At 42.6% G+C, this 105,375-nt stretch overlaps 5 protein-coding genes across 5 annotated transcripts; 3 read left to right on the top strand and 2 right to left on the bottom strand.

The window, feature by feature from the left end:
- Positions 1–16,032: 16,032 nt before the first annotated feature.
- Positions 16,033–27,061, top strand: pgap3 (post-GPI attachment to proteins phospholipase 3). The gene is made up of 8 exons (XM_076298499.1): positions 16,033–16,493; positions 17,565–17,662; positions 18,057–18,209; positions 18,639–18,701; positions 20,244–20,305; positions 20,687–20,823; positions 23,113–23,317; positions 23,777–27,061. Exons 1-8 carry the CDS (start codon positions 16,292–16,294, stop codon positions 23,838–23,840), a joined length of 984 nt encoding a protein of 327 aa, XP_076154614.1. The 5' UTR covers positions 16,033–16,291; the 3' UTR covers positions 23,841–27,061.
- A 2,321-nt stretch (positions 27,062–29,382) lies between these two features.
- Positions 29,383–67,057, top strand: erbb2 (erb-b2 receptor tyrosine kinase 2). The gene is made up of 27 exons (XM_076298498.1): positions 29,383–29,712; positions 39,584–39,735; positions 40,445–40,613; positions 40,731–40,874; positions 41,064–41,132; positions 42,853–42,965; positions 43,161–43,302; positions 44,228–44,353; positions 44,529–44,655; positions 45,541–45,614; positions 45,807–45,897; positions 47,478–47,686; positions 48,096–48,228; positions 48,561–48,651; positions 50,932–51,086; positions 51,421–51,465; positions 51,765–51,903; positions 54,620–54,742; positions 55,278–55,376; positions 56,345–56,530; positions 58,114–58,269; positions 58,715–58,790; positions 59,680–59,826; positions 60,074–60,171; positions 60,315–60,503; positions 60,611–60,965; positions 62,411–67,057. Exons 1-27 carry the CDS (start codon positions 29,643–29,645, stop codon positions 62,752–62,754), a joined length of 3,822 nt encoding a protein of 1,273 aa, XP_076154613.1. The 5' UTR covers positions 29,383–29,642; the 3' UTR covers positions 62,755–67,057.
- Positions 67,058–70,610: 3,553 nt separating this feature from the next.
- On the top strand, positions 70,611–77,073 carry LOC143138074 (DDB1- and CUL4-associated factor 7-like). The gene is made up of 7 exons (XM_076298497.1): positions 70,611–71,328; positions 71,658–71,816; positions 72,303–72,414; positions 72,855–72,973; positions 73,243–73,452; positions 74,444–74,561; positions 74,899–77,073. Exons 1-7 carry the CDS (start codon positions 71,194–71,196, stop codon positions 75,069–75,071), a joined length of 1,026 nt encoding a protein of 341 aa, XP_076154612.1. The 5' UTR covers positions 70,611–71,193; the 3' UTR covers positions 75,072–77,073.
- A 579-nt stretch (positions 77,074–77,652) lies between these two features.
- kcnh6b (potassium voltage-gated channel, subfamily H (eag-related), member 6b) lies at positions 77,653–90,440 on the bottom strand (the record flags this gene model as incomplete). The annotated part of the gene is made up of 11 exons (XM_076298812.1): positions 77,653–77,946; positions 78,605–78,812; positions 78,925–79,096; positions 79,419–79,739; positions 80,046–80,151; positions 80,354–80,547; positions 82,273–82,525; positions 83,015–83,214; positions 83,719–84,115; positions 85,502–85,936; positions 90,162–90,440. Coding segments are annotated over 11 exons (2,859 nt in total), but the record flags the coding sequence as incomplete, so codon positions are not given.
- A 4,084-nt stretch (positions 90,441–94,524) lies between these two features.
- Positions 94,525–98,509, bottom strand: taco1 (translational activator of mitochondrially encoded cytochrome c oxidase I). The gene is made up of 6 exons (XM_076298496.1): positions 98,468–98,509; positions 97,853–98,148; positions 97,274–97,380; positions 96,094–96,227; positions 95,598–95,760; positions 94,525–95,239 (listed from the first exon to the last, which is right to left on the bottom strand). The coding sequence occupies exons 2-6, from the start codon at positions 98,142–98,144 to the stop codon at positions 95,030–95,032; spliced, it is 906 nt and encodes a 301-aa protein (XP_076154611.1). The 5' UTR covers positions 98,145–98,148; positions 98,468–98,509; the 3' UTR covers positions 94,525–95,029.
- Between the last annotated feature and the right edge of the window lie 6,866 nt (positions 98,510–105,375).

Raw genomic sequence — 105,375 nt, 5'->3', positions numbered from 1 at the left:
GGAGCTCTGCAACCTGGGTTCCGGTTGCCGATCTGGACGAGGCAGTGGAGTTGGTATATCCAGAGGGGGCATGCTGAGGAGTGCATCCATTGCTACAGACGATGGGCGGGCGCTGGCATGCTGCAGCCCGATGAATGGCAGGCTCGTCGGCTGTGTCGCTGCCGGGTCGGCTCTCACCAGACTCTGTAACTGCTGGAACTGATGCTCCATGGCTTTCCACCTCTGGTCCTGACGACGCGATTCAGCCTCCAGCTGGTCATGCTGACGGCGCTGAGACTCAACCACTGACTTCACGATCCGCTCCAAGCGATCTGTCCAGTCCTCGACAACGGGAGTGGGAGGCTTGGACAATGCTGTGGATCTGGGCCTGGTCCCTGTTGCTGAACCATCTCTAGAGGGTGCCGTACCTCCACCAAGGACATCCATCTTGTCTCACTGAGTGTTGCTCAGACACTGGTTACCCGGAAAACCACTGCCACCAAATGTTGAAGGGTAAAGTGAGGAAGTGCAGTCTTGAGCAAGTTGTCACACTCAGGAGGACGCAGAGGAGTACGTTTGAGGATGGGAATTTTTATTGATTGCCAAATAAGGCCAATATTCAAACTGATTCATTTAAATATACAGGCGTGGCACGACTGGCTGGGGCACCTGCACCGTACGCCGGTGACCCGGGTTCGATTCCCGCCCCGTGGTCCTTTCCGGATCCCACCCTGACTCTCTCTACCACTCGCTTCCTGTCACTCTCAACTGTCCTGTCTCATTAAAAGGCATAAAAAAGCCCCCTTGTACCTTTCAAAACTGTACAAAACAAGTTTGTGTGAATGCAGATCAACATTTTGTTTATCTGAGAACCAATATTATCCCAGAACTACAAGAGTTTGCGTCCAAAGCAAAAATGCTTTTTGTTTGTTATGTTTGATTTGCATGACTGCGTAATCCACACATCAGCAGACACATTTGTCATGGTTAGGCAAAACAGTTTTTTTGACAAACATCAATCACAATAACCTGACAGCTCATGTTCTTGTTTGTCTTAGGGCAGTAGCTTCTGGAACAAAACAACATCTTTGCAAATTGATTTGTCTATGCGATGATTGTTGCACAAGGCACAGATGAAGCTATATACAATATACTTACATACACATTTTCTAAATCAGTATTTTTTTATTATAATTGTGCATATTGTAATATACAGTGGGCTACTTACTAATATAAAATACAAATAAGTTAATTCTCTATTAACAGTGTGCAAATGAATAATAAATAAATAATTCTTATCTGGATGTTGGTACATTAAACTCTTACAGTAAATCATTTCCGAAGTACCGTACAACAAACCCATCTCTATTGTAAATGTTTTTAGAAGCAGTTATTTACTCTATTTCAAAGAAAATACATGTATGTGTTGTTTAAAACTGACAACATCAGCACAGCCAGTGGAAATGTCAACCATCCTCCTCGGTCATTATAGAAAGCCTGACCCATTCCGGACTCATAGAGCACCTTCCCATGCATAAGGAACTACAGGCTCAATCCCTGCCCTATCACTGCAAGCGCCTCATGCTTGATCATCCTTAAGCACACTGGATATTTGATTTAGTTTTTTTAGTATATTTAGTATAGTTTTTTATAGAGTTTTTTTTTATATTTATATACTTATATTACTTTTTCTGCTGTAAGTGCATGTTGTGTGTGATGTCTGTATGCTACTGAGACCTTGAATTTCCCCTTGGGGATCAATAAAGTATCTATCTATCTATCTATCTATCTAAGTTGTTGTGATTGGTTCCTGGATTTTTGATGATTCGGATTTTGGCTCAAATGGGTACATAGTTATTGGGATTATTGAGCAAAAGATTAAAAAAAAACAGTTGATGCAGATATCGCAAATATGACTAAATCTAACCCTGACTGAAGCACACATCTTGCACACATTGTGAACACACAGAATTTGCTGCTGTGGTTCTTCTCATAACTACAGTGAACTGAGTTCCTTTATACAATTAAAAGTTGTGTGGTGTGGAGCATTAAACTTTTTATTAAGGATGCTGGGCTGGCTGACTTAAAGGCTCAGAGGTGCATCGACATCCATGCAGACCGCTCAGGCTTCCCAGATTGTCCAGGTTCAGAAAGGGCATGATGGTGGAACCGATCATAGGTGCGATCAAAATAGGTATACTGATGTTACATATCTTTTCCTGGGTGCTCATGGGAAGGAGATTTTGGAATCCATACACAACCATTGTAGGGAGATAGGACACTATGGCCATGACCAGGCTGTTGGATATAGTCTGCAGTGCTCTCTGCTTCTGTGGATGGACTTCGCTCCTTCTGGAGGGATCTGGCTTTTTCAGAGCATGGAGGATGGTAAGATCACAGACAGTGATGGTTGGAAGAGAAAGGAGATATGGAATCACTGTGAAGGGTGTGATGAGTAGCTCCTCATTAAAGCATAACATCATCCCAAAGAATAAAGTAAATCCCCACACCATTGCACAGGCTGCCAGACGATAACTTGAATGCTTCAACTTCATATATGTAATGGGGTAAACCACAGCCATGTAGCAGTCCACACAGATACAGGTCATAAGGAGAGGCCTTCCAGACATGTTTAAACAATACAGAATATCAGCAATTGCTGAATAGAAGTCATCTCTCCATACAAAGTAATTGATCATTCCTGGTATTGAAAAGAGGTTGAAGATGAGGTCCATGATGGTGAGGTTGAGCATGTAGACGTCGTTGGACAAGCTGCTGCGCTGCCTCTGAATGAGTACCCACAGAAGCCACATGCTGGCAGGCACACCCACACATGCACAAGGGATACTGAAGCCACCCCAAATCCAAGGACCCACAGGCATCTCAGTGCAGTAATAGTCAAACGCCACAGTGCTGTTGATGGTGGTGTTTGAATACACAGACCCATTGGTCATCATAAAACCTGAAAATATATGAATGTAGATACATGTAGATACATGTTCAGATGGGAATATATCTGTCAGCCAAGCTTCTGTGTTGTTGACATAGAATGTAAAAAATATTGTTGATTATGCTAGAGAGAAACTATTTATCTGTAATCAGTGCAAGATATATTAATGAATATGTTGCCAATGCCAGCTGGCACTCAATAAAGAAACATGTTGTTCATTCAACCAAAAATAAACATTTGGTATTTCTGCAGCAGAGAAGTAAAATAAAAAGTGATTGCTGTGTACAGAGTCCAGTAATAGGACCCACAGGCTTTCAGTGCAGTAGAAGTCAAACACCCCAGTGCTGTTGCCAAGGCCGCTGGGGTGGTGCTTATATCGTACAGTATGTTTGAAAATCAGAAGTACAGTATCTGTTGTGATGAAGCTCCTTTTACTTATCCAATTTCTCAGACTGACACTTGACCATATAAATCTCAAAAAACAATATCTAGTTCATGCGACCAAAAATAAACATTTGCTTATATTATTTGAAAAAGAGGCTCAGCTGTGATTGCCCCTTTTAATTTACCCATTTTCTCAGAATGATCCCTCCTTGATGTCTGCAGTGCTTCCTTTCAGGCTGACAGTTTGTGTCAGGAGCGAAAGGTGTTGAGTGCGCCTGTTTTATCAGAGCACAATTCAATTTGAATATTCAGGTGTAACCAGAAACAAACACAAATCAATTATTTCCAAATGGCTGAAGCAGGATTCTCTTTCCATCCTACAGTGAAAGGGGCAAAATGTATTACTTTCATGTGTGTCTTTACAGACTATAAAGCTCAATGAAGCTAGTTAATGTTTGTAAATTAAAAAATGTAAATAGTAGGGCTAGTGAAAAGTGGAAAATGTTGACCTCATGCGGGCACAATTTTGATTTGAATAACCTTGAGTGTTATGTCTCTACAAACAATGGCTCACTTATTATAGTGGATGGAATCCACTATCTTGAAATCTTCTTATTATAACTTTTTCTTTTTACCTTTTCAAAAATGAATGCGGCTCTAACCGCTTAACGTACAGACATGTTGAAACAATCGTTGTGTAGGTCTGGAATTGGACAAGAGAGTTATCATTTCAGATTTTTTGAAAAGGTCATACTTTTTGAGAAATAGAGGATTAAAAATGTTAAAAAAAAACATATTTTTCTCTCTATGACATCACAAAGGGGGCTCATTTAGAAGGGTCGTAAATTAATCAGGTGCGGGTCCACCTGCATACAATCTGGCACTCCTCTAATTAATCGCTTTACACTGATTTCACACTGCTCAATTCTCTTCAAGAAAGTTTACGTTCTTGGTGTCTGCTTCGTCCAACAAACTATGACGAAAAGGACGTTTTCCTATCACACTCAATGTAAGTTACAATTAATTTGTGTTTTTTATTCGAATGGAGTATGTGAAGTCTGTTTTTAACGACTTGGTTAGACCTGTAAGCAAGCAAGCTGGCGTTGTCATTGATTAGCAACAAACTTGTAGCTGCTACGTCTACAGAGGACGTTAAGTTTAACTCAAGCTAGTTTTTTTTCTGAACTACATTTTCCAAAGGCCAGTTTTCGTGCTTGTGTCACAACTTCAGAACAGCTTGACATACAGTATGCTTCAAATTTGGTGTGAACATTTGTATGGACTCAATGATGAAGTCAAATGTCAAGGTCAAACCCACCTTGAGTGTGATATGTCAAGAACGCCTGACACACAAGGTTTTTTGGTACGAGGGGGTTTGTATGAAGTCAAAGATTAAGTGATTCAATGTTTTCTTTGAAAAAAAGGCTATTTGCTAGCCTAGAAATCTAGACGCACTCTAGCGGCAGCAAATGTAATTTGCAGCCAGGGTAGTCTAGCAACTCTACATTGGCTTGAGAGCTGGAAAAATGAAACTTCTATCAGGCCAATCACATCGTGTGTAGAGTCGGCGACGGTTCCGTGTGAATTTCCTGCTACTTGAAAACAAAGAAGATGGATGCTGCTGCTGGCGAACAGCTGTCTTTGAATCACGACTCGAGTTAAGCTTTTTTTAAATTGGCAAAAGTTTGATCAACTAGCCAACTAGCTCCGCTGGTGGGAAAATTCATGGGACACATGAGTTGTAGCGCTATCCTATTGCGTGCAGAGGAAATTTTAAAGACAAACGTTTATCCCGCCCATCGGATTGCGCACTGCCAATGGTAAGTTCCCAGACCCTACATCTTGATGTGGGTCTGGCTCGTCAGGCTAACTATTTGCACCCCTGTGTAGCAGTGTATGCTATTCGTACCCTGGTACAATTAGAAATTAATTCTATTCGTACCCCGGTGCACACAGCAATGTCTTCTATTAATACCCCGTCTGGTACAAATATCAGTGTATGCTATTTGCACCCCTGTGCATTTATTCTGGCATATTGATCACACAGCTGTGTAATCGACACTCGTAATAAGGTATGCTGTTTGCATTAATGTATAGTTAGAAGTGGATGCTATTCGTACCCTGGTGCATATAGTAATGTATGCTATTTACACCCTGGTGCGTGAACTAGCTAATTGTTGCAATCAAAACTTCCGTTTGAGAACCAATTTCTTGTTCAAATTGCGCGCCTTCTCTCCAGAGACGTTGGTACACATGCACACTCACTCTGCCAAAATGCATCATGCAGGAATCAAACCCCAGTCTCCCACATGCTAAACCATGTCTGTGACCACTGCACTATCTACATCCACAACTAGAGGGTGTTTGCAGGTAAACTTATAGTTATAGGCCTTAGCGTCATATTCACGAAATTTCTGTTAACTAACAAACTGAAGGTTGTATGTGTTCACTGAAAGATTATGAAAATAAAACACAACTTTTCAATCTAAAACTTAATCTGAACAGATATTAGTGCCGAAACCTTTCAGAATTCTTCACTTTCTGCTGACGAAAAAACAAATGTCCGCCATGTTTTTTGTGCACGTGAGCAACGTCTTTTTGTTGTTATGTCACAGGGTGTGAATAGCTCAGCTGTGTGGCCAAGGCTATTCGTACCAGGGGTGTAAATAGACACTCCGTTTATTTTTTCAGGAATCTCCCCACCAACATTAAGCCAGCAGCTTTCCATCCACTATTGTAATTCTTCTGGCATTGCATTTCTAGTTTTCTACTGTTACTGTCTTAAGCTGCATGGGACAGGCCAGTCACCCAGAACTTCCTTGTCCTTAGTTGCCATCTCTGCACTCATATGATATCCAAGAAGGAAAGTGACCACATATGCTGTATCATGGTGCATATTTCTGGGTGCAACTTGACTATATACATATCCAATTTGACTAATTCTCATGTTGACCAAGTTAAGGTTTATAGGTGTAGACTCAAAAGTTTTTACCATAACATATCATCCACACCAAGCATGCTTTTTGGGGATGCTTTGCAACATCCACTCCAATAGTCACGCAGACATTGCAGAAGCATTGCACAACCAACCAAGAGGGGTATCTGCCAAGCTCTGTAGGTCTAAGTAGCAATTACACTGAGACTGTGGAACATCTATCCACAGAAGCAGTTATGAGTCTTTCAGTGTCACATTCAATTGCTGCACCAGGGACCTACATGACACCATGGGGTGTCAGAGGGCATTAGGACACACCACAGTATACGCTTCTCTGGCTCATCACCGAGCTCACTGTTTGCATCCTTGTGGAGGAATCTGGGAGGGAGAAGCCTCAAGCAAACCCGCCAGTAATTTTAAAACCTCATTAGGATATTAGGTGTAGCGACCCTTGGTCAGACAAGAAACAGACATCAGTCTATTAAATTGATGCCTGCCATACAGATCTCTGTTTTGCCTAACTGACGGAGATGTGTGATTTGTGTTTATAGTCGCCTCACTTACACATCTTCACATTCAAATCAGAGTAAAATACATGGACAGCCCACATTTTGCTTTTGACAAGAACACTTGCATACTTACATTAGGCATCAAAGGCATCATTTCCTGTCTTCATCAGACATCATGGATTATGTAAGTTAAATATGAAAGACATTTTTCATAATATTTGCTTCATGCATAATGCTTACATAACTGTTATTTAATTCCCAAATTTTCTACAGGTCATGGACAGAGATGCCCTCTCCTATAATGTTACCAGTATCATGAACAAAACTTACGTTGACCCCTTTTGTGTCCAACTGTTAGTGGGTCCTTTGGTTTGGGGCATTTTTAGTGTGCCTTCTATATGTGTGGGTGTTCCTGCCAGTGTGTGGCTTCTATGGGTGCTCATTCAGAGGCAGCGCAGCAGTTTGACCAACGACATCTACATGCTCAACCTCACAATCATGGACCTGATCTACAACATTTTCAAACTTCCAGGCATGATTAATTTCTTTGTCTGGCAAGATCCCATCTTTTTTAACATAACCCGTTTCCTCGAAGGTTTCAGTTTAACTGGACGTCCTCTCTTAATGGCTTGTATCTGTGTGGACTGCTACATAGCTGTGTTTTTCCCCATTCCATACATGAAAATGAAGCATTCCAGATACAGAATAGTTGTATGTGTAATCATCTGGGTTTTCACATTGGTTTTCAGCCTGTATTTTGTATTTGGTGAAAATGTGCAATACTTAATCGGTGGGATCCCACGTATTTTTCCAATCACCACCATTGCCTTCTGTGATATCTCCATCTTCCACGCTCTGAGAAAGCCAGATCCTTCTGGAAGGAGTGACATCCACCCACAAAAACAGAGAGTTCTGCAGACCATCACCAACAGCTTCATCATGACCATGGTGTCCTACCTCCCTCTACTGGCTATACAAATGTTCTCAGATGCGATTCCTTTAAGTCAGCAAGAAAAGTTATGTTATGTTATGCAGCCTGCTTTAATCTCTTCCATGCTGGGGAGCACCATCTTGCCTCTTCTCTACCTGGAGAATTTGGGGTGCTTAAAGGACCTGAGGTGTGTTTGTGTCAGAAATGTGTAAAGATTTGTTATCTATAGACAACTGCTAACCGATAACTGAAAAGCACAGAAATGACACATAATATCTCCGCAAATTATATTTTATGAATAACCACCTTTGCAGGAGAAAATATTTCTTGCCGTATAACAACATTAGCCTAGTTTATGGTTGGTTGTGCATAGCATGTGAGTGCTTCTCTCAAAGGAAGTACAACTTTTTGGACTTTACATTTCCCATGCTTAGGGAGCATAATAATACTCTGTTCCACAAAATCTGAGGAGCTTTATTTTTATGGGGCTTATATTTTAATTGTTTTTGTAGCTAATCAAATATTTCCTTTATGTAAGCTTATATTAGCATATAGGCGTCTTTAAGGGGATCTTTTGTTTGAAGTTATAAACAAACCTTTGTTTGCATTGACTTGTTAGGTGTAGATGTTGTGTTACATTTAGATTAAAATCTATTCCCTGTGCTGTTGCCACTACTCTCACTAATTATGTGGTTGTGGAAATGAGAGCCACCCACCAGGTGATTTGGTGTTTCTGTGTCTTTCCTGCCATGGAACTTGGCCTTGAGGTGAGATGAAGTACTCTTTCATAATGCCCCTTGGGTCCACTTTGTGTGCCCTGCAGATTGACACATTTTGATCTCATGGTTTATACAGTACTTTATACTGTATTCTTCCAGTATCAGTCCTTGTGGTGTGTGGCTCTGATCTCAAAAGAACACTGTATTAAGTATCTTGTGCCACGGTTGACTGCACAGTTGTGGCCATGGTCATGGGACCACTTGTGGTGTCTACTATAGGAAACCTCTATTAAAAATTATCAAGGAAAACATAGCTGCACTGGGGAAAGTTTTTGCAAGATGCAGATGTATAAAATGAATACCAACTTTATACAAACATTAAAGTTGTTTATTAATATATCACATATAATATAAGGACACATAAGAGTTTGGCTCCAAAACACTATATCTTCCCTTTTAATTTTTTAATTTTTTTATTATTATTTTGTTTTCGGAACTGTAATTGGGTAATTGTTATTTACTCAATCAAAACAAAACAACAGCACTTTTATTGATATTACCTGAAAAACACAATTAAATAACACAACTTGTTCCATAAAAATGGATTTATAGCATTTTGGAAAAGAGCTCTTCATATGCTATATCATTTTCAAGACAGTCTAGCCTGTCAGCCTTTATATTAGGTAAAAATACTCTGTGCTGCATCCATGCCACCTGAAGCATGCTAGTAGAAATATCTATTCAAAAGCAAATTGCTGCACTGTTGATCTGTGCATTCCATGACCAAATTTTTATTCTTTGATTTGGAAAGCAAGTTCATTATTTTGGGCTGCTATTACAATATATTAGAATTTCAGCCCAAAGTTGGATAACATGTAGAATTTGCTGCAATTTCAAAACCGGATTACTCGGGAGCCGCTTACAGAGGAATGCTTTATATTCTTGTGTTCGGTAAGGTCTTCTAGCTCCTCAATCATATACCATGAGTTATGTTATTCACCCCTGATATCTGAATGGGGCCCCTCAGTCAAATAACACAGGTCATGCTGTGTGTGATAATAATGCTTTGTAATTGGCATAATTCTTCATCCCATGTCATGGAGTAGGTGCCCTTTTTGCTTTCTGGCCTCTGCGAAAGGGGAGGGACAAATCTCTGATTCTGGTTTACCTTTGAACTAAGCATTTGGTAAATATCTAGTTCATACAAATCAATTCCTTAACAAACTCAAATCTCCTTTAGTTTTAACTACCGTCTCTGATAAAACCAAAGGCCAATGTGCAGACGTGCAGTTTCATCTCACACCAGGCAAAGACAATATCAGGATCACTACATTTGAAAGACTCAAGTGAGAGTTTTAAAGATTTTTTTTCATAACAATGTGAGAAGGAATTCTAGTTGAAACACATTTAAACCAACACTTATTCTGTAGGTGGACTATTTTTGTCCACCACCTATTTCTGTCAATTTGCCTAAGAAAATAACTAGCCGTGTCCATGGTAGTTTTGACAGCACTCCTGGTTATTCAAATGAAAACTGCCTTGCTGCACCTTGGCTGCCCTCTTGACTGCAAATGGACTCATTGTTCTAAACGTGTTGTATGCAAATTACTCGACAGCATCAATATATCACACCCTCCCATGTAATTTACTTATTTTTAGGGCGTTACCTGATATTCATTTATTATCACCTGGATATTAAAACCTCATTGTGGTCTCAAAAACAAACAAAAAACAAAATGCAACATTAATGCATACTCTTCTCAAAAATATACATTACAGACTTTTAAGGCACAAGATACAATATCAATACACCGACACAATCATTTTTTACAAACTAAGACTTTACAATATTTCCCAAACCATTCTGCTTTTCCAAAGCATCATGCATCCACATGCCCAGGTTTCTCTACAGAATGAAAGTGGTAATGAAATGCAATAACTGGAAGTAGACTTCACTTACTGATATTGACACTGATGCTAGAGGCTTTATTAACACAGAGACACAGCACTTCCAGCATACTCCATAGAAATGTATAGGGACAGTTTGTAATACCAAGATGGTAAGTGTTCTCAGGTCATTGTCCTCCATTTATCACCAACCACTCTGTAGCAAAAGTATTCTTTGGTGTGTGTATGCACATTTACTGTACCTGTGTGTACATATGCATCTGTATGTAAGTGTGTGTGTGTGTGTATGTGTGTTTGTGTGTGTGTCAGTACAGACTTGCATTCAGTGCTTCACTAAAACAGGTCTGCAACAACAGAACAAGGTGATATTGTAGAACAATATTTGTTTGTATCCACATTCCTCAAGTACTCTTATGCCATTGTATGGCTGTCACTATCAAATAGCATACACTATCAGATATCATATTTCAACCAATAGGCTTCTAGAACAGTTTGACTCAAAGAGTGAGGGTATTATGACCGCTGCTAGCAGTCATAGGGATTGATCAAATGTTTTTATTTATTTATTGAATTATTTTCGTCATCAACTTCCTGAATTTTTGGTCAACGATTCCCGGGCGGGACACATGAAACTTGGTAGGCATGTAGCCCCACTAGACTTTTACGGTAAAATTTTGTTTGGACACTGGGGGACTAAAGAGTAGGGGATGGAGTAGGAGATGGAGACAAATTGACAAGTGTGATTTATTTTCATGGAGAGGATGTACAGGACTGAATGGCGGTCTTATTTTGTACCGCTATGCGGTACATCTAGTTGGAAGTCTATCTGACCAAGATTGTTCAACTGGCTGTTTGTTGTGTGGATGTAATAATAATTCAATTTGTGGGAAATTACTTTTTATGTTGCAGTAGGCAACAGTTATTACGTTTGTGGGGAATTATTATGTGATTATTACATTTAAAAAGTACATATATTTTATTATTTTTGTGATTCATTCACATTTGTGGGAAGCTATTAAGTCTGTGGGTGTTACACACTCTATGTAAAGCTAAATAGATTTGAAGGGAAATGTGCTGCCCGAAACTGGTATGGGATATTCAAATCGAATCCTTGTATACCTGTATTCTATAGGCTATAGGCCTCATTAGCTTCTCAAGGGTCCAGAGCCATAGAACTCTTCCAACTTATGAGCAAACAGGTATTTCTAATGCATGATTACAATGACACTTATGTAGATCCGTCATCTTCACATGTATGCTTTGCATGCTCTCTCTCTCATTATATAATCTTAAGTACCTAAGAAATTTAGATTGTATTGATAATCTGTTATTGGTCATGTTAAATGCTGGAAACAAGAACAGAATGTTTCTGCAGCGGTTCCAACCTGGGTATTAATTAATCTGACTGCAAAACTGGTCAGCAGAAGGTCATATAAATATTCAGGTGGAGATGTCTTACTCCCCAAAAATAATGTTCAGATTTGAAAATTTGAGCTGTTTTATGCTTTAATAGTTAGTTTATAAAATCATCAAGTTCATTTTGATTATATAGCTGAAGGAGTAGATACTGATGTACATGAGTAATTCTAATGTTTATATGTTTGTTTTGTTTGTTTCTATGTGTCCAGGTTTCACTATGCAGTCCTTGTCCTCAAGTTTCACTGCAAACGAGACAGATGTGCTAGACTTCTTCTGCACTGGATTGTCTGTGGGCCCTTTAGTTTGGGGCATCATCAGTGTTCCCTGCATGTGTGGGGGTGCCGGCCAGTGTGTGGCTTTTGTGGCTGCTCTTTCAGAGGCAACGAAGAGGCTTTTCCAATGATGTCTACATTCTCAACCTCACCACCATGGACATGTACTTTACTATCTTTATGATTCCAGATGTACTTAATTACTTGATCTTCCACAATAGAGTGGTTTTAAAGATAAGTGATACTATCTATGGTTTTGGCTTGGTCGGACGGCCTCTGCTTATGTCTTGTATCTGTGTAGACTGCTACATGGCTGTGGTTCACCCCATTAAGTACATGGCACTGAAGCACTCCAGATACCGAATTGTATCCTCTGCGCTGGTGTGGGTCTTTACGTTGCTATGGGATAGTCTGTGCCCTAAAAAGGCACATTTTCGCCACATCTTTCATAGCAATCCCTTATGTCTTTACTATTCTAACCATCGTCTACTGTGATGTTTCCATCCTCTGTGCCCTAAGAAAACCAGATCCCTCTGGAAGGAGTGACGTCCACCCGCAAAAACAAAGAGCCATGCAAACCATCATCAATAGCCTTGTGATGACCATAGAGCCCTACCTCCCACCACTGATTGTTTACGGTCTCCTGAGCCCAATAGCCCTGAGCGTAGAGGAAAAGATTTGTAGCATTGCTTCGCCTCTTTTGATTGCACCGATGCTAGGCAGCACCATCATGCCTCTCTTGTCTCTGAAAAATCTAGGAAGACTGTGGAATGGGAGGAACAAGTGCATGAACAGAGGTGGACGTCCCGATTTCAGTAAGTAAAAGTCCAGCCATGCATTCCTTCTGCCTGTGCACTTAACACAGGTGATAACACACAGTAGCCGAGATACTTAGGCTGAGGAGTCGTGTTTGTTAAGATCACTTGCTTTAATGAATGGTTGGGACAAATAAATGGTCGAATGTTTACTTTAATTAAGTTGGAATGTCCATCTCTGTGCATGAAGCCTTTGACAAAAAAAAGGTTGTTTTATATTCATAATTTGATATTATTTGACTGTTTGCCCATTATAAAAATATGTAAACATTTAGAGCAATCTTTTGTGCTTGACAATCATGTACCTGTGTGAAGTGTGTTTAAAAAGCTTACCATGATAGGGGCTTATAGCACTGAGAGGTAACACCAAGTTTTTAGAAAGCTGTGTATTTGTGTTGTTATCCATGCCATGTTTAATTGGTCATTGCAAAATGTTTACTCAGGAACCACATCAGTGGTTAAGGGCAAACACAAGTTTTTGACAATTTCCTGATACATCACCTTTAGTTGTCTATGTATATGAAAAAGACATTAAAATTGGATTTGACTTTGCCATGCCCGCATCTCATTATGACCGCCGCGCAGCGAAGCGGCGGTCATATAGGTTTAGTCAGATTTTTTTTTTTTTTTTGTTTTTTTTTTCTTTTTCGCATGTCCAAATTTCTGTCAATGATTCCCGGGACACTGAAAGACCGGGGTAGACGAAACTTGGTGGGCATGTAACCCCATATGGATAGCATGGAACCATCGTTTTTCGTTTTGATCTGTAGCCCCCCCGCTGGACTGCACCCCCGAAAGGAGGGTAGGGCAGACACAGTTTTCTGTGAATATCTCGAGAACCGTAAGGTTTAGGAGGACCATTTTTTTTTTGTATGTTGATCTCAAGGGGCCATGTCAACCCATTCCATAACCACTCATTTCATGTATAGCGCCACCTAGTTAAACACAAAAAAGTAAAAATGAGGTGTTGTAATCGCAGGTATCTGTGACCTAACATAGTCAAAACTGCACGAAATTGGAAGTGTAGGATCATTATGACACCCTCTGAATGCACGCCAAGTTTCGTGGAATTCCGTTCATGGGGGGCCACACAATAAATTAATTTATGTTACTATACACCAACTGGCCTGTAGGTGGCCGGAGACAGTTTTCTGTGAATATCTCGAGAACCGTAGGGCCTAGGAGGTCCACCTTTTTTTTGTATGTTGATCTCAAGGGGCCATGTCAACCCATCCCATTACCACTTATTTCATGTATAGCGCCACCTAGTTAAAAATTAAAAAGCAAAAAATTAGGTGTTTTCATCACAATATCTCTGGCTGACATGGTCAAAACTGCACGAAATTGAAAGTGTAGGATCATTATGACACCCTCCGAATGCATGCCAAGTTTTGTGTACTTTCGTTCATGGGGGGCCTTACAATAAAACAATTTATGTGTACATTTAGTGACGTACACCAACAAGGATTCCCGGGACACTGAAAGACCGGGGTACACAAAACTTGGTGGGCATGTACCCCCACATGGATAGCATGGAACTGTCATTTTTTGTTTTGATCTGTAGCCCCCCCGCTGGACTGGACCCCCCGAAAGGAGGGTAGGCCAGACACAGTTCTCTGTGAATATCTTGAGAACTGTAGGGCCTAGGATGACCATTTTTTCCGTATATTTGCCTCCAGGGGTCATGTTAACCCAGTTCATGTGCACACATGTGCACAAACAGATACACACACACACACACATTCACAGTAATCATGACACATACTCACACAGTAGACATATGTACGCTTCCATGCACAGGCACATACGCAGGCACGCACACACACACACACACACACACACACACACACACACACACACTCACACACACACACACACCCACACACATAACATAAACATAACACAAACAATCAAGAATTTCTCATAATTATGAACAGGCAAGATGGAGGTGGGGTTGTATAAAATGAATTTTACATGTGAAATCTATGAACTAATCATGTTTTGGTACTTGTTGTCTAGCAGATACCAGTGAGAATTGAGTGTGGATAATGCAATTTAGTGAGACAGTTAGAATCATATAGGCCTTTCAGCGTGATTTCTTTTTGTGGAAAAAATGTGCTGGACTGGGCGGCGGTCATATTTTGTACCGCTCTGCGGTACATCTAGTTCTTAAAACTCCAGCAACTGGTCTACTCAGTTCCCGAATGTTCAGAGATGGAGAAGAAAAAGAAAAGAAGAAGATGAGGTAATGCAAAACAGCCTAAACGATGAGAAAATATTTTTCAAAAAACCAATTTGTCAGTTTCAACATTTTAGATGTTATTTTTGGAACAAAATATTGTTTTTAGGTGATTTGCAGCTTATTACATTCTGTTTTTCTTAACATTTCATCCCAACTTTTTTGGAAATTGTGTTGTAGCCTACATTTCCAATCCTGGTTTAAAGTATAAGTTTCCTACTTCTATCTCATGTCTACAAAACACTTTGAATTAAAGACTTATTATACGGCTACTTGCCAAAACGAAACAAATAAACCCCACGATATGTCTCTACATTTATTTGCTACCGTTTTGTTGTGCACAGATTTGTTGGTAGAACTCGTCTCCATGACATTGGTTACAGGCAGTTCTTAATTGGACAGACAAGAGGTCTGATGAGTCCTATGAAAATAAATCAAAATAGGTCAACACACTTTTCTATTATAGGCTACACTATTGCAGAATAGTTTAAAATGTTGTATTATGACACACTGCCGAGTGAATTATGTTCTTTACAGATGGATATAGCTTAATTTTAAAGATTGACTACAGAAAACATTTCAGTTTCTGTCTGGGTGCCTCCCCTAGTGGACAACCTCTTGAACGACACTTCTCTATGTAACCGCACCAAAGAGTAGGCCCTATAGAAGTTACTTCTATACTCTTTGACCGCACTGTGGCATTATCTTCGGTAGATAAACTGGATACTTTCTGAACTAGGCATGTGTTTGCTGGCTACCGACCTACAATAGGCCAACTTGCTAGATTGAAAGGAGAGACCCTACAGCTCTTATTACCGCATAGATAGGCCTATATATGCTGTCAGTAGGCTATATATCTATGTTATTAGGCTACCGCAGCAACCCCAGCGCTCTTTCCAGATGTCGGCCTACCTTCCATGTTGAGGCATGCGCAGTAGCCAACATTGATACTTCCTGGTTTTAAAATTACAGGCGGAGTGGGTTGGCTTTTCAAGTCAACGACGCGACTGAAACCTATTAAAGGTGCGAGTGAGGTTAATGCACAAATCATTCAAGGCAACGCATACTTAGCTAGTAGGAATATCGTAGTTTAGTTGACATTATGGCGCGCATTTGTTGATTGTTGTTGTCGGGGACATGCTCGCCTGACATGCCGCTACTGCGTCCTCGCTGTGCCTGATCGACTGACCTGGTCGTTGTACCTGATCGACTTGGTCGACCGACCGCCACCATGGGTCAGTCCTTTGGTCCTGTTACCAGCTTCATCGTGCTGGTAAGCGCCGTCCTTCTGCTGTCGGCTTCCGTTCATAGCTCCCAGGGCGACAAGGAGCCAGTATACCGGGATTGCGTGAATCAGTGTGTCCGGACCAACTGCACTGGGGCCCGGCTACGTGGTTTCCAGTCCACCCAGCCTCCTTACATGGCGTTGACAGGTGAGAGTCGGTGTTTACATTGATGATGTTGTATATGCGCTCACTGCGGAACCCACAACGAGCTGGGAATACAGTGATTCAGCCTGAGAGATGTCATTTAAACTTCCAGCATCTTTGTTGTTTCGTTCATTTTAAACACTAGCGTGGTAGAAGCGGAACAAAATGAGTTAGGTGACTCGAAGTAGAGATGACATCAATCTGCGAAGATCACATGATAATGCAAGCGTTGATGAAAATAGGCCTTTGTAGACTAAAACACGTGTCATTGTTGTGTTTTGTTCTCTGTTCCCGTTATGTTCTGGCAAGTTAGCCATGCCGTTTACACGTCGTTTGCGAATAGTTTAGCTCACAGGAAATACTAGTTTTAGACTAACTCCATTTTTGATTTCGAGGTTAGCTTTTGTTACAATGAAACAGCTGACAAAGAAACGAATGGACAATTGTCAAGTTTATATCTCTTTCGGTGTTGGGCCCAGTCGTGCATCTTTCCTGATTTTCAGGTTTCTGGCCTGGGGTCGGGTTTCTTGGGTCGTCTCGCTATTCTGCTTGAAGAAAACGGCTTTTCATAAACCATGGTCAGGGCTACTGTTATCAGGGATGTGTGGATTGAGAAAAGAGTCAGTGTGTATACACTTGAGAGTCACTGGAACTTGAGGCTGTTTTTTGTTGTTTTAAATGTCAAATTGTTCCACAGTGAATGCCTAAGACATCTGATTTAGTGAAGTATAGCCTATCATGATCCTAGATGTAAGCTACAGTCAGAATGCCATAAATGACAGTGTATGCAAAATATCTAGAGAATCTAAACACACTGAAGGTGTAAGACATGAGACAAAAATAACTTGGTTGAAACAAACCTAGAGGACAATATTACTATTTATACAACAGGGTCTCAAAAATATATTAGCCCTTCTTTAGAGATTACAATTTTGACTCAGGACAAGTAAGGAGCATGATATACAAGCCAAGAGATCATGACAATCTTACGTTAATGTTTTAATTTAATTTTGTCTGGGGAAAGACAGGATTGAGAAAGAGAGATTGAATGAATTTCCCTCTCTTTTCCCCCAGGTTGGACATGTCGTGATGACTGTAAGTACCAGTGCATGTGGACTACTGTGGGACTGTATCAGGCAGAGGGGTACAGAGTGCCACAATTCCATGGAAAAGTCAGTGTTTTTTTTGTTGTTTTTTTTTCAAAAACAATTTTTCTAATCACCACTAGAAGTACTGTGCATGATGACATTTACACATATTCACAGAACTATCAGACCAGTGCATTTGTTAAGACATATGCTATACTTACTGTACTATTATATTATTACTACTTACTGTACTATTATATTATTATTATTATTATATTTCACACATTTACACAGGTCCATTTTCAATTAGTTTCCCCAGCATACCAAAACAGCCAGTCCCAGCTGCTTATTCTAGAACCGATCTGGTCTTTATCTGGACCCAATATAGTGCCCAATGTCTGGTCCATTGTCAGTTGATGTGTGTGTATACAGTCTGTTATTTTTAATATGTGTGTCTAACCCCTCTCCCTGTGTGCAGTGGCCCTTTGCTCGTTTCCTCTGTTTCGAGGAGCCGGCATCAGCGCTGGCATCTCTGCTGAATGGCCTGGCCTGCCTGTTGATGCTGCTGCGCTACCGAAGCGCTGTGCCACGCCAGAGCCCCATGTACCACACCATCAATGCCTTCTCTCTGGTAAGTTCCTGTGTGTGTGTGTGTGTTTGTTTGTTTGTAAAACCAAAAAGAACATATAAAAACACAAAAGAGATTAAAATACAAATAAAACAAAGTGAGGTTCATTCAGTTACATAAAATATAACAGAAAACAGAAAGAAGCCAGCGAATGTGTATTTCTCCCTTTATCATTCTCCTCTTAAATATATTTCTGCGTGTACTACACAAGTCAAAATTTTTAGTATTGGAGGTACATAGCCCCGACTATGCTTCTCTTCCAGGCTGCCAAATTAGAGAGCCATAGAGCAAAGCAATGTCCCTAAATAGTTTTAAAGAAAGAGACTTGTTATCTACTAATGGACAAAAAATAGAGCTTCAATGAAGCCCACTTAATAGAACTAGAAATAGAATAAAAGGATTTTTTTATTTTATTTCTCTCTTTCCCTCTAGGTCTCTCTCAACGCTTGGTTCTGGTCTACAGTGTTCCACACCAGAGACACGTACCTAACTGAGGTAAGTTTTGAGTCTGGGTTCCTCTTCCTCAGACACCAGAGAGGTATACACTACGAAGTGTGCCATTGGGATTGAGTCTAAAGCCTCAGGTGCATTCAAATTTGGCAAGTGTAGATAAATGTTTGTGGCAAACATGTTATCTTTAAACTTTTTAATTTGTAATGTTTTTGTGTAAAAATATCAAATAGTTTGTATTACACTGTTAACGTTAATTTTGTGTTTTAACAAGGCAACTCTTGTTTTAGGTTTAACATGCCACAAATCAGACTTCATAGTGTATTCTTCCCCGGTCCTATTCTTCCCCGGTCCTATATGTGTTCCACATAGTGCATTTCTGCCTTACGTGATAGTGTTGTCACAATTCAAAATGATGACTTTGATACAATACCTTGCCTAAGTATCTTGATACCAGTGCTGAAAAGATACCATGACAAAAACTTTAATCGGTAAAAGGGCAGGCCAAGACAACAGAAAGTTTATTAACTGATTACAGATTTATTTAAAACCTGAATGGCAATCTTAAACTATTGGTACCAATGAAAGGGGGTATCAAAATATTTATATTTACAGTGCATGAAAATGCACGGTTCTGTTAGCCAACTCTCCCTGTGCCTCTCCATTCTACAAGGATATAAGGCACATTCCATCCAACTTTCTATCCATCCATCTTCTTCAAACCATTCACTCATCTACCCATTCAACTATCTATCAACATCCATTAAACAATCTGCCTATCAACATCCATTAAACTTTCTGTCTATCAATATCCATTACACTATCTACATTCAACTTTTAAACTATCTACTCTGTCTCAGGCTTTAAGCATACAATCTGGCTCTCTTAAAGGTGCTCTAAGCGATGCTGAGTAACGTCACCTCTGTTGACTTTTAAACAAAACAGAGAGCTAGCTTGCACGCAGCACCTGAAAATAGTCCCGGTAGGCTATAACTTCCAGCAACAAAGTTGAGCTGCAGCAGATTATTACGCTGGAACGAGAGTATAGTTCCATGTCAAATCAACCTAGAAAATCACCACATTTCCTTTTCTGTTAGTCTTATTACACTTTCTAACTTGAGAAGAGACAAGTTTTAAATAGGAAAATTACTGGAAATCTTAGTCACTTTTAAGTGTGATGTTAGCGGGTAAGATGCTAATGGTCTAATCCGATTCAATGATCTATGCTATGATCAATGACAATGATCGCCAGACTCAGAGAATGGCTGGATGAACTGGAGAAATCAATTGTTTAACTCAAGGGGAGGTTGAGAATGAGTGTAATTCCCCAAATGGTGGAATATCCCTTTAATACATTATATGGAAGAAGAACATTAATGTTAATACTCACGGTGCTCATGTGTGTATGTTCACACTAAAGGTGTGGACTCATAATACCCTAAAATTGTTACATAAATAGCTCATGCTTGTCCCTTGAGCAGCAGTCTTTGATTGGAAGAAATGACTTACTTTACAGTCATCCATGTCTTGTCATATGGTATGATCAGTTCATTCATGAAGTAATTTCCTGTCTTTGTTTTTCTTCAGAAAATGGACTACTTCTGTGCATCCGCAGTCATCCTCTACTCCATCTACATGTGCTGTGTGAGGTAGGCCTGAGCCACCCCACCTTAAGGTGTTGATACATGGGCCAACTTTATTAGCATAATAAAGTTGCTGGGCAGTCATGTGACTGTTTCCTAGTGTTCTGATTGGACACCTGTGAAGTTACCCACTTTTGATAAAAGGCCTCCAGGTGAAAAATTGTTGCCCAATAGCCTGAACGGATTGCAATAGCTGAACGTTTACACAAAACACACACACACACACACACACACACACACACACACACACACACACAACACACACACACACACACACACACACACACACACACACACACACACACGCAGGCATGGAATTTCTGCATTATTTGCAATTGCCAAAAAAGTCAAAAAAGTCTACTGTGTGCTGTGTGTGTGTTCCTGTAGGACGCTGGGGCTGCGTCGGCCAGGTGTGTCCAGTATGGTGGGAGCGCTGCTCATCCTGGCCTTCACCTCCCACGTCTCCTATCTCACGTTCATCAGCTTTGACTATGGATACAACATGGCTGCCAACGCCACCATCGGTGAGAGGACACACAGGAAAATATACAACGGCATCCAACGCGATTCAACCAATCATAATCAAGAACCGGAACTATCCGTTTTATAAATCTATTTATACCAAGGTCTAGGTTGAAAAGGGTGTTGTTTAAAAAGTGATATACTACACCTATGAAATAGATCTGGTAAAAACGACGGCTGAGCCTGGAGGCAGGCTTTGCAACAATGGAATCAACTGTAAACAGCTGAAAAAACTAACGATTTTAGCTCTAAAACTCATTTAGTATTAACCCTTAGAACCCGATTGACGCAAAGTGCGTCAAAAAACACACCCTTTCTCCTCTGTTACATTGCTCCGCGACTGTTCATTGCAGCAAGATGAAACCTTTTGTACGTGAGAGCAGAAGTGGGGCTTTCCAATGAGACCACGCACTTGTCTGTACGTTAAAGTATGAAAATTTAAAAAAATAATGAAATTAAATCAAATTGCATCATATTTACAGTCTATACTTCTCTGCGTTCACCTGCACACCCATTACTCTCGTTTGAATTACTTGCGAACCCGTGATCGCATAGATATTGCAAGCATATCAGATGAAAGGGGAGACTCAGGGCTATCCATTGGTACCATGTACATATCGATCCTTCTGGCTTATGAAAACAGACGAAGTGACTGCAAAATAATAACGTCATGTACACAAAGCAACGCTGCACACCCATTACTCTCGTTTGAATTACTCGCGGACCCGTGATCGGATAGATATGCCATGCATGTCAGATGAATACAATGATGAATGATTCAGAGCTATCATTTGATACCAAGTACATCCTTCTGGGTTATAAAACAGACGAAGTAACAGCAAAATAATAACTTTATATAGCTGGACTTACCCCACGTTCTTGTCTGTTTTTGTGGCAAAGCATGTTTATAATCCAACGCTATCGTGTGTTTCTCTATGGCAAAGCATGTTCATAATCCAGTTTTGAGATCCTAGCAAATTCCTGCATGGCATCCAATTCAAGGCTCACATTGCATCCCAATTTGTTCAACAAAGAAACACCTTTTTGCCTTTACTTTGTTCATGGCAATGCAGTAAAAAGTTGAGAATCATTATGAGTGCATACACCATAGGCGCACACAGGCTAACATGTAAACTCGGGTTAAGTCAGGTCAGATCAGTTCGTGTCACAGATATGGAGCGCAGAAAGGTCATTTTTCATCACTAAATAAAAAATGGCATTTATTTCCGTAAATCACACACCACATATTTCTGTAAATTGCTCAGTCCCAGAGTATCCCTCCAACATGGCAATTATATTGCCCGATTCAGGATAGTCTGCTCTACACACACATGAAATGCATGTAGAGCTACCTGTATGAGCTTGCTGTGGTGAAATACATGTCAAAATATAAGATTTTTTATAATACGCTTTTTATATTTTAATTCTATTAAAATCTAAATAAAATCAATGCTAGTGCTAATACATGGAATTAGTCAGTTCTGGATAGCCTAGACTCTGCTGAAAAAAACAATATATAATATGTGTGTGTGGCACTTACAATGACCAGAATAAATCCTTATGAATAAAGGTAGTGAAAATGCCCTAAAAACAGCTTAGGGTTCTAAGGGTTAATAATTGATTTCATATTTATTTATTTCGTAAGTGACCATGGTATAAACGGGATAATGCCCTTCGATGCATCCATTATCAGAAATAAATGGACTTCGCAGAAGCTCCGCTTCGCGTCGGACGGTTCACGCCTCCGCGTCGTCCATTTATTTCTGATAATGGACACCTCGTCGGGCATTATCCCTTACATACATGCTGTGCAAAAAACATTCTATTGTGTTCACTCTGTAGGAAATCATAGATGAGCCAAACAGATGAGCAGGTGTTGTGGTGTTCTACTCTAGGTTACTGTGATTGTTGTCATGGTAATTCATTTGTTGTATCTCTTACCCCTTTCTATCTCTCCTGTCCCCCATACTCTCCCTCTCTCTTTTGCTGTCCCTGTCTCTTTTCCACCCTCTGTTTCTTTCACACCCTTTCCCTCTTCCATCTCTCCCTGAATCCCCCCTGTCGCCCCCTGCCCTCTCTCTCCCTCTCATTCCCTCATTCCCTTTCTTTCTCTCTCTCTCCCCCTCCTATTCTCTCTCTCTCTCTTTCTCTCTCTCTCCCCCCTCCTACCCTCTCTCTCTCTCTCTCTCCCTCCTACCCTCTCTCCCCCTCCCACCCTCTCTCTATCTCTCTCTCTCTCCCTCCTCCCCTCCCCCATCTGCCCTCCACTTCTCTTCCTCCGTGTGCTGTAGGCATGGTGAACCTGCTGTGGTGGCTGTGCTGGTGCTGGCAGAACCGGCGCACGCTGCCCTACTGGTGGAAGTGCAGCCTGGTGGTGGTGCTGCTGCACGGCCTGGCCCTGCTGGAGCTGCTCGACTTCCCCCCACTCTTCTGGGTGCTGGACGCGCACGCCGTCTGGCACCTCAGCACCGTGCCCGTCCACTTCCTCTTCTACAGGTCAGTGTGTGTGTGTGTGTGTGTGTGTGTGTGTGTGTGTGTCCGTGTGCGTGTGCGTGTGCGTGTGCGTGTGCGCGTGCGTGTGTGTGTGTGTGTCTTCTGTGTGTGTGTGTGTCTTCTGTGTGTGTGTGTGTGAGAGAGAGAGAGAGAATTCTCTCCACTCGTCTAGGAGCTGGATGTGCACACGCCTTCTCTACAGGTGGTGGTATGTGTGTGTCTATGTGTTTGTATGTGTGCAGTATGTGTGTGTGCAACAGAAGTTCACGTTTCTAAGGGTTTATGTGCCATCAAAATGATTTCCCAAATGTTATTTTAAGGTAAAAAAAACTGATGAATTAGTTGTTTGGTTGATTGATTGATTGATTGATTGATTGATTGATTGGTTGATTGGTTTGTTGACATTGTCCCTCCTTTTCTCTTTCCATCCCGGCTCTAATCTCTTCTTCCTTGTTCCCATAGTTTCCTGATCGATGACAGTCTGCACCTCCTCAACACAGAGAAGACAGGTGTCAAACTCGAGTAGGGGGAGTCTCCACCTGCACCCTGTCCCCTCCTCACACACACCCAATCAGGCAAGCGGATGCCGGGATGGGAGGGCCCTCAGTCTCCATGGCGACCTGCATGACACTCCTCTCAGCCAAAATCCTGAGAAATGTTTCTCTCTCAACTCATGCCATTCTGCCCAGGAAGATAAAGAAAAACAAACTTTTTTTTTCAGGTTAGGTTTGTTTTTTTTCTTGATTGGTGTTTGCATTCACTGAACTTTGCCTTGAAATAGGATAAATAGGTTTGAGGCTTTTGTTTGTACTTGTTTTCACATATTTTAACTTTGTCACAGACCTCACTCATGTTAAGCACGACTTCAGACTGGTGTAGGCTTATATGACCACACAACTCCCTCCCTCAGTCTTTGTTATGGCCAGATCTTTCTGTCAGGGAAGGAGGCCATTTTAACTGTGTGAATTCCTGCTGTAAGACCTTGAAGTTTTTGGGTGCGCTTTGAGGTTTTCAATAGCCCTGACACAATTAGTAGCAGTACCTGAATCAGACAGTAGAGGGCAGCAGAGCATACCCACAAGGCGAGGAGGCCTGGGTGTAACTAGATTGATCATCTCTTGTTATACTTAGCACTTAGCTGCCTGTAGCAAGGACATGCTAATATGCTAACAGTTAGCATCTATCTCTCCAGGCTCATGCAGTGTTAATGGGGCCAAACAACTATTGCAGGAAACAGGTTGGAGAATTAGTGGGGTGTACCTGTGTAAGCAGTATTCGGGTCAGAAAGTGGTTTTCAGTATATACAGGCTTCACCACTTCCTTATGTTTTCTATTTGACATGATTGAATAGTTCTCTTTTTTTTTATTTCTGATGGCGGCATGCTATAATCATGATTATCACTCAGTTGTGTTGAGTTCCATATTTTTGCTCTTGTGATTGTTTTTCTTTTACTGTTTTATGACTTACTACCATAATGTGCTTTGTCTTTCATACTCTGAATTGAGTTTCAGCTTTTCAGCTTTTTGTTGTACTTCTTTTCTGTTCGTTTCTTCTCTGTTCTCTTTTCTATTTTTTGGGAATGTTTTGTTTGTGACAGTCTTATTTCTTTTTTCTCATGTGTACCAGGTTTGCCTTTTCGAGCAACGGGGTGGAAGCAAGGAGACCCAGTATTCACTGACTCTAGCTGAGCTCTTGATCTTATGTGGGTCACCTTGCACCAATGTTAGACAGTATTTGGGGTGAGAGAGTGAGCATGTTAGAGATGAATCAGTGTGAAATGGAGGGAGGAAGGGAGGGTAAAAATAAAAAGGAAACAGGTTCCTCTTAAAGCCTTGGTGTGTGTGAGTGTGAGTGTGAGTGTGAGTGTGAGTGTGAGTGTGAGTGTGAGTGTGAGTGTGAGTGTGAGTGTGTGTGTGTGTGTGTGTGTGTGTGTGTGTGTGTGTGTGTGTACACGTGCGTGCTCACAAAGTTCTGCATGTATCTGTGATTGGCTCTTTTTTTGTACACAGGCATTTGTGCACTAACTGCCTGCTTTCTTAGCTATAATGCTGACATCTCTGGTGGTTTACTGAACAGAATGTCCACACTAACAATCAGTGTCTGCCTTACTTCCTCTGTCCTGCTTTGTCAAAAGCTTTATGTCCTCATCAGGTGTGTGTTTGTGTGTGCTCACAAAATTTCCCACCAAGTCTAACTAACTTATGAGCATAACCCCCCCCCCACACACACACACACACACTAAATGCTAACTGCCATCACACAATGCTGTGTTCTGTTGTCTGCCTTTGTTTATCTGTTTGTCTGCCTTGTCCAGTTTTGAAAGTCTCACACCAAGCCTTGCACAAATAAGAATAGTTTCTCCTCGAGAAGGATGTGTAACGGGAATGTGATGCTATTCGAAAATGTGATGCTATTGTTAAGTGCATGTGAGCGGTTTATTAACGATGCAGTACTGCACTCAAATTTGTAAGTGATTGAAGTAGCCTGTTCAGCTTGACAATCTTTCAACATTTGGCTTTTGTGAATCATTCAATTCTCTTTTGTTATCAGAACATGCACCGTGGTCACAAGCTAAGTCTCGTACCACAATAGTGCCATAACTGTGTTTGCTTGAAGTGTGTGTGTGTGTGTGTGTTTGAGAGAGAGAGAGAGAGGATGCACAGAAGTGAGCCAGCTTAGTTTGCGTGAGGTCGGCTGACCCGGGAGTGCTTGCTATCCCGTGAATTCCTGAATGCAGTGCGTCAGACCTGTGTGTGTGTGTGTATGTGTGTGTGAGAGAGAGAGAGAGAGAGACAGAGTGTATGAGTGTGTGTAAATATAGCTTGTTTGAGAGGCTTAGAGTGGGAGAGTCGGAGCAAAAGTTAGGGCGAGGAAATTGGGTGGCGGGAGTGGGGAGCAGCAACACTATCAGAACTGCCATTTGACTGAAACTCATCACACTTACACACACACACACACACACACGCGTGACTCATTTGTCTCGCCGCATGCCTGGAGTGGGTGGCAGTCCATCTCAAAGGGACTAATCATTCCGCAGGGTTGCCCATGTACATGGTGATGCCTTTCTCGTAATCGTGTATGGGAAGGCCAGCGGAGCTCAGATCACAAGCATGGCGTTGACTGTAGTTGTGATGGTGTGAGTTTAGTAGAGATTGCAGTTTGCAGTGAAGAGCCTGACTCTTGGTTGGTTGGTTAGGAAAATTGGCTAATCTTTTTGTCCATATCCTCTGTGTCCTTGCGGCATTTATCAAAAGCAAGATTTTAGCATTTGTGGTGATGGTAATGGTGATGGTCCACTTGTAAACTTGTATAACATCCACTGAATATCACAACTACAACTACACCAACGCCATGCTTGCGATACAAATGCACTTGCCTCTTTGTGACTTGTGATTTTCTGGTATGTATTAATTTCATTGCCTTTCCATGTTAACGTGTCAAAGCCTCCTGTCAGCTAAAGTTGTATGGAAGTGACTTATGGGAGCTGTGGTCTTAAAAGTTATTTTGGATTTTCACAACCTCCCCCTTCCCCCAAAGCCAATGTGACTGTGGACTCCCAGTAGCTCCACACTGCCCCCTGCTGACGCACCTACACCTCCAATCACTGAACCCTCTATGCCCTTCTGATGCACCTTTCACTCTCTTTCTCTGTCTTTCTGAATGCACCTCCCCTTTCTCCTCTACCACACCAAGTTGTGTTTAAAGAAAGCTTTAAGTGATGAACTAATTAAAAAATGTTATCTATAGCATGTGTCTGGTTTATTTATAATTCAGCTGTTTTGTGTCTACATATAAATACAGAGATGATTTCAGGGAATTCCCCATGGCAAAATATCAGTCTAGCCTCCACAAATCAGCTCTTATCAGTGGTGGTAGGCCTATTTGTTTTAAACTGAACTTCAACAATGCTTATTAGTAGTACTTTTCAGACATACATATGATACATGAATGTGTGTGAAAAAACAGTTAGTCAACATAAGTCTGTGAAACAGATTGGGCAACTCTTTTGGCCAAAGTTTTAGGTTTCCGTAAAAGAAGAGGTGTCTAGGTAACATTCAGAAAGGGAAATTATCTTGTCTTTGTTTCAGAAAAACAGCTCTTATTCAGAGATAGACAGGGAAAACAATATTGTACGGTCTTACAATCAACTTACCTTGGACTTGGGATGAGTTTGGATGTCTAGAGAATTAGCCCAGACAAAGGGGATATCTTATTTAGGATGTTCTTTCCTTTTGGGTTGTGTTGACTCGGCAGCCTCTCCCATCTGTTCCATCTGACTGCTTTTATCACGCTCCTCTGATCTTGCATAAAACTATATTCATGGTAGGTTTCCTCAATGAACTAGACCTATAGTCCCAGTGAACTTTACCTCAATGATGTATAAATACCAGCCTAGTCTATGTTAGATTTGTTAGTTCAGTGATGTGAATACCAGCCTTAGTCTACTTTTATTACCTCAGGTTTGTAAGGTTACAGTTGTTACATCAGTGGAATATGTAGGCTACAGTACCTGTAGTCTAATTTAGACCTGTGACATCGGTGGCATTTGTACATTATTGATACTTGATATGATCTATGATCTTGATGCATATATGATCTATATGCAATGGTAATTCTTAGCATGCAGTGGTATTTCCTAGTCTCCTCTGCACTGTACCTTAAATGTTATTATACTACTGTAGCTGCTGTAGCTCTGTAGCTTAAATATTAAAATGCTTAAATGTTAGCTTACGTGTTATTCTAATGCTGCAACTATAGCTCTGTAACTTAAATATTAAAATGCTTAAATGTTATTCTATTGCTGTATGTCCCTAAGGATAAACGCATCTGCCAAATTAATAAATGAAAATGTATATGGGCCTCTGGCCCATACAACCTCACAGCTCTCCCCATTCACTGTTGGGCTGATTGGTTTAACTTTAAGAGGTGTTTAACTCTGTGTTTCAGTCAGCAGGTAGTCAGGGTGGGGTAGCTGTGGTGGAGGACTCTGTGTGACTGGGGCATGGGCCCATCCTGTCTGACTTTAGGCTTTGTTCTCTGGTGTAGGAACAACCCTGTGACCTTGTGAGGCTAATCACTGATTGATGATCAGAGCTGAAGCTGTGAGAACTGAAGCATTGGAGTCAATGGAGGGTATAGACATGTCACTTGTTTCCCATCCACTCACTTTACCCTTTCTCTCTTTCTCATACACACGCACACGCACACACACACACACACACACACATACACACACATGAGTGGGCTAGGTCTCTTTTGCCTTCAGTGTCTTATTTCCCTTCTTACTATTGAACCAATATCTTATTTCATTAGTTTGTAGGCCTACACAAACTCAAATAGAATGAAGGAAAGGAAAAGGAGAAAGAAAGTTGCTGTCCATATTATGGATTGGAGGAGGAGTGTGTGTATGTGTGTGTGTCTGTGTGTGTGTGTCTGTTGGGGGGTCGGATGGTTTCGGATGAATAGGCTTTATTCTTCTTCCTTCGCTTCCCCCTCCGCCGGCGCTGAAGGGGGGAAAGTGCCCTGTGAACTATGTCAGAAATGCACCGATGATATCTCCGTATTCCAAGCGCTTGAAAAACGCATGCGGAAAGTGCAACAATCAAAAACCTATGTTAATGAAGTAACTAATTAGTTGCTGTAGCCCACATCATGGTCGAGCATGAGGAAATAACGAGGATGGGGGTAATTCGTCTATTGATGACACTGTTATAACGTGTGCTTAATGGCAAGTGATTCAATCACCAACTGCAATGACTGCATTTGACAGGTGACATGTCATTGCTTGGGGCGCCAATACTCCTGGGTTTCATCGAGTTTTATTGAGTCCCCCTTATGTACGTTAGTGTAACGCAGTTTTACCAGTTAAGTAGAAACCATACATCCAGTATGACGCGTATTTTAAAAAGGGCGCTCAAATCTGCACACTCGCCTTGAGCAAGACAAGGCAGTAACGTCACTGGGTAAGTTGAGTGAGTAGTCCCCGTCCTGTTCGCCTAGTGACTTCTGACTGTAGGAGGGCAGTCATCGAAGTCTGCCGTCCGCAACTGCAAGTCCCCACCCCTGCTCTCGACGGGAACGCGCCTCCTATGACACACTCTACTACGAACGCAGTCAACACGCACGGACGGACTGACCCAGCTTTGCCAGGCGCACACAGTCGAAATTCCAGGCAGGAAGTTGTGTTCTGGGACTTGGCGGAGAAAACAACCACTTGATCTTACATGCGGGGAGGATTTACAAGAAGAAACGTGTTGAAGAGCGGCACTTGAGTGGAATACGTTATACGTTACTGGAGGGAATATGGACTAATGTTGGTTGCGCTCGATGGAGGCGGCGAGAACTTTAGTGCTTCTCTGGGTTCTGATTTTTGGAGTTCCGCGAACGGCTGCCAAAGGTGGGTAACACTGATATGGGTCTCTGTCTTTAACGGAATTAATACGTAGTGATCTCAACAGTCACCCCAGTGCTTCACATATTTCTTAGCAAGTATCTTTTTGAATGTGGAACGGCAAATTAAGTTGGATCTGAGCACTGTATGTCGCTTGGAACGACAATAGAGCACATTCCTGCAGCTGAAACGAGCCACCCCCTCGCCAGACTCGAGTTGTGAGTGAAAATTCATTAACCGACAGTCTCCAACGGACGAAATGCGTAATTGTAATAGGCCTACGTGTAACAATTTGTCGATTTCTTACATTTGACTCGCACAATATGAGAACAGAAGAAATGGAGGGTGATTGTTAACCACCACGCATGGAGTGTAAAACAGTCACTTCCAAGTAGCCTAAGCTTTGGAACCTGCTTTGCAACTTGGTTTTACAATAGTACTTAAAACAACTTCCTCATTGTATCTGTTGTAGTGGTTGCTTAACATGGTAAACAAACACCTGTTCAGCACCTCAGTCTAAAGAAAATTCTTACAGCTGTCATCTGTGTATGTTGTCCACACACGAGCTAGACTGACCAACATCTACAGGGCCAGCAACCGAGACCCCTTGAAGGAAATGTAAAATCAATTCTTCTTGGGGACTTCAATTAACTATTAATAGACGATTAATTGATCAGTTGTTTGAACGATAAAACAGTAAAGAAAATCAATGTTTCCCAGAGCCCAAGATCACATCTTCAAATACCTTGTTTTGTCCAAACATCAAAAATATTTAGTTTACTGTAACAGAGGAGTAAGTAGGCCTAAAGATTTAAAGATTGACTGTAAGAAGCTGTAATCAGAGAACTTTGAGGCATTGTCCTTTAAATGTTACAAATTGATGAATTGGTTATCAAAATAGTTGGCCGTTAATTTAGTCGTAGTTGACAACTAATCGAGTTATTGAGTAATTGTTGCAACCCTACTTTTTATAAGTTAAACGAAAATACTCTTTGGACTTTGCAATGAGAGAGAAATGCAAAAATGCCATAAAATCTACGTAAATATATGAAAATAGGGTCTAGATCCAAAAGCACTATCCTTAAAAGAGACTTGTCTCAGAACATTAGGCCAACACAATGGGTCAAACAACTGGTCTAGATACAGTTTCTTCAGCAGCAAACACTGTGGAGTTTCTTCATTGTGTGTCTTACATCAGAGCTTGCCGGTGCACCTGTTCCAGGTGTTATCGATACCACTTTTGTGTTACAGGTTACCTAAAATCACATAAATCAGATCTTATGTATGTTTATTGATAACTGCTCGTTGGCATTGAAGTTGTTCTGAGAGGCAGACTTAATGTCTATGTGAGGAGTGCTGCATGGTCAACCACCTGATTCTCATAAAGACAAGGAAAATAAAATAAGTTAAATCTAATACCCCTCACACACACACACACACACACACACACACACACACACACACACGCACACACACACACACAGTCACACACATACAAACACACCCTGTTCAGTTCAACAGAAGATATTCCAAAGGTCGATGGCTGAAGTTTTATGCATAACTGACATGGTTTCTTAATTGACAGGGGGGAACACAGTTCCTTGTGTGTGTGTGTGTGTGTGTGTGTGTATCCACGAGATATTTAATTTGTCCTGACGTAAAAAATCATTCCCTCTTCAGCAGATCTTGTAACTCATTAGGCTGGTGGCAAAACATTGATGAAGTCAAGTGTTGATTCTGGTGTGTCAGGCTTCAGCTTTGCTTGGTTTCATTAGAAGTTCAGTTAGCCAAATGTATTCCTACGTGACCCAGGGCAGGTCTCCTCCAGACAGGAGTACTGAAAGATTTCAGAAATCATTCAGGAAGATGAACATACCATGGTGTATTGTACATGATACTGTATGTATGTTGAACAGTACGCATGCATACACACACATGCATGCACGCAGACTGGGCACACGCACACACACACACACATACACACACACACACACACACACACATTCATATGAGAACAAATATTTGCCATATTACTGTGATAAACAGTGGATTACATGTTTTGCATGTGGAATGACTCCATGGTTCAGTATGCTTAAAATTGAAATTGTGGCCCAATTACTGTTGTTGTTGTTGACATGCTCTTGCAGAACAAAAACAGCCTCTGCAACAGCAAACTGTTGTGTGTGCTGCTGGTCTGACATGACTCTGCCTCTCCAGGCACCAAAACAAGAAGTCTCACTGGAATTTCAAGTGTGCTGCTGGCTCTGATAAAAGATGGCAAAGATCGCAGATACAGAGGTGTAGGCAGAGACACAGTGAAACTTCACTCCTGCTGTGTGAGAAATGAAGTTTAGATGGAGGAGATAAGAGCTTCTCCAGCTTGCACCCACCTCAGAAATAAACACCATGTGCTGCAGTTGATTTGGTTACAGTAATATGATTGAAGTTGAGGATTAAATTGTATAGGTAGCACACATTTACAAAAAGTGACTTATATGAGACTTATTTGAGACCAGTATGAGAGTAATACATCATTGGATCCAAAGGAAAAATATATATTGTAAATATTTGTTGTTATAGTAATTACTGTTATAATGGCAATGTAATAATTATATAGAGGTAATAATACTTATGTTGTTGGTTTTCTGATGGGAGGGAGGCTATTCAGTAATAAAACAAGTGTTGAGTTGCAAAAATAATAATACATTTTGTTAGAGCACTTTTATAGATACGCCAAGTCACTTTACATGCAAGTTAAAACAGGTTAACACAACCATACAGAAAAACAATAAGTACATGAAATGCAATGCAACATCATATTATGGATGTAGTAGCATTAGTGACTTGCAGTGTGTGAAGTTGTGAACAGTGTTGTGTTTTTGTGCTAAGATGCATGTAGGGAACCACTAATGTGACAACCACAAAGCCAGAGATAGACCTGCATGCTGTCAGCTTATAAGTATGTCTGTGTGAGACAGTGAACATGTGTGTGTGTGTGTGTGTGTGTGTGTGTGTGTGTGTGTTTGTGTGCAGTATGTGAAATTCACCATGTAGAAACCAATCTGCGGGTTTGGTGAATGTATATTTGGTGACCATGGTACCAGCTGTGACATCAATAGATTGGGACCTTTAGTGTTACTGTTGTACCTTGTAAATACCATTGACAGTAAAAGAAATGGACAGAGGCATTCCGAAGGAATTGAGTAGAGACAAGTGAAGCCAATTTGAACCAGTTTTCTGTTGGTCTACGAAATGCCGTGCATCCTCAGTATCAGTCGAGTGTCAAACACTTGACGTTGAGCAATGGACTGAAACACAGTAAGTTGTCTGGTAGCTGCGCTAAGAAAATTGATAGTACGCAGAGTGTTCCGAGTTTAAGTGCAGCCTATGGTAGGTGATTTGTTCCCACATAGTGCCAACCCAACAAAAGATCACTTCATTTTTCCTCGATGCTTTCCGAAATGTCTTACCCATGGTCTTTCCCTCAGACTGTCTTCGAGAATACGGTTACTTCTCTCCTGTGCGACAAAAAGTCGCATGCTCATGACATCATTTTTAGCATTGGTTTAGAAAAAAAGTTTACCAAGTGAGCCTCAGAGCCTCCCATAGGGGGTGCGCTTTCCGAACGTTCGCCTACCCCCTTGGTAAATACCAACTGATTTTATCAACTAGTGAGATCCAACTGCTGTAAAATTTTACCTGATTTTGTCATTTTCACCTGTGTGTTGTGTTCTTCGTTGTCATTTGATAGTGAGCAGTAAGAGTCTGCGCTTTTTTTTTTTTGGACAGTTTGATGTCTGTACTGAGCATCACCTCCGCAATGTGGGTTAAATCAAGTGTGTAGATTTGTAGTCCAGAGAGGTATACTATGAAGTAAGGTTACTGGCTCACCCAGGTAACTTAAATCTGTAAAAGAACACTGCACATTAGAGATCAGTGGTTACTCCTGAATTCACTGATCTCCAATCAACACGTTACTTTAGAAACTAGCTGCTCAGTGCCGTGTTCTTTTACAGACGGTTACTCAGGTTAGCCAGTTGCCTCACTCTGTAGTAAGGCCCTCTGAGAAACAGGAACTATGATGGTAGGTGTATCGGTATGTATGTATCCATTAGCGTGTCGCTGATACCACTGATTCTATCTGACCTGTCAGTGTTTTGGTATGTACCGTACCGTATATTAGGTCATGGTGTCTTGTGTGTGTGTGTGTGTGTGTGTGCGTGTGTGCATGGATGTGCCTACAGCTTGCCTTGCTGCTACCTATCAGTGTATTGTTGTGTTTTTTGGTAGAATTAAATCCTCTTCACACTCCTGATGCACTCGACTGGTATATATCCGGTTCTTCCTGTCGGTTGAGCAATACTCGTTTGTTCCCTGAGTGTGTGTGTTAGAGAGAGAGAGAGAGAGAGAGACAGAAAGAGGGACAGAGAGTGTGAGAGAGAGAGGAATGTACAGAGGTCTTTTAGTCTGGAGCACAGAGTTCTCTACTAGGGGGCAAAGTGCCTGTGGTGGTGTAAGTTAATGTGAGAGGAATCCTGCAACAATAAGAACACCCTGGAGCTACTGCAGAGTAATGTCAAATCTTGAGTTTCGCATTTTCCATTGTGTGCAGTGAAGTATAAAGGAGATTTAGAGACGTCATTAAGCATTTAGGTTTAATTCCAGTCTCGTGGATTTGTAGGTGCATTTAGGTTTAATTCCAGTCTTGTGGATTTTGAGGTGGAATTTTCACCGATAAATGAATCAGTACATGTGTTCTGCACAAAACAAATACAATAACAAAACAAATAGGGGTGAAATGTATAGTGCAAGCTATAAGATACTGTAAAGATGTATAAATTAGATGTGTGTGGCTCTGGCTGTGTCTTTGGTGCCACAGAGAACTGTGGCTTGATATGTTCCTGAGATTGAATCATTTGGTTAGCCAAGCAAAGCTATCAGATTGGGATGGGTCAGTCTGGATGGGTCCATGGATCAAATGGCCTGCAGAGGCATGGGTAAACACAATCTGCCCAAGTGACTTAGTAAACAACAGACACACAAACACACACACACACACACACACACACACACACACACACACACACACAGAGTGCCCCATTTCCTGCCTGGCTATCTGCCATGCACAGGTGTGGCCAGGTTTGCTTGCACAGCCACTTGCAGGGCAGGTTTAGGTCATCAGTTCGTACGTGGGTGGTTGACGTTTTAGGCCGAAAAAAAAAATTTGAAAAAAAATTCAGATATTAGGCTTGGAAATCACTTAGTCCTGTTGTACTGACCCTTCCATTCCCAAAAATATGTTTGGTCTTTTAGATTTTGTGTTGAAATTCATATTTATTCACTAATTAGTTGTGGTAGTGACTAAAATTGTCATATGGTGTGACATGAAAGTTATTGTGTGTAAAATTATAATGGGGTATTTTGTTTTTAATGTGAGCAATGTATTATAATCTTCTATCATTACTTCATCAAGATCTAGCATTTCCTTGTACACACTTATTACATTGTACAGTATATTTCTTCATCAATACACAGAGTAAGGCATATGTCCTCAATCTTTCAATAAACGTCATATTCATTTTGACATACCTTGATATAAAAGAAAGAAAATGCTTGTGACTTTTGCTGACCCTAATTTATATCTGTTCCATTGAGATTTGTATGATTTAGACCCCAAAAGCCTTTTTATTTTCAGAATTTCTACCACATAACAATCTGTTAATACAAAAATGTGTATTAAATGTATTTCACTAGCAACAAAAGACAGTTTAAGACAGGTATATCATGTAAAGGTTCACTTTCAGAAACTACAACTATGTAAAACAGAATGCCACCAAATATTGTATAGCTCTTGGGTTCCCTGAGTTTTTCTCTTCTCAATGGTGGGCTTCAATCTGAATGTTTGTAGTTCCCCTTTGAGTTTATTCTCTTTATATCTGTTAAAAGACAAATTCAACAATTTATTCAGATAATTTAAAAACTTTTCCTGCATTATAGTCAGATTAAATTGTTGCAATTACTTATAGTGCTAAAGACAACATAAATATTACTGTTTACACCAGAATTTATTTTCTCAGGCTACTATTGATATTTAGAATGTCAAATATGTATCTTTTGTATCCAAGGCTGTAGAGTGAGTGAGTGAGTGTGTGTGAGGGTGATTTATGTGTGTGTGATTTGCAATACATACAATAGTTGCACATCTTAAATAATAAATGGTAAATCATGTTAAATATGTCAAAATATATATTACACTTAATTATGAGTTAAACATATGTATGAAAAAACATTATTTATGTAGGAAAATGCAGTTTCTATCATACAGTGTGACAAATAAACCATATGGTGTGACGAGAAAACCCGGTCACACTATATGATATGGGGTCACACCCAGTGGCGGTTCTAGGATTTTTCTGAGACAGGGGCCACAAAGGGGCCACATCATACACTGAGGGGCCAAGAACCGGTCAACATCCATACACAGAAAATCCCTTGTTCAGTAAGGCAGAGGCACGTAGTCTACGTGATATGCAGGACTATACGCAGTATACCCAAAGTCCTTTTAGGCAAGTCCCTCCACTCAACGGCCATATTGCAACGCTTTTTGGGCACTCATCGGACATCCTATTCGGCAGAAATGTGCGTGCGCAAGGCTTCACGACACCAATCTTGCTCCAGCGGCAACTTCACAACACATGATTGGCACGATGTCTTCACATCACACCACATGATTGGCTCAATGTATTCACATGTCGAAGTTTTGCCGAGGAAGGGGTGGGATATGTGTAGACAACGGCCATATTGGCGTTACAAACTAGCCCCATGCATTTCTATGGAGGATTTTTTGAGTGATGTGTCTCCTCATTAGAAAGTCTCTGGTATACCCACTTAAAAAGCATCACCATCTCAGTATACCCACTTAAAACAGACAAGGATAGGTATTAATATTTGGGGTTGATCACAGTATACCCACTACAGCTAACTAGACTACATCACAGCAGTAAGGTGCATACATTTCACCAGTCTTACCTTGTTCAAATACTTGAATGCTATTTACTTACAAGACGATTTATACAGACAGTATCTTCACAAAGTTTAGCGTTTGCAGCCATCTTGAATTTAGTCACGATAAGTCGAGCGACGAGTAAGAATGAACAGGTATGATAAGGGATCAGATTCCAAAAATAATTCTGTGGAAATGCATGGATTACAGTTTCTTCCAGTAGCAGCAACTGGAATCCATGCATTTCCACGGAATTATTTTAGTAGGCATCTGGGTTATCAATATATGATTGAATAAACAGAAAATGAATTTATTTTTCTTGTTTTTATTCAAAATCAAAATTTGTGAAATGTGCCTGGGACAGTCACGCCATATGAGCTTTTTCTGGTTTGGCTGAAAATTGTGAAAAAATGGAAGATTAATCCCATGAATGCTCTGTATGTTCATATAAAACAGCATTTTCTGAACAATATCACCATAGTTTTTGACATATTTTTCTATAATTTACCTATCTTTGACACATTGGACCAAAAAAAGGCCATGTCATGTCAACCACACACACACACACACACAAGGAACTCGCTTTCCTCCATCAATCACATCCTGCGAACTACCAAGGCAGGTTTCTGAGAAACATGGAAACTAGCCTACAATGAAATACCTTCCCAAAAGGCACATATACACAGTATAAATAATCCATAAAATGAAAACCAAATTCATTTTGTTTTGTTAATAAAAAGCCTTCTTTCAATTATGCGGTAGCCATTGACAGTCATGGCCTGGCCAACTTTTGTGTCGGTTTTTTTGTGTTGTCGCTTGGAGTGATTTTCAAACGGAGGTGGTTTAACTCTAGCAAGATAAGCACTTTCTCCATGGTAGACTTGGAATTTGTGTGTGTGTGTGTGTGTACTTTTTACTATACCCCCAATAACTCCACAATGTTACCACAGAAACCATTTGGCATGTGGCTAGCTTTCCAAGCCAGGTTGCCAGGACACCAAGCAATTGAGTGGTGTCTAGCGAGCATTAGCGGGAATTAGCGTCTGCGCTAGCAGCCACCGGGGCCTCCATGAGTCTTCTGTGTTGTTTGGGTGTCAGCAACACTGCTTTGTGGAGCTCTGACACATACATAACACATAACACTTGTTCCTGTCTGGGGGAAAGATACAGACACACTCACACACAGTGTGTGTATGTGTGTGTGTGAGAGAAAGAGAGTGTGAGTGAGAGAGACAGAGAGAAAGAGAGGGATACAGACACACACTCACACACAGTGCGAGAGAGGGAGGAATGGGGGTGGGTAGGAAAGAGTTTCTATTCAAGGCCACCAGCCGGCCTATCCACACACACACACACACACACATACACACACACACACACACACACACACACACACAGATTCCCCATGGAAGTGAGATTTGCAGGGGCAGGCCTATATAAAGAGTGAGGGGCAGAGGACTGCAGCAGGAGAGGCTTTTAAGTGGGGGAACACAGGCACGGCTGTTCTGGCATTCAGTAAAGACACACACACACACATACAGAAATAGACAGGCAAATATACAAAATACATACACTCAGACATATAAACAGACACACAGATGGAAAACAGACAAATATGAAGACAAACACATAGATAAACAGACAAACACATTGACGGATAAATGACACACACACACAGACAAACCCAACACACTACACTGACACACACACAGTCCTACTCTCAAAGCTTGTATTCAGTCATTCTTGCTGACATCTTAGGTAAGAGCACCTTTGGAACATTATGAAGTAAGAACTTAAGGTTGCCTTCACACTTGGTCCGTTTAACTGGACTGAATGCGATTAGTCCCCCCTTAGCCCTGACCCAGCTGGTCCAAGGCCCTCTGTAGAGTATCGGTAAATATAGGTCAGGATGTCACACAGACTTACACACACAGACACACACACACACACACTAGGGGTGTAACGGTACGCAAAAATCATAGTTCGGTGTGTACCTCGGTTTTGAAGTCAGGTTCGATAAATTTTTGGTACAGTGTGCCTGTAGGTACTGCTAACTTAATTCACTGACAATATTTTTGATGAGTAATGGGAATAGTATTTGGTGTCAAATGTACTTTGATGTTAACTGACAAAACTGACATTGTTAGTTAATTAAAGTGTTTGTGTGGGAACTCGAATTTGAAACATGGTCCGCAAGCAAAAGAGCCTACTGATTACTGCTAAAGACTACATTTGGTACATTCAGTATGCATCTGTATTGAACCTAACGTCCTGTACCTGTAAATGGTTCGGTACGAATAACGTGCACCTTTACATACACCGCTAATACACACACACACACAAACACACTCAAAGAGAGAGAGAAAGACAAACTCATATACATGTGTGTGGTGACACACACACACACACACACACACACACACATTTAAGTCAGAGTTATAAATGCTCTTGAGTGAACTGCAGAGATACCTTTCACATTAGACACACACACACACACACACACTCATAAATGATAAGAACTCTATCTCCTGTTTCCGTCCATCTGGCTGATGGGACACAGAGGCATTTCCTGTGTGCAGCTCTGCTTGGGAAAAAATGGGGAAGGTGATACAGGCCTGGGGGGAGGTGTGTGTGTGTGTGTGTGTGTGAGAGAGAGAGTGTGTGTGTGAGAGAGGGGGGGGGAGAGAGAGATCAAAACATTTATACTCCATGGAGGGTTTCTGTATGTGTGTTTTTGTGTGTGAGAGAAAGAGAAAGAAAAAGAGAGGCAGTGAGAAGGGTTGTGTATAACTGTATAACTGATCCCTGATCTTTGTGTGTGTGTGTCTGTGTGTGTGTGTGTGTGTGTGTGTGTGTGTGTGTGTGTGTGTGCAGTATGTCTGGGCACAGATATGAAGACGTCTCTGCTGTCCAGTCAGGAGAATCACTATGAGATACTCAGGCAGCTCTACACCAACTGCCGCATCGTCCACGGCAACCTGGAGATCACACATCTGCGTGGCAACCCAGACCTCTCCTTCCTCCAGGTCAGATAAGAACTAACTGGGATTTGAAGTGTTGCCCATACCCAAGTCACTAACCTAAATGTGTGCCATAACGTGTTCGTATGTATGAAGCAAAGTGGATACAAGGGAACACCAGAGGTGCGTTCAAATTCCTTGAACAGAGGCGAAGATGTTTGTATGAACAGATACATTTGAACGATTTTGTGTAGCACTACGCACTAAGATCTTTGATGGTAACTCTCCGTCCCACTCCCAACATGTTAGGGGAGAACTACCTCCTCAAACTCTTTGCAAACGTTCGCCTATGTTTTTGCGAATTTAAACGCACCTCACGTTACCTCCCAGGGCTGGACCAGCCCACGCAATGTCTCCTTGGATGAGAAGCCCTGTGTGTGGAGCTCCTTAGAGTTCACGGATACAGGAAAAAAGAAAAATGGGCCCAAAAAAAAATACGTCCAAATCGTGAGAAGGGAAAAAATCCCTCCGGAGTGTCCAGGCTGTGAACACAGATAGTGTTGGGCTCTCCGGATGTGCACACTGAATCATCCACCATTAAGTTACTTCATGGCTGCATGTAGCTAGCCAGTAGCCACCAGGTCAAAGAAGCCAGCGACTGTCCCGTTGTGTGTGAGGTGTGTTTGTGAAAGTGCACAGTCCTACAGTGCAAGTCACAGGGAATACACCCTAACTGTGTATTTGTGTGTTTATGTGTGTATGTGTGTGTGTGTAGAATATCGTGGAAGTGCAGGGCTATGTGCTGGTGTATAATGTGTCAGTGGGTGTGATTCCTCTGGAGAATCTACGCATCATCCGAGGCAGTCAGCTCTTCAACACCAGCTACTCACTGGCCGTCCTGGAGAACACCCTACTCAGCCAACTGAATCTGCGCAGCCTCACAGGTGTGTGTATATGTGTGTGTGTGTGTGTGTGTGTGTGTGTGTGTGTGTGTGTGTGTAATAGCCCTGTATAGAGCCATGCTGATTCCCTCTGTGCTTCTCTCCCCGATCGCCCCTCAGAGATCCTGTTGGGTGGCGTTGACATCCAGAGGAATCCGAACCTCTGCTACCCCGACCCCGGCCTCATAGATTGGGACGACACCCTGGACACGAAGAACAAGTACAGAACATTGCGCCACCTGCAGCCAGTGCCAGCAGCCAGCTGTGAGTGTGTGTGTGTGTGTGTGTGTGTGTGTGCGTATGAGTTTCTCTCTAGGTGTTTAGTTATATGCATGTACACCTTTTTACAAAATATATTATTGTGTGTGTGTGTGTGTGTGTGTGTGTGTGTGTGTGTGTGTGTGTGTGTGTGTAAACTGTCTGTAAGACTATATTATTTATCTTGACTACCAGGTCCAGGCTGTGCCTCCAGTTGTGGACCAAAAGGATGCTGGGGAAGCGCGGAAGATGACTGCCAAATATGTAAGCCCTGTGTGTGTGTGTGTGTGTGTATGTGTGTGTGTGTGTGTGTGTGCGTGCGTGCGTGCATGCGTGTGTGCCAAGAATGTGTGAGTTTGTCTGCCAATCTGTTTGTCTACATTTTTTTTTTGTGTGTGCCAATTGTTCCTAATTTCTTGTCCTTATATTTTCCATGTTAGACATTTTGTCTGCCTGATGTCTTTGCTTGTTTTGTGTCAGTTCGTCTCCATGTGTACCCATCTTAATGTCTAAGCGCTTGCTTGTCTGTCTTTCTTGTCTCATATGCATTTTTGGGGGTTTCAAGATACAGTGTTTAACTACCTTAAGCGTATGTTTGATGCATTAGGCCTACCTCTTACAAATAGACAACTAGTTCAGTGCCTGTTCAGACATGCTATTCGTGTAAAAAAAAACTTAGCCCAATTACATGCCCGCAGGTAGGCCAGCTTTAAAAATAGGATAGGAAAAAAAAATGCATCAGAAATTTGCAATTATATGACTCAAAAACAATCTCTGGTAGCCTATAAGTGACTGACCAACTTGGCACTGCACTTACTCTTGCCCGTAGCAAGACACCTGCCAAGTTTGCAATCAATCAGACAAACGGCTCGAGAGATATGCGAATGACAGACAGACAGGCAGACGTTCCTGTAATTTATAGATAGATAGATAGATAGATAGATAGATAGATAGATAGATAGATAGATAGATAGATGTGTTACTTAAAGGTGCAGTCAGCGACCAGCATGCGTAGGAAGTCACTTTTGTTTGTGTTTATGTTTATATTTAAATTTATTAGCAGACGCTTTTGTCCAAAACAATGTACAGTATATTTTAGCCAAAGACCAAATGAAACATGCCAGAGAGGTAGTCACACCTACCTTCAGTATTTCCATTAAAACTCTACGCAGGGTTCCATTTTTGTTTGTGCCCCCACTTTGTTTGTTTGTAGTTTTCGGAGCCTGGGCTGCCTACAGAGACCGGGTTTTTTATTACAGTGTAGCCTACTCACCGAATGGGCAGCTAGTGGTCGTAAGGAGATGATTTCTGAATGTGACAAAAAAATTGATGGGCTTGAAATCTCGTATAATTGCTGATTTGACCTTTAACTTATGTAAACCTTGTAAAGACACAGTGCATTGAGTACTTCGAGACAATGGAAGTATTGTAAAGTCCTTAAGTTTAGCCCAGACAAAATACAGCAAAGCATATGCTTCAAGGAGAATCCCGGCAATTTTTCACATAGATCTCTGTTTCTCGAGGTTACCGAGTACGAAAAATAAAAAAATAATAATTGGTTCTACCTATCTTGAGTTGCTGCAGCCATCAGCTAGAGCTGACAGGCAGCTACAGAGACATTGAAGCTTGTAAGTTGTAATACTTAGCCCTGCAAGTCACACAACATTTTCCCTCCCTTCCCTGCCCTTTCTCCTTTCTCTCTCTCTCCCTCTAGCTCTCCTTCCCCCCCTCTCTCACTCTCTCTCTCTCTCCCTCTAGCTCTCTCTCTCCCCCTAGCTATGCTCCTTGGTCAACAATTATTTTTCTACTAATTAGGCTAATTGTTTACATGGGTAATGAAATTGTTGTTGTTTTGTAGTGTCAACAAAGTGATGTAAATATACTGGATTGAACTTATATATATATATATATATATATATAACGTATGTGAATGATGTAAAGGATCTCTCTCCCTCTCTCCCTCCCTCTCCCTCTCCCTCTGTAGTAACTCATGTGCATTGTCAGGGTTGTCCGCGTTGTAAAGGTGACAGGTCTAGTGACTGTTGCCACATACAGTGTGCTGCTGGCTGTACTGGACCCAGAGACACAGACTGCTTTGTGAGTAGACACACATGCATACACACACACACACACACACACACACACACACACACACACACACACACACACACGTAAATGCACACACACATGCATATGCACACATGAACACTCACAAACACACCACAAAAGTCCCCTTTTTGACTGTTTTTTAGCAAGATTAGAACAACCCACTGTTTCTGTCCCTCCCTGAAGGTGTGTCGTCACTTTAACAACAATGGCACCTGTAGGGAGAGCTGCCCCCCTCCCACCATCTATGACCCCAATACCTACCAGTCCAAGCCCAACCCAAACAAGAGGCTCAACTTCGGTGCCACCTGCGTCAAGACCTGCCCGTGTAAGCACCACTGCATATATCTATCTATGTATCTATGTATGTATCTATCTATCTATCTATCTATCTATCCATCTATCTATCTATCTATCTATCTATCCATCTATCAATCTATCTGTCTATCAAGAGGCTCAGCTTTAGGGTCGCCTGCATAAAGACAAGACATGCATGTTACATCTTCACACCTCTTTTATTTTCTCATTGACTGACTGTCTATTTTCTGTGTACACGTACACAGCTCATTCTATGTATTTCTTTCTTTCTTCCTTCCTTTCTTTCTTTCTTTCTTTCTTTCTTTCTTTCTTTCTTTCTTTCTTTCTTTCCTATTCTCCCCTCATATTGTAAGTCCCATCTGAATTTGCCTCTTGAATCTAATGTCTTTCTTAAGACAATCTCAGCGTTGCTGATATCATTTTGCATATATACACTGTATTCTATATGGGTGTTTGTTCATTCTTAAGGGACTTATTTTACAGTTTTAGTCTTAGTCTTACAGTCTTACTCGCTTTAGTGCATTTCTCAGATCAGAATTGAAATTCTCAAAACTGCCTGTTCAGAGTAAACTGTTACTGAATTTTGATTATCTTGTTCATAGCAGTGGCACAGGAATAAATCTGATGGTACTGACATGTTGATTGGCATAAATATTTGCTTTTGAGACATAAACTAAGCATTTTGAAAAGTGTTTTTGCAGGTAATCCACTGTGTGGTGCAGTGAATTTGATTTGAGAAATGCACAAAAGTGACAGAATATTTTTTTGTGGTTAAACTTAAACATGTTTTATCTATTATCTGTCCTAACTTCACCCCACCCCATCTCCCTCTCTCTCTCTCTCTCTCTCTCTCTCTCTCTCTCTCTCACTCACCCGCTCACTCACTCACTCACACACACACACACACACACACACACACACACACACACACACAGATAACTATCTAGCCATGGATGTGGCCTGCACACTCTATTGCCCCCAGGACAACCAGGAAGTCATCATTCCACAGCCTGGTGGTCCAGAGATACAAAAATGTGAAAAATGTGAAAACTGCCACAAAGGTGAGTAGGAAAATCACCAAAAAATCCACAAAGAAGAAACCTGTGCATTATTCTGTTTGTTTGTTTGTGTATGTGTGTGTATGTATGTATGTGTGTGTGTGTGTGTGTGTGCTTGTGTATGTGTGTGTGTGTGTGTGTTTGTGCACATTAACCAAGTTCTCTTCTACTCCTTCAGTGTGCCAGGGGCTGGGTATGGGCTCTCTTCAGGGGGTGTCTGCTGTGAACTCCTCCAACATCGACCTCTTCCTTAACTGCAAGAAAATCTACGGCAGCCTGGCCTTCCTCAGCCAGTCTTTCCAGGGGTGAGTAGATCTGCTAAACAACCAGAACAGCTTAAAGGGGTGGTTCAGGATTTTGGACATAGGACCTCATTTCCAAGTTAGCAAGTGTGATATTTACCGTGGAGGCCGTTTTCAATACGTTTCATCCAGTCCTTCTAGTTGCAGAGTTTACAGGTGCTAGGCTAATGCAAGTCATCGGTATGTGTTAGCCTGCCACTAAAAAGTCTTACCCACTCTACAGTACACCCGAGGCAACCATAACGGCAGACTATGGATGTAAAAGTCTTTGTTTTCTTTATAACAATAAAAACTTTGAAACATATCCACTCTCTTGCAATCAACCCCCTCCACACACAATATTGTGTAACTTTGTAGTTTTGAAATAGCTGTCCCACATAGAAAATAGTGATGCCTTCCACATTGTTCATTAGAAATACCTACAGAGTAAATTGTCATAACAAGACAAAACAGTTTGACTGTCTTGACATAAACAATGTCCGAAGAACTTGTCATTTTGACTGCACTGACAGTTTCATTGGTAGAAATACTTGCTTTTGAGACACAGACAAAGCATTTTGAGCAAGAAACCCGATTTTGCAGGTAATCCACTATATGGTGCTGTTTCTTGAATTTCTCCTAGGGATCAATAAAGTATCTATCTATCTATCGATCTATCTTTGCATTAATTGTTTTTAAAAATGCACTGATGAACTGTGAACTGTTGTGCAAATGTTAATGATGATTCGAGAAATGCACCAAATCGATTAACCCGCATTCCAAGACATTCACAGACAGATATTGCTATGAGAGAAATATCTTACATTTTAGCATTATTCTCTTATGTCAACATGACTGCGAAGGTGGTGATGTATCTTATCTTGTACAAATGTTTTCTTCCTGATCCAGAGACCCAGGGTCCAATCTGTCAGGCCTTCTCCCAGCCCAGCTGGAGGTGTTCAGGAATCTAGAGGAGATCACAGGTGTTGTACATTGATAACACCTATGTTTCACATACATACATACATACATACATACATACATACACTATACACATATGCACATACATGCATGCATGTGTGTATCTGTTTATATTTACATTTTTGTATTACAGTGTGACAAACTGTGCAGTGTTACATAGTGTGTGCTCACATGTGTGTCTGTGTGTGTTTCAGGATATTTGTACATCGAGGACTGGCCAGCAAATATGAAAAATCTGAGTGTGTTTGAGAACCTGAAATTGATCCGAGGAAGGATGCTTTACAAGTAAGAACACTTCTCCGTGTCCTGGCTCTCTGTCTTTCTGTTTGTCTGCCTGCTTGGATTTTCGTTAGCACACCTCTTATCTCAGCAGAATGCCAAAATGCCAGTGCACACACATTGAAAGCTGAATAAGTTATGATGACTATGCATGTACTGTGAGTATATAAAGAAATGTCCCAGTTCCCTCCCTACACACAGCAGTGCATGCATTTAGGACCACATCACATCGCAGGTTCTGACAGCTTCCCCAGGCTGTCCTAGTGCTGGTGTCTGCATCCTTCTCAACGCTCCGTTTCCACATTCCCACGCTGACCTGTGCACAAGGCGGTCTGCTTATCACTTTATCTGCCTCATAATTGCTTGTCACGTCTTGTTCTCTATCTCTATCTCTCTCTCTCTCTCTCTCTCTCTCTCTCTGTTTCTCTCTGTGTTTTCCGGCGTGTGTTATTGTTTATCTGTGAGTCTCTTCCAATGGTGGTAAAAGTTAATGATTGTTCTTTGTACTGGATGGACTCTTCCACAGAGGCGTGGCTTTTACTGGGAAGTATTGGTGTGTTGTATGTGTGAGGTGTGTGTGTGTGTGTGTGTGTGTGTGTGTGTGTGTGTATGTGTGTTTGTGTGTGTGTGTGTGGGGGGGGGGGGGGTGTGGCTAGGTGGTAAGAAATAGAAAGAGAGAGTGTGTGTGTATGCCTGTATGTGCATTTATTAGTAAGAGTGTTTGTGTCTGTGTGTGCTCAACACGTGTAAGTGTGTGTGTGCGTGTATGTGTACTCGGCATGTGTGTGGGTGTGTGTACTCTGCTTGTGTATGTGTGTGTTTGTGTTTGTGTGTGTTGATGCGTCAAGAGTGAATCCAGCAGGTGCCACAGTGACACGCGCCTCACTTATGCTGCTAATCCTGAGGACTGTTTTCGCTTTGAGCATTTCTCTTCCTCGATCGCTCCTGTCACATTCTGCTGCTGCACCCCCACACACACAGCAAACCCCCAGCAGACATTCCTCATACTCACACACATGCATATACAACATAACACAAAATATAACACACACACACACACACACACACACACACACACACACACACACACACACACACACACACACACACACACACACACACGCATACATAGCATGCACACATTGTATTACACACACATACTATGCATATGTTACAGACATGCACCGTGCCATGCTGTATATGTTCTAAGATAGGTGGCATTGTACACGCCTGCACATGGTTCAACCTCTTGCTGTTTCTGTGTCCAGCAATCCCATCATTTCCCTCACGGGATCAAAAGAGAATATATGCTTATATCTCACCTTTGTTTTGGCTTTATGCTTCATGCTCTCTGACACCATCTTCTCCCTTGAATCAACTAATGTCCTCTCTGCATTCAATATAGGGTCCAATGAAGTGTTTAACCCACATGGTTCCTCTCCTCTGTACATATAGGGGCCTTATTTGTCCTTCCAGAATGCAAATAGGTGTCCCATCCTTCCTCTCAAGTGTAGGAACCCAGGATTGTCCTCTTCCATCACTGAAGTGCTTAACCCTGTGGCTTCCTCTCTGGTCTCTGCCTGCAGGAGTGTGCTATCTCTGGGGGTCCAGTCGCTGCACATTGAGTCTCTGGGTTTGCGTTCGCTCGAGCGCATCAACGGCGGCTTGGTCCTGATCTCCGATAACCCCCAGCTGTGCTACACGCGCTCTGTGCCCTGGAACGCCATCCTCACGCCCGGGCAGGGCAGCATCGCCAGCATCATCAGCAACGGCAATAGAGATCTGCAGGCCTGTGGTAGGGAGGCTCTGTCTCTGACACGCGTTCACACACACACACACACACACACACACACACACACACACACACACACACACATACACACACACACATACACACACACACACAGAGACCCACACACACATCTGCAGTATGAGCTGCATACTGTCACAGTTTTGTCACACACAAATGCAGACACACACACACACACACACACACACACACACACACACACACATACACCCACACCCACATCTGCAGTATGAGATACTGTCACACACAAATGCAGACACACACACACACACACACACACACACACTCATACACTCATAGACATCACTCTCAGTATTGTAAAGCATTGTAGTGCAGTGCTATATTAATACTCTGTTGTCCGGTTTCTCTTCCTGTCCCACTTGGCCATCCTCAGAGGCGGAGGGTCACGTCTGCCATCCCCTGTGTGGCACAGGAGGGTGCTGGGGCTCAGGCCCGGACCAGTGTGTGGAGTGTGTGTCGTTTCAGCGCGGGACGGAGTGTGTCGAGGAGTGTAACATTCTGGAGGGGTGAGAACAAACAAGAGTCACAGACATTATACACACTCACTGACATATTGTAACGTCCTGCAAGAGGAACGAGGAAGAGAGTCACATGCACACAAACATTGTTGTGCTTGTTGAATATCAAGCAGACATCATATTACACTCACAGAAACACACAGACACACACACACACACACACACACACACACACACACACAGACACACACACACACACACACACACACACACACACACATGTACAAACAGTCCCATAAGTGTCTGAGTCAGTGTGCACAAGACGGAGAGGCAATAAATAGAGGGATTGCCACAGTAACCGTTGTGTTGTCTGTTTCCAGGTCTGTGCGAGAGTTTACTGACGGCAGTCGCTGTGTTCCCTGTCACTCAGAATGTCAACCAATCAACGGCTCAGCTTCCTGTGATGGACCGGTATGCATGAATAAATTGATTGCCAAATACATTCTCTGAATCAATCAATCAATCAATCACAATCAATCATCCATTCATTTATCCTTCTATCAATCCATCCTTCCTTCCATCAATCTATCTATCCATTAATCACAGCTGCGTACGAAAACCATTTCATTTCACAATTTACCCACAGAATGGACAGCTGGCAGATTGTGAGGAGAAATAGCTTAGAGTCGCTTACAGTACCTTTACAGTTTTTCTCAGTCGCTTTGGTGCTTTTCTCAGATCAGAATGAAAATTCTCATCTCAACTATTCAACCTCCACAACATTTAGTCATTTGTGCACATCATAGTAGCAATTTCTCCTCTAATTTCCTCTAAACAAATTGCAAATGATTTTGAACATGTATCAGTTGCTTTGTCATGTCAGTCAAAATGAACTATACTTATGGATGCTGAATAGTCGTTTCCAATAAAACTAATAGTCTTCATTTCATTGCTTGAGTCATTACATACAAAATTGTAGTTATCAAATTCTGTCACAATGCTGTAGAATTGCAAAGAGCATATACAGTAAAACTGTGAAACATACATATTTAGTGTCTTGTACTCACTTACTCCCCTAACTACAGCAATTTGTAACTTTACTGTAGTTTTTAAATGGCTGTAGCCTACAAGTACTGTATAGTGCTTTCTTGAGCATTTTCAGGCAGTGTCACCATAACCATTGACATAAATACTTGCTTTTGAGGAATGGACTATCTATTTTGAGCAAGTGACGTGCCTTTGCAGGTTATCCACTAGGTTTTGCAGATTGCACTAATTGTTTTGAGAAATGCACTAACTGCTGTGCAAATGTTAATAGTGATGTGAGAAAAGCACCAAAGTGACTGAGAAAAACTGTAACACTGAATTACAACATTATCATCTCACATGTTTCTGTAACCACCATACAGTGCATTACACCACTGGTACATTCGATGCCATGTTAAGGTCCAGAGTAAAAGCAGACCTGCCAGCCTCCACCATTACTGACGCCCTGGGACATCTATGTGTCTTACAGTTTTTCTCAGTCGCTTTGGTGCTTTTTTCAGATCAGAATGAAAATTCTCATAACTATTAGTTCAACCTCCACAACATTTAGTCATTTGTGCACATCATAGTAGCAATTTCTCCTTCCTCTGAACAAATTGCAAATGCTTTTGGACATGTATCAGTTGCTTTCATACAATTCTCTGCTGTTTTTTAACATTATCATTTGCTCATGTCATGTCAGTCAAAATTAACTATACTTATGGATGCTGAATAGTCGTTCCCAATAAAACTAATAGTCTTCATTTCATTGCTTGAGTCATTACATACAAAATTGTTGAACTAGTTATCAAATTCTGTCACAATGCTGTGGAATTGCAAAGAGCATACAGTAAAAATGCACTACAGTTTTTCTCAGTCGCTTTGGTGCTTTTTTCAGATCAGAATGAAAATTCTCATAACTATTAGTTCAACCTCCACAACATTTAGTCATTTGTGCACATCATAGTAGCAATTTCTCCTTCCTCTGAACAAATTGCAAATACTTTTGGGCATATATCAGTTGCTTTCATACAATTCTCTGCTGTTTTATAACATTATCATTTGCTTATGTCATGTCAGTCAAAATGAACTATACTTATGGATGCTGAATAGTCGTTCCCAATAAAACTAATAGTCTTCATTTCATTGCTTGAGTCATTTCATACAAAATTGGTGAACTAGTTATCAAATTCTATCACAATGCTGTAGAATTGCAAAGAGCATATACAGTAAAAATGTGAAACGTACGTATTCAGTGTCTTGTACTCACTCCCCTAACTACAGCAATGTGTAACTTTACTGTAGTTTTCAAATGGCTGTACAAGTACTGTATAGTGCTGTCTTGAGCATGTTCAAGTAGTGTCACAGAGTTCTGCCCTTTTTTTGCATTGGAAAACACTGAGAGAACTGTCATAATGAAAACATGACAAAGCCATTTGACTATCTTGTTCATAAACGATGTTGTCGAGACTTCTCATTTTGATGACACTGACAGTTTCATTGACATGAATACGTGCTTTTGAGGAATGGACTATCCATTTTGAGCAAGTGACATGCTTTTGAAGGTCATCCACTAGGTTTTGCAGTTTGCACTAATTGTTTTGAGAAATGCACTAACTGCTGTGCAAATATTAATAGTGATGTGAGAATAGCACCAAAGCGACTGAGAAAAACTGTAAAGCAGCTGTTTGTGACTGAGCCTGCTTTTCCCTGTGTGATCCCTAGGGGGCGCAACAGTGCAGGGAGTGCCTGACCGTGCAGGACGGCGCCATGTGTGTGAGCAAGTGCCCCAGTGGCACAAAGGAGGAGCAGCACACCGTGTGGAAGTTCCCCAACGCCACGGGCCACTGCCAGTCCTGCAACACCAACTGCACCCTGTCGTAAGTGACTCCTCCCCACACCTTAGAGCTCATCAGCCAATCAAATGACACCTCATCTTGCCATGCTCCTGATTTCTAGTTGTGTATAGTTCAGTCTTTATGTAAAAACACTGTTTTTTGAGGGCACACACAGAATAAACAGCTAAGGGACAGTGAGGAGCGATTCATTTCATTTATGTGTGTTCGATTAGAATTGTAGACCGTACCTTTACATTTATTGTATGCCTACTTCAGAACGGTATGAGTGTAATAAACATGGAATCTTCTGTCTGTCGCCCAAATGGCTTCGGTTTTGCGTTACCCGACACGTCTGAGTACGATTGTTTGATTCCAGGTGTCCACTGGATGAACGTGGCTGTCCCATCGCAGTCAAATCAGGGTAAAAATCTCCACACTTACACATTTCAGCTGATCACACTCATTGACATCCACTATTTCAATAACTTACCTGAAAGAACACTGCAGCAACCATTAGCAACTTAGGAACATGACATTTTACTTCCTCCACATGTAGTTATAGAACATAAGAACATGCCTCCATCTATCTATCTATCCATCTATGAAACTTGAAGTCGTATATATGGCTCATGGTAGTGTGTATCAGATTGTCACTGGACAAAAAGATGAAGATGTTGCTGAGAGAACGGTCTAAGGGTTATCTCCATTGTAACTCTGCAGGTCCGGCACGTCTATCGCGGCGGCAGTGGGTGGTGTACTGCTCTTTATTATCCTCCTGGGGCTGCTGGTGTTCTACATGCGCCGCCAGAGGCACCTGAAGAGGAAGGAGAACAGGAGGAGGATCATGCAGGAGCACGAGGTGAGGCTCACCCAAGCATCATGGGAAATGTAGTTTAAGTTTGTACTACCTTTCTACCAGCGTGTAACCTTATTTCCAGAGATGAGGGGGGAGTGTAGATGATGCTTTTGTTCTTGTGCACTGAACATCCTAGGCTTATATATATATATATACACTATATATAGTATATAGGCCAAGTTTGGGACTCACTAGGAAGATGAGATTTCCTGGAAAAATACATACTCATGTGTTTAGTGTCGTGAATATTCCCTATAATACAATAGTTAGGTCCGGCCAAACTATTTATTAATTTCTGATTGGACAAGACACGAGAGGCATTCTATGAGTGATCATGAGTGGTGATACCCCACTCCGGCATTTTGCAGCTAGTGATCTACGTGTTATATTGAATTATCTAACGCAAACATTCTAATCATTCAAATCGAGAGAGCAGCGATTTCATAACATCACATTTGAGTGAGAAAATGTAGTAAATAAAGAGTAGGCCTAGGTGAATGTTCAATTTAATATGAGGCATATAGACAAGTAAGTAGGCTATATAAGTTAGGCTACTAACATATGCACAAGCACATAGCCTTTCACTGAACTTGACTCTCGAGTGTGTTACGTTGCTTGGCAGTGAGAGAACTAGAGGATAAATGAACAAAAATCTAACAATAGGCTTGAAAAAGTCAGATGGCTGCAGATGGATTACTGCACTGCTATCTAGTGGTTGGGGATTTAAACATGAAATGAACTACCGTAGTGTCCATACAGTATCACAAAAACAATTATATTGTGATACTCAAGTGTATCTATCCTATTATTTACACCCCATCTGAAGGAGTAAGAGGTCCTGTTATAGGTTGTGTTTGTATACTGTCTATGTACTTAAGTAGTACTAGCAACGGTACTTTCACAAATTTAAAAGGGTGAAGACGACAAGAAATACGACTAGGCAGTGGATCTGTGAAAGGTGTTTAATAAAAACAGCAGACATGGAAAGAAATGTGATGATATTGGTGTTGTTTGACGTCCCTGTCGATCCATCACAAGTCGGTCTCCTGTATTGTGCTGTTTCTGTCCACCCTTCGAAACCTCCTCCTGGGGATGGACCAGTAAGGGTTCTTCTTGTCCTCTCTGGCAATCCAGAAGCGGACCTCCTCTCCTGTCTTCTCCTCCCTCTGGTCTCCACTGCAAGGACTCGACACTTTCTCCTTTTCCTCTTCTCTGTTCAAACCTGAAGCAAAATATATGGGGAATGTTTAATTGAAAACCCAATGCTGAGCAGCTTAGATGTTTAAATGTGAGCTCCATCAGTGCTGGCTGGGATTAAGTGAGATTTCACTAAGTCAACTTTTCATATTCACTGTGAGCTGATTTCTTCTACTCACCCAGTGTTGAATCCACTTCACCCAGAAGACTGTCAAGTATAGCTTTCACGTCATGTTCCCTCTGCCGTTCCTCGGTCTCAAGCTCTTTTCCGTCTTTGCCATTTCTCTTCTCAACTGCATCTAAAAGACTGTTCATCGTGAATTTCACATCAATTTCCCTCTTTTCATTGGTTTCCATTTCTTCCATCTCTTTGTTAAGAAAAGCATCCAGATCATGTATGACTCTCACGACATCCTCAGGAATATCGACATTCAGAGTGAAGCCCTCCTTGCTATCCTCAGCTGTCTTGATGGTCTTGCCATGGATGTCCTGTCTAGCGCTATCCAAGTCCACTTGTTGTAGTTTCCTGACGAGGAGTTTGCGGAGTTCCCTTTTAGTCTTCCTTTTGTTTTTGTGACTGTCTTCATCAACAATAACACCCAAAGTTTCAAGTTCGCTCCTCAATTCCTCCAGTTTGTATTTCTTAACTTTCTTCTTAATTGTTTTTTTTGTATCTCCATTGCCCTGCTGCTGTCCTGCCAGGCAGCAGGTCAAAAAACAAGTAAACCACATCAAATCACGAGTAAATCAGAAATCAGCCAATCTCTTAACCAACTTGTGAACAAGTGAACAACTGTACACTTGGTTATGTTCTATGGCATCATGTTGCCTAGATGTCTTTGTGACCTAGGCGGAATGTTGTGATGTATGATTGTACCCTTTTAACCACATCATTCAATGGAATGTTGACAGATTCTATGTCAAAAGCTTTGTCTTTTTTGACTGTCTTGGTAATTCCCTTTGTCGATACACTATATTTACTAGCAAAAGCAAAGCAAAGCAGATTTATTTATATTTATTATTTAATATTATATTTAATTATAGCACCTTTTGTACACTCAAAGTGCATTACATATGAAAAAACAAAAGGATAGTAGAAGAAGACAATAGAAAATGAAAACATGACAATTGGGTTTTAGGAGTATATAAGTGAAATGAAATGAAAATGAGCAGAGGTGGGTGGGGCCAGGCCACACAGTTCTATCCCTCAATGAAAAATATGACGGCTATGACTGACTCATCCTTGAAATATCCTTGAATCAACCTGGAGCAGTGATCCCCAACATAAGTAAATAATATTTTGTGCTGCTGTACTGACACTGCATTTTTTTATTTCGACGGTAACCCTTTGACAAGCGTCCATACAGTATATGTTCGCACAGAACTGCCTCAGACTGTTTGCGAGTATGCGCAGACATTCGTGGCTAACTCGAAGCAAATAAAAAAAACTATTCATAATCATTAACAAACATTTGCCTTTGTCTGCTCATTTGAACACACCTCTGCTGTTTTGTGTTGTCAGCTGGTGGAGCCACTGACCCCGAGTGGAGCCACGCCCAACCAGGCCCAGATGCGCATCCTCAAGGAGACAGAGCTCAAGAAGCTCCGCGTCCTCGGATCTGGAGCCTTCGGAACTGTCTACAAGGTCAGAGGTCATGGTCGTTAGCAATAGACTCGCTCACTTCATATATGTGTCCCTCACACACAGGTACATAGACACACACACACACACACACACACACACACACACACACACACACACACACACACACACACACACACATAGACCCACATACCTACACTACAGTATGAGCTCGGTATGGGAGGGTCTGATGTTCTCTGCTGCCAGGCTTTAAGGGCGGAAATAAGTGTGCTAGTGTTGGCACTGTAAAGTTGTAACAAAGCTGTAACAAAGATGTAATCAGGAAGTGCTTGCACCTTGTGTCCTTTGTCCTTAAATGGACTTAACCATGTATAATTATAATTTTTTGCACATTGTTGTCCTTTTGGACAGAGTATTTCATTGAATGGAAATATCTGTTACATAGTATTACATTTGTGAAGTAGCTACAAATCACTGTATCCCTAGCCTAATCATAAAAGACACCTGTTTAGATATGAAGTTAACTGTGTGTGTGTGTGTGTGTGTGTGTGTGTGTGTGTGTGTATTCTTTATGTAGGGTATCTGGGCCCCAGATGGAGAGAGTGTGAAGATCCCAGTGGCCATAAAGGTTTTACGTGAGAACACCTCACCCAAGGCAAACAAAGAGATCCTGGATGTGAGTCTACTTGTCTGTCTGTTTATCTCTCTGCCTGTCTGTGTCTGTCTGTCTGTCTGTCTGTCTGTCCATCTGTCTGTCTGCCTGTATATCTGTCTGTACTTCTGCCTGACCTTTCTTTCAGTCCCTGATGTCTGTGCTTGGTATGCAGCAGTGGGCTATGCACTTCTGCCATTTTGGCTCAAATGACAGTAATCCAGTCCTGCTTTCGCTGAAGGAGGCATATGCAATGTTATAAGTACATTAGTAGATTGTGCATATACCCGCCATGTTGTTGGGATTCCATCCTGCTCTTCTGGCAGTTGGTTTATATGATGTGATGAGATGGTGTGCTGCTCTTCTCTCCATTCTGAGTATTATTTTTCCTCATGCTCTATCTTCTAAAGTTTGTTTGATTTACCTTGGAATTGACTTGGCACATAGCAGCATGACTGTGATGTTGATTATGTTATAGGCAGTGATATTGATTATGTTATAGACTGTGATGTTGATTATGTTATAGGCTGTGATGTTGTTCATGTTATAGGTTGTGATATTGATTATGTTATAGACTGTGATGTTGATTATGTTATAGGCAGTGATATTGATTATGTTATAGACTGTGATGTTGATTATGTTATAGGCTGTGATGTTGTTCATGTTATAGGTTGTGATGTTGATTATGTTATAGGTTGTGATGCTGATTATGTTATAGGCTGTGATGTTGATTATTTTATAGGCTGTGATGTTGATTATGTTATAGGCTGTGATGTAACTATCTGTATGTTCTGTGTACGTGTGATGTGATGTTTTTGTTCTTAGGCAGGGGTAGGCAGTTCATGTCATGTATTATACTGTATGAAGTGGTATGCTTACCTCCTGTTTTTGTACTGATGTGTGAAATGGAATATGCATTCGGGACAAAATCTGACGTGTTTTTCCGCCATTTTGGCTCTTTTGACCCTACTGACCTATGCTGCCCCCTGCAGGAGGCGTATGTGATGGCAGGTGTTGCCAGCCCGTACGTGTGTCGTCTGCTGGGCATCTGCCTGACGTCCACCGTGCAGCTGGTCACGCAGCTCATGCCCTACGGCTGCCTGCTGGACTACGTGCGCGAGAACAACGAGTGCATCGGCTCGCAGTCACTCCTCACCTGGTGTGTGCAGATCGCCAAGGTGAGTCTGACTACACATGGCTATTACTATAGACCACTATATATCAAACAAGCAAGTGAGTGATATGGATACAGTTGTGTTTAGTGAGCTGATGGATAGACTGCTTTAAAGGGACACCAGGCAACGTTTTCGTGTTAATTAATCATCTTCGTAAGTCGGTATATGGTTAAATGACTCATTACGGGGCGAATGAAGGCTCGCTCGCCCGCCCCTACCAGTGTTGCCATAGTTACCTTGAAAAAGTAATCTGATTACTGATTACTGATTACTCCTTTAAAAAGTAACTTAGTTACTTTACTGATTACTTGATTTTAAAAGTAACTAAGTTAGATTACAAGTTACTTTATTAGTTACTTTCAGCAGCTGCCGACAACACCCCCACCGCCATAACATAAAAATGATAACAGGTTTTGCCAATACTCACTATACTGGAAGTGCATTTTAACAGTAATGTCAGCCATGTATAGCAGACATCCCAACCTAACCTACTTAGATACTGAAATTCAGATGTTTGTTCAATAATACCAACACCAAAATAAGGAAGGCCTTAGAAATTGTTATAGTAAAATATGTAGATTTTTTTTTCATGTAGCCTTGGCAACTAACCATCTTGTATAGGCCTGAGTAATATGCAAATGAAATTACACTTGTTAAACTTACCTCAACAAGTCTTTTGCAATCATTTAACCCGCTGTGAGCAATGCTAAAGTTGCTGTCACAGTGCAGTGTGCAAGACTATCATTATGTGTTAATCTTAAGAGACAATTGGGTACACTTTTGTGTAGTCTGATGTGAAATGGGTCTTAAATCTTCCTTTTTGAGGGGCGCTGACGCTGCCATGACGCTCCTGTTCCTAGATACACTGACTGAACTGATTAATTAAGTTTGGGAGAAAAGAGATATAAGCACACTTACACTGAAAACTGATTGGTTGATTTAGCAAAACAGACCAGGATGCTCTCTGTCTTGGATGCGCTTCAGGCACAAACGCACCACTCCTCTCTCTCTCCCTCTCTGTTGTGTGCGCGTTAAACTCATATCATATGCACATACGATTTTAAGTCCGGTCTGGCTTGCGTGCTCTTGTTCGCTCTAGGTTCCGGGAGATTTTATGTAATTTGCAGGCGTCAGGAGCCGCTATCAATATGTGGGAGACTAAGTAACGCGTCACTGGCCCCTACTGCCTGTAGGAAGAATATCCCACTTACAAGTTTGGTGTATCCTACCAGCCGACCGAAGCAGGATCAGTTTACAGCACAGGCTAACGAAACGCTAGGGTTGTTGCAAACGTGTGTATAATGGCAGAGCTGGCGAAAAAGCAGCGAAAACCCTTGACGGAAAACGCAAAGAAAAGGAAAAGAGCTTCAGACCGAGCGAGGGGGAGTTTCATAGAGAAAAAGCATCAGGCTTGCCTGGTGTCCCTTTAATACATGCAGGTGTTTATAAAACAAATCCCCACTGCTTGTTATTTGACCAAACCAAACCTCCAGAGGCCATGATTGTGTGTTTGTGTGTGTGTGTGTGTGTGTGTGTGTGTGTGTGTGTGTGTGTGTGTGTGTGTGTGTGTGTGTGTGTATTGACAGGGCATGAGTTACCTGGAGAATGAGAGACTCGTACATCGTGACCTGGCAGCCCGGAACGTTCTAGTGAAAAACCCCTCCATCGTAAAGATCACCGATTTTGGACTGGCCAGATTGCTGGACATTGATGAGACAGAGTACCATGCAGATGGAGGAAAGGTAACAGCACAAGGCGGTATCAGTATCCTCAACTGTGGCTATAAGGGGAAGATGATCTCAAATTAACACTGCCTTTTAATTACTTTAATTACTAAACATTTTTTTTTCTGAATACTAATACTACTACTATTACTGTTTACTGTTTTTTAAATCATATTTTGATTTTATAATTGCATGAATGTGATCCAACCAAGTTAAAGTCTATTCAAATTAAATATTATATGCTAGAGCTGTCTCAACATAAGCATTACCCTGCCTTAAAAGTTATACATTAATTGTGAAAGTTTTCGGTTTTAGTTAAAGACGATGTGATCACCTTCTGTCTCCCTCTTTCTTTTCATCTGTGTGTGTGTGTGTGTGTGTGTGGTGTGTGTGTGTGTGTGTGTGTGTGTGTGTGTGTGTGTGTGTGTGTGTGTGTCTGTGTGTGTGTGTGTGTGTGTGTTAGGTGCCCATTAAGTGGATGGCCTTGGAGTCCATCCTCCACCGGAAATTTACTCATCAGAGTGACGTCTGGAGTTACGGTCAGTGTTTACTTAACACACATCAAACATCAAACGCTATGCTCAGTGTGTGTCTGTGTGTGTTTCAGAGGAGTAAATTCTTCCATTCTTGGTTTACTAAGCAGACACTCTGACACACTGAACCATGAATATCACCCCTTTCCCATTTGCTGCAATGCAGCTCACTTCTTTCTGTCACAGCAGGACATTGAGATGGTGTGTGTGTGTGTGTGTTGTGGAAGAAATTTAGCTTAAAGATGTATTTAAATGAAAGTCTGAAATAAGGTTTTGTCTTTCTCGTTAGTAGTTTATTAATCTCTGCCGAGAGGTCTCATATGCATCAGGCAATCAAGATACAGAGACAAAGTCTGTGCACCAAAGAGACAATCAGTTGTTTCTCATACACACATTTATACCTTGCACAGTATCATAATCTCATTGTATCATTACACCTTCTCTGCACATACACATGACTTGGTCAATACAATGGGTTATTTAAGAAACAAGGACATTAAGAGCATTTCTATTGTCATATTGTCAACACATGATTAGCCATCTACACACCACTTACTGAATCAGAAGTATCACATAGAGAAGAACTTTAAGAACTAGGTCAGTCTCCAACAAAAGAATGAAGTCAGACGGCAAAAGAAGTATCAATTATAAGGAACTTTATGAACAAGGTTAAACTTAAACAGAAGAGTCCATTCAAAGTGTAAGATCTTACAGAAACACAAGAATCAAATCAAAACAACACAAGGTTAAAGTCCATCTTTGTCATTTTCCCCTTACAGTGTGTGTGTGTGTGTGTGTGTATGTGTGTGTGTGTGTGTGTGTGTGTGTGTGTGTGTGTGTGTGTGTGTGCGTATATGTCTCTCTCCTTACATGTGTATATGTGGGTGTTTTCCAGGCGTGACAGTGTGGGAGCTGATGACTTTCGGAGCGAAGCCCTATGACCATATTCCAGCACGGGACATCCCTGAGCTGCTGGAGGGAGGAGACCGGCTCCCCCAGCCCCCCATCTGCACCAAGGAGCTCTACATGATCATGGTCAACTGTGAGTCAGGCCAATTCATATCAGTTTCAGCTACGTTTCAGTACCTATGCACTGAATGGACTTGGCAGAGGAATCCCCACTCCACTTCACATCATGGAGTTCTTTTCCTCCGCCTCATCCCTTAATTCCGTATATCAAGACACCTCTGTGGCCGTTATCCCTTAAGTGTTGTCCTTTAAAGAACGGGGGTTATATTCACAAGCATACTTTGCTCATTGGACCTCTTTGTGTTTGTGTGGTCAACTAGGCTGGAAGATTGACCCGGATAGCCGACCCAGGTTTAAGGAGTTGGTGACTGAATTCAGCACAATGGCCAGGGACCCTGCCCGCTACGTTGTCATTCAGGTTGGTCTGGGTTTGGGTCTAGGCCTGGGCCTATGTACATACACAGTATATTTATATATTGCTTATTTGATGTTTGTATTTGAGGTGTTGACATCTGACCTGTGTGTGTGTGTGTGTGTGTGTGTGTGTGTGTGTGTGTACAGAATGACGAGCAAATGAACCTGGCGAGCCCAGTGGACAGTCAGTTCTTCCGCACGTTGATGGAGGAGGAGGGCGGGGATGTCCGCGAGCTGCTTGATGCTGAGGAATACCTGGTTCCCCATCAGCCCAGTTTCTTCCGACAGCAGGGAGAGAACACGGCCAACGGCCCCAGTAGACACCACTCCCATCGGGTCAGAACAGAACACACTGCTCTGTTAGGCTCTTAATACCTTATAATGTATGTAACTGCAGGGCACACTAAAATTAACGCAAGTCACTCTCTGTATCGTCCAATCAGAGCACAGATCAGCAGCTGATGGAAGTGGACGGCAGTGGACGGAGCGTGCACTCGTCCAATAGCACGCTGGCGCGGAGCCAGTACCCGACACTGCCAGTGGGTGGCGGCTGGGCAGGGGGGCCGTATCCCTCGCTCGCCCGCAGCATCTCCCATCGCTCCCAAGGGGCGCAGTCGGACTCGGTGTTCCTGGACGGAGGGGTGGGGCCCGATGACGACGGACCCCCCGCCAGCCCGGGGAGGTACTGCCAGGACCCCACCTTCCCCAATGGCTTCCCCGAGGGGGACGTAGAGACGGATGTGGCGGGGCAGAGCCCATTCTCAAACACGCTGCCCCGCAGGACACACAAGCAGCCAGGTGGGTGTGTTGAGCTTTTACTAGTTTATAAGAGAGTGGGTATCAACACTGTTATGTTACTAGTTAATAAGAGAGTGGGTATCAACACTGTGCTGTTACTAGTTTATAAGTGAGTGGGTATCAACACTGTTATGTTACTAGTTTATAAGTGAGTGGGTATCAACACTGTTATGTTACAAGTTTATAAGTGAGTTGTTATCCTCACTGTTATGTTATTAGTTTATAAGTGAGTTAGTATCGACTTATGTTACTAGTTTATAAGTAGGTTTCAACACTGTTGCGTTGCTAGTTTATGAGTAGATATCAACGCAGGTTATGTTATTAGTTTATAAATAAGTTAGTAGGTATCGACACTGTTATGTTACTAGTTTATAAGTTATGACACTGTTATGTTACTAGTTTATAAGCAGTGTTTGGAATAACGCCGTTTAAAAGAACGGCGTTAGGTAACAACGTTATTTTTTCAGTAACGGGGTAATCTAACTAATTACTTTTCCCGTCGTTACAACGCCGTTAACGTTAATGGACGTTAAATGCGGTGTGTTACTATGCATTGATTGAATAAACTGTAATCCGAACGCACCCCTGGCTCACAGCTAGTGAGGAGGTGGGTTAATAACGACGTAAGCGATTATGATTGGCTAAGGCAGAGTCATGTTTCATGGTAGCCAATCAGAGCCAGTGTTTTTACACACTTGCCAGCACACGCGCCCCACACACACGCAACAGCTAAAATAGGGATTCGACAATACAGCAGAGGTCAGGATCAATCCGATGAAAAGTTGGCATTTTCGAGGTGGAGATATAAACACTACTTCAAATTCATTGTGGTCAAAGGCAAGAACGTGCATGTAATGTGTACATTATGTCCAGGAGCGAAGACTTTGTCGACATCCATTGTAAGCAACTCACACACGCATCTAAAGCTAGTGGCCAAAAACACCGATACCTCCACCACAGATGATAGCTCGCCATCCACTAGCAAAGAAGGACTCGGAGCAAAGTCCTCCAAGCAGCAAAAGCTAGATCTTTCTGCCTCACAACAAAAACCTGACACAGGCTGAAGTCAACCGTAGGTCTGTCGATGTGCAATATCTTGAATTTCCCTTTGGGGATCAATAAAGTATCCATCTATCTATTTATCTATCTATCTAAATAGTTACTTTCCCTGGTAACGAGTTACTCTTATCATAGAGTAATTCAGTTACTAACTCAGTTACTTTTTGGAACAAGTAGTGAGTAACTATAACTAATTACTTTTTTAAAGTAACGTTCCCAACACTGTTTATAAGTAGCTATCGAAACACTGATATGTTACTAGTTTATAAGTAGCTATCGAAACACTGTTTATTACTAGTTTATAAGTAGCTATCAACACAGTGATGTTATCAGTTCATAAGTAAGTAGGCTGTTTTGATTGACACTGCCTGTCCTCTGTCCTCCAGAGTATGTGAACCAAGAAGTGCCGTCGGAGCGTCCGAGCACGCTCCCCAGGAAAGGGGCGGAGCGGCGGCTGCGTAATGGAATTTCAACAGGGCACAGCGTGGACAACCCTGAATACCTAGTGCCACCCGGGAGCCTCTCACCGGCCTTCGACAACCCCTACTACTTGGACCTGGTGGCCAAGGCGCAAGCAGTGGCCGCCGCTAACGACAGGAGTCCGAGCATGTCCACGGCAACGATGTCCCCGCCTCACCGGCAGCTCAACGGCTTCATCACGCCCACCGCTGAAAACCCAGAGTACCTGGGGCTAGCCGACACCTGGAGTGGACAGAAGGAGCATACCTGAGAGGACAAAACACACCTGGGACAGCAGATGGAGAGAGAGGGAGAGAGGGATTGGGGGGTCTGGAGGAAAGGGTGGATCGCTAGAGAGCAAAAATGTGTATGCATGTGTACCTGTATGCATGTGTGTGTGTGTGTGTGTGTGTGTGTGTGTGTGTGTGTGTGTGTTTGTGTGTGTGTGTGTGTGTGTGTGTGTGTGTGTGTGTGTGTGTGTTTGTGTGTGTGTGTGTGTGTGTGTGTGTGTGTGTGTGTGTGTGTGTGTGTCAGTGGGACCAGCCTCTATCTTCCCCTCCCTCCATACAGTCACTCCATATGTAGCATTGCGGGGAGACACTAGTGAACTCTTGATTTTGATCATGCAAGCAATCATGTCTCACACAAAACTGTTTACACAATGTCAGAAAATGGCCTACCCTGCCTAATGCAAAAGAGGCCGAACCGATCCCATTTTCTCTCCACAATCTTGTTTTCCAAAGCAAATCAGGTACGACACCCAGAATCATTTCCTTCACCTGTTGTTAAATGCAAAAGAACACCAAAAAAGAGTGAAGACAGACTAAGATATTTTTCTTCTCTATTCGTTCAATGCCACGAAAAGACTTCTTGACTCCGTAGTATTGTGGGGAAAAGGACCACCGGCTTTCTTTCTTGACCTCTCAGACCGTCCTGTGGTGGTTTGTTGGGGAGTTTGTGAATGTTTAACTTAAATGTTCTCCCCTGAAGCGAAGGGTAGCAGCACAATAATGTCCATTTTGTCTGGAGGTCCCCTCAAGGCCCATCTGTGCCGAACCAGCAAAGCCTGAAAGAAAGGCTTTATGTGCCAGAAGACAGATGCATTGTGTGTGTGTGTGTGTGTGTGTGTGTGTGTGTGTGAGTGTGTGTGTGTGTGTGTGTGAGAGAGAGAGAGAGACTGAGTACTTCTTACTCAGAAGTGCAAACTACACAACTTTTACACCATAAGTACCATGACCAGCAATATTGTGTAGACTGCTCTGTGGTGCGTCCAGGTCTCTTTTTTGGGCTCATCCATTGGATTGTGCCCAGTGGTGGACAGTAGTGTGTTTCCTGTGGGAGAGAGAGTGTGTGTGTGTGTGTGTATGTGTGTGTGTGTGTGTGTGTGTGTGTGTTTCCTGGAGATCAGATGGTGTTGCTATGCCCCATGAATACAGATTTCTATGTGTGTGTGTGTGTGTTTGTGTGTGTGTGTATGAGTGTATGTCTTTATTGATTTTTTGTCTTTTTTTTTTTTTTTTCTATTTTTGTGATCTTTTGTGCTAAAGAACATTCAGAACATTGGGAAATATTGGAATCATCTCCCCCAACTTCATTACAATCGTGTTGGATGTCCAATGACACTTGGTCATTCTGAAGTGTCACGTGTACAGATGCTCCAGTGTCCACTCCTGATCCTCGTCCTGCTCTGTTCACTCAGCAGTGGTGAAGAAAACGGAGAACAAAGCATCAACTCTGCCCCCCCCCCCCATTTAGCATTTTTCTATTAAATCTGCCATCCACCCCCGCATCAAAGTGCGACAGACACATATCCACAGACACACACACACACAGAGACTGCTTAATATTCATGGGTTCATTTCTGAGAATGTGTTTAAGAATGTTCACATGTGAATGTGACTCTCTGAGGTTGTTGCCTCAGTGCCTCTCAGTGCCTTTGTTTTTTGTTGTACTTTCCCAAATGGCCAACAGGTTCCTGTGTGAACTTTTTTCACACTTCTGGTTTGTCTTTCTTGTGTTTGCTCCAATTTGCTCCAATGTTGTGAAGACAAAAAAAATGAAGGGGGGACTTGAGGTGTCAGACTTTCTTCGAGCAGCTTGAGCTGAGGATTAATCTCATATTAGGAGTCATCTCTACAGTCATACATTTAACGGCTGTCCTTGTGTACTTTACATAGAAACCTTATGGAGTAGACCATATGTTTTCAAAATTGTCCGGAACTTTCTCTTCAATCACGCATCGTTGGATCATCCCCTAGCTGGGTTCAGTTCAAATCTACCTTCTCATGGCACCATTTCTCCTACCTCCAACTGGATAACTGGCACATTTAGCGGAACAGTTCTTTCCCCTCTGGCTGTGGACAGCTTTGGCCTAACCCTAGTGAATTAGATCGTCATGGAGACAGAGAGATTTTTGTGACGACACGCATGGCCATTAGGATAAGGAGCCACTGGGACTGAGAAGTCTGTTGAGAGACTGCAGCAATTCTTCAGTCTATTTGGACGTTTCCTGATGTAAGCCACAACAATGACTTATTTGTGTGTGTGTGTGTGTGTGTGTGTGTGTGTGTGTGTGTGTGTGTGTGTGTGTGTGTGTGTGTGTGTGAGAGAGATAGAGAGACTGGCCAGATGGGGGTGGAAGTATTCATTGAATTTGTGCCTATTTTGTTCACGCACAGCCAGCAGCGTTGTTGCACTTCTTCCTCCATAAAAGATGTTAGTGTCCACACTCAGTTTGGCATGCTGGTGGTTAGACTGCAGATGCAGTAGGGATACTCTGACCACTCTCAAAAGGCTGAAATATTACCACTTGTCCTCACCCTGTTTATCCACCAAAACAAACACTTCCACAATTATCAGCTTAACCATTGCAGTCACTACCTGTACAATCATAATCTTTGTGTATGTCATCAACTTCAACATCAGCAGCATTTTTGAACACCATCTGTTTCATATTATTTTGACTGGCTATGGCACACAGCAGCCACCCATATGGAATTTAACAGATCCATTCTGGCTAGCTGTGCTCTGAGGATTTGCAATGTTCTAGAATACACGTTTTAGAATCTAGAAGACTTGAGTTCCAGAAGTACTCCCAGGATGCTGAGGGGCAGCTGGCTTCATTTTCATAAGCTGTTTGCTTTGTAACTGGAAGAAAAAATAGCTCTTAAATTAAATGACTGCATAGGTCTGTACGAATAGTACCAAAAAAGAGAAGAGATCACTGGGGTTTCTTATTGACTGAGAGCCAGAATTATTTAGATGGAGTTTGATCCAACCTGATGTATCATCTGAGATAGCTGTGTTATTATTGCAGACCTTATATTCAGCGCCGACTGCTATATTGAATGCTTGAATCTAGTTCAATATTGCAGTTACCAAACCTGTTTTTATACTAAATTAGATTTCTACATATAACTATTAAATCTTCATGTAAGTCTGCATATGATTTTCTGCTATTTCAGTCACACACACACATGGTGCGGACCTCATTTCTGAGATTTTGCTTGAGCAGATTAATGATATTCCGCCGTCAATGGGAAACTTGGACTCGGACTATGTGTGCAGCCGGCTGAAGGTGCCTTTGAAGGAATTATAAAATCTTTGTCTTTAATTGTGATTTTGAAAAATGAAATGTTTCTTTATATTTTTTCATGTGAATGCTTTTTATATATCGTAAATGGTTTTCATTGGATTGTTCTGTGGGAGAGGAGACTGTTATTATCGTCATGGGGGTGTTTGATAGTGCCTTTCTCTAAATGAGCCAAGTCTAGGTGCATTTATGCTGTCGAAAAATAAAAAACAACTTCCAAGACATTTACAGGTCGTTAATAAGGCTATATGCAAAACATTGTGCATTAAATGCACACAATTTTGGGGGGTGGGGTTTAATGGTACTGAAGAATTTTTATCCTGGTGCTTTTTTATTTTTCTGCAACAACTACTGAATGCATCTAAACTGTCTTGTAAATATTGAATTGCTTTATGTAACGGTACAGAAAACTGATTCAGAGCACTGTGGCCATTAAGCCAAAAAGTGGCACCCTAAGCATTGTATAAATTGAGTCCACTGTCCATTTGATGGTCATTTTAATTGAGAGACGGCTTCCCAGAAGCCAGTCTATTCTCAAACAGATCCAGTCCACACCTGCTCAGGCCTGCAGGGGGGATTTATTGTGGTTTAGTGGCAAATCTGGGTAAGGTAACCCAGAGGAAGTGGTAGACCTTCCAACAAAAGCCCTGTGGCTCACTTAGCAAACCATCACTATGCAGAAATTTACCCAGGTTTCACTAAATAACATATATGTGGCATCTAAAGGGAATGTCCGGTTTTACCACTTCTGGTAGTCTTATATTAGGCTATGATATATCAAAGAGTATTTTATTTACTCGGCTTTAGTGCTGAATCTACTGATGTGGGCTAGCATCACTGACTTGACCATATGGATACAATCTGGTGCAAATATGTGAAATATTGTAGAGAATAATGAAGTGCTTTGAAGTGTAAAAATGTTTGAGATACATTTATACTGTGTGTGGCATATAAATTAATACAAGAAAACATCCTTCCATCATGGCGTCTCTTTTATGTCATATTTTCACAGCTACTCGTAGGCTTTAGTAGGCTATACATATACAATGAAGCTCATTTGGTTGCTATTTTTTTAATGTAAATTCCAAACAACACTCAAATTTATCACAGAAATATGTTGCAAATGTTGCAATTAACAGCAAAGAATACTTTCGGTGGAGTTTCTATGGTTTATATGAGGACAATAGCTACATCCACCAGTATCATTGATAATTCATAAGCACACTCAGTAAGATAGGTCTACTGTAAAATAGCATTGCAAAGCTTCCAGGACAAAGCTGCTGTCATAGAGAAACACATGCATGCTTTCAGAAGAATGGGGTGAGCTTTTAGCCCCTCCAAGTGGTAGTATAGTGGTAGTCCTTCTGCACTAAATTAACTTTATGAGCCCTAATTTAAACGATGGGCAGAGAGTGTAAAGTCTTAAGTCTAACTAAAGCTAAATCAATTACTTCAACTCCATGGGCAAGACCTTAAGGAAAAATATTGAGGAGACAGCCTAGTTCTCCGATGTCACACATTAGCTAATACAGTAGACAATGCATGAAAACTTTTGAGATGAGATGATATGCTTTTACAGACTGGACTTTGCCCACCATTTAATGTATGACTTTTGTGTGAGAAAACTGCTGTACAAATAAACTTTACTCACTCATTTACTTGCTCACTCATTCACTTATAAAAACAGAGAAAGCTAATGTAAAAAGACCACATCTCAGTTCCCACCCAGGAAAACATGTCACATTGGACAAAGGCATGGAAAAAATGCTAATACATTACCTGATACTCTGTCTTTGTTCAGTGCTCACACTAACTCATACACACACTCTCTCTCTCATACACACACACACTTTGAAGACACTGAGAGATATCTTTCTGACTGAAAAAGGCATTCTTCTGTGAGAGTGAGAGTGTTTACATTTTATTTTATCCATGAATTTATGAATTATTCATATAAAGTAGGCCTATAAATTATCTTGTCATTGATACGTAGAAAACCTAAATGTTGACATTTCAATCTTGATACATCTGAGTGTGTGAAAGATGATGTTGCCTATGCAATGTTTTTGTGCATATAGGCCTACATGACTTTTCTTGGTGTTCTTGTGTGATATTAACTCAAGACTGTGCCAATAAATGTGTGTCTATCTGTTTAGGCAATGTAAATTTAGATGTAGAGGGTAGCCTAATTTAGAGGATATTTAGAATAACATAGTTTGCATTGTTGACAATGCTTTGTTGTCATTACCTCTGTAAAAGCAATAGCCTAATGTTATACTCAATACTGAAGCAATTGGATTCAACCCACCTTCAACAACAATTAAGTCTTTTTCAAACTTTTTTGTTCTGAGGCTCACTCATGTCAGACGTGAATGATGTTTTCACTATAGGGAAAATGTTTTGGTGCGTTCATGCGTTTTTCCCAGTGAAAACGTCATCATTTATGTTACTTCAGGTGGGAATCATGGTGCATTCATGGCACCTGGGAATGACAAGGACCGCCCCTGTGATTACTTTGGTTTTCCCACAGCGAGTGTTCATGTGTTTTGCTGTCGGAATGTGTGACAAACATGGATGCCACAACAAAAGTTAAAACATATGCTCACTAATCCTAAATAAACAACTGTATTTGCTTAAAATATAGTGTAGACGCTTGTGAAAGAAAGATATGCAGCTTTCAAGTGACAAAAATGGCAAATTCCAAAGTTCACATTAAAACTGGACATGACAGGCCATATGGACTACAAATGAACTACAACGTGACGACGAGCCCCTAACTGGGCAACTCTGTTAGCAAAATGTGGCCCCAGTTTCCGACCTCTGACTCACATATGACGTGACGTGAATGATGCGGAATGATGACGTTTTCACTGGGAAAAAGGTTTTTCCGATGCCCATTCATATGAACGCTAGGTCAAAGGTGGGAGACTGGGGGAAGATTGCTACCCGAGTTGCAGAACAGTAAAACACTGCAAAGTCATAATATTCCTGCTTATCTTTAAATACAGTCATACACAGATATCATACAGTCATTACATAGAATCATACTTTTAGTATTGGAATATTGGACATAATGCAGAACATTAAACCATATATTGGAATATTGGACATAATGTTCTATTCCACTTTCTCTCAAATGTCAACTTGGGAATTTGCCGTTTTTGTCACTTGAAAGCTGCATATCCTCCTTTCACAAGTGTGTTACACCATGTTTAAGCAAATACAGTTCTTTACACTTGCAGTGGGAAAAAAACAATGTAATAACGGGGGGAGGTCCTTGATATTCCCAGGTGGCATGAACAGACCGTCAAAAATCACCTGCCAAAAAAGGTTGGGAACCCCTGGCCAGAGACGGTTGATAAAGGATATTTCCCCTGGCCTAGTGGTGAGTTCATGTGGCTGGGAAGTGAGAAGGTCCCCACTCTGGAACTCCATACTTCCGAATCCGAACTGAGAGCGTTCACTTGACAACAACAAACAGGCGACATTGCTAACATAGACTAGCTAGCCAGAAGGCTAAAATCATGCCAAGTCAAGTCAACTTTATTTCTATAGCACATTTAAAAACAACTGAGTTGAACCAAAGTGCTTACAAACAAACATAAAACAATGACAATGGTACAACAACAATAATAACATAACATGGGGGGAAATAAATAAATAATTGAAATAATAAACAAATTGGTCAAAAATAAAATAAAGAATAAAGAGTGTGTGTGTGTGTGTGTGGGGGGGGGGGGGTATTAAGGTAGATTAAAAGCTTGGGAGAAAATGAAAGTCTTTAAGTTAGACTTAAAGCAGTCAATGGTTGGAAAGGACTAATATGTACAGGTAGACTATTCCAGAGTTGGGGGGCAACAACAGAGAAGGCTCTATCACCCTTAGTTTTGGGGATATAGAGAAGATTCTGAGATGAAGACCTAAGTGATCTTGGAGTGCTGTACGGAATTAGTAGGTCACCTATGTAACTAGGTGCCAAACCACTGAGGGCTTTGAAAACAAAAAGTACATTTTTAAAATTAACCCTGTGCTCCACAGGTAACCAGTGCAGCTTAGCCAACACATATGCTCACGTTTCTTAGAGCCACTTAATAATCTAGCTGCTGCATTTTGAACTAGCTGAAGTCTGAGAGTGGAGTGGGTCAGGCCTGCATAATGAATTACAATAGCCTAATCTAGTCTAGATGTTATGAAAGCATGTATAAGAGTTTCAAGATCGGAGAAGGACAGAAAGGGCTTCAGTTTTGCAATGGTTCTTAACTGGAAAAAGCTGCCTTTGACCACACTATTTACTTGTTTATTAACCCCCCCCACATATAGAAACTTCCCAGATGCTCATGAACGCACCATAGGCCTAAAGTTAGACAGTGAAGCATGATCGGCCCATTAATAAACAGAAACTAAATATTTTTGCACAACATATAGGTCAACTAATAACGTAGCCTACAGTTGAACTGAAGGAATACGCTCATAGATTTTTAAACTCTGCCCGACAACACACTTTTCCACTGCTTCGAAATACGAAACTCAACTTCCGGGTTGAAGTCGACGCGCAGAAGAGGACATCCGAAAGCCGTCATATCCAATCATATGGGCATCTTGCAGCTGTTGTATGATTATTGCTGACATCGACTGTAAATTGCGAAGTTGGGGATATAACGGAGCGAATTTTTCGCAGCCACGGCCCATGAAAGCCCTTCTGCAGTGCACTGAATGATGACAACAGCTTCCAACGTGCCCATTGGTGGAGCTAGCATCATACAGCTTGCTAGTTGGCTATTTTAATTTCATTTCGACAGTGCAGTGCAGCCGCCATTATTGTTAGTTACACATTTTGGTGTAACTAACTATCGGTTTTTTTTTTTAAATATCTGGGCCTATCTTGTATTTGTATGTGTGGTGGTCTGTTATTAGCATTTAGCACGCAAGGTCCACTGTAAAACAAGGCAATACAAGCCCAAATAACTAGCTAGCTAAGTCAGCTAGCATTATTGCAGCTATTAGGCTAAATCTGACAGGTAAACAAAAGAAGACTCGCTTACACGAAACTGTACACAGTCGCGAGGCGTGTGTACCTTTGCATTTGTTGAACCAGTCCCTTGAGGGGGAACAAAAGTCATGTCTCACGGAAAACGAAAAGAGATCTACAAATACGAGGCACCATGGACTGTGTACGCGATGAATTGGAGCGTTCGGCCCGACAAGCGCTTCCGCCTGGCTCTTGGCAGCTTCGTGGAAGAATACAATAATAAGGTAAGAAAGTGTCCTCAAATTACCCCAATAAGCCCTTATAGCTAACGTATCATAGTATATGTGTAGTAGGCCTACTGTATGATGTTATTTTGAAAATTAATTGTTTTCCAAAGTTGAACTATGTAATATAATGAACGGCACTTGGATAAGAAGTAGTAGCCTACCATCTCTCAATAGAAATACATCAGTATTTCTACCAGTACCAGTATTTCTAACAGTAGCCTACCATCTCTACAATTGTACGCGTATCTAATGTGTGTACGCGTATGTTATAATATATACTATAATGTTACCTGCACTAATGAGCATACATTTGATCTGTTATGCAGGTTCAGCTGGTGGGTCTGGAGGAGGAAAGCTCAGAGTTTGTGTGTCGGAACACCTTTGACCACCCGTACCCCACAACTAAAATCATGTGGATCCCAGACACCAAAGGGGTGTATCCCGATTTATTGGCCACAAGTGGGGACTATCTCCGTATCTGGAGGGTAAGCTTACTATGAAAGATGTCATAATCTAGTAGTCTTCTAGGCAGTTAGCTCATGAACTAATCAAATGGGTCTCCTTTCATAGTTCTGTTTCTGGCAGAACATTCACTCCTGACTGGGTTTTGCAATACCCACAAAGCATAAGGGTGGTAATAACTTACATCATTTTATAAGATGTCACACAGGTTCCTTCTCTGCAGAAATTATGTTGTAAATGTAAATCATAGTATACTTCAAGACTGGCCTATGTTTGAGCATTGCATTTGTATCGAAATTTCCCTCACAGGATCAAAAGAGTATTATATACAACGAAAGTGCATTTGTACAGGAGCTATAGGGTGAAACTTCATTCAGCAATTTCACACAGAAGCATTCTGGCCATCACATGTCAATACTAGTAATGCCTTAAGAGCTAAATTAATGCCAGCAGTCATTTTCATGCTAAAACATTTGTCTGTTTGTTTGTTTGTTTGTTGTGTCTCTGAGGTGGGAGAGACAGACACGCGGCTGGAGTGCCTCCTAAACAACAACAAAAACTCTGACTTTTGTGCCCCCCTCACCTCTTTCGACTGGAATGAAGTTGACCCAAATCTTTTGGGTAAGCAGCAAAAAGAGGGGCTTTAAAGGGTTTGTCTGTGATTCTGTTGAAAGGCTAAGGGGCTTGTGGTTCTAGTAGACTTGTAGAAAAATAGTTGTTCAATAATTTGTGACCAAATTGCTAATGATGCTCTATGAATAAATAAGATGGAGTTGAATTGAGACACAAAAGTGCTTCTAGACATTAAAGACAACAGTGGGCTATAATTATTGTGATGTGTTGGATCTACAAATGTTTTTGAATGGATCCGATCTACAAACTTTTTCTGTATTAAAACGAAGTGCAACATGGCACCAACCTTCGTGGAGTAATTTGTTCCCATCCCTCATTCATTGTCCACTCTTCCATTCTCCCTCTTTCTCCCCATCCCTCTTTCCCTCTCTTTCTCTCTACCATTCTCTCTTCCATTCCTCTCTCTCTCCTGTTCCCCTCTTCCTCAGGCACGTCCAGCATAGATACCACCTGTACCATCTGGGGGCTGGAGACAGGACAGGTCTTGGGTCGGGTCAACTTGGTTTCGGGCCACGTAAAAACACAGCTCATCGCTCATGACAAAGAGGTGAGGACATCTGAAGGACACGTGGTGTTCTCAAGGCCTGATGAGACTGGTCACGGAGTATCATTACTACCAGATATGACTGTGTTTTGTTATTTAGCTTATTTTCATTCTAATTCTATGATCTAGTCTTGATATTACTTGTAAAATGTGGATGCTGTGGCTATGCAAAAGCAATTACATTGGTACTAATATAATAACAGTCTGAAAAAGTTGCTGTAGTGTTGCATTGGGATTCTAAAGAGCGCTGGCGTTCTGTTGGTGCGTTGCAGGTTTATGACATTGCATTCAGCCGGGCGGGCGGAGGTCGGGACATGTTTGCGTCGGTGGGGGCGGATGGCTCGGTGCGCATGTTCGACCTGCGCCACCTGGAGCACAGCACCATCATCTACGAGGACCCCCAGCACCACCCGCTGCTGCGCCTGTGCTGGAACAAGCAGGACCCCAACTACCTGGCCACCATGGCTATGGACGGCATGGAGGTGGGACTGTCGGCCTGTCTGTCTGTCTGTCTGTCTGTCTGTCTGTCTGTCGGTCTCCTGATTCCTGTTTCTCTGTCTCCCTGCAGTCAAATTAGCTGTATCTCTGATAGTCTTTCTCTCTGCTATCTCATTGTCCATCTGTCTGTTTTGCTGTCTGTCTGTCTATCCCTATCTCTTTCTGTCCATTCTATTCATCCATTTCTCTCTCTCGCTCTCTCTCCTCATCTTCAATCTGTCTTTCTCAGCCCTGTCCTCTTTGTATGTCTCTCCTCACTTCTGTCTCCTGTTCTGTCAGCCCACCTTGTTTGATGTGTCAGTCTGTCCTCCATCTTTTTAAGCCCATTCTATTGATAACTCTCTCTCTCTCTCTCTCTCTGTCCATCTTCCATCTGTCTTTTTCGTGCCCTGTAGATTACCGTTTTGTCTCTCCTCTCCTCTACTGTGCCTGTGCGGCCTCATTACCCAAACACCTCCTGGGCTATTTATAGGCCCCACACAGGGTGGTATCTAAGCAGAGAGGAAGATTCTAATCTAACACCACTTCTCTTCCTCACACACACACACACACACACACACACACACACACACACACACACACACACACACACACACACACACACACAGGTTCTCCTTCTCTTTCTCCTTCCAAGAATGAAAGTTTTCAGGCACTTTCAAGCCCTGTCCCTCTCTCTTTGTTTACATCTTTCTTTTTCCTCCCCTACTCCCTACCTCCTCCTCTGAGACTGCATTTACTTTTCTTTTTTTGGTGTTACATCACTTCCTTCTCCTCCCACATCACTTCCTTTCTCCTCCCACACTGCTTCTCACATGTCTTAGTTATCACGGTGTATTTTCCTCTTTGTCCCACTCCTGTGTTGTAGTTCAGTTCATCTTTGATCATCATATCATCATTGGTTTAACATGCCTCATGTGTCTCCAGTATGTATCCGTTATGGCTAAGGCTAATGACTGGTCTTGCGGTCTCTGCCAGGTGGTGATTTTGGACGTGCGAGTGCCCTGCACTCCAGTGGCCAGGCTGAATAATCACCGGGCGTGTGTGAACGGCATCGCCTGGGCCCCCCACTCCTCCTGCCACATCTGCACAGCAGGTAGTCAATTCTTTCCACCCACTCCCTCCCCCCATTCACAAAAATATTGAACTCAACCAGGTATATAGGAAGAGTTTGCATGTGTGACTTTTACTAGTTTTAGATAATCAAGTGTACCATTAATTCAGACAGGCCATGGTAGTCTGCCTACTGCCTAGATGGTCAGCTGACACTCAGCTGACTCACCTGGACCAACCACAGTTGCCCACCTGAATTAATGGTTCCATTTAATCCATTTGATTACGCCTGCTGAGCTTGCCACTCAAATTCGTTTTGGTCATCAGATTTCTTTACAAATTAACTGAAATGTCTGTCGATCTTTTTATCCCTCTCTCAGCGGATGATCACCAGGCGCTGATCTGGGACATCCAGCAGATGCCGCGCGCCATCGAGGACCCCATCCTGGCCTACACGGCCGAGGGCGAGATCAACAACGTGCAGTGGGCCTCCACCCAGCCCGACTGGATCTCCATCTGCTACAACAACTGCCTGGAGATCCTGCGCGTCTGAGAGCCTGAATGTCTGAGCCTGGCAACAGAGATGCGGGAGGACTCTTATTCACTTTCATACACACACCACACAAACACACGCAGACACTCACATTCACTCACTCACTCTCTCCATTTCTTTATCTGTCCTATTTCTCTTTCTCTCTCTCTCATAAACTTCTGTCTCTTCTCTCTCCTGCTCTGTCACTCTTTGACAGCCCTTTCACAATCTTTGCTGTTGTGATCTTCAGGTTGGTCTTTCCAGTCTTTTCCTATCCATCTGGTCTATTCTATCTGTCTTATTTCTCTCTCTCTCTCTCTCTCTTTCTTTCCATATCTCTGTCTGCCCTGTTGTATTATTCATCCCATTGTACATGGACATAGACATGAGCTCCCCTCCAAAATTTGGAAAGGACCTGCAGGCGCCATGTTTTCAGTATTTATAAAGCTTGACACTGATACAGATGTTTTTCATCATGGCGTCGTGGTGCTGTTTGATAATGTAGTAGTAGATCATCTGGATTTGAAGTGCTTTCAGTACGAGTTCATCTCTCGAGTGGCTTTGTACAGCTTTACTGCTTATTTGTAATGTTCACAAAAAATGTACTCTTGCAGGTTAGGTCTTTGTTTTTTCATTTGTTTGAAGTTTTTGTGTTTTTTATTTCTTTGTATTTGATGTGCTATTTTTTTAGTTATGTTTGGGGAATTTTGATGCATTTCTGGTTTATTATTGACATGTGGGTCATTTGAAGGACTTCAACAACCCCCTTCCTTCTAAGGCCGAAGTGACTAGCCATGATAAAGGCATTTGAAGAAGCTGCGGCACAACCAGCTGGTCTGAGATCAGCTGCATGTTTTATTGGTGTGTTTTTGTGTTTGTTATCATTATTATTTCTAAAGTAGATATTTTCCTCTTGTGTCAAGACGATACAGGATGTGAATTGAGACTATTTAACGTTGTCTACGTGAGTCTGAAGTCAGTCAGGAAGGACACCACACAGAGAGAGGGGAGTTTTTCAGCCAACCAACACCAACACACAAGACCGAGAAACGCTGCCGCCCTCCTCTGATCACAGCGGGTCTTGCCGTCGGAGACTTGGTCTTCACTATTAACCGTCCTGCCTGTTTTTTTTTCCCCCGTCTGGAAAACTGAAGTAACTATTGTGCAGTGATTGAGTTGATTACTGTGTGTGTGTGTGTGTGTGTGTGTGTGTGTGTGTGTGTGTGTGTTTGTGTATGTGAGAGAGAGAGAGAGCGAGAAAGGGTTGGAGATGTGTGTGCCCATAAACAGCGTTTATTGTATTTCTGAAATGAGTCTAAAAACTCAATGAACAGGAACTTCTTCACTGAGTGTAACTATAACAAAACAATACTACTAATATTAATCCTGTACTTAACTTACATATTGTGATCCCTGGTCGCAGCTGATCCTAGAATGGATGGAACCGGTCTAGAACCAGCTGCTTTCGGGCTTGTGTCAGAATTTGTCACTGGGATGTTCTGGGTCACATTGATCCACTTCTGGAAGGGGGTTAATGTACGAAGCGAGTGTAGCGGAAGGTTGAGCCTCAAGCCAGAGGTTTATTCAAATTTGGCAAAGAATTGTGGCAAACTTGTTTTCTTTAACCATTTAAATGTGAATGTTTTGTGTAAACTTTTTGTAAGTTATTCACTGTAAACAGAAAGTGCATGCAGCAATGCAATAGCCACAAATGTTCACCTTGTGTTTGCTGGACTTGAACGCACCTCTAGCGTTAGACTCAACATATACCACTAATCTCTTCACAGAATACCCCCTGTTCCACTGTGTCTAGGCAGCCATTTTGTTTTCTGTCAAGTTTGTTTGTTTGTTTTTCTATGATATTCAGAACCAAACAGTAGCATCTGTGATTTGGGAAGACATGAAAAAATAGACATCTCAAATATCCTAATAGCAAATATCCCCCAATATGTTAATGTAGTTCCTGTCTACATGTAAACTAGTAATAAATTAGATGATGAAAATAAATATATAAGCTCTAAAACTGGACTATGACTTCTAAACAAACAGATTGTCTACTAACTGTTACTCCCTGTGTTTTCATTGATGTTGGGAACAGTCTTAAATAACAGCAGAAAAAGTTTCTCTGCCAGTTTTGACGAAGGCCTGTTGGCGTCTTTCACTGCAAATCCCCAGACAATATAACATGTCGAGTTAGCTGCTATGTTCTTAGTGTTATTAACTACTACACATTAATTTGCATGTTACATATAGAGAGATTGATAGAATGGACATTCCTACTGGTTACCAAGGCTATTCACAATGTGGTGCCATTCTATTGTACAAAACCCAGGGGGAATGTAAAAACAGTGCTTACAGCACAGGAATGCAAATTATATATTACTGAAATGCATGAGGTGTGTGGTGGTTTAAACTACTCAAACCAGCTGAGTTGGTTAGACTGTGGAGTCGTATGCAGTTCTTTGTTGCTGTGGTCTCTATGAAGGCATGCAGTCCAGAAGTCAATCCTGTGAACCCTTAATTAGGGGACAACAAGACCCAGTCTCTCAGGTCTTGGGAGGCTGCAGTGGTCCTGGTGGACGAGTCATGTGATGTCGTGTCTCTAGCTGACAGGAAGGGAAGGATCCGACATGTGCTTCTGGATCTCACCAAAGGGCAGCGATGCATCCAGGTTGCTGGGCAATGAAGGGGAGCGCTGGGAGGCGCCACGTGATGGGTTGTCCATCAGCGATGACCTCAACTTCTCCTGAGAACAGGCGTCGGGGCTCGCCACCAGGTCCATCTCCGGGGTGATGGGCATGCTCCCCTCCTCGCCCGACACCACAGTGACGTGGACGCTGCTCGACAGGGACTCCTGGGATTTCTGGGTCACCTTGGTCTCTGACTGAGCAGCACACTAGGGGGGGTGGAGGGAGGGGAGGAGGAGAGGAGCTTATTAAAGTCATGCAGAGAAAGACGGCGAGTCACTCATCGTCCATTGCTTGGCGCCTGAAAAGTTGAGATTAGTTGAACTTACTCAACGGTTAATACTCCTGGAGTCACTGTATTTCATGAACACTCCATAGTCTCTAGTCTCTTCCTGTCTGAATGTGGCTTTAGAAATGATATTCCCATGGAGAGATGAGGAGAGGGGATGAGACTTGTGTCAATGTCCATGCATGTGGCATAAGTTTTCACTAGGGATGAGGTGCTACACTTACACATTATTTAATTACCCCATGGAAGTCGGAAGTTTAGAAGGAATGAATGATGTCAAAGAATCTTAGATTAATTAATTATAGGTGCAGAGTGGCTACTCGTAAAGCAGGGAGTTTTGAACTGTGCTTTTGTCTGCCATTTGTTTTCTTCCATTTTTGCCATTCTACGGTCTGGTCAGAACTCTTCAATACATTCCACAGTCTGTGTAAAACCCATTTGAGTATTCTTTGTCTATTATGAATAACTGTTCTCCAGTACTGTGCAAACACTGAAAAGTTAACTATGCTCAAAAATGGTGAAAAAATGGGAAAGGCTGCACTGTAACTAGTGGCGTTAGGACCTGGCGTGTTCAGTACCTGTAGTGAGGAGACCCAGCTGTCTCTGGGTCGACTTGCGAGCGGGTACATGCCATGAAGCGCTGGCACCCCTGGCCCATACAGGGTGGTGGGGTCGGGCGGGTGGCTGTCAGGGGAGACAGTGCTGTAGGCGGGGGGCACAGGGGCCATTTGTCTCTGCAGGAGCTGCAGAATGACGTTAATGTCTGCGGTCATACGCGTCTCCAGTCTGAGGACACAGATCAGGGGTAAGGCCAAACAGATCAGATTCGTATCTCTCTCTCTCTCCCTCTCTCTCTCTCAGTCTCTCTCTCTCTCAACACACACACACACACACACACCTGTTGAGTTGGCTCTGTAGTAGATCGAGTCGGGCCTGGAGAGTGCTGGGCTGGTCGTGTGAACAGGGTGGTGGACGGGTGCCCCGTGCTGATGAGGACCTCCAGTGGCGCTGGGGAAACTGGGCCGAGCAGTGGGGCCAGTACTGGTAAAGCCCGGCAACTATTGGGGCCAAATAGAGAACCAGAACCACAGGAAAGGAGAGGAATGTTAGAGAACCGGTCACCACAAAAGATGAAAAAAAGAAACACATTTGACTTAGTGTGATACCACAACCCTATTGATAACCCTTAAAGGTGTGGGTTTTTGAACATTCTAACATAAGATTCCGTTCCGCAACAATTGAAGGTTCTAAAATTCTATGTTGAATTCAATGAACCCAGATATTCTTTAGAACATTAATTTTCCAACATTCCCATTTCCAACACCGGTGTGACGATACACCTTTAAGGGATAATCATATCATACATCATCCAGTAAGACAGTAAGTCAGTCTCCACTGTACCTTGGTGCCCCCTGTCTATGCCACTCTCCATGCCCACTGAGGAGGCCCCTCCTGGGGGCAAGAATCGCACCACGGTGGGGGGGTAGTCCAGGGGGTCCTCATTAGGGGGGTACTTCTGGCCGTGGGTCAGCAGGGGAGGGGATTTGCTGAGGTCCTCGCTGGACTGGGATTGGGACTGGGACTGGGAGGTGTTGCCACAGCTGCACAGCTCGTCCCAGAGGGGGTAGGGGGCGGAGGGGCGGTGGGGGTGGGTGTGCCCCAGTGGGGGGCACGTCTGTGTGAGGGGATAGGAGTTGTCCTGGTCCATGCCATCTGGCCAGAGACAGAGGGCAGAGATATTGTGTGAATGTCAAGGGGTGTGTGTTTGTGTGTGTCTGTGTGTGTTTAACGTCGTGTATGTTTGACTTCATCATGCAGATTGAAAAAGTAAAGTAAAGGGAACACAAAGTAGCTCTTTTTCAAGCCTGGGTATCATGGTAGGCACAGAACAGTCTTTGTTTGGCCACTGAGAGGATGCAGTTATACTGACTTGCTCAATCACATCTTCACTGTGTCTAACTGTTAAGAAACAAAGTAAACCAACTGTGTGTGTGTGTGTGTGTGTGTGTTTTTGCTCACCTGGTCTGTTACGTCGGTCCAGTGAGTTTCGCCGGTGCCTGGCCCTGTGACCACGGTTACTACAGTCTGAATCCTCTCTGGGCAGCATCTGGATCACCTGTTCCACCTGAGCACACGTTACAGACCACCAGTTACACATGTGTGTGTGTTTATGTGTGTTTGTGTGTGTGTGTGTGTGTGTGTGTGTGTGTGTGTGTGTGTGTGTGTGTGTGTGTGTGTGTGTGTGTGTGTGTGTGTGTGAGTATGAGAGTGTGTGTGTGTGTGTGTGTGTGTGTATGAGAGTGTGTGTGTGTGTGTGTTTGACTTGCATCTCTGAGGTTGAAGGTGATCTCCAGGTTCCTCCAGAAGCTGTCTGCGAAGGCCGGGTACATGTCCAGCACCTCCAGCAGGTCCTCCCTCTGGATGTGGTGCAGGTCACAGTAGGTCAGGGTCAAAACATCAGCGTTGCTGCGCCCCGTTTCCGCAAACAGGTTAATGGACTCCCCAAACGTGTCGTTTTTACCTGCACCACACAAAACATTACTTAAAGTGTTGTTTTTTCATTCATTCAAACAGTCAAAAATTACCTATAAATGGTAACAGAATCCATCTCTCTTTGTGATGCTACTTTGCGCTGTATTAAATATAATGCCAGTCAATTGTAGAGTCCCATTACAAACGTAAGGGTGCATTTAGGACTTTTTTCCAATAGAATTGTACATATACTACCTACTTATTACTTTTTAGTGAAGTTGATTTAAATTCCAATTAAATCTAATTTAGTCAATTTGCTGGTTCATTTGCTACATTCAATTTGGTCAATTGTTATTTATCATTTTTGTTTCCAAATAAGACAGGGTATAGGCAAAGTCCTTTTAGGCAAGTCCCTCCACTCGGCGGCCATATTGCAACGCTTTTCGGGGACTTATCAGGCATCTATTTCGGGCAGAACTGTGTGTGCGCAAGGCTTCACGAATCACAACACACCAACCTTGCTCCAGCTGCGAGATCACAACACATGATTGGCACGATGCATTCACACCATACCACATGATTGGCACGATGTATTCACATGTCAACTCTTAGTGGCGGAAGGGGCAGAATAATGTGTAGACGACTGCCATGTTTGCGTTACGAACTAACCCCATATAGTTCTATGAGAGATTCCTTGAGTGCTGTGTCTCCTCATTAGAAAGTCTCTGGTATAGGTACAGTACATGGACTAATGCAGCGGTTCCCAAACTTTTTTCCCCGCGGACCACCTTCTACATCCTGACTCGGCTCGCGTACCCCCACCATCCAAAACATAAAAAAGTAACATATTCTATTGACGCATTCCAGGCATCGTGTTTAATTAGCCGCCCTACATGATAACAAAATCTAAATGTGCAACTGGTCTATGAGCTCTCACGCTAAAAAGTGTGGAGAACCACATTAGAATGGTTAGATAGCATCTCACTGCAGACCACGCACTGTGGCTTTGGGCAGTCTGTCTCCCAATCCACGTGAAGCCGAGGGCTATATGCCTCATCATACTTTCGTTTTCTTCGCACAGTCTTTTCTGTCTCGTTCTTTCTTTTATCCCCTGTGGTCCATCTCCACCTTCATTAGTCTGCCCCCCATACCATCCCATCGTTACCTGTGTCCTGCTCTGTTTCTCTCGCTTCTCCTCTTCGACCGCTTTAATTAGGCCTTTTGGACAGTGTCCCTGTTTTTAGCCAGTTTTCCATGTTTACGCAGCCTTCTACCTAGCCTATACTTCAACGAAACTGTGAAAACATAGCCTATTATAGTTTACAAATGATTTCCTATAATTTCACGTTTCCATATCATTATAATCCGATTCGAAATTATGTATTATTTATGAATTAATTTGATTATTAATTAATGAATCATTTTTAACTCCTTTCCGCCATTGCCCTTTTCATCTCGCGTACCCCCTAGTGGCAGCTCGCGTACCACAGTTTGGGAATCCCTGGACTAATGCATTTGCATGCAATTCCCCAACTCTACCACTAGACGGAAGCATAGGCTCTTGAGTGTTGCTCATTTCTTTTTGAAGTAGGCCTATATTTTTGGGGACTTTTTTGCTTTTATTATGATAGGACAGTGAAGAGGCTGAAGCAAGTGGGAGAGAGATTGGGCGGGATCTGGAAATGGCCCTGGTCTGACTTGGACCCGTGGGCACTAGGACCAGAATGTGGTACGGCGCTGTAACCACTTGTGTCACATGAACATGGCCTCTTACCCAGCACTGCCAGAACCATGTTGTGGCGCGACACCTGGATGGAACCACGGGTGATGAAGTAGAGGGAGATGAGCATGTCGCCGTGGTGATAGAGGGTGTCGCCTGGCGGCGAGTGGATGGTCTTGAAGCGCATGGCGAGGGCACGGAGGCAGGCCTTGCTGGCGCCGCGGAAGGCCTGGCAGTTCTGCAGCAGTGAGCGGTTCAGGTGCAGGCAGATGTCCGCCTGAAGACACTCTGGGAATCCCTTTAGGACCTGGGTGGAGGAGGGGGAGAGACATAGAGGTATTATATAGACCTGAGGAGAGTGAGGAGGTACCATTCCAATTCATTTCAATGGTTGATACTAGGCCCATTATTTTAAACCCAAAAATGTCTAGATTGGTGTACGCCATCTTTAAAAATGGTGTCACTTCCGCCCACAGAACAAGCCAGTCAGGCTTCACATTACAGATGCCACAAACGATATTGTCTATGTGGAGTTTATTGCCCCCAGCTTGGCAACTGCTAGCTCATGGGAACATTCACCAATCCACATAGAAAACAGTATATGTTGCCAGTAATGTTGCACCTAATTAGTTTGTTTGAGACAATTGGGCTAGAAGTGACCACCATTTAAATCACCATTAAAGATGGTGATGACTAGTTTGGATGCTAACTTGTTGAAGCTAACCTTCAGAGAAGCTCTGTTACAGCCTCTGAATCTGTGTGCCTGTGTGAGTGTGTGTGTGTGTGTGTCCCTCACCGCATTCATGTCGATGCCATTGGTGTAGGTCCAGGCGTGCTGGAAGTACTCTTCCAGCCTCTGCCTGAGGCAGCCAGGGATCTGGTGGAAGCGGATGAACTCCTTGACCCTCAGCATCTGGGTGTGGTAGCGCGTTGTGCCCGAGTACAGGCGTTGGATGATGGCTGACACGTTCCCAAAGATGCTGGCGTACATCAGAGCTGGGATTTGGATTGAAATAATACATCAGTCAGCTGTTGTTTTTGGAGAGAAAACTGTGATGCATGTAGTTGTGATGATGGGAATATATTTTGTGTGTGACTGTTACAATGTCTAAAAATATGCCAACCTTATAGAAACCTAATATAAAATTGTTTAATGACATTGAGGAAGTCATGAATTTTGCATGTTCTGTATGTCTATGGTGTTTAAATGTGTTAAAAGTGTTTAAATACACTTTACATTGTGAAAGGGTAACAGGATTTGGTTGCTCAATCCAGTGTTTTTATGAGGTCAGTGTAAATCTCTTAATATGAGCTCTGCATCTTTGACCCCTCACCCCTGGCAGGTGCCTAGACAGGTACTGACATCTGATGAGCAGATGGAGAGGAACTTCTTGGAGTTTTGGGCGAGACGTGCGAATGTGTGTGTGTGTGTGTGTGTGTGTATGTGTGTGTGTATGTGTATGTGTTTGTGTGTGTGCATGTGCATGTGAAGCAACTCACATCCGATGAGCATGACACAGATGGAGAAGATCTTCTCGGAGTTGGTGTTGGGCGAGACGTTTCCGAAGCCCACGCTGGTCAGGCTGCTGAAGGTGAAGTAGAGCGCCGTTACATACTTGTCCTTGATTGACGGCCCCGACGTCGGGTCGCTGTAGTTATAGCTCTTGCCCAGTTCTCTTGCCAGGTTGTGTAGCCAGCCGATATTCATGTAGGGCCGCTCCACGTAGCCAATGGCGTACCAGATGCAGGCCAGCCAGTGGGCGATCAGCATGAATGTGCACATGAGCAGGAAGAGCACAGCCGCGCCGTATTCCGAGTAGCGGTCCAGTTTGCGTGCCACGCGGACCAATCGCAGCAGGCGGGCCGTTTTCAGCAATCCAATCAGAGTGGTCGTCGTCTGGAGGGGAGGGGTTAGAAGACAGAAGGGAACTGAAGGGAGCTGGTCTCAGAATGAACGAAAGGGGGTAATTTCAAGTATAGTGCAACCAGAAAGTTTTCAGACCCTTTCAAGTTTTCCACATTTTGTTGTGTTTCAGCCTCATCTTAAAATGGATTCAATTCATTTTTGTTCTCATCAATCTACACACAATATTCCAATACTCTACAAAAATCAGGTGTTTTTGTTTTGTAATAAAAAAATAAATTACAGAAATATTCCATTTAGATAAGTATTCAGACTTTTTGTTATGATGCTTGCAGTTGAGCTCTGGTGCATCCTACTTCTATCAATGGTCCTTGAGATGCTTCTACAACTTGATTGGACAGCCATCAGTCTTCCTACAGTAGATCTGTCCGCCCAGCTAATCCGGGCCTAAGGCTCTTGGTTAGACAGATAACCAAGGACCCAATGGTCACTATGATTGAGATCCAGAGTTCCTTTGTGGACTTTGTGGACCTTACAGAATGACAAACATCAGTGCAGCTCAGTGCCTGCATTCTTCCACACACACCGTTGGGAATTATGGCCAAATAGTTCAATCTTCGTTTCATCAGACCAGAGGATTTTATTTCTAATGGTCTGAGAGTCCTTCAGGTGCTTTCTGGCAAACTCCCCGCAGGCAATGGTTTCCATCTGGCCACTCTACCATAAATGCCTGATTGGTGGAGTGCTGCACTGATGGTTGTCCTTCTGTAAGCTTCTCTCATCTTCATAAAGGACTCTTGATCTCATTGAAAGATGATCATAGTGACCAAACTACATGAGTATGAATTGTTATGGTTATGTGAACCATTCCCACACTTGTGTAGTTTGTGTTCATTTACAGAGGTGAATCTACTGTTTGGAACCATTCAAAGACTTCCAAGGTGTTCTCTTGGTAGATAATATATGTTCCCAGCTGGCACCTATTGGTAGATAGTATATAGTATCCACAATCATAGCAGCTGTCTACTTCTAAGCAACACATTTAGAACAAGAAAGGAGCCCCAACTAGTAGATTATCTATCTATCATCATAGTTTTACTGCTGTAACTATTCTGCTGTTATAGAAATGAAGTCTTCTTGAATTTCCCCTTGGGGATCAATAAAAAAAGAGAGAAAGAAAGAAAGAAAGAAAAAAAAGTAAGTAAGTAAGTAAGTAAGTAATTAAGTATGTATGTATGTATGTATGTATGTATGTATGTATATATCTATCTATCTATCTAAGTCAGTCTGTGTATCTCTAGTTACCAGACCGCAACATAGGCCCAACCCTGCCCATGCACTGACAGGAGACGGCCTGTAGGGGGCACATGGGGGTCATGACAATTGTCTGCAGAGGTCTAACACAATCCCTCCTCTCACCTCATCGGAGCCCGACCTGAAGACCAGCAGGTCAAAGGGGATGGCCGCCACTAGGTCAATGAAGAACCAGCCCTTCAGGTAGTGCACGGCGATGCGTCTCGGCTGTGTGACCACCTCGTCAATGCGGTCCACGTAAGTGGTGCGCAGGTTGATGACGATGTCCACGATGAAGAGCACGTCCACCACCACGTCGGCCACGCCCAGCGGGTTGCACGCGTAGCCGCAGGCACCGTCTGCGCTGCCGATCCCGAGCTCGCGCTCGTCCAGCAGGAAGGCGGCCGAGTAGGGCGTGAAGACGGCCGTGTAGAGCACCAGGATGAGGATGACCCAGTCCCACACGGCCTTGAAGGGGCTGTAGTGCAGCATGATCCAGCTGTGGGTCTCGGCCTTGTGCAGCTTATACTCTGGAAGCACATCCTCTGCTAAGGACAGCACCTGGGGAGGGTCAGAGAAAGAAGAGCGCGGTTGGAATTACACCAAGTTCAGCTGCAACGCTACCTGTACTTTCAGAAGCTTTCACACTGGGCATGTTCATCAAAACTGACATGTTCGAAAGCTGTTATGTATGACTATTAACTATTTTTAAATCTTAAAAGATCCAGCCCAAGCCTAATAATATGAAACATTTTGAGAAAATTAGAATTAAGAGAAATCCGGCCGATTTTTACATGTATCTTGATCGCTAAACGTCGCCAAGAACTGTCGACCAAAATCGGTGCTACAGAACTGGAGTAGCTGCAGCCAATGGCCGGTGCTCCCAGTGAGCTACAATGCTAGGTCTGGGGGCATCATCTAAATGTACCTTTCTGCCTCAAAATGTCATTAAAAGGTCTGTGCAACATGAACGGAGTCCTTACAAAATGATGCATTTTCTACTTATTAGTTTTGAAGAAGCCGTTTAAATTCAAGTCTGTACTTGGCAAAAAGGCGCGTTTAGATGATGCCCCCAGACCAAGCATTGCAACTCACTGGGATCAAGATCCATGTAGAAATCGTCCGGAATTCTCCTTTAACCCATGACTTCTGCTGCTATTTTATTTTAAATAATTATACAAAAACAATTACGCAAAAATATATTTCTACATAGTCTATGTGCAACATGAGCGATAGTTGCCATCTCTGTCTGAAAGGCAGAAAAGGCTATCCTGCACTCGCCCTCTCTCTGACTCGCTGGACCAGACTCACATGCACTTCATGAACCTGATCCTTCTCGGGTGGACAAAGCTGGCCTCTAGCTGTGCGTGTGTGTGTGTGTGTGTGTGTGTGTGTGTGTGTGTGTGTGTATCTGAATCCATGTACTCCAGCTGAGTCTTGACCGCAGTTAACCTATCTGTGTATATTTTTTGACTGCTTTGGTGTGAGTGTGTGTGTGCATGTATGTGTGTTAATTGGTGTGTATGAGCGCATATGATACCTGTTGAACTGTCCCTGACTCCATGGACTATATTTAGTGAAGCATGAATTTTAAGCAGTGTTGCCCAGACTGTATTGCATCACTAAGCGCATGGGGTCATTTACATTCAACACACAACCTTTGTCCACACCAGACCATGCGCCACACACATACACAGACACACAGACACACACAGACACACACAGACACACACAGACACACACAGACACACACAGACACACACAGACACACAGACACACAGACACACACACACACAAGTCAGAATAGTGGAAATGATAGCATACAGCAATATAGACATTAAAGATCCCTAAGATAAGTACATAGGGATACAAGGGTTAGAACTCTCCCGTTTGCAAACAGCCATGAGGTATAAATCTCTGATGGACCAGCCTGATATACATTATTCATTTTTTGTGAGAAATTATAACAAGCATTATGCACCACAAACATTCCGGAAAAATACACATTTAATCTAAAAGACTGTGAGTAAAAGTTTTGGAAGTTTTGTTTGAATTGGTCTTAAAAATCTCCTAACCTAACCCTGCCCTACTAACTACCCATACCCCAGATACAAGACAGATCATGCATATCTGTATTTGCTAGTGAGTTAACACAGATTCTCAACAGTGATACGATCGCTGTATGCTGTATTTAAAAACAGTATGGAGCTTTGGTTGAAAACTATCTAATCACTGAAATGTCGTGCAAAACCTTATAACGCCAACAACAGTGCAGTCGGCACAGATAACGGCTTGCTAGTGTGGTAACATATGACTTTTATTGATATAGTTGGAAAAGCAGAGTTGCTATAGAGCTGAGCCATAGGACTGTGCAGTGCAAAACCAAGGCAACTAGTTGGAACAACAAGTGACCTTATCTGATCTGTCTTCCACATTACCATATAGCATGACAATTATAGTATCATTTGAAGATAGTTGCATATAAAACCAAACTTCAAAAACTGGCAAATTGTTGCATACTGGCAAATTGTTGCATCACCTCAGATATTACTTATCCATCAATCAATAGACATGATTAAACAAAAAAGCAAAACTCATGGCAGCAAACACTTTGTGGTAAACAAGATCTCCTGGACAGATTAGGTGTGAGAAACCTGCTCTGGAACATTGCCACTGACCGACATGCTGATTGAACAAACGTTCCCGGTATTCCAGATTCTTCTGGATCTCACGGGTGCCGGATACAGTTCCTGTCTTCGAGGACAGAGACCGAACTCTGTCCTGCGATGGAAAGTGTCAATGTGATAATGTTAAGCATCAGACCAGCACCTGCTTCCACCAATTGTGTTTAATCCATGAGTCTCATTTACTGAGATAGTAACAGACTGAGAGAGTGAGAAAGACATGCAAACATATACATAAACAGAAAGACATACAAGTAAGCAAGATAGATAGATAGAGAGAGAGAGAAAGAGAGGGAGAGAGAGAGAGACAGACAAACAGAGATAGGAGAGCGAAGCCGACAGAGAGAGGAAGAGCGAGATAGAAAGGTCTGAAAAGGAAAAAAGAAAGTTTCTTTGTAAATCCCATTTGCTTGAATCCAGTTTGGACTCTTTGACCCCTCTCTTCAAACACACAGACTTCAGATTCACCGGAGAGCAACAGTGCAGTCCATGTACGTCCACACTTACACTCACAAACACGCCCACTACTTAGGCACACAACACAGCGATGAGACACACACACTCAGAACAGCAGTGGGCAGCAGCTGAACTTGTGAAGTGGACCGAGTGTGTGTGATTGTGTGCCTGCACACTGTGTATGTGTGTGCATTCACCCTGTGTATGCATCATGCCTATGTGTCTATGCATTTCCTCTGTACATCTCTGTGTATGCGTGTGTGTCTGACTGTAGGTCAGATGTTTCACCCTGTGTTGTGATAGATAAAACAGTAAGATCTGACCCAGAGTCAGCGGCTAAACTTAACACTGATTTAACTCACAGGCAGGCATGCTTGAAAGAACCAGACATGCTGCCACAGCTTGTCAAAACACTACACAGAACAGAGCATTATGGGAAATTGGATATAGAGCAAGATTTTTTAAAAACACTGTTGATCCACTGTCTGGATTTGACCCATCTAAACAACACACGTACACGCGTGGATGCATGCATGCACAAACACGCTCTGACACACACACGCACAAACACATGCGCACCCACACACACACATGTACTGTATGCATGCATGCACACATGCACACACACATGCACACACACACACACACACACACACACATAAACACACAAACACACACACACACACACACACACACATACACACACAAACACACACACGAACGCACACACACACACGCATACGCACACACACACACACACACACACACACACACACACAGCTTTGTGAGGCACAACCTACAGCATCACACATGACCATACAATTATGCAATGGCATGGGACCAGCGCAGCAATGCCCGCGGCGGGGTGCGATAAAGGGGAATGGTGGGTATGGATTCGTCCCCTGGCCCCACACCATTTCCTCTGAGCCCTCACCAGCGGCCTAACGATGTTTCCAGTCAAAGCCCCTGCCACTCTGCCACCCACGTGCCAGCAATAGCGCCTGGGCATCAATCTGGCCTGCTCGCTTCTCTTTCACCCCCCGCATCTGCCCTCCCCGTCACAACAGGGTAGAACATCATATCTGCTCCACAGAATCAGTTTCCTCTCGTTGTTTTTTAATAGCACTGTGTGTGTGTGTGTGTGTGTGTGTGTGTGTGTGTGTGTGTGTGTGTGTGTGTGTGTGTGTGTGTGTGTCTGTCTATTCTCGCTGCCAATACTGCTGTTCCTGCCACGTGACATTGACTCACTGCTGAAAGGACAGACAGTCGAGGTAAATTAGAATGATAAAACTCCAATATCCAGCAAGTGGTACATTTTTCAAGTCATTATTATTATTATTATTATTATTATTATTATTAACCAAAATAAGGTTGCCCTTTCCTTCTTTTATACATAATAGTCAGTAGTACTATAATAAGTAATATACATGTTTGATTCCAAATTTTCCAGGGTCAATATGGTGGCCATCTTGGATTTGGATTTGGATCTCTGGTTGTTTTTTGTGCCAAATAACTGCCGTGGTGTGTAGGGTTGCCGGTAGGGGGAAATTAAGATGTGGATGTTGAAATGAACCCCCCCCCCCTTTCCTTTCGAAGATATATATATTTATATTTAGTAGGCTTTGCAGGTGTTCCCCTGGCCCTACCTGAGTCACCTTCTCTGTCAGGTTCTCTGTGCGCTCCTTCACCTTTGTGGGCGAGACGAGCTGGATAGGGGGGGTGGTGGTGGCGGAGGCGGGTGGGTCAGGCGAGCGGGGGGGAGTGTCCCGCTCCGAGTGGTGCAGGTTGAGTACCCGCAGGGGGAACCGGTGAGAACCGGAACACTTCATGAGGTCCGAATCCAAGGAGGAACTCAGAGAACTGGACTGCAGGTCTGTGGAGGAGGTGGAGGAGTGCGGAGCGGAGCAGAGTTCCCCGGTGAGGTTTGCGGAACATCAGTGGAGAACAAGGAATGCAGAGGGGAGAAGAAGAGGTTAGAACAGACAAGAGAGAAGAGGATACAGACTTGTTTAATCATTCAAAAAGAAGTGATGATTACTCTGAATCTAAAATACCATTTCACATTGGCATGTACAAGTATGTAAGTGTGTGTGTGTGTGTGTGTGTGTATGTGTTTGTGTGAGTCAGTCAGTGAGTGAGTGAGTGAGTGTGTATATATGTATGTGTGTGTGAGTGAGTGGGTGAGAGAGAAAGAGAAGGTGAGAATAAGAGACACACAAAGATTGGTAGTAGATGGAGAGACAAAGAGTATGTGTGTGTGTGTGTGTGTGCTTACTGTTGGTGTGACACACATCGTTCCCTGGCATTCCAAGCTCTGATTCTTCCCTGTTCCAACCAGCTAATCACAGCACAGAAATCCACATTTCAAGCAATCAGTTTCAGTTATTTACTCGATTCAGCCATGTAAACACAGATATTCCTCCCTGGAGTGTCCACCTCCGAGTTCACCTTTCCTGGAAAAGTCAAACAAACAAACAAACTTTGTGGTGGTGTTCACAAACAACGTGATCGCTATTGTGGTCCTTGTTGATGCCAAGGACACATCCTTCTTCCTTCCTTCTACAAAAGTTTTGATAAACTGTGGTAATTGGAAAAAGTATTGTTGGACACTCAAACGTCAATGCAATTCTTTTCTTAGAGTGTTTTGGCAACTAAGCAGTAAGAAAACAAAGTCATAAACTAATGTGAAAGACAGGCGAAGTTTTGTCAAACACATGGACCATTGTGTAGACCGAGAGTAACGCACACCAAAACACTATTAACGAGCTGACTTCTGGTGATAAACTTAAAAAGAGAAGAATGTCACACACTCTGGCTCCAAATGTATAGATTTTATTCGGATAAGGTTTTGGCCTTGAGGACTTCTTCAAATTCAATTTTCAGTGAGAAAGCAACAACACACACACACACACACACACACATATAAGACAACAAACCTGTGGATCACAAAGAACATATGATTTTGCGAAAGGACATATGCCCCACAAGGGCAAGTGAGAAGGTGTTTACCTGATTTTGTATTACATGAGATTACTCCTTTTATAGGGATTTCTACCTGTATGCAGATGTTAAAAACTCTTGCTTTTATAGTTACACTGACTACAACATCCACAGCGGCAATTGCCATCTGGGATAGGTGCCAAAGTAAATCTTGTACACCATGCAAGGTTGTTCTGTAAATACCTCACCTAGTTGACGATCCAATTTCAATATGAGCCAATCATTTGTTATAATTCTCTTTAATTGTTCAGCACTTTTGCACCATTCAGTTGTAAATATTATGAGTTCAATTGATTTAGTTTTAGTTCAGTTTATTCTCCTGGAAATCAGACCTTGGTATATTATTATGACCGCCGTGCTAGCGAAGCGTATATAGGTTTAGTCAGGGTTTTTCTTCTTCTGGATTTTTTTGTTCTTCAGTGAATTTCCGTCAAAGAATCCCAGGACATTGAAAGACCAGGGTGCACGAAACTTGGTGTACATGTAGCCCCACAAAGATGCCATGGAACCATTGTTTTTCATTTTGATCCGCCGCCCAACTACCGCACCAGGCCCCTCCAAAAGAGGGTAGGCTGGACACAGTTTTCTGTGAATATCTCGACAACTGTAGGGCCTAGGATGACCAAATAATTTTAGTATGTTGGTCTCAAGGGGCCATGTCAACCCATCCCATATAGACTCATTTGAGGTATAACGCCACCTAGTTAAAAATGAAAAAACAAAAACGAGGCATTGCAATTGCAGGTATCTTTGGCTGACAGGTTCAAAACTGCACGAAATTTGAAGTGTCTTTATGACACCATCTGAATGCATGCCAAGTTTCGTGGAATTCCGTTCATGGGGGGCCATATCAGCTACACACACACACACACACGCATTCACGCACACACACATACACATAAACACACACACGCACACACACACATAAAGACACACACACACACCCTCAGTACACATGCATGCACGGATGCACATGCACACACACAGACACGCACGCACATGCACACACACAGGCATGCACACACGCACGCACACACGCACACAAACACACACAGATGCACGCACACACACACACACACACACACACACACACACACACACACAAACACACCGACACATGTACGCACGCACACACACACGAACACACACACAGATACAGAGAACACAGACACACACCACCATTACCCCCACCCCCCCACACACACACACACTCACAAGCGAAGCCACACACACGTACACACACAGAGCACATTTACACAAAAACAAACACACTATGCACACACTCCTTTACATACACAAAAGTAGGGGATGGAATATGAGATGGAGACAAATTGACTAGCGTGATTTATTTTTGCGACGAGAATGTGCAGGACTGAGTGGCGGTCATATTTTGTACCGCTCATCCATTTTTTACTTAATTCACCAAGCAATTAGGAAAATGTTTGGTCCATAAGTCCATAAGACACTTTCAAATTAGGACCCTGCGTCAGAAACCATAGTAACTCAGTACAGCTGGTAGAGCAAGTGGCAAACAAGAGCAAGGCGACAGGGCCATTACCCAGAGAACATGTTTGCATTGTCCAGTGAGCCACGTTGGATAAAATTGTCTGCTACAAGCAAGGAGCTAACCCGAGCAAACTCAATGTGACAAAGTGTTTTCGCTGTCCTGTGAGCCACTATGACTGACATTGTCTGCTAGATGAATGAATGGAAAGCATGGATGTGAACTTCAATGTCTTTACAGGGTCTAACCTAGAGGCCACTGAAACCATCAGTGCCTTAAGTCACTGGCCATCTAACTGAATGTTCAGAAAACCTTTCCATTGCACAGAAATATTATTAATAAATAAATTAGAATAAGTTATGATGGTGTTGCTGCAGTTGAATAGGCCTTACCTTAACTTTCTTGGTATCCAGGCCGGCTGCTGAGATTGAGACGGTCTGATCGGCACTCTCCTCAGTTGGTCTCTGCAGATCTGCCTCATCCCACATTAGAGGAGAAGCCTTCTCCTCCTGGGCCCGAGAGCAGCTCCTCTGAAGACATCCAGGTGGTGGTGGCCCCGGCCGTGATGCATATAGCGCTAATGAGAACAGCAGCCTTGTTTTGGATCACCCACGCCAACACACAGGATGAAGTCAGGACAGATTATGCAAGGCTCCCATTGTTTACGTGTGACGGAGGACCGTTCCAGATCACTTCAGACGTGCCGACCGACACCTCGCTGCAGATGTTCGCGTTTCCTGTTTACTCGTGGACAGAACTCGAACCCTGGGTCAAGCCCTGCTGATACGTTCGACCCGAGCCAAGAGAGAAGAGGAGAGTAGAGAGAGATGGATGGATGTGTCGCTCCCTGTCTTTTTCACTCAATTCGCTGTTTCCTGAGGACCAATCAATGGCATGCTATAGCAGAGGTCATTCACCCCAGTAGTCAATGGAAATAACAACACTAGACACAAAACAGAAATAAACAACTGGGGGGAAAAAGAATGAAGTTTTATGAAGTGTCTTTAAGATGCCATAAGTTTCCCAGACCTGCGGTGGAGATTGAGAGACTTGCCCTGTTGACAGAGAGCTGGAGAGATTAATGTGTGGCATGGGAACCATCTGAAGCAGCTGCATGGCATGAATGAAACATCGACGACAACCATATCGATCCTTGGTGCCAACCAATCAATGCTCTCAGTGCAAATACAACCGTTAATGCTACAACTGTCAATGTGGCTTTGTATTGATCCATTGATGGTTCGTCAAATTCCTATGATAGGCATTGAGGGGTGGTCGCCCCTATTGGAAATGTGACCCAGTTTAACAAAACACCCTCTCCCTGTGACCTTCTGTGCTCATCCTCTCCTGCTGTCTCCCAATGGCTCTTATTGTGCAAACAACACAAAATATTTGTATTTTAGTTTTTACCAAATCCAAAATGAATATGTAGCTCTTTATCTCAAAAGATCTTAGGGTTTTCTGTCATGTATGTTTTACCATGCTATAGTGAGCAAATAGTCAAAAACATTTATTTCATTTTATTTGAGAACACAGATTGAATACAAGCAGGTTGCAAACAGTCTTTCTCTCGCACTTTCATTCTCACTCCTATTCACACTTACAGTCAGAGAAGCACACCATTCCCACAACTCACACATGTGACAATAGGATGGCTCCGGTTCCTGATAAATTAGTGATATGATGTTTCATTCCTCTGGTCTCAGTCATCAGCCTTCAGCTTCACAGAACAGATTTCCTCCAGGGTTCCACATTCCAGAAAATTGTCCTGTCTGCAGCACCAAAGCTTCTAAAATCTTTGGTCTGCACCAGAGCCATTCTCTGCATGGCTCTGTTCTGCACATCTGGATCATTCTGGAACTGAATTCAGAATTCTGAAATCCAAAATGACAAACACTCTCCCTTTCTCTGTCCATCTGTCTGTCTACCACTGTCCATCTCTGCCCTCCCCTCACAGAGACTGAGAGAGAGAGAGAGAGGGAGGAAGGATGGGGGGGGGGGGGGGGGTTCTTAGTCCTGGGCCTGGATGTTGTCCCAGACCCGCACCACGTCGGGATAGTCCTTTAGCGCCTCCAGGAGGATGTGGGCATCTCGGAGTTGATCCTCGGCCAGCGGCACTGCCGCTGTTGCGACGTACTCCAGCCCCGATGACACCGTGGCAACACCCAGCTTCTCCAGCGCCTCACGCACCCCCCGCATCTCAGTCATGCCACAGATGAACTACGGGAGGGGGAGAGGGACAATCTCACCAACTGCATGTTACATCAAAAACGCATCAGCTACTGTAGTAGTCCTTTAGGACAGTCTTCACCATTCCCTTCAAATTGATGTACTGTATGTTTTATGGAGAGACCATAAACTAAATGGCAAGGAATTAAATTAATATTTAACAAAGACTTTCCATCTACTTGTAGAGTGACTTAAGAGGTATTACTGTAATGATGAAATCGTGTGATTGTACATTAATCTAGAGAAAGAGCAGAAGTTAAGCAGAGGTGTGTGTGTGTGTGTGTGTGTGTGTGTGTGTGTGTGTGTGTGTGTGTGTGTGTGTGTGTGTGTGTGTGACCTGTGTGTGTACCTGCAGCATGGCCCTCTCCTCCTCGTCCTCTGTCTCCTGCACATCCTCAGCTCCTGCCTCAATGGCTAACTCTAGCGCCTGTTCCGAAGACATGTCCCCTCTGGCTGCCATGACGACACCCTTCTTGCTAAAGCTGTGGCGTGCCCCATCACACACTGCCGCCCTGTGGACATCCAGGGAAATGCACATGAGAGAAAAAAATATGGCCAGCAGCTGGGAAATTTGTTGTTATGTTTCTATGTTGTTAAGCCTCTTACAACAATAACAATAATCATAAACATACATATTATAATATGTATATATAATAGAGGGTGAAGAAGGAGACAGATGTTGTGGATGGATGTCTGGGCAGTCAACAAAGAGAAGGAGAAAGGGAGTGACAAACAAGCATGATGTTGGAAACAAACAAAAGAAAGACAGAAAAATTAACAATCAAATAAAAACAGTAGGGTGAAAAAAAACCTGCAGGAGATGAAAAAGATTGTTTGGTTCTGACCCATGCTTGTTGAGGAGGTATCGGATCTCTTGGTTGGAGCGTTTGTTGTTTTCGGTTAGAATCTCCACCAGGGCCATGAAGCCGCCCGGACCCCTCACCTCATACAGGTGCTGACTACCTGTCTTGGACTTCTCCTACCAGAGAGACAGAGGGAGACACAACATTCAGACAGGTTACCAAACACACAGATGGGCCGAGGTACAGAAGCGATCAGCCTGTTCTTTACCTACAAGAGCAAGATGCCAACAACCAGGGGCGCCTGCAGGAATTAATGCTATGGTACGCACACCCATCACTGACCCCCCCAAAGAAAAAAAAACATTTCACGCGTGGACAATATTTGTCCGTTTCCCGGTTTTAGGTCTGTGCATTGGTCAGCAAAGTAGCATAGCAACATTCACATGCAATAATACAACAACAACGTCTTCAATGACCTATTCATTTGGACAACTTGATACAGCCCTATACAGGCTAAAGTTACCTTTAGTTTTGTTCTAGCTTACCGTGACGTCTGGCTTTAGACAGCTGTCTAATGCAGTCTAACGTTCTGACAAGCAATTGCCAACTTGTTCTTGCCCATCTGGAATAACTCCTCTAGCTTTGCTGCATCCATCCTTTCTGTTTTCGTTGTTTAAACTTGTGATATCCATGATGAGTATTGAGTTAGTGAATTAACTCAACAGTGTGTGCTGATAACCATATATAGATAGCCGAGTAAAAGAAAACAACAAGTAGCCTATTGCGTGCCTGCGTGCGTATTCTCTCTCTCCTGCTCAAACAAAATGTGTGTGCGTTAATTTTGATAAGGTATTCACTAACTTCAATAGAAAATTGTAAATTGTAGCCTGATGGCATGCAGCTAATGGGAGATACTGTCCATAGTTGGGAAGGTATGGTGGGCCAATTTGGTGTGAATACACACACACGGGAAATTTTCTCTTGGTGTTGAGTAGCCTGATGGTACGCACAGTGCGTACGGACGTACACCTGCAGGCACGCCTGCCAACAACACATAACTCATAGTTTTAGTCCCCAGAAACACCAAAATCACACTCTCTTCAACATTATGAAACAATTCAAATCATGTTATAACAAGTTTAAATTGCCTTTTTGATTAAAAATTGGTGATTTGTGCAGCCCTTAGAAGGTTGTGACAGGGGAATTCTGATTGCACACTTACGGCTCCCTTGATGGCGTGGTCGATGGTGGTCTTGGGAACACTGTTATTGCGACACTGCTCAATAACTTGGGCCAGCGCAACATTAAACTCAGGGTTTGGTCCCCCCTCTGCAGGTAAAAAAAAAAACAGGTTCAACATAATGAGCTCTTTGGTGTGACACACACACACACACACACACACACACACACACAAACACAAACACACAGTCATACACACATGACACACCAAGATTAAGTACAAAATACACAATTATTCTACATATCAACATAAAACTCTATAACACACACACACACACACACACACACACACACACACACACACACACACACACACACTGCTCTCACAAGTCAACAAAATAGTATTATAGAGTATATCTAAATTAAGCATTAAGTAGGCTAAGTAAAGTAGTTTAGTATGTTCTCAGTCTGGTAAAAACAAAAAAAAAACATATAGTTTCTCTACCGTGTGTGTGTGTGTGTGTGTGTGTGTGTGTGTGTGTGTGTGGAGTGTGTATGTGTGTGCGTGTGTGTGTGTGTTTTGACAGGTCTGTCAAACACGCCCACAACTACCTCGGCTTACCTCTAACTGCGACCCGTATCATCATGGACAGCTTCTGCATCATCCGTCCCCGAGCGGCATCTCGGGGAATTTTAACGTCCTTGACTTTGGACCACTTATTGTGCCCGGCGCACAAGGGCGGAGTATGATGGAGGGTCCGGACCGGCCTTGGATCCCATCTGGAGACTCCAGGCGGCACTGACGCACAGACTTTAGTGATGCAGCCGATTCTCGGAACCAAAGACGCGTGGCTCAGCGCTATCCGGCAGGAATTAGGCAAGAACCCCAGCAGCAGCACCGCGCCCCCCACCATTGCCCTTGAGTTACAGAATAAAGTAAGAACATACACGAACAATGATCTGCTAATCTAGACTGTACACTCAACTAACATGAATGGCAGGTACGTGTGGTATTGTTATTGTCTGAGTTACAGTTAATCAAAGCATCAAAAGCGGACAGCCAGAAGAACTCAGTTCACCTGACGTGAGTTAACGTTAGCTGTCGCACTCTGCATGCAGCATAGTTATTATGGGGGGCAACAAAACACAATATTTACATTTGTACAGCAACATTTCTGTGTGCACAAATCGCAAGAATGTATGAGTGTTACAAAGGAGATCATAAAACAAAACTCACAGCGTGTTTCTAATGCTGAGGAAAGGTACGGTCAGTGTGACACACGGATATCCTGTGAATAGAACTGCTGTGTAAACTTCAAAATAAAAGTCAGTGATTGCACCACAACAGTCAGCCATACGATGGCGCCCAACGCGAACCAACCCCTGATGAATGAATGAATGAATGAATAATAAAGAATAAACTAGAAAAAACGTGTTCAGATAAATACATAGCATACAACAAATAGGCCTACACAGACGTACATAACCTACGTCCTCCCATAACTCTGGTTTTTTTCCCCTTCAACCAGCAAGGTATTGTGACAGTCAGGCACATGACGCTTCTCAGAGCATGAAGGATGACTAACTGACTTCCATTCACTGAGGACTTTAGGTAAAGAACAGTAAGCTCTGTCAACACTCACCGTCAGCAGTGAAGGAAGGATGGCTCAAACAGCCATCAATAGAGACAGGAACCATAGGCCAGTGTGTGTATGTGTGAGAGAGAGAGAGAGAGAGAGAGAGAGGTGAGGAGAGAAAAAGAGAGGGAGGAGGATAGCGAATGCATATGTGTGTGTGTGAAAGAGAGAGAGAAAGGGGGGGGGATTTAACAGTTTTCCTCTGAAGCAGCAGGAGCTCAGTAGCATAGCCTACTTCTCTGAGGAGGATAGGTCAGAAGTAGTCAGACAGCACATGAGTGACAGACATAAACACACAGTACCACACACACACACACATACATACGCTTGGAGGAATATGGACCGGACACATTGACACTGATTTTACTTCACCGAGCCAGCTGAGTGTCTGAAATCTTCAGGAAGACTGGGATTATGACTTATGTTTCATGAGTTCTGCTCTCATCAATAGGAATACTCCAATTCTCTAATCTTCAGTCGACGCTTTTTTTCTGAAGAAGAGGAGAGATTTTTGAAAAGAAGAAATAACTCCTGTGTGATCTCATTGAACAGATCTTTTGGGATTTAAAGCTAATTGAGAGAACTGGATCAGAGAGAGATGCACCGGGATAAGGCAGGTATCTTGGGTGGGCCAGGACCCCTCCTGTCACCCTGAGAAGACCAGGGCACCGGTCGGTCCACAGAGGGGCATCGGGGCATGAGACAGGGGCTCAGGGGGTACTCAAACGCAGGTGGTGGTCATGAGAACTACAAACATGTCCAGTTTGGTTGGAGTGGTCATATTGCTTGTGAGCTACATCCTGGTGCCAGCAACGGCTCTGGTGAGCGACTTTGATTTTGTCTGTGTGCGTGTGTGTGTGCATGTGCGTGTGCGCGTAAATCTGATGTAGTGATTTTGACGAACATTACAGTTTTAATATTGTACTGATAACAGATCTATGTATAGCAAAATCTACACAATAAATGAAGGCTATAATGCAAAGAATGTATTTATTGCAAGAAATACAAATAAAGCAGACAACTGTTCTCAAAACAGGAATAAAATAATAATAAATAAAATTTTTAGTTGTTTAGCAAGGTCACCTTAACATATATGGATAGTTCCAATTCAATGTGGATGTGAGTGTAGATTTTCGGCTGAATGCGGCGGTAACATAGACACTTTTCAAACAATTCCGTGGGCTTTAACAAAAGTTTAAAAACACATTATAGGCCAGATAACACAGGTGTCCCATATTGATTTTTAAATAATTTTATGAAGACATTTCCTTGAAGCATTCAAAATAATGGGAGTTCATATTTAAAATACAGTGAGTGAATATACATGCATAAGTAAGGAAAACATGTATGATGCAGGAGGTGTCCTGTAATGATTTAAAAAACATTTTTGAGTGAATGAATACAAGCAGCATTATTTGACAAGAGTTTGTATCAGTTTTGGTTTTGGATACCTTGTAGGTAGCAACAGATATAATAGAAATATATATAGGGAACATCAGTCCCAACCTCCTCATCTTCTAGACATTAGTGGTGCACAGTAGAGTTTCTTTTCCCTGTAGAACATAATAGGAATAGTCTTGAGAGCAGTTCATTTTCACTGGTATGGAAGTGAACTGGACCCAATTCCCGTGCAACAGTCTGATGGAAATGCTGCCGTTGCAATTGTGTGTGTCGGTGTGGGAGACTAGATGTGAACCAGTGCAGGAAATAACACACAGCATTTAATTCATGATGGGTGAAAAGTCTGTCCAGCTGTCGATGTGAATGGTGGCAGAAGCATCAGAGACTGATGTGGTTTATGAGCGTTGGCTTGGTGTGAATACCACTTCAGAGGACTTGCCATTCTGATTTCAGTGTCATGTCCCTATGATACTCTATCCTCTCAGCAGGTACCGTCAGAGACTGTTGATGACGCTTCCAAAGATCCTTAATGACTGACCACTTCAAACCTCTCTGGTCACATTGGTGTGGCTAGAATGTAGTAGAAAGAATGTTCTAAATAATTTAGAATGAACGTCCATCCATTCTAGTTCAATAATGTGGAATTAGGAAAATGTTAGAATCTCTTATTCCACTGCTTGGTTGAATTAATTAAAACGTTTAAATTGTAACAGGAAATGAACACAGCGCAAGTGGCAACAGTGGAATAAGCGGGATAATGGACTCCACGGTGGTCTGTTCACAGAAATTAATGCACTACGAGGTTTCGCTTCGCGTCGGGGCTGTTTTACAACCTCGACCGTGCATTAACTTCTGTGAACAGACCACCGTGTCGTCCATTATCCCTTACATAAAACACATTATTTTATTAGAATATTTGTATGGATGGAAATGTATGTATGGAAAACGGATTATTCTAGTCACCTTCTTCCAGAGTGGCCTTCACCAGAGTAGAGGTGAAATGTAGTATTTCTCTATGTAGGCACTAGTAGGTGGAAAACACAACACTGGAAAACTAGAACACTAAATGTGATAGAATATGACAGTGACTCACCCTTCCCATACTAGACAGCTGGACGGACGGAGGGCATTGTGGCCACAACAGGCCCTTGTCTGGGTGGTGGACGAGGTAAAAGAGGAAACAAACTGTGAGATTCCTCAGGCTGGAAGAAAAAAAAAGCAGGAACACTGACAGATAATATGACAGAAACCAAGCTTGACCTTTCACCTTTAACCTTTGTTCCCCCTCTTCAATGCACACATTTAACTAAATAGGCCTACACACGCAAAACACACACACACACACACACACACACACACACACACACACACACACACACACACACACACACACACACACACACTTTCTGGTAGCACAAATTCACCCTTGTTTGTTCACTTTAGGGCTGACTATCACATGCAAGTATTCGTGTGCTGTCTCATGGCATAGATAGACACTCATGGTCAGACAGGTTTGAAGATGCAAACCCACAGTTCTGATGAAAGATTTTTTGTATATTTGAGCTTAACAGCCAATGAAATTACAGCCCTCCTTTCCGTGCTCATCGCTGTAAGTAACGCGTTGACTGACTCAGATACGGCATGGCCTCTGTCAGAGGCAGGACTGTTCCTGCACTCACACACTCCGGATAGTTCAAAGACAGTGAGCTTGAGAGAAAAACTTGAATTTGACAAAAAGTGAATTGGATTAGAATTGATGTGTCCTCATCCATATCCTGCTGTCTGTTTGTGTTTGGTCTTAAGATCGATGAATTGATCAATAGGTATGGACTAGGTTTGGTCTAATAGAGTCTTGTAGGTCCATTCTTTACTGAGCCTTAGCTACTCTTATTCTGATGACATAATTTCCTCTGTTGTGATAAACCCCATTTCTCTTCTCTTGTTCTCAATCAGAGCCTTATGAACATACTAATGTTGTGGGCTTGTGCCTCTACAGCCAAATGTAATTATCAATGCTAAATTATCTGTCTTAGTTTTCATATGGTGTTCTCTCTCAGTGATTATATGAGTGCTATACAGTCCTTCTGATTTCAGAGTAAACATATTTATGTGGTTTATGTTACACGCATATATTACCACGGAGGTCACTGAGGCAGAAAATTACCCTGTCAGTGGGGAAGGTTTTACTGTGAGTGCACAGACCAATGAGGAGGTTAGGCTGTCCAGTTGCTGTCAGCTGAATTGATTCCTTTCCTTTGTCAGCGGAATGTCCTGCCACTTCTCATTTAAGTGCAATAACAAATCAGTGCCCTCGATTGACTTTCTGGTATAGGAACAAAAGGGGATGGCTTATGTGCGTCATTGTGTGTGTGTGTGTGTCTGTGTGTGTGTGTTTCTGAGAAAGAGGCACAGTCCATAAAAATCACCATCAGCCGTGGCCTACTGGTTAGCGCTTCGGACTTGTAACTGGAGGGTTGCCGGTTCGAACCCCGACCAGTAGGAATGGCTGAAGTGCCCTTGAGCAAGGCACCTAACCCCTCACTGCTCCCCGAGCGCCGCTGTTGTAGCAGGCAGCTCACTGCGCCGGGATTAGTGTGTGCTTCACCTCACTGTGTGTTCACTGTGTGCTGAGTGTGTTTCACTAATTCATGGATTGGGATAAATGCAGAGACCAAATTTCCCTCACGGGATCAAAAGAGTATATATACTTATACTAATACCTAATCCCGGCATGCTCTGAATATATTAACTTGGAAATAATTGAAGACAGAGTGCCTTGGTTTCTTCTATCCTGGTTGTAGCCAAGCACTGCTGGGATTTGGTGATTTTTCTGGTGAACTGTACCAGCACCACCAAAGAGCACCTGTTGTTGGATAAGCCAGCCCAGAGGAGCCTATAGTGCTTCTTTCCCTTGCTACAGAAAGATACACATTTTGTTTGTCACATTCACATACACATTCGTCTTGAACAAATACTTGTTTATCATTGTTCACTAAGGAAGTGATGTAAAATAAAGGATAAAAAAAAAAAAAAGGCACATTCCTGAATGCATCCCTTGAGTATTTGTGGACACATCACAGTCACAATCAAAACACAGGTCTTACTAAGTTAAATCTCAGAGATGGTTCAAAGTTGAGCTTTGTCACTTTGAGTGCATTTGTGTGAGAGAAAGTGTATATCTGTGTGTGTGTGTGTGTGCGTGCGTGTGTGTGTGTGTGTGTGGTTTTGTGTGTGTGTGTGTGTGTGTGTGTGTGTGTGTGGTTTTGTTTGTGTGTGTGTGTGTGTGTGTGTGTGTGTGTGTGTGTGTGTGTGTGTGTGTGTGTGTGCGTGTGTGTGTGTGTGTGTGTGCGCGTGTGTGTGTGTGTGTAAACCCCCGCTGGCATGTCTCCCTTGGTCAGCACCAGCGCATCTCATCTTAGGAGGCGTGATGTAGGGCCCATCATTAAGTATTCATGTTTTGTTTCAGGAAAGAGTGTCAAACGTAGCCAACTAGCATCACTGATGCTAATGGCTGGGGAGCCCAGGGACGGATGAATAATTCACACACAGCACCATGGCGTGTTCTCAGGAACCCCCAAAACACAGGCACCAAACATGCACTACACATGCATACATACACACACACACACACACACACACACACACACACACACACACACACACACACACACATACACACACATCAAAACATACCAACATGAACACACACAGACACACAAACACACACACTCACATAGAACACCTGCACTCATGTGGCCATCAGTCTGCACACATGCACGCACACACACACACACACACATACACACACACACACACACAAAGCACAACACACACACACACATGCACGCGCACACACACACACAGACACACACCAAGCACAACACACACACACATGCGCACACACACACACACACACATGAGCGCACACACACACACACACACACATACAAAGCACAACACCCAGACTCCTTTGGCTTTCCCACAGCACACTTTCGGCTTCTCAGTGGCTCAATGCTCAACAAACCATTTCCTCTGATCTCATTTTATTTTGCCATTCACTCTCTTTTTCAATGTTCACTCTTTGATCGGTTTGTCTGTATGTCTGTCTCTGGACTGTAAAATGAATGAATCCTGCCTCTTCCTCTCTTTCTCTCTCCCTATCCTTTCTTCATTTGTATGTGTATGTGAGTGTTTGTGTACAGTATGTACGTGTACACAGTATGTGTGTGTGTGTGTACGCACATGTGTGTGTATGTTTGTGTATGTGTGTGTTTTGTAAGTGAAATGGCACTAAGTGGCGACACAAGTGGCGGGCCACCCCTAATACCACCCTCCTCCCTGGGGCTTTTAGACGGAGGATGGGAGGGGGCAGTTGGGGAGTGTATTTGCCCCCCCCCCCCCTGCGCTAAAGGTTAAAGGCAGATCGGCACATACCGCACCCCCGTGCAACTATTTCACGACAGCAGGATACAGCAGCTCAGACCGCGGTGTGCGTTTGGGCTCTGACTGACTTTGATGACAAATCTTATTGCCCTCCCTGACCAATGCAAAATGGGACGGGCTAGCTAGAGAAGCGGCCAAGAGACTTCAGCTCCCTCCTGTCAGGTTCTGAGGAAGTGAAGAGCTGAGGAGAAGGGGACCAATATTTCTAGAACTAAAAACTAAGTAAAGTGAAGTGGGATTTAGATGCTTTCATCCAAAGCGTCAGGAACTCACAACGTTCAGTTTCAAACCCATTCCTCAGGTGGTGACTCTACCGTTGCTCCATTAACCCCCCCACAAATCCTCTTGACTGACTTACTTTTTGAGGCTTGTGATTCTGGATGGTCCTGAAAGCTCTACAGACGATCACAATACTTATGCCCCACCATGTTTTTCAAAATTGTGATTCTGATTGTGTTGATTGTGTTGTGTTTATTGGCTGGAATAACGCAGATCTCGGAGCTACATATTTGAGAGTATGCCAACCAACAGGCCAAATTTTCAACAATGCAACAATCATTCTCTCTTCCCATTGGTAGATTGACTCTGATGATGTCATCACCAAGAATGAGCAGATCTACCTTCTGATTGGTGCTAGGGCCAAGTGTGAGAGGAGCATTCGTGC

This window comes from Alosa pseudoharengus, unplaced genomic scaffold (genome assembly GCF_046254945.1).
Source record: "Alosa pseudoharengus isolate Yale_2024_CS ecotype anadromous, Long Island Sound unplaced genomic scaffold, YU_APseudo_1.1 YU_APseudo_1.1_scf_21, whole genome shotgun sequence".
Taxonomy (NCBI): Eukaryota; Metazoa; Chordata; class Actinopteri; order Clupeiformes; family Clupeidae; genus Alosa; species Alosa pseudoharengus.
Note: the sequence above shows the minus strand (reverse complement) of the source record. Positions and strands in the feature narration are given on the sequence as shown.

Bases quoted from the DNA above. Each gene is read 5' to 3' on its own strand.
- pgap3 (XM_076298499.1), top strand. From the start codon at position 16,292: ATGGGTCAGTCCTTTGGTCCTGTTACCAGCTTCATCGTGCTGGTAAGC. The intron at 20,306-20,686 runs GTAGGCCTGAGC...GTGTTCCTGTAG, and splicing joins ATCTACATGTGCTGTGTGAG to GACGCTGGGGCTGCGTCGGC. The intron at 20,824-23,112 runs GTGAGAGGACAC...CGTGTGCTGTAG, and splicing joins GGCTGCCAACGCCACCATCG to GCATGGTGAACCTGCTGTGG.
- erbb2 (XM_076298498.1), top strand. From the start codon at position 29,643: ATGGAGGCGGCGAGAACTTTAGTGCTTCTCTGGGTTCTGATTTTTGGA. The intron at 51,904-54,619 runs GTGAGGCTCACC...TTGTGTTGTCAG, and splicing joins GGATCATGCAGGAGCACGAG to CTGGTGGAGCCACTGACCCC. The intron at 56,531-58,113 runs GTGAGTCTGACT...GTGTATTGACAG, and splicing joins GGTGTGTGCAGATCGCCAAG to GGCATGAGTTACCTGGAGAA.
- LOC143138074 (XM_076298497.1), top strand. From the start codon at position 71,194: ATGTCTCACGGAAAACGAAAAGAGATCTACAAATACGAGGCACCATGG. The intron at 71,817-72,302 runs GTAAGCTTACTA...TGTGTCTCTGAG, and splicing joins ACTATCTCCGTATCTGGAGG to GTGGGAGAGACAGACACGCG. The intron at 72,974-73,242 runs GTGAGGACATCT...GGTGCGTTGCAG, and splicing joins TCATCGCTCATGACAAAGAG to GTTTATGACATTGCATTCAG.
- taco1 (XM_076298496.1), bottom strand. From the start codon at position 98,144: ATGGTGGGGGGCGCGGTGCTGCTGCTGGGGTTCTTGCCTAATTCCTGC. The intron at 97,381-97,852 runs GTAAGCCGAGGT...TTTTACCTGCAG, and splicing joins GATACGGGTCGCAGTTAGAG to AGGGGGGACCAAACCCTGAG. The intron at 95,240-95,597 runs GTACACACACAG...CCCCTCCCGTAG, and splicing joins AGGAGAGGGCCATGCTGCAG to TTCATCTGTGGCATGACTGA.